The sequence below is a fragment of the Prionailurus viverrinus genome, unplaced genomic scaffold, assembly GCF_022837055.1.
Source record: "Prionailurus viverrinus isolate Anna unplaced genomic scaffold, UM_Priviv_1.0 scaffold_42, whole genome shotgun sequence".
Classification (NCBI taxonomy): Eukaryota; Metazoa; Chordata; class Mammalia; order Carnivora; family Felidae; genus Prionailurus; species Prionailurus viverrinus.
The window spans coordinates 3,362,962-3,504,087 of NW_025927609.1; the positions used below are offsets into that span (position 1 = coordinate 3,362,962).

General features: G+C 56.3%; 1 protein-coding gene across 3 annotated transcripts; it reads right to left on the reverse strand.

Annotated features, from left to right (window-relative positions):
• Positions 1-10,156: 10,156 nt before the first annotated feature.
• On the reverse strand, positions 10,157-99,516 carry PDE9A (phosphodiesterase 9A). 3 transcript variants are annotated; one of them, XM_047846983.1, is made up of 19 exons: positions 99,373-99,516; positions 71,004-71,074; positions 69,314-69,391; positions 65,068-65,111; positions 37,535-37,589; positions 36,181-36,251; positions 32,567-32,651; positions 26,595-26,676; positions 24,736-24,810; positions 22,038-22,124; positions 21,471-21,575; positions 21,069-21,151; positions 19,772-19,928; positions 17,451-17,564; positions 15,249-15,353; positions 14,455-14,583; positions 13,216-13,311; positions 11,650-11,764; positions 10,157-10,583 (listed from the first exon to the last, which is right to left on the reverse strand). In XM_047846983.1, exons 1-18 carry the CDS (start codon positions 99,439-99,441, stop codon positions 11,666-11,668), a joined length of 1,605 nt encoding a protein of 534 aa, XP_047702939.1. In that variant the 5' UTR covers positions 99,442-99,516; the 3' UTR covers positions 10,157-10,583; positions 11,650-11,665. The 3 variants fall into 3 exon arrangements, with proteins under 3 accessions (XP_047702939.1, XP_047702940.1, XP_047702941.1); XM_047846984.1 differs by lacking the exon at positions 99,373-99,516 and adding an exon at positions 87,790-87,921 and having other exon boundaries at positions 10,159-10,583; XM_047846985.1 differs by lacking the exons at positions 65,068-65,111; positions 69,314-69,391; positions 71,004-71,074; positions 99,373-99,516 and adding an exon at positions 37,709-38,371 and having other exon boundaries at positions 10,159-10,583.
• Positions 99,517-141,126: the final 41,610 nt, after the last annotated feature.

Here is a 141,126-nt window from a genome sequence, read left to right on the forward strand (position 1 = left end):
GAGCTGCATCGACACGCTTCTCCCACCTTGAGACAGAAGCACAGAAACTCTGCTGTCTCCCCTCCTACTCAGCATCACACTTACCTTTGTGCTTCCGACAAAGACCAGAATCCCAGCCCAGGGTCACCGCATGCGATTTCCCTGATTTTACTGATCCAAGAAAGCCAGAATTGCTTCAGTGCGTAGGTGCTTGTGTGTTAATACCTTCTCCTGTGAAAAGAGACCCAGCACCATGTTCAACAAAGGCTATGTTTCTCAAAATAAAAAGCAAATAAAAGGCATTCCGTTCAGAAAGGAAGCAAAAACTGTTCAAATGTTCCTGTTCGCTGATGACTTTGATGGTCTATGTGGAAAGTCCTAAGACATCTACAAAAACCTCCTAGAACTAGTACACGAATGAGTCAAGGTCACAGGATACAAGATTAATACATAAAAAGCAGTTTTTTTAGTTTCTTTATTTTGAGAGAGAGAGAGAGAGAGAGAGAGAGAGAGAGAGAGGTGGGGAGGGGCAGAGAGAGAGAAAGAATCCCAAGCCAGGTCCACACTGTCAGCACAGAGCCCGATTCGGGGTTCAATCCCACGAACCAAGAGATCATGACCTGAGCCCAAATGAAGAGTCAGATGTTCAGCCGACTGAGCCACCCAGATGCCCCTAAAAAGCAACTGTAGTTTTAGCCACTCTGACTAGCATGAGGTGGTATCTGAGTGTGATTTTTGATTTGTATTTCTCTGATGATGAGTGACATTGAGCATCTTTTCATGTGTCTGTTGGCCATGAGAAAGAGTGAGATCTGGCCATTTGCAGCAATATGGATGGAACTGGAGGATATTATGCTAAGTGAGATAAGTCAGAGAAAGACTGATATCATATGTTTTCACTCATATGTGGAAGTTGAGAAACTTAACAGAAGACCATGAGGGGAAAGACCAGAAGGGGAAAAAAATAGATATAGAGAGGGAGGCAAACCATAAGAGACTCTTAAATACAGAGGACAGACTGAGGGTTGTTGGGGGGTGGGGTGGGGGAGAGGGGAAAATGGGAGATGGGCATCGAGGAGGGCACCTGTTGGGATGAGCACTGGGTGTTGAACCACAGGAATCTACCCCCAAAACCAAGAGCGCGTTGTACACGCTGTATGTTAGCCAATTTGACAAGAAATGATATTAAAAGCAATTGCATTTTTATAGATTAACAACACTTGGACACTGAAGTTAAAAATACAGTAACATTCATAGTCACCCAAAACAAAAAAGAAATACGCAGGCGTAATCTCACCAAACCGAATGTGTATCCTCAAAATCACAAAGCACGGCTGAAGGGAGTACACGAAGATCTAAAAAAAGGAAGGGCACGCCACGGTGATGGACGGGAAGAATCTGCATAGTAGGGATGTTGGTTCTTCCCTATGTGCAATAACATGTTTAATGCGTGCCTGTCCGAATCCCAGGGTGCGGATAAAATGATTGTGACACTTATGGAAAGGCAAAGAGACTGGAGTAGCTGAACACCTCTGAACCTGAAGATAAACGACAGGAATCAGCGTGTCTGATTTCAAGTTATTATGCAGTTACAGCAATTAAGACGGCGTGGTGTTGGTGGAGGGACAGACACAGAGATTCGCAGGACGGAACGGAGAACCCAGACAGAAGCCCACACAAACACGGCCAGCAGTTTGTGGACAATGGTGCAAACACAGGTCAGCGGACCAGGGACAGTCCTGTCCACAGAGGGTGCCGGAGCCCCGGACATCCCGAGGCGAAAACACAGACCTCTTCACGCAAAAAGTTGGATCGTGGATTAAAACGTAAAACTATGAGACTTTTGGAAGAAAAAAAACCCACAAGATCTTCAGGGTCCAGGACTAGGCACAGAGTTCTTAGACTTGACACCAAAAGGCAGATGGGTAAGAGGCAACATTCAAGAATCAGACTCCGTCCGATTTGCAAAACATATTTGCTCTGTGAAAACCGCTGTGAAGAAGATAAAAAACACAAGTCACAGCCTGGGAGAAAAGCGTCACAAGCCGCACGTCTGACAGAGGAGCGGTGTCTGGAATATACAAAGCGCTCTCAAAGTCAACGGTGAAAAGAGTAAAAAAAAAAAAAAACAAAAAAAACAACCCTCCCAACACCCCCCAGATTTGAAAGTGGGTGAAAGACAGGAACACACATCTTACCGAGGATACTAGAGTTCGTCTTCCCGGAGGTTCAGCATCTTAGCCATGGAGGAAACACAAATCAAAGCCCTGCTGGGTTTTGGCATGCACCTGTCAGAGTGGCTAAAATGAGGTAGTGACAGTGCCACATGCTAACGAAAACGGGGAAGAATTGGATCACTCGTGCATTGCTGGTGGGACCGGAAAGTGGTAGGGCCGTTCTGGGAAATGGCTTGGCCGTTTCTTGAAAGAAGAAACACCCAACTGCCCTGTGACCCAGTATCACCTTCCTGGCACCCAGCCCAGAGAGATGGGAAGAGTCACAGTTACACACAGCCGGTGGGCGAGTGTGCACAGCTTTATTCGTCACGGCACCGAGCTGGCTTCAGCCTGCATCCTTCAGCCGGTAAATGATTCAGCAAACGGCCATCCGTCCACACTGCGGAACACTACTCGGCAGGAAAGAGGAATGCATTCCTGATACAACAACCTGGATGAACCTCCACAGAATGGCACTGCGTGACCGCATTCATGTCACATTCAGCAAATCACAAAATTACAGAGATGGAGAAGAGGTTAGGGGCTGCGGGGGCCAGTGGAAGGACAGTGGGTGGGCTGGAAGGGGGCGGCAGGGGGACCCCCGCGGGATGGAGCGCCCGGTACCCACACTGTGACCCCAGCATCACCATCCCGGACGTGACCGCGCACTGGAGTTCTGCAAGGTGTCACCACTGGGGATCTGGGTAAAGGGCACGCGGGCTCGCTCTCCAGTCTTTCTTGCGACTGCGCAGGAATCTACAGTTGTCTCAAAATTAAGAGTTTCACGTAAAAATGGTCACTTTCTTGGTTATAACGTGAAGCATGTTGAAGAGAAGTGAATGTATTAGACTATTAGACTTTCCCACGTTTCCCGGACATCCCCGTGCGGGGAGGACTCTCACAAACCACTCCTGAATCCCTTTTGCCTTTCTGGGCACCCGCTGACCCAGTCCTGCCCTCAGCAATTCAGGCTGGAGTCAGACTTGGCCGTGGGAATGGGAGTCTGACAGGGTCACTGCAGAGAAAACAGTTCACTTGTTGACTTCGAATGGTGCTTCCCAAGATTTGGGGATGGTGGGGGCAGCCTGTGAGCTGGGGAGTGGGGTGTCCTGGGAAGGGCAGTTTGTGAGCTGGGGGTGTCCCGGGAGGGCAGCCTGTGAGTGGGGTAGGGGGTCTGGGGCGGGGGCCGCCTGTGGGGTGGGGGTGTCCTGGGGGGGCAGCCTGTGAGCTGAGGGGATACAGGGTGTGAGGGACGCAGTCTGCAGCCATATTGGTCGCCCAGCCCCCAGCCTTGCTGAGGAGGGTCTCCTGCATGGACCTTCCTGTGGGGAATTTACAAGAACCACGGAGGATCCCACTGGAGGGGATCGTGGAGGCCTGGACTACCGCCATGGATGCCCCTAGAGGCTACGGTGCCGTGCCCAGAGTCACAGCGAGAAATGGCCCGGGAGGGACAGACCCACCTGGAGTGGGGGGGCTCTCTCTAGCTCCCAAGAAGCCTGCTAGAAGCAATGAGTTGCCCTGGGGGCCGGGGTCCCTCATTGCTGTCCTTGTGAGCACAGCGGGCGGTAATGGTGACTCACCGACCAGGAGACCAGGATTCTCAGCAAGGAGGCCACCGCCAATCGTCGAAGATTCAGGGACCTCGTGGGCTTGTGTCACCGCGCACCTGCCCCAGGGTGCTGCGTGGCCCCGCCAGCCCCTCGCTCATCAGGCCGGGGGAGGGGGAGGCAGGAGGCCCCACCTGGTGCTGACCCAGGCAAGCCTCTGTCCCCTGCCATCATCCCTGACTCGGTTTCTCCACTGCTAACAGAACTGTCTCCTTTTGCCCCTTAAATGACCCTTAATGACCAGGAGAAAAGAACCCCTTTTCCCTTCTGCAGTGGTGCTGACATCCTCCCGTGGCCTCCCTCCTTATCCCCTTTCATTTCTGAACATGAACAGGCGTTATTTTCCTAAAGACAAATACATTCAGCACCTACTTAGTGGAAATGGTGGACAGTGTCCCCTCACAGCGGATCGAGAAAACACGGCGTGCTTTTCCCCGAGGGGTTTTGTGAAATCCTACCAGAGGCGGCTGGTCTAGTGTGTGGGGGCCGTGGCATGCCTTGGCTGATGCTTTTTCTTTCTTTCTTTTTTTTTTTTAATGTTTATTTATTTATTTTGAGAGAGAGAGACAGAGAGAGAACGAGCAGGGGAGGGGCAGAGAGAGAGGCAGAGAATCCCAAGCAGGCTCCGTGCTGTCAGCGCAGAGCTGAACGACCCTGGGATCATGACATGAGCTGAAATCAAGAGTCGGATGCTTAACCGACTGAGTGAGCCCCCCAGGTGCCCCCATGCCTGGCTTCTTGTTCCCGGGTGTCCTCGGCCCCAGCGTGGAACGTTAGGACTTCAGAGGGCCTGGGGTCCCGGGGTGGGGCTGGGCTGAGCGCCCCTGGCCGGGGCTGCCTTTACCGTTCCGGGGGTGGCGTTTCTCGGACAATAAGCAGAAAGAAAAATCTTACCACCTGATTGGCGGCGCGGAGACGCGTCCTCTTCGCCTGGACCGGGCTCCGCGCACAGGCGCTGGGCTCCAGCATTTACATCCTCTGGGCTGCGACCTGGTCCGACCTCTGAGCCTCAGGCCACTGGCCAAGCTACCCCATCCAAAGATAGTATTGCTCGCGGTTGTATCTTCTGATTGAAAAGTGATACGTTTTCTTTGTAAAAGATGAGGAAAATAAGCTGGAAAAACATCGGTTTTCATTTTACGCGGAAACAACCCACCGTAATATAGCCGTTGTTAACACTTTTCTTCAGCAAAATCGGGATCAGACCGTACAAACCATTTTGCATCCACTTTGCCCAGTCTGGCATCGCCTAATGAGCATTTTTCAACGACGTGAAGTGTCCTCGAAGCACGCAGTCGTTGGCTCCGGCCTCGGCTGGTGGCGCCCTGTGGGCGTGCCCTGGCCTATCTGCAGTCTCCTCCACTCGTGAGACGCTGGTCCCACCTTCCTCAGAGTTGCCTGGAAACCCCAGCCTCCTCTGAATGTCTCAGAAAATTGAACGTTCCTGCTCTCCCGTCACTTGAAAGACCAAATGTGACACCTTCCGTGAGCTCTTGGGGGCTCAGAGTAAAAGGTTGCACTTGTTGTTAGAGTCCCTTCATTAGATGCTTTTGCTGCAAGGTTAACGGTTAAAAATTCTTTAGGTTTTATTAGGTACCTCTGATGGCTTGGTGCAGTGAGTCCCGTGCAGAGAATCTGGTGAAACGAAACAACGCCAGGGGCAGGAAAACCCCCTTTGGGCTGCGGCACGTGGCCCTGAAAGTGGGGCGTGATGCTGTCCCCGACTTCGCGGTCAGAACAGACGGCGGCCAGAGCTGGTGGGAAAACCGAGTGGAGACCGCACGGCACGTCTGGGAAGCCCTCCAAGGACCACACGGAAGCGTTCAAGAGCTTCCAAGCCACACCCTTTCAGTGGGAGTCCAACGATCACAGCATCGGGATGCCGAGGTAACTTTTCAGTGACACGGGGTCCGCGGGGAGCCGTCACTCCCGAAACGGAGCGGGCAGAAGAGGCTAAAACTGGGGCGTGGGTGCCAGTTGTGTGCTTAGACCACGGGCCTCCTCACTCTGGTAGATGGCAAACCGTGTGTCCCTCTGTCGTGAAGTGGAGTCTGTCCCTGCCCCCCTTACACCCGAGTTTGACCACGTGACTTGCTGTGGCCCGACGGACGTAACGTAACAGCCGTGTGTGTGGCAAGGCGTGAAAAGTGCCCGGGCACTGGGGCTTAGGCGCTCTTGCCACTGGGATCACTTTGCCACCCTGAGGATGAACCACGTGGCCTGCTGCACAGCGACACAGCCCGGGACTGGAACTCTGGCTGGTACCAAACAGCCCCACAGACATGTGGCCAAGGCCCTTTAGACCCACCGGCTCCAGCTGAGCAAGGCCAGACCACAAATCTTGCCCCTCAACCCCCAGAGCCACAAGGAGTGAAAAGCGATGTGGTTTCCAGTCCCTAAGTTTCAGGGCGGTTTGTTATGCAGCAAGAGCTGACTGATACGCTTCCCATTTGTAGCCAGACGTTTGAGCTTTCCCCAGGCAGATGGTCACACTTTGTCCTCCTGGGTCTGTACCTTCCTGTCAACCTCTCCTAACCCCTTGCTGTCAGCCGTCCCCTGTGAGTCCCCCTGCGCCCAGTGCCCCGGTCCTCCCACAGAGACCCTGCTGTCCCTTCCTGTGTCTGCACTGGACTCTGAGTCTGCCATTCTCTCGCCTCACGGGTACCTGCCCTCTGCCTTCCTCGGATCCCCAAAGAGCTGAGCCCCCGCCCTGCCCGGGGCCTCAGCAGTGACGCCTCAACCCTCAGAGAGAGAGGCGGGCTCCCGAGGGGCCTGCTCTCGAGGGAGAGCTGAGAGCCAGACCTCATGCTGATGGCTCGGCACGCACGGCCGCTGGAGGGGCAGAGATGGACGGACGGGAAAGCTAAGACTGAGCGCGTAGGGGGTTGAACTGTGCCCCCCAGGCCCCGGGAAAGAGCGGAACCCCTTGCACCTGTGAACGTGAATTTCTCTGGAAATAGGGTCTTTGCAGAATAATAAGTTAGGATGAGGTCGCCCTGAGGTGGGCGGGGCCCTGATGCAGTGACTGATGTCCCCATAGCAGAAGCACATCTGGACACAGACACACAGGGAGGAGGGCCACGTGGCAGCAGAGATTGGGGTGATGCAGCCACACCTGTCCTTTTCCCCCTGAACAAAGCGCCCACGTTCCTCGTTTGTCAGGCCTGGACTCGGTGCCCCCATCTTCCCATCTTTCCAGCTTCCCTCTCCAGCCGGGAGCGGGGCCTATGTGCCAGGAGGGGTATGTGCCTATACCCCTGGCACCTGCCTGAGTATCCTTGACCCCACCACACGTGCACACACACACACACACACACACACACACACACACATTTTGCTGTCTGTTTTTTCCCCTTACACGATTTCTCGGTCAGCGACCACAAACGAACGCAGACTCGCTCATCAGTTGGCAGATGTCTGAGTTCGTAACGTGTACGTCACCAGGGCTGCCCCCAACGTGGGTGGGGTCCTGGGAGATCATTTTGTGTCGGCGTCTGCCTTTCTAAACCATTCCAGTCACCTGAACCGGGAGCCGGGCATCCGAGCCAGGGAAGGGCTGGGGCCCGGATGGGCCCAGTCACTGGCTGGTCAAGCCCGCTCGGTGGGGACCCCGGGTGGGCATCGCCCCCCTTGTTCTCACCATGTCCAGCTGGGCCTAGGGAGGGCCTGCGCGGCCCCTCGGACCCCACCTCCCTCTCTTCCTGGATGGCGCGGGGTGTCTCCCTCACCGGCCTCCGGCCTCCCTGTGTGGCCCTTCTGCACAGCCACACTCCAGGAGGCCCCGCCTTGCCCCAGGCTCGCCGTCCACACACTCGCCGCACACCCCAAGCTCACAAGCCCGCCTCCCGTCCTCGCTGCGGGGCCTCAGGCACACTGTCCGATCTTTGCCGGGCTCACTCCGTCGATCGCCCGGCTGGACACAGGCTGACGGCGAGCCTGGGGGAACGTGGGGACCCTGCGTGGATTCACTGCGAGTCCCCAGCAGCCTCATGCAGCTCCTCTGGGCTCCTGACAGAGAATGGCCCCCCAAAATCCAGAGCGACACTTTTATCCGCCCCTTAGAGAAACCACAGTTGAATTCTTTTGATTTGAACTTTACAAACTCCCCAGCGGTGATACTGGGAGAGCAGGGAGCCAGAGCAAAGCCTCTCGTCTGGAACACGCACCCGACTCACTGTCCCTCTTCGGCCCTTCCCGGGGTGGGGGCGGCGGGGCCTGGCGCCGCGGCTGCCCTTGGAGCCCGAGCCGGATAGGGCGTCTCCTGCGGGGGACGTGGCGGGTGGCCTCGTGGCATCCGGCTGGCCACGTGGGGCAGAGGCAACCGGAAGCCAGCGGTTCCCACCCACGGCTGTTCGGCCGAGATGAGGTATTTTGCGTGTTTAATGTTCATTCGTTTAATGTCCATCCATTCAGTGGAACTGGTTTCACGATGTGATTTGGCTAAAGATGCCAGCACGCGAGGACTGTCCCGCTGGCCTCAGACAGTACAAGCAGAGGAAGCCGCAGACGGTACCCGTGGTCCGACACGCGACAGGCAGAGAGACAGGCGGTGTGGGGGCGTCGGGCCCGGGGTCACCATCCCGGGTGGGAGTGACGGATGCTCCTCCCTTCCTGTCTCCTTCTCCCCGGGCTCAGCGCTGGGGCCACAAGAGGCTGCTGTGTCCTCAGCAGGGGGAGAAGGGGTGCGGCGGGAGCCGCCTGCCCAGCGCCTCGTCAGGGCCCAGCTCGGGCAGGACATTTGGGAGCGGGGTTTGGGGGGGTTCCGTCGGAGCCGGGGTTTGACCCCACGCATCATTCCCTGAATCGCTACAAAGTTGGGAGAGGAAGACCACGGAAAACAGCGTGTTCTTGTCCCCTCGTGTGAACACAGGGTGATGGGGGCGTAGGGGGTTTGCAGGAAGGTGCCGGTGTCTTGCTGCCGTGTGCCGTGTGTGGGGCCGTGGGGGCGGCCGCCCGTGTCACGTTTGGACCGTGCCGGGCACCGCGTGTCTTTGATGGGCAGCATGGCTCTGAGCATTTTCTCCTTCATGCTGATGCTGATGCTTTTGTCCCCGTGTCTAAGCTTTCCGCTAGGAACCCAGGCTGTCCCACAAGGAGGGGGACTGTCACCGACGTCCTCTCCTTACAGGCCCCTCCTAGTTGTGGATTTCCTCGTTCCAGGACTTGGTGGGACCGCAACCCCATGATGCAGACAAAGTGTGCGGGAGTGTGTATGCGTGTGTGTGTCTGCAGCCGTCCGTGTGATTATGTGGATACGTGCACGCGAGCGTGTTGTGTATTTGTGTGCGTGGGCGTGCATCGGCACGTGTCTACGTACAACCCGGTGGGCAAGCACACGTGTGCAGCCCTGTGCACCTGTTCATGCAAGTGTGAGCGTGTGTGGACGTGCTTCTCTGTGTGTCGGCATGGGTATGCTCACGCAGACGCGTGTGGACCTGTGTGTGTGTGTGTGCCCAAGTGTTGAACTCAGAGGTCGCTGTGTGAACTTTGACAAGGGGGCAGAGTGTGGCAAGTGGGTGTGGAGCACAAGTTAGCAGGTGGCCAGAAGGCTGCCCCACTGGGGGAGCAGGTGAAGGAACTGGGTAGAGGCTGGCTCACGGGGGTGGGAGCGTGGAGGGAACTGGCCAGAAGGCGGGCTCACGGGCGGGCAGGTGGGGGGCACTTGTCAGAGGCTGGCTCGCTGGGAGGAGCGGGTCACGGACTTCAGTGCAGGGCGCCACGCAGGCATGGGGGAGACCTGCATCGGGGACACCTGCTGGGTTTGCGCGTGTCGTGGCCATGTGCACGGGCTTTAGCGGGATTAACATGAAAAACAGAACCGCGAAGAGCAATAGAACCGGGGTCGCCGTTCATACGGAACTGGATTCAAGAAGTGACGGAAAATGTCACAGCCCACAGATGAATTATTCAGAGGTGGAAAGCAATATTCTGGAATTCACCAAGGCGTGCTCCGAGGAGACTCTGCGGCAGCGGGTGAAATGTCCGCAGAGCTCAGATTAGGCGGGCGGCCTGACAGGTCAGTTCATCCGAGAGGAGCCTCTTCTGTCCCGAGGGGGTGCAGGGAAGGAGCCAGTGGCCCTGGGAAGCGTCATGGGGTCTAAACGCACGCAGCGGGGCCGAGGGAGAGCGTGACCGCCTGCCAGCCGGGGTCAGGTCTCCCTTTATGGGCACGGGGCCCCCCAGATTGTTCCCAGCGCTGGTCCCAAAAGCAAAGGCAGGAAGAAAGGACAGCTGTCCTCCCCTGAGACGTGGTGTGCACAGTCTGCTGACTGAAGTGGCACGTTCCCACCTCCCCACACACAGCCACCAATGCCCCCTCGCTGCTCACAAACAGGACACGTGCACGTCCTTGTGCTCCGGGCACCGCCTGGCATTTAATTCTGAATTTACACGGGAGGGAGCGTCACATCACACCGCGCAGACACATCTGCGAGCAAAGCACAGTTCCTGTCCCCCCGTGAGAGCTCGGGGGCTCTGGGGACTGCCACACGCAGCCCCCGGATACACAACACTACAAAGAAAAAGTACAGTACCCGTTTCTGTATAAGAATATATTATTTAAAAGACAGTTTAAAAATAAAAATTCTGTACAGCATCATGAATTCCGTTTTCCTTTTTTTTTTTTTTTGTATCGGTGAACAAAACAGTTCTTAGAAAACGTGGTCTCGTGGAGTCAGGCGCTCGGAATGAACTTCTCCCCCGCGCGGACGGCTCGCGAGGCTCGGCCAGCCTGTTCCAGAACCACGGCCCGCATCGTCCTGCCTCCTCCAGGCTCCGTCTGCTCGGAAGAGGGAAAAGACCTACTGGTTTGTTTTCGTGGGGGCTGAAACCCCCCACAATCAACACAATCAGCATTGTCACAGGAGGACGCACGGGATGTTTAAGGACTGGACACACGGCTGAGCACATTTAGGCCAAATGAAACGATTTTGATCCTTCTCCTGACCCACTAAAAAATAGGGTGTGACCGAAACACGCCAAGCCAGTGTTTCCCGAGCGCTTCTGATGGACCGGCATGTTGCTCATGGAAGGGGTAATGATGGTGTGATTATCTCGAGGCCGGAGATGAGGGCTCTGAGGCTCAGAGAGGCTGAGACGCCTGTGTGGGTCTCTCAGCTTGTACTTGGCTGCGCTCAGTTTCTCCGATGCCAGAGCTGGCCACTGCACCAAACAAGACACAGGTTCCCACACCCCGTGCCCTGGAAAGCTTTGTCCCGAGAATCTCTCCAGGGGTCCTTCAGACGTGAGTGTGCCACGACCTTACCACGCGGAGGCCGAATGAGCTTGGTTTCCCTTTGACATGGACAGCTTGCGTCAGGGGCACAGGAAAACGCTCACGGCGACAGACGCAAATGCTTTATGTTGGGAAAGATTTTAAAACGTGCTTTTCCTTATAAGCGGCACATAGGCTAATTACGGATCTTTGGCTATCAACCCAAGCGTGACCCCCCCTTCTTTCAGAGCCTAATTCTAAGAATTATAGGCCAGGAATAAAAGTCTCACTTTACTGAAAAACCATCCGTCTTTCAGGGGCGCCCGGGTGGCTCAGTCAGTTGAGCGTCTGACTCTTGATTTCGGCTCAGGTCGTGATCTCACGGTTCGTGAGTTCGAGCCCTGCATCGGGCTCCGTGCTGGCAGCGTTGAGCCTGCTTGGGAGTCTCTGTCTCCCTCTCTCTCTGCCCCGCCCCTGCTTGTGTGCATGCCCTCTCTCACTTTCCAAATAAATAAAAAATGTTCCAAAAACTTGAAAAAACCCATCTGTCTTTCAGATTTCTGCCCCCACCTTCTTTCCTTCCCCCCTCCCAGAGATTTTCAGTGCCACCCCGTTTTAGGCTCTGAGTTACCATGTGCATCGAGACGTCAGTTCAGAATAGCACCCTCTTCTCTGTTTCTCACATCTCTGCTTTTCTCTCTCGACGACATGTCGGTGCCCCCCGCCGTCAAGCTCTCCGTCTCCCTCTGTAACCGGGACAGGTATACAGAAGGCAACGATCAGGTCCCAGGAGACCGTGAGGACCTGACTGTCTGCTAAGGTGCTTCCTGTTGACTGAGACGCTAAGGTGTGTAACTGAGGCAGAGGTCCTCGGCCGCGGTGTGCCGAAACACACGCAGCTGCACGTCGCAGACACGGCTGTGCGAGCGAGCCACCTCCCTAGCTGTGGGAGGCCTCCCCTTCTCGGCCAGCGTCCAGAGCTTGGACAATGCACTCACGGTGTCTGCTGAGCCCGGTGGCCTGGCGGAAGGGAGCACGGAGCCCGTCCACCCTTTCTCTTCTGGGGGGTGGGGTCTGTACTTTCTGGGGGTAGGGAAGCATCCTGGAGGTCCCGGGGGCCCCCACTGGGCGGCGGGGCCTAGGACCTTCATAGCGACGGCTGGAGTGTGCTTTAGCGATCCTGCCGGGGCCCCGCCGGGCACACCTGCTCTGACATCGCTCTCTGTACCATTTGCTCTTAGCCTCTGGAGTCTCAGGACCTCTCGGGGACCTTGTAGTGGAGGGATCCCTCTAGAGAGGCCAGTCGTGGGACGCCCATCGACCAGTAGGCACTGACACGTGCCCAGCGTCACACACAGAGCAGTTTCGGGGGGTGGTGAGGGCAACACGGGGCGCCTGGGAAACCGCTCAGCGCTCAGTGGGGCTCGGGGGTTCCCGGCGGCAAGGTGGGGGGACGCCATGACCAGGGAGCCCCGACTGAAGTGAGCGGGGGACGGCACGGGACGGGGTGCGTGACGCTGGTGGAGGCCAGACCAGGACAAAGCGAGAGGCAGCAGGGACACCGGAGAGGAGGCGGCGGGGGGCTGAGGGGAGGCACACCCTGGTGGCTGGACGTCACGCAGGGGAGGCCCGCGGGGGTCCCCGAAGCAGAGACGTGCGCACGCGGAGGCCCTGGGGCGGTCAGCCCACTCGCACGCCTTGCAGAAAGCGTCTGTGCCGGTTCTGCCCACGTGAGCTGGACCTTCCCTGCGAACGGTCCCGTCCTGACAGCGACCTGGGGCCACGCCCCGTCTCCCCGACCCCGGGGGCCCGAGCCGCCGTGTGTGAGAGCTCCAGGATGCTTTTCCTGTGCCGCGGGGAGCGCCTCCTTCCACCACACTCTCGCTCAGCAAGGCCAGCCCCAGGGCTGGAGGACGGGGACCCGCAAGGGGCCAGGGCGCGGCTCCGAGGGGGTCTGAGATGCCGCGACGCCCTGGCCCACCCGATTGCAGCACAGGTTTTGGGGACGACGTGGCCCCTCCGAGGGGCGCGGGCCATCGGGGGCCGTTTGGTTTTGCTGAGAGCAGACGCTCCCCGGTTTGCCCGGGTCTGGACTTCGGGGGGTGGTGGTGGAAATGGGTCCGCAGCGGCCCCTGCAGGGGTGCCCGGCTCGGCCCGTCCCCGGGGAGGACCGCGTTTCCTGCCCGGCTCGCTTTACCTCTTTCACGGAGTCATCTCTTTGTTTCAGTTCCTCGTAACGGTCTCTGGATTCCCAGAGGGGCCGCAGCATGAGCTCCTCGACCACAGGGAAGAGCTGGGAGGGACAAGCAGATGCGTTCAGGCTGTCTTTCCACGCGGCCGCGGCGTCCGGGAGGCCAGGTGTCGGGTCCTGCGTGGCTCAGCGGCTCAGGCAGTGAGTCAGTCCCCCGCACCCCGTGGAGCTCTGGGGTCCCGCCCGCAGCAGGGTCCACGCCGACCCGGGTTCTGAGGCCGTCCGGTCAGTGGCTCCTGCAGACCCTCCTGGAGACCCTCCCACCTGCCCCTGCCCACCCACCTCCGGGTCCTGCTCTGTTTCTGCCCTGTCCCTTCGCACGGACCCGCCCTCCACCTGCCCGTCCCCCAGCGTCCATGTTCCACACGCCAGCCTCGCCTCTGGTCTCTGCCCAGCCGCGGTGGCCGGAGGAGACAGGCCATTCCCGCGGCAGGGCCTTGGCCGTCCGCCTTCACTCGGGCCATCCTGCCATCCCGGCCCCATGGAACCCTGTGCACGTAGCTCTGGGCCCCGGGATGCCTTCCATGCCTCCCCAGTCACATCCCGATCCTGCTGCCGGAGGGGGGCAGGCCCGATGTGGCAGCGCTGTGCCCCTGTCCCCGCTGGCCGTGGCGAAGGCCCAGAAGTCCGTGAAGGAATGTGCGGGAAGGCCGAGGCCCCAGAGAAGCAGGAGTGAATGGGGTTTAGGGAAGGGTGTGCTGAGGCGGTTCTGGAAGGCTGGCGGGTGGGACGGGGCCAAGGCCAGCCGAAGGGACACAGTCAGAGGTGGTCTGAAGAAAGGGGAGGACCAGGAACTGGGGGCCGTCCTGCACGACCGGAGTGCTAGGGAGGGTGGGGGACTGTGTGTAACGAGGCGGGCAGTTTTCCCTGCGTCGTGGGCAGTGGGGAGCCATGGAAGGTTCGGGAGAGAGGCAGAGATAGTCTCCTTGCTGAAATCTGCCTGGGGATGGCCGTGTGCCCGTGGATGGGGCAGGTCAGCAGAGGTGCCCTGGCAGTGGAAGGCAGAGGGGGGCCCCAGGGGGCAGGGAGGCCGGAAGACCAGGAGGGACACGACGCGGGGGCCGAGAGGGTGTTCTGGGCGTGCTGGAGGGGGCACTGAGCAGGCAGCTACAGCACGCTGGTGCGTGTGTGCACGTGTGTGCTTCTCAGCGCGACGTCATTCAGCATGCGGTGATGGTCACTCACCTTGGTCACCGTTTCGAACATGGGGATCAGGACAAACTTGATGAACCCAATTTGGGCCGTGGCTTTGGTCACTTTGTCCCGGTCCATGAAAGGGGCCACGGGAAGGCCTTCCGACTTCTCACGGTCGCTCTGCAGGGAGGCAACAGCCCGAAACGTTGGAAAGCGCGGAATCTGGGGGGCCCCGAGGGTCACCGGCCTCAGAGGGCGGAAGGCAGGTTAACGTGCCACCGCCAGCCAGCCCGCTCCGTCGTGGGGACGTTCACAGCCACCAGGACGGGTGGCGGGAGCTGGGCAGGCAGGGCCGCGCCGTGGCGACAGGGCGGAGGGACAGGGTGGAGGGTGGGGGGTGAGTCGCCGGGCAGCTCTCGGCTCTCGGCTCTGAACCCGGGGTCCACCGCGCTGCCGTTGCGAGCGCCCTACTGGCCCTTCCGGCACCTCCCGCGTGGGCTGGTTGGTCTTCTGTCTGAGGGCCTCCCCGGGCCTCAAAGCGTAGGCCGACCTGCTTGGTGTCGCCCGTCCCGGGGGAGCCTCCCCTCCTGCCTCTGCCTCTTCCCTTTCAGGCCACTTGCCCGACGCTGCCGCCCCCATTCACTGCTCTTTCGTGGTCCCCGGTGGCAGCTGTCGACGCTACTTTGCAGGCTGTGGCCGTCTTTCCTCTCGGATGTGCACCTGCCGTGAGGCTCTCTGGGGGCCGGAGACCGTCCGCTCCCGTCCACTTGTCCCCCGGGCACGCCCATCCCCCTTTCCAACACGGGGCCCCTGCAGGGGGTTTGGTGGCACCGGGACGCTCTCACCTGCATGAAATACTCTTCCAACAAGCGGTCCACCCAAGGTTCTGCAACTGCCATCGGACGCACCTCGTTGGAGATATCACAGCATTTTATCAGAATCATCTTCAGCTGGAAGACAGAGGGGGGGATCAGGCAGCGGGGCCCGGAGTACGTCCCCCTGCTGCCGTTTGGGTCTGGACTTCGTCCTCCCCGGAGACCAGCCCTCCGAGTCTGGTGAGGTTTGCGCGCCCAGTGGGCACTTCAGGAGACCGGTCGGGCCAGGGCGTTTGCCCCTGCGCCCGAAGGCGGGTGCCTTCGGGGCCGGCACACGACCGTCCCCGGGAGTCACTGATGTCCTGGGCCCCGGGAGTCACCGATGTGTGGGCCGGCGCTCAGGGTGTGACGCTGACTCAGCAGGCGGTGCTCCCGGGCACATCAGCTCGGGGCTGCGGGCCCTGGGCGCGCCCCGGCCTCCCGGCAGGCGCAGGCGCAAGGCGACTCAGCAAGGCTCTGCTCGGCTCAAACCCTGGCACGGCCTCAGCTGAACCTGGGCTGACTCGGCTGCCCCTGTCCCTGTCCCCTTGTCAGTCCCCAGTAGTCGATCCCGGCCTTCCTTGTCTCCGCTCAGGTGACTCCAGAACACAGGCCATCACAGGGCTCTGCCCGGCAGGCCTCTCGGGGCAGCGGCCCGACGCCGGGCCCGGGGCACAGGCTGGGTGCTGCCAGGTGGTGGGAAGCTTCCAGGCCCCCAGGCCTGGCCGCGCGGAGCTCGTCAGCATTCAGGCCTCCTCCTGGGGGCCTCCTCCCCTCTACCTCCCCCAACCCTTGTGCACGAACAAGTGGAGATCTGGGGGCTCCCCGGCCAGGGCAAGACCCCCTGGTCTGTGCTGCGGGCCGCCACCCCTCGCCCGGTGTGGGGGTGGATGGAACCCCGGGGACCCGGGGCCTCTTCCCCACCCCCCCGTGCTTGGATGGTTGAAGGAAGGGAGTAAAGGGGTGATGGTCACTCTGTGACTCTGTGTGCTCATGGTCTCGACACTGGCAGCAAACGTGTGGCCTCTGCCCTCCAGGGTCTTTCCTTATGTTTCAGAGGGAAAACGGAGGCAAAGGGGGCACGTCTACTCGTCCCTCTGTCTCCAGACGCACCGCCCTCACCCTGCCATAGGGCCAGGCGGCCCCTCCCACACCCGCTGGTTTTCGGGAGCAGGGACCCGGCTCCCACATGACTGCATCTCCCTGCGCCCCGTCCCCAAGAAGCGATGCCTCGGGAGGCCCTGGCCCCAGGGGACATTTTCTCCTGCCGTGTAACTTCTGCAGAACGTGAGGTCCTTCCCTGCACACCTTGTGTATTAGCTACGAATCAGTTTTGGGGACGTGACGTCAGACGGGCGGCCAGATCTCAGAGGACTTCCTTGTTCATCAGCTTCCAGGGACAGAAAGTGACCATCGGTTTTAAAAAAGAGAGCCAGAGGGGCGCCTGGGTGGCGCAGTCGGTTAAGCGTCCGACTTCAGCCAGGTCACGATCTCGCGGTCGGCGAGTTCGAGCCCCGCGTCAGGCTCTGTGCTGACGGCTCAGAGCCTGGAGCCTGTTTCCGATTCTGTGTCTCCCTCTCTCTCTGCCCCTCCCCCGTTCATGCTCTGTCTCTCTCTGTCCCGAAAATAAATAAACGTTGAAAAAAAAAAAAAAAAAAAAAAGAGAGCCAGAGAGAGAGAGAGAGAGAAGGCCAGAAAGCAGGCCTAACGCCCAGACAAGGCTCAGCAGAACCCTTTTCTCCGAAGATGGGGAAGGGTGTTTCCACGTGTTTCTCTTACGAAGGGCAGGTGGGGTGCAGACCCAGGCGGGCCCTCCTCACGGTGAGGCTCCCTGCCCTTCTCTGCACAGCTGGCCCTGCTCGTGGAGGGCCGGGCCGGGCCGGGAGGGGTGCCCGCCCGGAAGCTGGTAATTGGAGTGTTTTCTGGGGCACCGCCTTCGTGGGAGAGCCAACTTTATTCTCGGGACTGAGCAGGACGGATTGCTTTCCCCCACGTACCACCTTCAAATCAGAAGGCGACACAGGAAGTGCAAAAGCTGCCTTCGACCGGAAGACAGGCCCGCTGGGGGCTGCCCGGGGAGAGCTGGACGCTGCAGGGCAAGGTTCAGGGTTTTGGGGTCTCGGTGTCCAGTCTGGGCCGGAGCGTAGGACGCGTGCACCAGGGCCCCCAAAACGGGTGTAGCGATCTACTTACGAGGGTCACATGCTGTTCGTTGCTGTAGTCAAAATTCTCCATTTTCTCTTTGAAAGAATCCATAATTTCTGCGTGTCTTGCCATGTCAGTGGCTAGAATCAGAGTGATCATCCCCTGGAAAGTGAGAGCAAAGCGTTAGCCCCGGGCGGAATCCCGGCAAGGACCCAGCGAGCGCCGCCTGGGCACACGGCCCTTCCCCGGGGTCCCGGGGCCAACTCTACGTGTGCGTCTGCACAACACCGTCCTCATTTGTGAGACGAGAGGCCGGGGAGCCTCCCGGGCCGCAGCTGGCAAGTGGAGGCTGGGGGTTCAAGCCCACCCGTGCGCTGCAAATGGGCCCCGAGGGCCGAGTCCAGGACGGGGCAGGCCCGTCGGCTGGCAGGTGGCCGGCTCGGCGCTGGGCTTCCCGGTGATGACGGTCGGTTTCGACTGAGGACGGATACTTCCCCTCAATTCAGGAATCCAGATCCACGGCCGTTCCTTTCACGTCCCGTTGCCGGAGGTCAATGGCCGACCTTCCAGAAGTCTCTTTCCCCTGTCGCGTCTCATCTGTACGTGACTCTGGGCGCACACCGCGCAGGGGTGGTCAAAGCCCGCTTGCATTTGACAGCGTCATTCTGCTAACGCATTCATAAGCGAGAATGCGATGATTCTCTAACTACAAATGCCTTCCTACCTTGGTAAGCAAGGTACTCGATGACAAAATATTATTAAAAATCGGGCTGAATGATTTCACGGTCAGGAAAGTCTCATGTCTGACGTTTGACAAGCCTCGTGCGTCCCCATGGCGGGCGGCGTGAGGGAGGCGGGTCCCCTGCTCGGGGACGCTGCTCTGACTGCTCCCGGGGTAGGAGGGCAGGGCACACACCAAGGGGACCCGGCTGCTTCGCTTCTCCAGGTCGCTCCCAACAGGAGCTCCTCACCGGCAGCCCTCGGGGACTCTCTACGACTCGCCCCTTCCCACGCTGGAGAGGAAGACGCGTCAGGGCTCATCCCAGCAGCTTGCGGTGTCCCCGGCCGGTGGCTCCAGAACATGGAAGAGAGGCCAGAAAGCCCATAGATAAAGGGGACATGGTTGGGCCGGAAATTGGCGACTCGATGGGGACTGTCCTTCGGCACTGGCCTCGGCTCTGAGCTTCCACGGCAGATGGAGGGACGGTGTTCTCTGATGAAGTGCAGCCCGTCAGACCTCCAGGAGGGACAGCCCGGGTCCCAGCGTCTTTAACAGGTGCACCTTGAAGCGAGGCCCCCGGGCACCCGGTGGGTGAGGCTGTCATCCGTGGGACAGCAGAGTAGGGTGCCTCACCGCGAGGGTGGCTCCCTGTGCGCGTGTCCTGGGGCTGCCACATGAGTGCCGCGTGCCAGGTGACGGGGAACCACAGCGGGGCATTCTCTCCCAGTCTGGAGGCCAGAAGTCTGAAGGCACCGGGAAAACGTCCTTCCTGACTTTTCCTGCTCCTGTGGCCCCGGGTCACTCCGGCCTCTGCCTCCGTCTTTAGGCCAATTTCCCTTCCATGTATCTGTCTCTTCCTCTGTCTCTTCTAAGGACACCTGTCACTGGCTTTAGGCCCACCTGGGTAGCACCAGCTAATCTCACGCAGAGATCTTAACTTAATCACCACTGCAAAGACTCTTTTCCAAATAAAGTCACATACAAAAGGTTCTGGGGGTTAGGAAGTGAACATACAATTTTTTTTTTTTGGCTACCATTCAACCCATACACTCTTCCAAGAAATCATTCTGGTATCTTCCCTCCCCTGAAAACATCAGAGGGTGGCGCACAGAGCTGTGCTCAGTGTGGGACCTCCTGCGTGGGAGGGGGCATTACCTCCAGCGAGGTGGATGTCTGTCTCAGGACAGGAGGGCGACAGAGGCCTCCCCAGGGTCTCTTATGTGAAGTGGGCAGTGGGGCCGACCGGGTGAGGGTGGGGCAGGGGGAGGCAGCTGGGGGGCAGGGGAAACAGTCGGCTAGGCTGGACTCAGCAGGTGCATCTGTCCAGGGCCCGCACGTTCCCACGGTGCCCCTCACCTCTGTAACCCCCACTCTCCCGGGCTGCAAGCTGGAGAAAGGACGGGTCTTAAAGGCTTCGGGTGAAACACTGGATGTGAAATGCAGGTCAGTGGGGTCCCGTGTGTTTATGCCGAGGGCGCACCTCTTCCCGGAATGCCACTGGCCTTGGTGGGCGAGGAGTGGGGGATGGGTTCCCCAGGATCCCTGGTGGGACCAGGGGCTTCTGGGGCCTCGGCCGCTGGCGGGAGGGGCTCTACTCCGTGGTTGTGCTCACCGCCTCCCACTCTGCGGTCAGAGGGCCCCTGCACACCTGTCTGATCTGCTTGAACCCGTCCGGCTGCACGTTGGTGAAGATGTTGCACTCGGGCTGGGCGAGGATCTGAAAGGCCACGGCACAGTGGTGGTTCTCCAGGGGCGAGATGTCATTGTAACGGACGGCCAGCTCCGTGCGGGCGTTGATCTGGTACCTGGCATCGCGGGAGAGAGCAAACGGAGCCTCGGGCACCTGCGCTCGGACGCGGCGGTGCCCGCAGAGGCTGGAAGGCAAGCCGGGCGTGCCCTGCAGGTGCCGGGGACCTGCTCCCCCGGGCTCTCTGACTCTGCCGCCCCTTTAACGAGACACCTTCGAGGTCTTAGAATCCCGCCGAGTAGACACCACCAACACACCTCGACTTCTCCCAGTCATGCCGCCCCGAGGGGAATCTGTTCGGGCCCCTTGCAAACATCGGCATATGCAAAAGGCAGACGTTTGGGAGAAGAACCAAGATGTGTTCTGAGGTCAGAGGCTGCGGTTAAGGCCTGTGCTGTGCACATCGTCTTGAGTGTGAAATGGGGGAACGGGCGCTCATGGTGCCGGCCTCCTCTGAGGAACACGGACGTCCGCACCGTGGAGCCCACTCCCGTCCTGACGGAGGCCTGCCATGAAAGCCGCCGGCGAGTTCCCGGCCATATGTGATGTCACCGCACAGACGCATCTGACCGAAAGGACAGGTGCCTCACTAGGGATGCGAACGGGCGCCACGCGGCCCGGGCCTGATGGCTACACGGGGTGGACTCTGTGCCTCTGCCCCCCCCCCCCCCCCCCCCGGGGGTGGGAGCGGATCACCGATTCAGCCAAGCTTGGCCTGTCCTCCTGGCCCCCCACGGCCTGTGGCAGGCGCCTCCCCGCCCCCTGCTGGCCTGCACTCCTCTCCCTCAGTCCTAGTCTCTGCCCCGTTGCTGCTGGACACGGGCTGCGGAGTGAGATCAGGAGAATGGGCATCCTGTGCGGGTACTGCCCCCGGCTTCGGGCGGAGGGGAGTTTGGGCACCACCACGGCTCTGCCTGTGCAGAGGGACGTGCAGGGTCTGGGGCAGGACCGCAAAGGAGGGCGGCGGCCCCTCGGGGTTTGGCGACCTGGAAGGGTCTGCCCCGGGGGGGCCCGAGGCCCTGGACAAAGTCCCAAAGTGGGAGCCGTGTCCTAAGCATCTGAGCCGGGGGTGCTGGTGAGGCCTTTGCCGCAGCCCCACCTCAGAACTGGTCGGTGCGTGAAGCTGAAGAGGTGACCTCTGACAACCAGAGAGCCCTTGAGAAGGAAGAAACGAGAGAGAGAAAAGTCGTGCACGTACGTGTTGTTGTACCCTGGGTGATCCAAATCGTGACAGATGGCTGCCGTCATTAGAATCAAGATATCCATTTGGGAAAACTTCTCCTGGATTAGAGAGAGGGCGGGAGGGGGTGAGGAGGGGGCTGGAATGGGGTGGGAGAGGTGGGACGCGGGTAGGACGAAGTCCCCTAGCAGCTGGCCTATGGGGAGGACCGGCCCGCTCTCTGGGGTGGGGCCGGGAGGGCGGGCCCGCACCTGCCCGGTGCCCCGCCCCTGCTCGCCCGCACAGAGCCACCGGCTCGCCTGAGGACAGCAAGGGGCGAGGTGGCTTCCCTGGGAGGGTGGGGGAGCCCGTGCCCCCGGTGGGGGCGGCGTCCGTGAACGAGGTGCCCCCGCCCCCAGCAGGAGCCCCCCAGAGACGCACCTGGAGCCGGCAGAGCCAGATCATGCTGTACATCATCTGGGTCACGCAGAAGCAATGCCGGAAGTTGTGGAAAGGGTTGTTTCTATAGTTGTCGTGCACGCAGAGCTGGAGAGACAGAGGCCCCGGCTGCTGGCACGCAGCTGCCCGCCCTCCCCGCCCTGCACACCTTTCCCCCGATTTCGCCATATTTGATGTTTAAGGTTTTCCTACTTGGTTCCGAGCAATCTTTTATTAAAAAAAAAATCTACTGTGAAACACACATTCACACACTCATACACGTACATGCACTCTGCTCTGTGCACACGCACTCACACACACACACCTGCACACTCACCCTCACAGGCTGCTTCACTGGCCCCTCCCTGGTTCTCACTCTCGCCGCCAGAGCAGGGGTTTAGGGGGACTGAGTATTCTGGCAGGAGACAGATGGACACTGGCCGCCTGTTCTCACAAAACTCTCCTGGGAGCGTCGCCTCCGTCCGTCCAGGAAGGTGCCTGGCCGGTCTGTTCCCGAGTAACCGGAAGGCACTGTGTTGTTCAAGAGGGACGTGAGGGGCCCGCACTCACCAGCCATCTCCTGAGCGTGACGGGGTGGATGGAGAAGTCTCGGACCAGGCCCAGGTCGTGGTACATGTGCTCCAGGCAGCTCAGCATCTGGAGGCACAGGGGAAGCAGGCGGTCAGCGGCACAAGCGAGCCAGCCCGGCACGGCCCCTCCGGAGCCCCGGGGACGAGTGCAGGGCCAGCCGGCAGCCTCTCCGGGCCTGTCCCTACAGGATGAGCTCTCCCCTCCCGGGAGGCCCGGAGGGAGGAGCCGTGTTGACTGGGGCCGGGTGGGGGGCTGTTGTCTCAGGACCCCTAGAAGGACAGCGATCGGGTGAGAGGGAGCGCCCCCAGATGACCGTGTCAGCGGTGACGCGGTGAACTTCGGCACACGAGAAACCGTCTTCCGAAGGGCATCACAGGCCGGGGCACAGATCCCCCGGACGCAGACCCCAGAGCAGGTGCGTGTGCGGACACAGAGGCTGAGCCTTGACGGCCTGCATCCCCCACATGCTCCATTTTGCCCTTCGGGGGCCCGCTGGGACCCCACACACATTTTAATGCGTTAATTACAGGGTCTGGAAGGTGAGCTTCCCGCCCCGAATTCACTTCACTTCACTGAGCTGTCTTCTGTAGAAATCTCAGGTTGAAGTAGATTTGTTTTCAGTCCCAAAGAGGATGTGCTATCATTGTGGCGATCTATTTCAATACAGCTCAGAGCTCTGGAGCTCATTAAACCAGGGAAGAAAGATTAAGTGATTTTTACAAAGTGGGAGTCTGATAAAACGGGCTCTGATTTCCGGGAGGCAGGTCTCCCAGGGTGACTGGCCACGCACAAGGCAGGGATCTCTAGGCATCGCCTGGCGGCCCGGGGCGTGACATTGTGCCCTGCCGCCATGCCATCGGCCAGCCACCTGGGGCCTGCACGGCCACGCTCCCTGGCTGTCTGTGGTCACGGCGTGACCACCTCCTCCCAAACGGGCGTGTTATGGACTGAACCGTGGCCCCCAAATCAGTCAATGGAAGCTCTAACCCCCTACGTGACTGTGCAGAGAGCAGGCCTTCAGAGAGGTCATCCAGGTTAAATGAGGTCACTGCGGTGGCTCTGATCCATCAGGACCTGTGTCCCCACGAGAAGAGGTCAGGACACAGACACGCACAGAGGGACGACCACGTGGGGACGTGGGAGACACCAGCCCTGCCCACGCCTGGATCTCGGACCTGCAGCCTCCAGGATGTGGTTTGAGTTGTGGCTGCCCGAGCTAACACAGGGCGTGCCACCCCATAAGCCATCTTCCCGGCTACGCGATCCTGGGAGAGCCGGCAACGTCCTGGAACGTCCTGGAAGCTGACCACGCACCGGTCTTCCTGGAGGGGACGGGATGGATGCAGATAGGATAACGTCCAGGGCGTCAGGTTTTGGAAACTGGAGAGCGGCAGGGGTCCAGGGCCCCTGACGGGTCTGCCCGTGGGAGGGCGGGCGGGCGGCCTTCCCATCGTGGATGCGTGAATCCTTCAATCTCCCCACGAGGCGGCGTGGCCTCCGTGGCCACAGGGAGCCCTGCGCTCGGTGAGATTCCGTAAGAGACGGGCGGCGAGTGCCCGTGTCCACGTGGGCGCTTTGCCACCGGGGGCCCCGGCTTTGCTCTTGCTCCCGGTGGGCCGGGGCCAGAATGACTTCCGGGAGCATCGGCTCTTCTAGAAGTGCTCCGGCAGGGCTCCTGCCCACGCGCGGGAAGCGGGAATCTGTGCACGTGGAGGCACCCCGCTGAGTCCACTCGCCACCCGGCGGGCCCGGCCCAGCCTGGGCCCCCCGTTCAGACCTTAGTCCCGACTCTCGTCCTCAAGACCCAACTGCTGTTTGCTGGCCACGCCACCTCCCACCCTCCCGGTCACTGCTGGTCACGCACCGACCTCGCGGGCAAGGCCAGCCTCCTGCCCCTCCAAACGCACGCTCCGGTCCGCACGTTCCTCGGTGGCCGCGTGTCGTCTGGCTCAGTGTTGGCTATGGGACGACCCCTGGGACCCGGGTCAGCACGCGGCGGGGCGGAGGCCTCTCCTGTGTCGGCAAGGACGACAGCACGAGAGCCCAGGCCCTGGAGACACAGACGGCGCCCGCTCAGGGCGCAAAGCCCCCGCAAAGTTCCCGCGTCAGCGGACCTGCTGTCCAGGCGGTGGGCTTGCCGGGGGCAGCTTGTCTATACGTCTGTGTTGCCAGAAAGCCGGACAATTTGTCCGTAGAGCTGCTGGGCCCGGTGTCCATGATGAACGGCTTTTGTTTTCTTGGGGTTCACAAAGGGAGGGGTACAACTGATATTATTAGACTAAACAAACAAACGGGAAGTCTCCATCTTAGTGTTTTCTCAGCAAAACGGACAACGTAAAGATCCTTCTCGCTGTGCAAAGGGACTCCGCGTCCTGCGTCCCACTCCGCTGGCTGTGGGGGACGCCTCCCGGGCTTCTCCTTGGTGGGCACGGCAGCCGCCCGGGAGGGTGCTTGGGGGGTGGGGAGCCAGGGGCGCCACGGCCCAGCCCTCCTGCCCTTGACCGCCCACGCCTCTGCTCCGACACCCCCCTCGCTGAGTCCTGTCTCTGGGGCCCTCCTGGGCCTGCCCAGAGTCAGTTTGGAGTAAAACCTGGAGAATCGAGTTAAAAAACAAAGACCAGAGAGGAGGAAGAGATCTGGGGTGCCCGTGACGCTGGCACGGGGGCCCCTCACTCACCTCGTTGGGCTCCCAGAGCCAGACGTCAAAGGTGGGCTTCCGGAGCGCTTCGATGGTCTCTGGAGAGAGCAGGTACTGGGAAGGACAGGGGACCGTCAGCCTCTGGGCTGAGACAAAGGCCACCGGCCGCACGCGGGCTGGGGGATGTTTCTCCCACTTCCTCCTGTCCCCTTTCAAGGACGCCTGTGCACAGGCTCCAGGGCCACATTCTACCAGAATTCTGGGGAGCGCCAACCTCCAGGGGCAGAAACCCCATCAGTGGCTGCCAGGGCAGGGGGAGGGCACGAGGAAGGTCGTGGGGTGACAGAGATGTGCCGCCCCTTGGTACTGCTGGAGGTCACCTGAGGTTTTCCAAATTCGCAGTACTCTGCACCCACAGGAGGGAAACTTCACTACGTGTCAATTACCTCTCAATACACCGGACTTGAAAAAAATACACTAAAGTGAAGTCCAGGGAACGTGGCGCACATTCAAATCCTGGCTAAGAAGCTATTCAGAGTTTCTTTTTTGAGGGAACCTGTCCCTGCTTTGGCCATACGCTAATGCAGCACAGCTCGCTGAGGGGTGTGGGCAGAGGGGAGACCAGAGCTCGGGTCAAACTGTCGTAGGAGATTGAGGCTGTGATCGTAGAGGGAGGAACCCCGTGATGACAGGGTTCCGGGATTAGATATAACCTTGCCTTAGGTCTTTTTTTTTTTTTTTTTTAATGTTTATTTTTGAGAGAGAGAAAGAGTGTGAGTGGGGGAGGGGGGGGTGTGGGGCAGAGAGAGAGGGAGACACAGAATCGGAAGAAGGCTCCAGGCTCCGAGCTGTCAGCACAGAGCCCGACGCGGGGCTCGAACCCACGCAGTGTGACTACGTGACCTGAGCGGAAGTCGGACGTTCAACCGACTGAGCCCCCCGGGCGCCCCTGGTTTGTTCTTTTTTTTAAAGGGAGTTGCTACAGAGGAGAGACACCTTTCAGTTTGGGCACCGGCTGGGTCTCATGACTCCCTGGGGACCCGGGACACCGGTCTCAGCGCCAGCACGCGGAAGCCTGAATCTTAGCGCGAGAGCGTGCGGTCAGTCGGGCCAGGGTTTTGCCAACTCAGCTGAAGGGACTGTTGAGATGGCGCCTGACGCCACAGGACCCTTCTCTGTGGTGTTTGAAGACCCCCCTCAACTCCCAGGGCACTGCTCCTGTCACCAGGGCCTGGGTTCCTGTAACAGAGATCTGAGACTAGAGAGCAAAACTTCTCGTAAACACTACGTATTATTCGGGGACGGGAGATCCAACCAGGCAGATCTGAGGCAATTTAGTTAAAAATTAAAGCTCCAGGGGCCCCTGGGCGGCTCAGTCGGTTGAGCGTCCGACTTCGGCTCGGGTCATCATCTCACGGTTCCAGGTTCGAGCCCCGTGTCAGGCTCTGTGCTGACAGCTCGGAGCCCAGAACTTGCTTTGGATTCTGTGCCTCCTTCTTTCTCTGCCCCTCCCCTGCTCGTGCTCTGTCTCTCCCTCTCTCAAAAATAAATACACATTTAAAAAAAAATTAAAAAATTAAAGCTCCTTGCAGTAACATGGGAGTGCGGACACATTCACCTCGTCGGTGACGGGCGGACGGGGCGGGGGCTGTCCCTCACCTGCTGGCACAGGAGGCCGGGCCCGGGGCTCCTGTGGCAGACACAGAGCAGACAAAACACTACCCTGCCCGAGGACAGCAGGGGCGTCCCACAGCCCGGCGCCGCATGGGAGCTGGGTTTGCGAAGGCGCAGCCAGAGGGGGCCTGGCCGGCAAGTCGGGGTGGCTGAGGGCTCGGGGCCCGGTGCCCTGGCCGTGGACGCACAGCCGCGGTCTCGTCAGAGCCAGCACCTCCTCTCACCTTGGGGTAAGTGGGGACATCACGCCGGGGCGTCATCTTCTTGTTGGCATCCACAAAATTGTACTTACAGGGACAGCTGGTCCTAAAGGGGAAAAGTCGGGGTTAGCTCTGGCATCGCCACTGAGCGGGGTGTCCACTGGGGCACCTCCTCGGAGCAACCCCGACCCCAACCCCACAGACCCCTTGGCCTTACTTGCTGCGGGACAGTAAATCCTAAATCCGGCGACATCTCATTGCTAACCCCCAGGGACCCTGCCTGGACCTCCTGAGATGATATTGGGGCTCTCAGAAAACACATCAGCTTCATTTTAAACAGGTTCCTAAATATCTTTTAATGACGCAGGTAAGACCCTTGGATTCTACAAAATTCAAACAAGGAAGTAGGTAAGGTGTAAAAAAAAAGAAAGCAAGTCCCCTGCCCCCCCCCCCCCCCCACTTTACCTATTTCTTTCCCCTAAACCTCACACCCTGGAAATGCATTCAGTTAAGTTTGGCGTATCCTTCCAGAATTTTCCTAGGTATGGACACACAGGAATAGCGCCTTGTATTTTTTTTTTTTTTAAACCCAAATGGAATTGTACCGAACTTCCTCTTTTGCAACTTGTTTTTTTTTTCACCTCATATATCCCACACTCACTGCATGGCGCCCCACAGAGCGGGGCTGCGGGACAAGGCAGATCCTTGCCCAGTGCTTCCGGATGTGGCTGTGTTACCAAGCCAGTCTCCCAGCACGGACGTGCAGGACGTTTCCGGTTTCCCCCAGCGCCTACCGTCGGGAGATGCGTTTGCTATCTGCCTTCCTTCGTCCCTCAGTATCGAGGTATATTCTCCACGGGGACAGAACACACCAAACGGGGGGTGCTCTGCAGGGAAAGCCTCCTCCCACCGTCAGGGCAGAGAGTGCGGACCTGGCCGTACCCCGGGGGGGTTGCACGTGGCCCCCTCCCCCCCTTCTTGGAAGGCGAACACGCTCTCTATCCTCGGACTTGGCAAACTTTGTAAATAAAGTCCACCTTCTGGGAGAGCAGTTTAGTACCACATAGTAAGAGCCACAGAGAAATTCATGTCCATGAAGCCCGTGTGTCTACCCTGGGGAATTTATCTTCAGAAAAGAATTGGATGCAAGCAGCCATCCCTGTGCACAAAGGTATTCACTGCAACGTTATCTGTCGTTACGAAAACACAACCCCAAACCGGAAGCCACTGAAATGTGGGAAAGGGCTTAAACCATGACGGACGATTACGTGTTCTTTAGGTAATTATGAGCATTATGTGAAGTAAGGAGAGTTTAGGGGAGAGAGGAGAAAGAAAGGTTGCATTCGGTATGCACTGAAAGGTAACGCAAAAAGAATCCGCCGAGGTTCGAGGGCAAAAGACCACGTTTGTGGACGGACAATGAGGGGACTGTGGCCTCCTGGACAAACGGATGAGCTGGATGAAGTTGGTTAAAGAAATTAAAAAAAAAATTTTTTTTTAAATGTTTATTTATTTTTGAGAGAGAGAGAGGGAGACACAGAGTCCAAAGCAGGCTCCACGGAGCCCGACGCGGGGCTCCAACTCACGGACCGTGAGATCGTGACCTGGGCCGAAGTCGGACGCTCAGCCGACCGAGCCCCCCAGGCGCCCGTTGGTTAAAATTCGATCTATTTATTGCTCACGGTGTTGTAAGTGAAAAAAGATTACAACACAGTATTTCTTTTCGAAAGGAGGTACTTATACCTAGAGGATCCGGGCGGCCCGGCATCCAGATTTTAGGCGGGGGCCTCGCCAGCCGTGGCCATTGCCGGAGATTCGCCCCCTCATCCGTTCAGTCTGGAGCTTTTACCTGGGGGCTGTGCTCAGAGTAACAAGCCTGTTTTCCTTCTGGAACAGGTGCCTTCAGAATGAAATGGTGTCGTGCTCTTTCCCTCCCCCGGATGCTCACAAAACCCACCCGACTCCGTGTAGGGAGGGGGTTTTCACACAGATTTAGCCAAAGAGTCACCGACGAACCCACAGAAGACACCGACCGGATGATTCCCGCGGTCGCCCGCGAACGAGAAATTGCAGCCTACACGTTTCTGAGAAGTGACAAGCGTGGTCTGTGCCCTTGAGAAAGGAGACGGCACTGGGGCACCCGGGTGGCTCGGTCGGTCGAGCTGCTGCCTCCTGATTTCGGCTCAGGTCATGGTCTCACAGCTTGTGAATTTTGAGTCCCGCGTCGGGCTCTGCACGAAAGCGTGGAGCCCACTTTGGATTCTCTCTCCCTCCGTCTCTGCCCCTCCCCTGCTCATTCTCTCTCTCTCTCTCTCTTAAACTAAACCAGCTAGGTAGGCCTTGTGTGTGTCCCAGGAGGGTGGTCGCACGAGGCAAGCTTCCTTGACCCTCCCGGTGCCGGGGGCGTCTGCTGGGCGCCTGGCGACTCTCCCGGGGCCTCCCCACCTGGGCCCTCCCCTCTGTGCCCGTTGCCATGGGAACCAGCCTCCTCCAGCCACGGAGCAGCTGGCACGCTGCCTTTTCCTTTCATTCTATTTGGGGCTTATTTTTGCTTTCATTTCCAGGGGCCCCCGGCCTCCCCTCCCCTGTGGCTCATCCGGCGGACGAGGCCCTTTGTTTCTGATGCAAGTGGGGGCCGCGGACCCCGGAGCCCTCGGATGCCACCCCAGGCCCTCGCGGCCCTTCCCCGGCCCCGGGGTGAAGCAGCACACTCCTCTCTGTGCTCAGCTAGGCCTGGCCCTGCCCTGAATGTGAGCAGGAACCTGGACCAGGAGAAGCCCAGGGCGTGGGTCTGGGAGGCGTGTGGCCTGTTCCGGGGGCGTCTGGGAGCCTGCCCACGGCGCTACCCCACCCCTGCTCCCAGAGCGGGGCCCCTGGTGCCGAGGCCCCGCTGGGCTGGGCTCACGTGCTGGCGAATGTGGGTCATTAGTCATCCCTGCGGGTACGGGGCTGGGCTCACCCCTGCCCGCCGCCTATGTCCCCTCCGCCTTCTGGAGAGGCTCGGTCGCCACCTCGCGGGGGGGTATCACTGGAAAGAGCTGTCCGGGGCGCCCTTCTCTCCCCGCAGTGAGGCGAAGCTAGGTGTCGGGGAGCCTGGTCCCAGGGACGCTAAATGCTGCGCGACGTCCTTGCACCATTACAACGGGACCTTGCAGCCAACAGAGACAGAAGGGGGAGTGCGAGCGGCTGATTGTTTCCCAGCTTCCCTTCTCCGCGAAGCAAGGGCAAGAGGGCCGTTAGCGTGTGGCACGGAAGGGGCTGCCGGGCTCCCGGACCAGGGTCCGGGGTGGGCGGCGTGGCTGCGGGTGAGGCCCGAGCCCAGGCCCCCGGGGTTCTTTTTTCTAAACGTGTCAGCGATGTTGGAGATTTTTACCCCCCTCTGTTTGTGACTGAAGAGTCACATTTACCCGTCTCTCACCTACGTGGGATGCTGTGAAAACCGTCTGCTGAGAATATCGCCTCTCGAAGCAGTTAGGGCACCGGGAAGGCTTCTCTTTGGATCATGGCATCGGGAGCTCTAAAAATGGACTTTTTGGGCGGTGAGGAAGAGAGCTCCGTTCCGGGGATGAGCCCAGGCACCCACCACGCCTCAGCTTAGCCCACTTGGCCAGATGGGTGCCTGTGGGTGACGTTTTGCCTCTCGGCTCCCGGGTGGGCTTCTTCCCGTGGGCTCTGAAATCGGGCGTATCGTCCCCGTGTGCCGCGTTGCGGTTGGACCACGTCCCCAAAGTGATCATTTGAAGTCCTAACGCCCCAGCACCCGCGAGCGGGACTTCCTTTGGAAACAGGGTCGCTGCAGGTGTGATTAGTTAAGATGCGGCCGGTGTCCTTGTAAAGAGGGACATCTGGACCCAGAGACACACAGGGAGAAGGCCGAGTGAAGACCACAGACTGCATGATGCAGCTACAAGCCGAGGAGCCCCAAGCACTGCCGACGACCTCCAGAAGCTTCCGAGAGGGGCCTGGAACAGACCCTCCCTGGAGCCGTCAGAAGGAGCATGGCCTCCTCGACACCTCCCTCTCTGACGTCTGCCATCAGAACTTTGAGAGAACAGATTTCTAGCGTGAGAAAGCCCCCCGATTGTGGTGCTTTGTTATGGCCGCCACAGGCACGCGAGGCCACCTGGGCCACGTTAGTGTCCCCTTGCAGCCTGACCTGCAGGACGCCAGGCTGGCACACGCCTCGCTTCCACGGGATGGGGGGAGGTGGGGGCCGGGGGGTGCCTGGGACACGGCAGTGACGGGACCAGCACGGGTAGGGCTCGCGACTCACCCCGGCTGCTTCGGGCAGGTGGTAGGATGTGGTCATTTGAGAAGGGACAAGAGGCTGCCTCAGAAATGTGTCCCGTGGGTGTTCCACGGGCTCCGTGGGCACGTTAGTGAGTGACGCGGCGCCCACAGAGGCGGGAAGGGAGCTCGGGGCATCGTTCCCGCCCAGGTGGTGAGGTTCTTCGGCCCGCGGTACAGACGAGCCGCTGAAGCCAGGAGGCCAGTTCAGATTCCTTCGTTTCAGACCGAAGCCAAGCTCCAGTCTTAGTTCCCTTTCCTGGAAGCTGCCGGATGAGGCTGGTAACGCTGGGGGCGCCGGAGCCACCGTCCCCGGCGGATCAGCCCGCCTGCACCTGGCCCCAAGGCGGAGGGCGGCTGGGGCACACGAGGGCGGCCCCGGGGCTGAGCCGGGCCGTGTGGATCCTGAGCCCGAGGGCGACTCCGTGACCACAGCCGGGGTGGGTCTGAGCATCCTTCCCAGCCCCGTCCCCGGCCCAGTCCAGGGCCCTCACCCAGTCACACGAGGGTGCTAGCCTCTCACTGAGGGGATGTCGAAGATGAATCATTGACTCCCAATTTTCTGTGCATTTTCACAAACGCCTTTGCCCTGACGTCCCCAAATCAAATGGGCTGAGACATCCCCAGATCCAAATCAGGCGTCACGTGGGTGTGATACGGACAGGGCCTGGTCCCTGGAGGACCACACTAACGTGGCTTTGAGCCCATCAGGCTGTTCCCCGAGCCCCCCCGAGGCCGGCCGGCCCCTCTGCATCTCACGGAACCTTGCCGGGACCATCTCCTTCCCCTTTACCTCCTGCCCTCAGAGACCCTTCTGCATAGCCGGCCTCCCTCGCTGAGCCGGTCGCCCTCAGTGTTTTAAAATCAGGGAACGATCTTCAAAGTGGCAGATGAGTCGTCGTAAGACGACCCGGTGTGTGTGCGGGGCGATTCTTAGGTTCCCTGTCTCCCCCTTCAGCCCCGCTGAGGCCCGGCTGTGCCCCCTCCTGGGAGTCCCCTCCCGGGAGTGGCCGTGGGGGGGCAGGGGGGCTGGGGGCCATCTCGCAGGGCCGGCAGGTGTGAGGTCCCCACACAGCAAGTGCTCGACGTGCCCGCCCCCCCTCCTCCTCATCTCTGCCGCCAGCTCAAACACTTGCTGTGCTCACAGCTTCGGGAGAGGGTCCTGCTGGACAAAAACCTGCTTTCGAAGGGGCGGCATGAAGTCCGGGGTGTTTTTTCCCACGAATTTCGGCTCCCCGGGGGAGAGTGATTTCTGTGTCCAGAACGGCCTTAGGCCTTGTGGCCTTTCTCCCTGCTCTGTGCCGGGGCGGGGGGTCGGGGGGACGTCCACCCAGGAGCACGGCCTCTGGGCACCAGGACGCCCTCCCCTGTGAGCCTCACGCCCGTTCCTCTTAACCGGGCCCTTGCTTCAAAAACCGATGCCAACCTCTCTCCAGCTTCTCTCGAGCTGGGTAAGTTAATCCTGAGGCTTTGATCTGCGGGCGGATTCTTCCTCCTTTCCGTGAAATGTCGTCGCCTCCACCCGCCTTGGACGTGGACCCTCTTCTACGACAAGGAGGCCGCGCAACCGACAAGTACTCCCCAGCCAAACCGCGCCCGCCGCAGCCCGTGCTGGGTCGGGGCCCCGCCGCCGGGCTCTGCGGGAGAGCGAAGCCCGGAGCCCCCTCGGGGGGCCCGGCCAGGGCAGCCCTTCCCAGGCCTGACCTCACCTGCTGCTTCGGGCCGCCAGCTCGTCCCGCATCTTCTTGATGTCGCTCTTGCATTTCTCAATCTCCACCACTTTCAGGCCTTCCACTGGGACAAGGAGACACAGGGGTTACCATGGAGACACGTGGAGGACCTCGCAAGGCTGTAACCGGGGCTGGCCCTGCGCGGTGAGGACGGCTGGCTCGGGCTCCTGCACTGGTCCCCGCTGCGGCCTGCGGCGGTGCAGCTCAGCCACGGCGACCGCCGCTCCCCTCCCCCAAGTCCTGAGTTTTCCTGCACCCATTCCCCCCCCCCCAATTTCTCTCCCCTCCCCAGCTGAGGACCGGGGACAAAGAAATCTCTTGTCCTAAAAAGACAAGGGGAGGAAATGTGGCCGCCGCGCATTAAAACCCAGCAAGAGGCTCAGCAGGGAAAACCACAGCCTTCCCGGCAAGGATGAGCTCGCATTAGCAGAAAACCTCCGAGTTCTCAGGTCCCGCCGGAGCCGTTAGCCAGGAAGGGGTGTGGACGTGCGGGGGCGGGGGCTGGGGGCAGGCAAACAGGACAGGTCGTGGGTTAGCAGAGCCGGGCCGGCTCACATTCCCGCAGCCCCGCCACACGGGAGTGCCTGCCACGTCCGGACACCACGGGGCACCAGAGAAAGATCCGGAAGGAACTGGAGCTTGTGCCTCCCCGGGAGCGTTCACCTTTGAGACGTTTGCTCTGGCAGGTGCACCTTTAGCCCAGAAAGGCTGCCACGAAGCAGGCGGCTTCCCTTCCGAAAGCCGCTCAGATCAGATCAGTTCGCGAGCAACAGAAAAGACTAGCCTCGTTACTCTGTAATCGCGCCTCGGTTTCTCTGCAAGAAGACGGGACCCACGATGCTATCTATTCCCCTCTTCCTCAAACGTGGTCTGAGCGCCTAAGCACACAACGGGGAGAGACAATTCCGTCCCACGGCCTCCGGAGCCGTTCTGAAGCAAGTGTGGGGAGAGAGCCTGCCGGAGCCCTGAGCATCCCCGGGCAGTTTTCTAGACACTTCCGGGGCCAGGAGCCACGCAGGGGCAAGGCTACATGAAAGTATGGCTTCTTTCTGCCCAGAGTGGTGGGAATCTGGAGGATCTGATATTCGGGTCTGGTTCCGGCGACTTGTGCCACTTGGGGGATGTTGTGCGAAGCTCCACCAAGACGATAGGGAACCGAAGCCGGGAGACATGGGACCGAAGTCCGAGGACACGGGACCGAGGCCCAGAGATGTAGGACTGAGGTCTGGGGATGCAGGACCGAAGCCTGAAGACACAGGACCAAGGGCTGGGGACACGGGACCGAGGCCCAGAGATGCAGGACCGAGGCCCGGGGCCGTCAGTGCAAGGGGCTGGGTGGCAGCAGCCAGGTGGGGAGATGCAGAGAGTCCGAGCTGGAGGACGGTCCACTCTCTCACCGAGAGCCCACACCCTCCTTTGGGAGTGGGGCGTTCTTAGCGCTTTCTCGCATCAGGGACCCTACTGGGAAGTGGACGGAAGCCGCGGGTCCTCCTCTGGGCAAAGCAGGCCAGCGCGCACCCCTTCCGGTTTGCATCCGGACCTCCCAGAGCACCGCGGCCAGGCCCTGGGCCACACCGCAGGAGGCTCAGCCTCGGGGAAGCCACGTCCCAGCGACGTGTGGCAGAAAATTCCTGAAAGTGAACAGATCTGGAGAAGAGTTCCTGCATGTTGCACAGACTTTGATCCCCAAGTGAACAGCCATGCAGTGGGGTGTCCAAACAGGGTGGTGGCACCCTGCCACTTACGGTCCCGGGTTCCCCTTACTATGTTCTCGATACGGTTACATCTGACTGTTGTAGAAAATGGGGGAAATACGGAGCATCTCAAAGAATGTTTTAAAATTTATCTGTGGTCCTACGGGCCCCGAGAACAACCCACTTAGTATCTATTGACGTGCGCCTTTCCAGGTGTTTCTCTCTCAGCCCCGTGCATCGACACAGCTATCTGTCCATCCGGAGTTTTAAAAAGACAAAATTGGGATCATACGGCTTGTTCTGTTTTCTCACTTGCTTATTTACCGTTGTGAGTAAGTTAAAGGCGTGCCCCGCGTTAGCAGCTCTCAGTGGGGGCGTAATGTTCGATTATTGGATGTTGGTTCACGTGGATCAGGTTTCCGGGCCATTTACTGGGAGTGATGCTCAAACGAAGCCTTTTGGGGGGGGGGGACAGTACAATATCACTAATCTGAGTCCCAGAGGTTCAGAATTTACGGTGATTACGTTTATGAAGAGCCTGGTTGCCAAGGAAATGGAGAGTGAGTGACAAGATGGCAAAGTTGTGCATTGATCAATGGGCGGAGAACAGGTCGTGGGATTAAAGGCAGGACACGGGAGGAGGGGGCCTGGCCCTCAGCGTCAGCACGCCCGTGTCTGCTGCCCCTGTCCTTTCCGGGCTGCCTCTGGAACCTTCCACCGCTCACCCGGTTGGCCTGTCCCAGCTTCACTTTGCCCCCACTGCACAGGAGGGAGAGGGCCCGGTGCAGGACCCCTTAAAAGTCCCGCACTCACTCCGGCAACGGCTCTCGAGTGAGGCTGGATGTCCGGCCTCGACGGTGTGGCCTCACCCGTCCGCCCTCACGCTTTCAATAGGTGGGCACAGAGCGGAACCCCAAGCTAGAGCATGAAGGGATGCTGGAGTCCACCCACGAGGAGTGGCTTTGGCCCCCGACTGGTCACAGCTGCCTGACTCGTGGTTAGCACCCCCTGCAAGCCTGGCCACCCCCTCCAGGAGCCCCAGGGCGCCTCTGCGAGTCACAGGGCGCCTCGAAGGAGAGCCTCTGGGGACGATTTTCTGGGAGGGGTGCCGGCATGGAGGGAAGGGGTCTCACGGGGCAGAGGCAACAGCACAGGCCGGGGAGGCAGGGCCCTCCTTCGGCTCCAGAGCTAACGAAAGTTCCTTAAAGACACATATGACTGGAGCTGCATTTCAGCGTTTCCCCCCAACGGCTTTGGTACGGAATGTGCATAAAGCACACGTCCCGAGTGGCACGGGGAAAAGCCTGGGTTTTTAGCTTCGAGCCTTCTGGGTCGTTGGCGCGACCTGGCATTAATAAACCTTGTGTCACGGGGCCGGCTCTCCCGGTGTGCGGGGTCTGGTGCAGGCCTGGGCACCCTGGCCCCTGGGTCAAGCCCCGAACCCACTCTCCTGTGCTTCCTGGTAGTTTTTCCGCTGCCTTGGTGGTGACTGGGGAGCAGGAGGTGATGATTTGGTACCCGTGGTCCAGAACCAATCGTGACATCAGGGAGGGCGTCGGCAGGCCTCGTTTGCGTAAAGAGAGGCACAAAGATGTTCAGCACAAGTTCGTCTCCGGGGGGCTGGTCTGGGGGACTCCGCGGTTTCGTTCTGCCCCTTTCAGACCCAGACACGCTGCCACGCACCGCTGCTGGACACGGACCGTGGCCCGAGCCGCTGCGCACGCGGACCGTGTCACGTGTTCCGACAGGAAGTGCTCACTGTTCTCGCCCGGGCACCAAAGACACGGGGGCTCACCTCCAGCCTCGCCTCGCTCCCCTCGCCGCTCACCACCGGCCGTTAGGCGGCTAATTTAAGCAGAGGTTAAAGGACAAGGAGAGAGAAGCAGGGAGCTCACTCACGTTCGACGCGCTTCTCGAGCACGGCCAGGTGATTCGCGACTTCGGCTTTGAGTTCGTTGATCTTAAACGCTCTAGGAATGAAAACGAGTCAACACATAAGTCTTAAACTCTTCAGAATTACGATGGGCCTGGCGGTCACCTGCCGAACCCCTCCCGCGGGCAGGCTCACCCCTGTAGGGGGCACAGGGGGGCGAGGGGCTGCTTTCCAGGAGCTCAAGGTGTCTGAGGGTCGGGCGGAGGGGGGAAGACGCCCTCGGCTGACGTCCTTCCGTGACGGAAGGCACGGGATGTGTTCACGTCCCCACACCTGGGCGGGGACGGCCCTCGCCCTGCACCCTGCTTGGCCGGGCACAGACCCCTTCGCAAACCCGCCGCGTCCCTTCCGGGCCCAGCCCATTTGGCACCGCAATGCCTGGGCTTTGAGGGCGTGTCACCCACATGCCCCCAGACGGCAAGATGCCACCTCGAAATAACCAAGGGCAGAAGGCATCACTTCGGGACGCGCAGGACAACTCAGAGCGGAAGGAAGCCCACGTCTACACAGGGTCTCCCTGGCAATGCTTGTTTTCAGGCCCATTTTCAAAGTGGTGTCAATTCAGGGTGTCCGAGTGGCTCAGTTGGTCAAGCGCCCGATGCCGGATTTCAGCTCAGGTCATGATCTCACAGTTTGTGGGCTCGAGCCCCACGTCAGGCTCTGTGCTGGCAGCGTGGACTCTCTTGGGGTTCTCTTTCTCCCCCTCTCTCTGCCCCTTCCCTGTGCTCTCTCAAAATAAATAAAACATTTAAAAATAAATAAATAAGGGATGCCGGGGTGGCTCGGTCGGTTAAGCGTCCAATTTAGGCTCAGGTCGTGATCTCGCAGTTCGTGGATTCGAGCCCCGCGTCGGGCTCTGGGCTCACAGCACGGAGCCTGGAGCCTGCCTCGGGTTCTGTGTCTCCCTCTCTCTGCCCCCTCCCCCCCACCCCCCACTCACACTCCATCTCTCTCTCCCTCAAAAATAAACATTAAAAAAAATTAAAAATAAGCGAATAAAACAAAAATGGTGTCAGTTCTTGTAGGTTGACCTCTGAAGCCCAGGAGAGCCGGTGGAGAGACCTGTCAGCAGCGTGAGCTCTCCCGCTCCCAGCGCCCAGCGGCCCTGCTCTTCGGTATAAGGCGAGCGCTTCCTGGGTCCCACCCGCACTGGCTCAGCTACAGGGGGTCATGCAAGGACTCCCCCTGGAAGGCCGCCCCTCCGGGTGAGCGACGTGCCGGAGCCTTGCCGGCCAGCGCGGCCTCCAAGCGAGGCCCCACCATTGCCGTGAGCAGAAAAGCGTACCTCTGCAGAGACTATGTGTCTAGAAGATTCTGTACCTTGAGAACTGCTCTACGACCTGGGTCAGCATGCTCTGGATTAATTCTTCTTTTTCTGCAGACCAAAAGAGAAAGGCAGATGGAGAAAGGGAGAAGTCCGTGGACCGCTGTGGCCTGAATTGGGATGTCGTGGCGGGTGACGGTGACACCGGGGCAGGGAGCGGCCTGGGCTACCTGGGCGGGGGGACGCTCCGGCCCACGGTCAGCACGCGGGACCTCCCCAGGGCCTGGGGTCTTCCCGTCCACCTTCAGAGGCTCTTCCCTCCTGTCCTGCTCCCGCCAACCTGCGTGTAAGTGGCCTCTCGGCAGAGCTGGTCCTGCCGGAGTCAGCACGAGTCATAAAAAGCAGGCAGGACTGGGTCTCTAAATACGGGAAGTTTTCACTTAGTGCCAATTACTAGGACGAAGCAAGTTCAAGGCGTGCTCCAAACGCAAAACACGGCGTTCTCATGGCGGGTCCTGGCGAGAGGAAGTGGGCCAGGGTGAGCGAGTTTGTTCCTGCACGTAAACCTGGGCCGCGTGATGGTTTTACAAGGTCCCGGTCCCGGGCTGAATACAACCTGCCAGTTTTCCTGTTTCCTGACTGGGCTCAGCGCCAGATGCCTCATAGGAAGGCACAGACGCTCACGGCACTGTTCTTTCCAGCACTCTCTCTCCTGGGAAGGGGGACGGCTCGCTCGCCTTGGCCTCAGGTGGCCGTTCGTCCACGCCCTAAAACGCCGAGAACCCGCACAGGACTTACTCCTGAGCCACGAAATCTCTGCTGGCTCTATGCCTAAAACCAAAACGAACAAAAAGCAAACCAAACCTGCCCAGACAAACACGAGATCTCAATTATCCGGTTTGGCAGTGGGGCGCGAAAGCCACAAAAAAAAAAAAAAAAAAAAAAAAAAGCTCCCGTTCCCACGTTCTGATCTGCGGTCTCCATTTTTAGGAAGGAACATACGCATGTACACAGAAGGCGTTCCTCACAGTGTTACTGAACTTAGCGGGGCCTCTAAAGGCCCAAGTGCCCATCAAATGGACATTAAGTAAATGATGGCCCATCTGTCCTGTGGAAATAAAGTCTCCTGTCAGAAATAATATTTTGGAAAACGTTCACGTCTGTGGTTAAAGAAAAAGAGAGAGAGACATTGCAAACCAGTAATGCAAACGTGGGCTCTCATTTTTGGAGACATTGGGAGGAGACACGTTGGTTGTGAGATTATAGGTGCACTTTTTTCTTCCTTTTGTTTCTCTAGATCTAATATATTTCTACAATGAACGCATGTTAATTTCACGAAAAGCATTTAAAAAACAATCTAGATTAGCCTCTTGAGACCTCTCATCCCTCCACCTGCCAAATGCAAGGGTGATGGACCAAGGTTCTCTGTGGCATTAGCATTCTGAGACCCGATGAGAAGAAGAAAAACGATGTTTTGTTAAATCTTTTGAAACTGTATGGGGCGCCTGGGTGGCTCAGTCGGTTAAGCGTCCGACTTCAGCTCAGGTCACGATCTCACGGTTTGTGAGTTTGAGCCCGGCATCGGGCTCTGTGCTGATGGCTCAGAGCCTGGAGACTGCTTCGGATTCTGTGTCTCCCTCTGTCTCTGCCCCTCCCCTGCTCATGCTCTGTCTCTCTCTGTCTCAAAAAAAAAAAAAAAAAAAGAAAAAAAACCACAAAACTGTTAGAGGAGTGAAAACGTCATCCAGGAAACTTTAAGAGAGCCCTTGGTGGAGCTGCTGGCTGATCTGGGGCCCTGTCCTTCAGGGAGCCTACTCCTACCCCAGGGGAGAGACACAGCGACTCTACCAGCAAGAGCCACCGGTGAGAAAGCTTCACAGGCCTCCTTGGTGGACTCAGCGGGATTTTTAATCACTTACTCCAAAATCTTTGGCGAAAATGGTGTCGCACAGAGCCTTCGAGGGTTAATGATCTCGAGGTCTTGAGATAAATTTAGAAGTCTATCAACCAATCGATATTTATAGACCACACCGCCTAACAACAGCAGAACACGTGTTTTTTTTCAGACACCTAGGAAGCACAGACTAAGACCACACAGAAACCTCAAAATATTTAAAAGAATTGAAACCATGTAGAGTATGGTCTCTGACCATAAGAGAATCCAGCCAGACGTCGGTAACAGAAATCGTAGGAGAATCTTCAAACACTTGGAAATGAAACAATATGCTCCTAAGTAATTCAGGGGTCAACGAGGAAGTCTCAAAGGAAACAAAAGAGACCTTGAACTGAATGAAAATGAAAATGCAACATATATCCAAATTTAGCTGTGAGACATAGCTAATGCAGTGCTGAGAGGGACATTTATAGCACTAAATGCTTACATTAGAAGAGAGGAAAGACTCGACTCTAATCCAACGGCCTAGAAAAAGAAGGGCAAAATAAACCCACCACAATAGCAGAAGAAAGGAAGTAATAAATGAGTGGCGAAAAAAACCAACTAGTAAAACAAGGCAGAAAATCAATGAAGCCAAGCGCTGGTTATTTAAAAGTATCAACAAGTTGCCAAATCTCTAGCAAGATTGACAAAAATAACACACAGAGAAGACGCGGATTTGCAATATTAGGAAGAGGAGGGGATATGGCTACAAATCCTGAAGGATAAGGGACTCGACACACACAAATTTGAAATCTTAGAGGAAAATGAAGCAACTCTTTAACAAGCATGAATGACTATACTCACCCAATATAAAACAGGTAATTTGAACAGCCTATAACTATTAAGGAAAGTGAATTTCTACTTTTAAAACTCTACCCAAAGAAATTTCCAGGGGCAGATGGTTTCACTGGAGAATTCTACCAAACATTTGAAGAAGAATTAACACATTTCTAATTTTTTTTAATATTTATTATTTTTGAGAGAGAGAGAGAGAGAGAGAGAGCGAGCAGAGGAGGGGCAGAGAAAGAGGGAGACACAGAATCGGAAGCAGGCTCCAGGCTCTGAGCTGCCAGCACTGATGTGGGGCTCAGACTCACGAACCGTGAGATCATGACCTGAGCTGAAGTTGGACGCTTAACCAACTGAGCCACCCAGGTGCCCCGGAATGAACACATTTCTAAACAATTTCTTCCAGAAAATAGAAGAGGAGGGAACATTTCCCAATTCATTTTATGAAGCCAGTATGAACCTGATACCAAATCCAGAAAAAGACAACCGAACAAAAGAAAACTACAGACCAATATTCCTCATGAATATAGATGCAAAAAACCTTAACACAATATTAGCAATTAGAATTCAACAAAATATAGAAAGGATTATACATTAAGAACCAATGGGGTTGATTCCAGGGATGCAAGCCTGGTTTGATATTTGAAAATCAATGAAAGCAATCTATTAACAGCTAAAGGAAAAAAAAAAAACACACGATCTATCAATTCATAAAAAAACATTCGAAAAACTATTTAACATCTGTTCCTTTGATAAAACTCTCATAAGGGGCACCTGGGTGGCCCAGTCGGTAAAGCGTCCGACTTTGGCTCAGGTCATGATCTGACAGTTTGTGGATTCCAGCCCTGCATTGGGCTCTGTGCTGACTGCTCAGAGCCTGGAGCCTGCTTCTGATTCTGTGTCTCCCTCTCTTTTGGGCCCTCTCCTTCTTTCCCTTTCTCTCTCTCAAAAATACATAAACATTAAAAAAAAAACCTCAGAAAAGCAGGGATAGAGGAGAACTTTAAGTTGGTAAACAACAGCTATCAAAAACCTACAGCTGACATTACACTTAATGGTGAAAGACTGACTGCTTCTTGCTTAAACTGTGACCCGGCAGGAATTACTCTCACTATTGTTATTAAACACAGTGCTAAAAGTTCTAGCCAGTGCAACAAGGCAAGAAAAAGCAAAGCAGATCAGAAATGAAGAAACGAAGCTGTCCCCATTTGCCAATGACGTGACTGTCTACACCAGAAATTCCAAGGCATTTACAAAAAACTCTCTTAGAACTAATAAATGAGTTCAGCAAGGTCACAGAATGGGAGATAAATATACAAAATTGTATTTACATACACAGCAATGACCACGTAGACACCAAAATTAGAATCACCATACCACTGTATAAACACTAAAGAAAAAAACACCCAAAACTTGTGTATAAATATAACAGAACATATGCAGAAGTTGTATGATGAAAGAAATAAAAAAAGATCTAAATAAAGGGAGAGACATACCATGTTCATGGTTCGGAAGGTTCCACATAGTAAAGATGTCAATTTTCCCCAAACTCATAAATGGGTTTAACATAATTCTTGTCAAAACTCCAGCAAGATTTTTGTAGAAATAGACACAATTATTCTTTTTAAAAATCTATTTATTTATTTTGAGAGAGAGAGGGACAGAGAGAGAGAGAGAGAGAGAGAGAGAGAAGGAGAGAAGGAGTGTGTGAGTGGAGGAGGAGCAGAGAGAGAGAGGGAGAGAGAATCCCAAGCAGGTTCCTCGATGCCAATGCGGAAGCCGATGTGGGGCTTGATCCCAGGAACTGTGAGATCATGACCTGAGCCGAAATCAAGAGTCAGACGCTTAACTGAATGAGCCACCCGGGCGCCCCGATTCTGACTTTTATGTGAAAATGCAAAGGAATTAGAAGAGTTAAAACTGTTTTTAAAAAGAAGATAAAGTGTACTGAATCAGTCTATCTGAGTTTAAGACCTATGACAGGCAGACCTCAGAGATATCGTAGGTTTGGGTTCAATGAACTTGAACATCACGATAAACTGAGTCCGAATGAACTGTCTGGTTTTCTAGTGTGTAAAAGTTATGTTTATATTGCACTGCAGTGTGTTAGGTGTGTAATAACATTATGTCCAAAACATGTACATACCTCATTCCAAAAATACTTTTTTGTTAAAAAATGCTAACTATCGTCTAAGCTTTGGGTGAGTCCCAATCCTTTTGCTGGTGGAGGGTCCTGCCTCAATATGGACGATCGCTGACTGATCACGCTGTGGGTCTTTCTTTCGCGAAGGTTTCTCTTGATAGGCAATGCAGTCTGAAAGCATTTTGCCCACAGTAGGACTCCTTTCAAAACTGGAGTTAGTCCTCTTACACCTTGCTGCTACTTTTTCAATGACTTTTCGGTACTATTCTGAATCCTTTGTTGACAACAATCTTCGCAGCATCTTCACCAAGAGTAGATGTCACCTCGGGAAACCACTTTCTTTGCTCATCCCTAACAAGCAACTCCTCATCCGTTACAATTTTATCATGAGATGGCAGCCGTTCAAATACAATAAAAATGGAAGAGCCCGAGCTATTCCAAGAATGACTGAAACGTGACAGAGACACGCAGTGAGCAAAGGCTGTTGGAAAAGTAGTGCCACCAGACTTGCTTGAGGCAAACCTTCAATTTGTAAAAAAAAAAAAAAAAAAAAAAAAAAGAGTATCTGCAAAGCACAATGAAGTGGAGCACAAGAAAACGAGGTATGCTCCGTGTACGGTGACACTAATCACGGCCGTGTGGTACAAGTGGAGGGGCAGATGCAGATATCGGTGCAACAGAGCAGAGAACCCAGAGTTATACCCACACAAATATGCCCAACTGATTCTGACCAGCGTGTAAAAGCAATCCGACGCAGGGAAGACCGTCTTTTCAACAAATGGTGCTGGAGCAGTTGAACGCTCACAGGCAGAGAAATGAGACTCGATCTAAAAACCTCACAGTTGATGTAAAAATTAACGTGAAATGGACCGTGGATGGAACATACAAAACTATAAAGCTGTTAGAAAAAAAATAGAGAAAATCTCCAGGTTCCTGAGGGAGGCAGAGTTCTCGGACTTGACGCTTCAAATACGATCCATAAAAGGGAAAATGGACAAAGTGATCCTCGTCAGAAGCAAAGCTCTTTGGGGCGCCTGGGTGGCTCGGTCAGTTAAGCGTCTGACTTCGGCTCAGGTCACGATCTCGCGGTGCATGAGTTCAAGCCCCGCGTCGGGCTGACAGCTCAGAGCCTGGAGCCTGCTTTGGATTCTGTGTCTCCCTCTCTCTCTGCCCCTTCCCCCCACACACTCTGCCTCTCTGTCTCAAAAATAAATGCACACTAAAAGTAAATAAAATAAAATAAAATAAAATAAAAAAGGTAAAAAAAAGAAGTAAAGCTCTGGCCATGAGCGGGACTGGGAAACCGACAACGAAAGGACAGGCTACAGTCTGTCCACTCGACAGAGACTCGCCAAGTCCACTCGACAGAGACTCGCCAAGTCCACTCGACAGAGACTTGAATGCAGAACGTGAAAAGAGCCATCAAAACTCCACGTAAGCCCTGTGAGATAAACTTTGCAGACAACCCCCTCCCCTCAAAACCCCTTAACGGTCAAAAACGGAACAGCCCGATCTGAAACGGGCAGGAGACACCAGCAGACGTTTTCCTGAAGCAAACACAGAGGGAGCACAAGCGTAGGCGTCGTTAGCCATTAGGAAACGCAAATGAAAACCACAGTGAAATGTCACGGCGTACTTGTCAAAAAGGCTAAAAAAAAAAAAAAAAAACGATGACAACCCCAAGTGTTGGTAACGATGGGGAGAAACGGATTACTCACACCTTGCTGAAGGGAATGCAAAACGGTGCAACCGCTCTGGGAAATGGTTTGGCAGCTTCCTGAAAAAACTAAACATCATGCACCGTACAATTGAGCAACTGCTCCCCGGGGCAGAGAAATGAAAATTTACGGCCACACGAAAACCTGCACACGACGGTCCCGGCAGCTTTGTTTGTAACAGCCCCAAACTGGGTTATGAGAAACAACTGAACACACTAGTGATCTGCACAACCACCCGGATGGACCTCCAGAGAATTATGTTGAGTAAAAGAAGCCAATCCCCAGAGGTACCTATCGAGTGACTACATTTATAGAACGCTCTTGAAATGGCAACACCACGGACATGGGGAACACCGTGACTGTCAGGGGTTAAGGAGGAAGAATCTTGGTGGGGATGAAATGTTGTGCATCTGGACTGTATCGACCGGGCGCGGCTGTGACATCTTACTGTGTTTTCAAAAATGTTACCGCAGGGGAAAATGCGTAAGAGATACGTGGGCTCTCTTGTACCTTTCCTTACAACTGTGTACTATTCTATAATTATTTAAAAATAGAAAGCTGGGGTGCCTGGGTGGCTCAGTCAGTTAAGCATCTGACTTTGGCTCAGGTCATGTTCTCGCGGTTTGTGAATTCGAGCCCCGCATCGGGCTCTGTGCTAATGGCTCAGAGCCTGGAGCCTGCTTCGGATTCTGTGTCTCCCTCTGTCTGCCCCTCCCCTGCTTGTGCTCTGTCTCTCGCACTGTCTCAAAATAAATAAACATTAAGGAAAATTAAAATAAAATAAAAAGCTAAGGGGAGCCTGGGTGGCTCAGTCGGTTAAGCATCTGACTCTCGATTTCGGCTCAGGTCACGAGCTCAAGGTTTGAGACTGAGCCCCGCGCTCAACGTGGAGTCTGCTTAAGATTCTCTCTCTCTCACTCTCTCTCTCTCTCTCTTTCTCTCTCTCCCTTTGTCCCTCCCTTGATCAAATGCACACACCCACACACACTCTCTCTCAAAAAAATAAAAATAAAAAGCTTGATAAAAAAAATATGATAGAATGGAATAGAAAAGTTAAGGAGCAATTTTCCTTTTTCCTTTGGACTCTCGACATCGTATCCTTTGAGCGTTTCTGGATTTTAATGCCTAAATCGAATGTCCAGCCCAAAAGCACTAGTAAAGATGTTTGTCCCCTCATCCTGTACCTTCTCATCTCTCATTCAGTCCCAGGGGGGGACACGGGTGTTCTGGTCTCTGTTAACAGCTATGCATCAGCCCAACTCAGGCCTTTACGTCCGCTGTTCTCAGAGGGGGCCCGAGAGGAGGCCGAGCTCCGGGTGATTACAGCCGCCGGGCACCATCACCCGCCACGGCACCGTGGCTCCCGCGTGCTTTAGATACTCGCACGGCCTGCATTCTTTGCAAGGGGAAAGAGGCAAAAATGCCTATGTGCGCAAAGGCCAACCACACCTGCACATCCACAAACAGCCCTGATCAGGAAGTGGATGCCTCCCCTCTCCACCAGGCTCGCTGGGACTCCTACAGCGGGCCAGCGTTTCCTCCCGGTGGATTTCAGAACTGAAAATGAACTGTGATTTCGTGTGTGGGAAGTCCTCAGGCCAGCGCCGGGCCCACGGTAAGCGCTGCCCGCGGGAGCCATCGGATGCCATTGTCATTAAATCACTGCGGGTCCTTGACAGCCACGAGCCCTCCTGGACACCCTTTCCTCCTTTCAGTGCCTGTCCTGGTGAGCCCCTGGGGGACAGGCTGAGCTCCGGATGGGGGGCACATCCTGCCTGCATTCTGTTGGCAACTTTGGAACCCTCTGATGGCTCTAAACCCCTGGATCAGGGGGAGCAGCAAGCAGTTTCAATCACAAATGTCAGTTATTCCCAACCTTCCCGGTTGGGACTCAGAAAAATCTGACACTATATAGGAAACTTACCTCTTTCTCCTAAATGTGGCATGGCACATATTGAATTTTAAAAATTAAAGCATATTTAGGTGTTTTGCTTTGAGAAATTCTTTTTTTGAAAAAAACTTTTCTTAACGTTTATTTTTGAGAGAGAGAGGGAGACAGAGCATGAGCGGGGGAGGGCAGAGAGAGGGAGGACACAGAATCGGAAGCAGGCTCCAGGTTCCGAGCTGTCAGCACAGAGCCTGACGCGGGGCGCGATCCCACGAACCACGGGATCATGACCTGAGCCGAAGTCAAGAGCCGGGTGCTCGACCCACGGAGCCACCCAGGGGCCCCAGCTTTGAGAATTTCTGAATCGCTTTGAGAGCAACCAGCAGCGACGCGGACGGCCGGGCACTTCGGGGCTGGAAAACGGGGGGTGTGGAAACGAGGCTCCGAGGGGACGGGAGGCCCGGATGAACCACCGCCGCCCCAGGCGACGGAGGCTGGGGAGAGCCAGCTGAGAGTCGCGGGCAGCCTGCTCGCCGTGCGGAGACCGCTGCTCCCAGCTCACCGTGGCTCCAGCACAGGCAAAGGATCTGGCTGCCCGACGGCCAGCGCTCAGGACACAGGCTTCGGCAGGCTCCCCGTCGCCCTCGCCAGGTCTGGGCTGCCTTCAGGGCGTCGTGGGCGCGTGTCCGGGGGCTTCCCAGGCGGCCGGCGCCGGCGGGGACGTGCCGTGGCTGGCAGACTGTCTCCCACGGCCGACTCTGGTTTGGTTCCAGGGCAACCCCGGAGGTTGGCGGAGGCCGGGTCCGGCTGCCAGGACGCTGTCAGATCAGCGCAGCCCTCAGGCCCCGATCTGCGCTCGAGTGGCCCCAGGACCCGGCCCCCGGGACAGAGCCAAGGGGACCCCCGGGGGCAGGCCGGGCACCCTCCCCCACGCCGTTTACCCAGCGGCTCCCGCGAGTGACCAGGGCAGAGTCCGCCGCTGCCCGACGACGCCTCGGCGGCTGCACACGGTTCTCGGGAAACCCGCCCCGCCTCTCCCAGTCCTTCCAGGAATTGTTTACTTGTTTCAGATAAATCCCGAGTCTCCCCCCCCCCCCCCCCCCCCCCCCCCCCACGGAACGACATGGAAATCTGGCTTAACTGATCGACAGCACAGCCCAACCGATAATTCCTCCTCTAAGGGGTGGTTTACACGATGCGCTAACCCGATCGGCAGCGAGCTGGCCGGGGCGCTTCTCCATCTTGTCCTGAACAGAATAACGGCGACGGCCGGGCTTTCGTCCTCCCTCACACACCTGAGCCGGTCTGCACCTGTGCCTTTCTCCCCTGGGCGAGTGACCGCAAACCGCGCCCTAGGACGCCGGCCCCCAAACCCGCAATCCGAGGGCAGGCGGCGTGGGGACCTCGGCCCCGCCACTGACCCCCGGCACGTGTGGGGTGCTTGCGAGTTCGGGCCAGAACCATCTCTCGGATGAGCAGGCCGGTGTCGCACGATGCCACTGCCGTGCTCCAGCGGCTCCTGTGACGCGGGAGCGGTGTTTCCCCTTGTCAGTCTCACCCGGGAGCAGTGGGGTGAGACGCTGAGCATCCTTCCAGAAACACGGACTGGAGACATTCTCCCAGAGCATTTACAAAACAAGACTCTCGTGCTCTCCCTTCAGAAAGGGGTATCTTACTTCGCGCTGGGGAAAAACCAAAGAGACGCCCCCGAGGCCCTGAAGTGAAGGTGCGCATTTCTGTCCCTCTTGCCCAGGGCTCTGCCTCGGGGGACAGGGAAGGGGAGTCCCCGCCCGCCCCTGCCCATCCCCTGCCCTGTCCCTCCTTCTCGGAGCGTCACCACCCTTCTCCAGGGAAGCGGAGGGGTGAACTCACCCCTGCTCTGGTGTCCCTCCCCCAGCCCTTCTAGCCGGCAGAGGACATTCTGGCCCAGGGCACAGCCGTCGGCAATTCAGTGTTTATGGACATCATAAAACAGACATGCAGAATGAGGATGTTTCCCTAATAACCCAGGAGCACAGTAAAGATATATGATTAACAGTGAACTCACCTTGCTTCTTAAAGGCACAGGTGCCCTTTCCAGGGTCTGTCCGACCGAGAAATCACTCATGTTTATCGGCAGCCAAAGGGACACTTCCCTGTGACTGGTGGTGACCTTGAGTGATTCCTCTGTCTCCTGTTTGCCGTCAGATGTAACAGAAAGCAAGGTGGCCCGAAGGACTCTGATGACCACATCTGAAACTCTGGAGCGTATCTTGTTACCGTCTTGCCCGGGCTACGTGCAGGGTCGTTAGGGACCCATGGCACCTCAGGGGCAGGAACAGGGTGGACCTTTTCCCCTTCCGGTTTTGGAGAGGGGGACTTGGTGTTCTGCATAGTTTAATTTGATCCCAGATGTCTGGACACGATTTCTCTCTCTGCCCCTCTCTCCTCCTTAGGCTTGGTTTGCAAGACAACTTACCCGTGAGGGGAGTTCCCTCTGGGGCAGCCAGCAGTGCAATTTTCCTTTATTGTTTTATAGACTGCAGCAACCACAACAATCTGTACTGAGCTCTTCCTATGGCCCAGGCACTGTCCTACGTGGTTTGCACAGATCGGTCATTTAATCCTCTGGGTAACCCGATGTGGCTGGGTGATAAAAGCGAGCAGCTTGAGTCATGATGTGGCCAAACTCATCCTGCCCTACCTGGGTCATGTTTCCATTTAGGGCTGTGAAGACGGGGCGGGATGGCGCTCACCCATGCGGGAAATATACTCCGCACACACTTCTCCTCTCTCAGAAACACCCTCCCCCATGGTTGATGAGGTGCGCTGTGCTTCTGAGGTAGAAGGGTGTGGGTATGATATTCTAGTGAGGATGCCCCAGAGGGATTTGAAGTTGGCAACAAGCAGTGGACTGTACATGTTGCTGGGACTCTGTCCACCGTATGATAACCTGCACATATCAAAACAATGTCACAAGATTAATTTTGGGGAGAATTCTGCAGGAGAAACCCTGGTCCAATAAATGAATTGGTTATAGTAGAAAAGACAAGGCTTTTGCAAAAATCTATTAAAGATTATAAAGACTGACAGACTAAAGGTTTCGCTCCATCTATGGACTCGAACACGTCGCACACGGTTGTAGGGGCTGTAGCAAGAGGAATGGAAAATGGCTAACTTACTGTTTGTAACAGCCCAAGATGGGAAGCGACATAAATATCCATGATGGGGGACTAGCTGGATAAACTATGGTACATCCCCATGGCTGGGCTGCTAGAGAAGGAAGGAAGACGGTTCCTAAGTTCTTTTGTGGAGTGAGCTTGCAGTGTGGGGTGGCTAGAATGTAAGCAGAAAGCTGCAGGTTCACGGGGTTGAGGGTTCAGAGGGCAGAGCCTAGGATTGTCAGAGAGAAAGTGGAAATGAAAGGGATAACTCTCAAAGAAGGAAGTCTGTGGTTGGGAGTGACCAGTTCTGTAAGAACTCCCTGTTCCTTCCCTAATCCATCTCTGAATTACACATTTATGTGCCTAGTAGGGTGAGAGAGCTTAGCACTGATATGTCTATATCAGTGCTCCCATATGGGAGACAAAGCTTGGAGTCTGAGTCCAGGCTTCTCTCTCTCTCTCTCTCTCTCTCTCTCTCTCTCAAAATAGATAAACTTAAAAAAACCAAAGCAACTCCCCCCAAACCAAAGTGATCACTCAACAATTTAGCTGCCAGCTCGAACAAAAACAAACACTCTTCAGAGGAAGATAACAAAATCCAGAGTCTCTGCAATGTATTATTCATAGTGTAAGTCTACACTAAAAAAGAGACATGCAAAGAGACAGGAAAATGTGATATGCAGTCAAGAAGAAAAATCACCCCCCAGAAGCCCAAGATGATGCGTATGTTGAAATTAGCAGACCAAACTTTTAATGAAGCAAAATTATAGTCATGTCCAAGGACTGTGAGGAAAGGATGTTAGTGGATAGTACCGGATGGAGACTCTCAAGACAGAAATCTATGACGAGGAATCCTATGAAAACTGTAGAACTTAAAAGTATATCTCCAAACATTCATGGATGGGCTTACAGCAGTTTGAGTGAACAGAAGAGTCAGGAAACTTGAGGACTGATGAACAGAAATTATGCAACCTGAAGAGCAGCAAAGAAAAGACATTTAAAAAAACACCCAGAGCTAACCACTTGAGGGATAATAGCAAATTTCTAACATATGTGCAATTAGAATCTCCGAAGGAAAGGTGAGATAGAATGCCACGTAGAATGCATTCCAAGAAATAAAACTGAACATTTCACAAATTTGGAGAAAACCCGAGTTTACAGACCATGGATACTCAATAAATACTAGGTAGGACAAACAAACAAACAAAAATACCAGGGCCGGGTGCATCATAATCAAACTGCCGCAATCCAAAGACAAAGGAAAAACACCTTGAAAGTAGCCAAAAAAAAGGACACGTTCTTTGCAGGGGAATAATGATAAAGGAAAAGCTGATTTCTTGTCAGAAACGACGAAGGCAGAAAAAAAGGATCCAACATCTTTGAACTTCCCTCAAAATACAAGACCAAAACCAAACCATGTATGCAGAATTTATACCCTGAGAAACCATCTTTCAACAGGAAGGCAAAACAGAAATATGTTTGGATAAGTAAAAGCTGACAGAGTCTGTCATTAGCAGTTCTGCATTGCAAGAAATGTTAAAAGAAAAAAGAAATTCTTCAGGCTGAAGGCCTAAAACACCAGTTAGAAGTTGGAATCTACAGGGGTAAATACAAGCACCCGAAATGACATACATGTAGGTAACCATAAAAAATTACTTTTAGGGGCGACTGGCTGGCTCAGTTAGAAGAGCGTGCAATTCTTTACGTTATTTTATTTTTGAAAGAGAGACAGAGTGTGAGTGGGGGAGGGGCAGAAAGAGAGGGAGACACAGAATCCGAAACAGGCTCCAGGCTCTGAGCTGTCAGCACAGAGCCCGACGCAGGGCTCAAACTCACAAACCACGAGATCATGACCTGAGATGAAGTCGGACGCTTAACCGATTGAGCCACATGGTGCCCCCACCCCAATTTTTTTTAATGTTTACTTATTTTTGAGAGACAGAGAGAAAGAAAGAGACAGAGTGTAAGCAGGGCAGGGGCAGAGAGAGAGGGAGACACAGAATCTGAAGCAGGCTCCAGGCTCTGAGCTGTCAGTACAGAGCCTGACATGGGACTTGAACTCATGAGCTGTGAGATCATGACCTGAGCTCAAGTCAGACGCTTAACTGACTGAGCCACCCAGATGCCCTTCTCAACATGTTTTATAAGGCCTTTATAACCATATATAAACATAACAAAGCCATTACAAGAAAAAAGTTACAAACCTATATCCCATTTGAACGTTAACACAAAAATCCTTAACAATTATTAATATTATTAGGAAATCAAATTTAGCAATATGTAAAAGAGAATACATGTTACATCAGGGTAGAGATCCTGTATACTTTTAAAAAACTCATTCCTAAGTATTTTTCAAGGAATACAAGTGCAGCAATCATGGAAAAACAAAGTTGTTTTAACGTTTAAAAATCAGTCAACGTAATTCGCTATCTGAACGGAATAAAGGAGAAAAATCATATGATCATCCACTAGATGAAGAAAGAGTATGTGACAAAATCTAATACCTGTTTATGATAAAAAAAAAACATTAGAAACCCAGGAATAAAAAGATTGCCGCAACCCATCTCAACAGATGCAAATATATAACACCTGATGCAGTTTACCAAGAATTTTGTCAAAGAACATTTGATGGAAAATGTTTATTAGCACCTAGGGGAAGAAGACGTGTTCAACCCCATAAGAGGCATTTACAACACACCTGTGGCTCATGTCACACTTGGTGGAGAGAGTGAACGCATTTCTCCTAAGGCTGGGATAAAGGAAGGGTGCCTGCCCTCATTTTTACTTAATTGTATCGGGCCACGAGACAAGTGAAAGAGATAGAAAACAAACAGAGGTCAAAGTGTCTCTATTATCAGAAGATATGATTGTTTTTATGGAAAATCCTAGGAATCTAGAAAATAACTACCCGAGCTAAGAAATGAATTAAGCAACGTCAGAAGATACTAGGTCAATATACGAAAATCTGCTGTATTTTTAGAATAATGAGCAGAAAACAAATGGAAAATTAAATTCAGGTCCCCTGGGCAATTACACTGGAAAACAGAAAATGCCATGGAATAGGTTTAACAAAAGATATGCAGGACTTTCATCTTGAAAGCTAAAAAACTTTGTTGAGGCAAGTTAAGGAAAACCTGAGTAAGTGGAGGGTGTACCATGTTCATGGGTTAGAAGACTCAGTATTAGTAAGATGTTAGCTTTCCCAAACTAACCTCTGTATTGAACGCAATCCCAATCAAAGTCATAGATTGTTTTTTAAAAAAGAAACTGACATGTTGATTCTTAATTCTGAAATTTGTAGGGAAAAGAAAAAGGCCCATATAACCAAAATAACTGTAAAAGAAACACAAATGTGGAAGGCTCCCTGGTTTCAAGCCCTAGCAGTTAAGCCAGTGTGTTATTGGTGTCTAGATAGACACACAGGTGGATGAAACAGAACAGAAAGACTACAAAGAGGCCCATGCATGGAGACAAATAATTTTCTAGAAAAGTGTCTAAGTGATTCAATGGAAAAAGGGAAGTCTTTTTAACAAGTGGTGCTATGATGACTGAATATACATACAGGGAAAAAAAAAAAAGGTCGATCCCTACCTCACACCACACACAAAATTAATTTAAATTGGATCACAGATTGGGGCTCCTGAGTGGCTCAGTTGGTGAAGTGTTTGACTTTGGCTCAGGTCATGATATCACGGTTCGTGGGTTGGAGCCCCGCGTCAGGCTCTGTGCTGACAGCTCAGAGCCTGCAACTGGCTTCAGATTCTGTCTCCAGCTCTCTCTGCCCCTCCCCTGCTTGTGCTCTGTCTCTCTGTCTCTAAAATAAATAAACATTAAAAAAATTTTTAATGGATCATAGACCAAAATATAATAGCTATCACTCTCAAATCTCCTAAAAATTTATCTTATCTCTTCTACCTGGGGGTAGGAGAAAGTTTCGTAGGGAAGACACAGAAAATACAATATATACAAGAAAAACTTGTTAAATTAGACTTTATCAGGTTAAAAATTTCTGCTCATCAAATGCCCTCATTAAGAAAATTAAAAAGGCAAGTCATGAAGTGGGAAAAAATATTTGACATACATATATCTGACAGATGAATTATATCCAGAATATAGAGAGTTTCCTACAAACCAGTGATAAAAACAACAAAAACAAAAAGACACACACTTGTTTACAAAATGAGCAAAACACATAGAACAGACACTTCACAAAGTAAGATGTTCAAACAGCCAATAAGCATGTAAAAACATGCTCAACAATAAGTCATCTGAGAAATGTGAATTAAGACCATGATGAAAGGCGCCTGGGTGGCTCAGTCAGTTAAGTGTCCGACTTTGGCTCAGATCAAGATCTTGAGGTTCGTGGGTTTGAGCTCCGTGTCGGGCTCTGTGCTGACCGCTCAGAGCCTGGAGCCTGTTTTGGATTCTGTGTCCTCCTCTCTCTCTGCCCCTTCCTGACTCTCTCTCTCTCAAAAATAAATAAACATTAAAAAAATAAATAAAACCAAAAAGACCATGATGAAATATGATGTTATACCTACTTGATGTCTAAAAACTTAAAAGCTGAGACGTTGTGTTGGGTTGTACGTGGAGCTCCCAGCTCACCTACACACGGCTGGTGGGATGTAATGCGGCACGACCACTGGGGCAAACAGTTGGCCAGTTTCTTATAAAGCCAAGCATCCATTTACCATATGAACCAGCGACATCGCTCATGGTTATGGCCCAAGATAACGGACAGGGATGCCTACAGTAAGATCTGTACGATTTTTACAGCGGTGCATGCTGAAATCACCCAGCATCCCTCAACAAGACAGCCAGCGGCGGGGAACTCACAGTGGAACACTACTCTGCAACATGGAAGTTAATAAACTACACGCATGCGTCTTAAAAACATGCATGCGTCTAAAAAACATGACACCGACAGAGTCCCCCATACGGAACAGCATCTATGGAATGACTGCGCTCCCGAGAAACTCCAGGACCAGGACCACGTGGTCTGTGCTGATGGAAGTCGGAACAGCGGTCTCCCGAGCGGGCACTGACTTGAAAGCAGGCACGGAGGACTTTTCAGAGTGACAGAACTGCTCTTCATCTCAGTGGGATGGGGGTTACACGCATGGGTGCTGTCATCGAGCTCATCAAACTGTGCGCTTCGGGCGTGCGCGTGTCTCAGCCGCACGGGATGCGGGCGTATGTGGCTTTGCCAGGTCCTCACGCGTGCCCAGAGGCAGACAGCGCTCGGAGCGGCAGCCTCCCTGAGGTCCTCAAGGTAATGTTCGGACCCCGCCATTTCTGCGTCACCAAATTCTGGGGGCAGGACACAGGTCCCCAAGGCCCCGAATGACTGTGTGATGCCCGAGTGTCTGGCAGCGACGTGCTAGGTGCCACTGCCTTTGCTGGTGGGACCGGGTCGTGCAATCCCGTGAGGACCCCTCGGGAGTGGGGTAAGCCCCTTGGAGGCGGCAGGGCAGCAGGGCTGGTTATCCTTTGTGTCTCAGGAGTGGCGCACGTCAGGGTGACCGAGGCCGTGATCGGGAGGCTCTTCAGGCGGAAGCGGAGCTAAGGATGGAAAATACTACGAAGAGCATTATTGTCTCATCAGCAACGCTGTGCTTATCTCCAGGCATGCACCAGACTCGCAGGGGACAGCAGCCAGCGACGTGTGCCGTTTTCGACCCCAGGGCCGTTCCTGTCCTAGGAAACGTCAGCAGTGCCAGAGAGGCGTGACTGCAGCCCCTGGGTCGTTACCGACGACAGCTACCGTTAACTGAGCACCTACCACATGCCAGGCGCCGGGCTAAACACTGTGCATGAATTCTGTCATCTGTCCTCCCAAGAACCCACGGGGTGGGTTCCCTGTTCTGCAGGGAAACTGAGGCGCCGTGTGGTAGGAAACCGTCCTGAGGCCATTTCACCCGACTGACAAGGGACTGGGGACAGCTCTCAGGTTGGCGCCTGGAAGCCGACCCACAGACGGGGAGATGGCTGCAGCAGGGACCCCAGCAAGCCCTGGAGGGCATGTGGGACTGAGGCAAGGGACAGAAGAGAATGCATGGAGGGCAAGTCAGCACAGGCCTGTCACGGGGTCCCCTGGGCAACCGTGACGGCCACCTCAGAGGGCCTCCCAGCACCGGCAAGGGCGCCGAGGTGCATTTGTCCTTTGGCCCCCTCTCGAGGCGGGGACTGCTCCCGGGGCGGCAAGCCCTCCCCACTTCTGGTGGGCCCTGTGCACGCGAGGTCCACAGGCAGGCCGGCAGCTTGGGTGGGAGGACGCCGTGGGCGCCCGTGGCACCAGCGGCCTCTGCTCTGCGCTGCTGGGCACCGGCTGGACTTTGAAAAAATGTCAGTATTTTATTTGACCCAATATATCTCATCTCAACGTGCATCCCATGAAAACGTGCACGCCCACGTTCCCTGCAGCATCACTTGCAACAGCCCTAAGTGGAACCCACCCCGATGCCGTCAGCTGATGAAAAAACGCGGCCCAACGTCTCGTGAGAACGTGGCTCCTCCGGGAACTGGAGCGCAGCACGACACCGAGGAGCCCGACGACGCTGCTCAGGGGAAGAAGCCAGACGCACAAGGCCGCGCACTCCATCACAGGAGGCATCCCGAACAGGCATCTCCATAGCAACGGTGGTTGCCAGGGACCGGGCGGAGGCGGGGGGCCGGGGGGGGGGGGGGGTTGGGGTGGGATGAAGTCAATGGGCGTAACTGCCGATAGGCACGGGAGTTTTTTGCGGGGTGACGGAAATGTTCTGGATCTAGACAGTGGTGGTGGTTGCACAAAACAAAATGAATGTACTAGAAACCATGGAATCTGTCACGTGAAAACGGCGCATTCCGTGTTTCTATCTCACAAGGAAAACGTGCAATCGGAGAACGAGTAGCGAGGTGTTGCACGTTCTTTTATCCATACGGAGTCTTCGGAATCCAGTGTGAGTTCCGCATTTGGACCGCGGTGCCCTTGCATACACTTGGTCCCCTCCTGGAAGAACAGCTCCGGGGTCCATCACCGCAGTGCTCTGCGGTGTTGGGATTTCAGCAAGCCACCACTCAGCCAGGGTGAGTCCCAGGCACTGTGCCTCCTGTTCCCTAAGTGGTGGCGAGCAAGTTTGGGGCGCTGGGTGTCTTGGAGAGACCCGAGCAGACAAGCACACGTGGGGACATCCAGACGGGCCCTTCTGGCAGGGACTCCCTGAATCTCGCACTAAATTGGGGAGGGAAAAGGGCAGGAGAACGCCCCGTGGACAGGGCTGCGTGTGGCCTGCTGGAATTCTGGGCAACGTTCAAGGCACGACCAGCACCTGTCACTCCCCCCAGCGACCTGTCACCTGTGACTTGCAAAACCACAGGCAGGCTCCGTAGGGGTGCTTCTGATGTGTCTTTACAGCTCACTTTCTCTGTCTGTCCTTGGGAACAAGGACAAGGAAGCTCTTGGAGGCCAGGCCTGGAGTCACCCCTGATCTCTGCCCAGGGGGACAGAAATGAAAGCCAGCCTCAGGGGCAGCCCCCACGGGGCGCCCCCACCGGCCCGCCGGATGAGAGGCCAGCAGAGGTGCAGCCGGGCGGTGCGATGTGTCCTGGTCCTAGGGATGGGCAGGGAACGGGGGGACCTGCTGTCAGTCCTAAAGTTGAAGACGCTCCCCTGGAGAAGCGTGGCTCTCAACACGTAGCTGTCGCCGCCCTGAGAGACCAGGGCTCCCCCAGGACCAGGTAGGAGCGTTGACCAAAACGTGGGGCCAGCGGGAAGGACGGCGACCCCCAGGAAAGGCCAGGCCAGGGGCCTCAGCAGCTGCATGGAAGTCTGGACCCCAGGCTTCTACTTCCTTTCCTGACCTTTTTCCTGCCATTGTGACTGTGGCCTGTTGATTCACGGGCAGCTGGGGCTCCTTCCCGCCACACTCAGGGCGGCAAGGCCGGGGCTGACGACTGACCCTGGGAGAGGCTGAGAGGCTCTGGAAGCAAGGCCGGGCTGGGCGCCGGTGCGTGGGCGAAGGAGGGGCATTTCCTGCCGAGAGCCGAGAGTTCCCATTCGCAGAAAAAGCTCCAGACGGAAAGACACAGCGCCATTCCCTGACCTGTCTCAGGAAGGCTCGGACCACGGGGGTCTACCTGATACCAACTCTTTTCCCAGAGGAAAACCCAGGATACTGTGCATTTGTAGACAAGGGGTCCTCGTGCACCAGGGTGTGAGCCTGCCCATCAGTGTGCAGACGGCGAGCGCGGACCGCCCCGCGCGGGTGTTCACGGTGCTGGGGGATGCGCACGTTTGGAGGACACCGCTCGCCGTCACTGCAGAGAACACATGCCTTTGTGCCAGCTCCCGCGGGAGGCTGAGTGAGTCCCCACACGGTCAGGTGCACTCCAGCTTTTGCTAAGTTCTTTCTCTTAAGGAGCACAGACCCACTTCCACGGGTCCAAGTTGGGCCCCGAAGTTACACAAAAATCCCTCCTTATTCCTCCAGAGACAATCTTGTAAACACCTGGGCACGCCTGCCACGCCCCCCAGGCTTCCTTCCCGAAGCTCATTCCTGTCCGGGCGGCTGCGCACTCGGCCTGTTTTTTGCTTCGTTATTCCTCAAAGGCTTCATTATTCTGGCCCCTCCACTCGGGATGGTGACAAGCGGCCAGCGTCCTTCTTCCGATGGAATCCTGTGCCCGAGTGTGGTGTCCCGGGGCCCCATCCTGGGTCCCTCATGCTAGCTCCCTGCCTCCCTGGTGAGCTCATGGAGCCCGGGCTGCAAACACTGCCAGCACCATCACTGGCAGGGCCACGGCACATCCCCAGTGAGGGCTGGGGGACGGGGGAGCCGCAGGCTCTAGTCACATCTACTCAACACTGGTGCCCACAGCCACACCGCGCGGAGATGGCCCAATGTGAGCCGCCTTCTCCTCCCGTGTGCCAGACGCCCTCAGCCTGTTCCCACGTGGGGGGTGCCGTTCCGTCCCCTCAGTGACTCTGTGGGCTCCTCTGATTCCTCTTTGATGTCCCATGTCCACTCAGGAAATAAGCAGGGCTCTTCCCTCAGAACACGCCAGAATCTGGGGGCGTCTGGGGGGCTCAGTCGGTTAAGCGTCTGACGTCGGTTCAGGTCACGGTCTCACGGTCCGTGACTTCAAGCTCCCCGTCAGGCTCTGTGCTGACGGCTTGCAGCCAGGAGCCTGCTTTGGATTCTGTGTCTCCCTCTCTCTCTCTGCCCCTCCCTCGCTCACAACTCTCTTTCTCTCTCTCAAAAATAAACACTAATAGTAAAAAAAAGAGAGCATACCAGAATCTGGCCACTCCTCACCACCCCCGCTGCCTCCATGCTCCTCTCTGCCTACGGGAATTACAGCCTCCTGATGGGCCTTCAAAGTCCCACATGATGAGCCCCTGACACCCCCAACCTTATCTCCAGGAGTTCAAGGGACACCCTGGAGGCATCACGCCTTAGCAGTAGGACTGAACTATCCCTGGATCCTGGTCCACTACAACCATCCTGGCAAAGCCTAAAGGCAGGTCTCAAAGGCATCAAACTGAATTGTAAGTAACTGAACTGCCTGCCAGGACAGAACCCACACTCTTTAATGGGAGAAAACGAAATCCAGATGATCAACAATATAGCAAAAAAAAAAAAAAAAAAGCAAATGTGGATTTATACAAAGAAATATAATTGACTGTTGAAAGCAAAAAATGAGTAACAGTGGATTATGGGCCTAAAAACATATGTAGCACACAAGTAAAATGTATGACATAGAGCACAGGGTGGGGGCACACACAAGCACATGGCTCTGAGACCCCACTCCTTCAAGAAGTGGCAGGACACAATTTAAAGGAAGACTGCGATACGTCGGTGATACCGATTGTGAAACCAAGGGCAGCCGAGAAGAGACAAAGAAGTACAGTTTAGAGACCAAGAGTGGAGAAAAGATGGTCAGTATCCAGAAGACATAAGAAAAGAGAGAAAAAAATTAAAAAAATAATGAATGAGATAAGCCAAAATGAGTGGCAAGGTAGCAGCAAGATAACCCTGCTGTATCTATGATTACTTTTAATGTAAATGGTTTCACGGCTCCAGTTGAAAGGCGGAAATTGCCAAGATTGATAAATGTTGCCAATAAGAAACCTGCTTCAAATACAGAGGCACAGACACAGTAAAATAAAAAGATAGAAAGGGTATAATATGTGAGCACTAAAGCCTAAGGAAGCTGGGGTGGCTGCATTAATATGAGACAAGGAGGACATTCAAAGAATAGTACCAAGGACAAAGGCCACATTTTTGGAAGGATAAAGGGATCGATCCATCAAGAGTACAGAACAATCCTAAACAAGTACGCACCCAATAACAGGAAGGGAAACACATGCAGCAAACCTGACAGACTGAGAAAAGCAATGGATACATCTACAAGGCATTTGTATATTTCAACGCCCTGCTTTCAGCAATTGATGGAACAAATAGACAGAAAATGAAGGCGGAGGAAACTTGAACTACCCTATCAACTCACTCGACCTAACTGATATTGGTGGCATATTCCGCTCCGTAACAGCAGGGTTCACATTCTCCTCAGGTGTATATGGAACAATCCCCAAGCCACACCATGCATTCCAATACATTAGAAAAGACAGAAGCCATCCAGGGTCCACTTAAAAACAATTTTTTTTTAATGTTTATTTATCTTTGAGAGACAGAGACAGAGTGTGAGCGGGGCAGGGGCAGAGAGAGAAAGACACAGAATCTGAAGAGGCTCCAGGCTCTGAGCTGTCAGCACAGAGCCCAACGCGGGGCTCAAACTCACAAGCTGTGAGATCATGACCTGAGCCGAGATCGGACGCTTCACCGACTGAGCCACCCAGGCGCCCCAAGGGTCCACTTTTAACCGCGGTGGAATGAACTGAGACATCAGTAACAGAAAGGTAACTGGAAAATACACAACCATCTGCAAATTAAACAACACGCTTCTAAATAACAAATAGATCCAAGCAGGAACCCCAAGGTAAATTAGAAAATATTGTGAGCTGAATAAAAACGAAAACGCATCGACATCTATGAGATACCGCTAACTTATATTTAGAGGGCTATCGTTAGCTTCGAATTATTATAGAAAAAAGAGAAAGATCTAAAATTAATGATCTAAGCTTCCGCCTTCAGAAGCTGGAAAAAGAGGAGCAAACTAGATGTGGAGTGGGTAGGAAGGAAAGGAAATCAAAAGGATGAGAGGAGAAATCAGTGAAAGAGGAACCAAATAATGGAGAAAACCAATGAAGCTCAAAGCTGGCTCTTAGAAAAAAGAAATCAAGAAAATGTATAAATCAGACTGACTCGAGAACGGAGAAGGTCTACCTTCTGGGTATCTCGGATGGAAAAGCAGAGTTCATGCCAATGCCATGGACATAAAGGGGATGACCAGCACTTCCCAGACTCCATCCGGCCAACAAATTCTTAGATGAAATCTCTGCTCGAATGGGTACCACTTCCTGAAGTTCATTCCAAGTACACAGAAAACCTGGGCATACTTGTCTCTTAAAGACACCGGATTCATAATTTAAAACCTTCCAACAAAGAAACTCGAAGCACAGAGGATTCCCTGGTGAATTCTAGGACACATTTAAGGCAGAAATAGTGCCATCCCTGTACAAACTTCCAGAAAGCAGGAGGGCGGAGCACCTCCCCACTTCCCACGAGGCCGGCATCACCCTAATGCGAAAACCAGATGAACATACTGTACGAAAGTAAAACTATGGAATCCTTGCTGATACAGATAACAAAAACCTTTCACAAAACGTATTTAAATTGAATCCAAAGCAAAAAGATAGTAGACCGTGGCCAAATGGAATTTACACTAGGAATTCAAGGTTAAAGTTTTACAATCAATCAGTACGTCCACCAGTAACAGAACAGAGGAGTAAAAAATGTGATCATCTCAATAGAGGCAGAAAATGTATTTGACAAAATCCAACACTAATTTATGATCAAAACTCTCAACCAATTAGGAATTAAGGGGAAAAAAACCCCACAAAACCCTCAACCCGAGAAAGGGCATCTACAGAAAAACCCTATAGCTGACATCATAACCGATGGTGAAAAGCTTCACTTTGTCTCTAAGATGAGAACAGAGCAAGAATATGCATTCTCACACCATGTGCTTCTCTCCTATTAGACATCCCAGCAGGAGCAGCAAGGCAAGAAAGAGAACAGAGACAAAAGACATCCAGTCTGAAAGGAAGAAGCAATTCTCTATCTGCAGATGTCGACAATCATAGGAAATTGGCAAAAAGGTACTAGGTGTACTGAATGAGCTTAGCTAAATCAATACACAAAACCAATTATATATATTTTTTAATTGTTTTTTTAATCTTTATATATTTTTGAGAGAGGGACAGCACGTGAGCAGGGGAGGAGCAGAGACAGAAGGAGACACAGAATCCAAAGCAGGCTCCAGGCTCTGAGCTGTCAGCGCGGAGCCCGACGCGGGGCTCGAACTCACGAACTGCGAGATCATGACCTGAGCCGAAGTCGGACGCTCAACCGACTGAGCCACCCGGGCGCTCCCAATTATATTTTTTATAAACAAAAAACTGCTGGGAATTGAAATAAAAATCCATTGACAGTAACATTAAAATATTAAACACTTAGTGATAAATTTATTAACACAGATTTAAGAACTTTACATTGACAACTATGTTATTGTGAAACATTAAAAGAAACCCAAATAAATCGAGAGATACCACATTCATGAATCAGAAGACTCAGCAATGTAGACAGTAACTCTTTTCAACTTGTTCTGTGTATTTAGTACAATTTCAAAGTCCCACTGAAAGAATTTTTTTTTTTCATGGCAACTGACAGACTGATACTAAAATTTATTTGAAAATACAGGGAACCCGGAACAACAAAAGATGTCATGATAGCTCGATGGGGGGAAAGGACTGTCTTTTCCACAAACGTTCTGGAACAAATGGATATCCATGCAGAGAGAATGAATCTCAGTCCTTTCCCGCCCCGCGTGAAGGTGGGCTAGACTGAGCGACGTCCTTCCAAAGAGCAGAGTAAGGAAGGGGAAAACAGCAACTCGGCAGTGGGGAAGCCAGGGATTCAAAGGGCTATCGTGGGCCCCCTCATTCTTTCCCCAGATCCATACCCTTTGGCTGATCTTGAAGAAAACCTCAGACAAACCCAGCCTGGGGGACATTCTATAGACTCTCCAAAGTGTCTGAGTCAGACGGCCCTGTCAGACGGGGCCAATGGAGAAGACCCAAGGGCCAGTGTGACACAGACGGCACCGTGGCTTGGATGCTGGACAGAAGACGGACATCCAGAGAAAAACTGGTGAAATCCGAATAAAGTGTGGGGTTGAGTTAATAAAAAAAAAGTCACATTCATTATCAAGTCAAGGGCTCGATTGCTTTTTGTTTTAAAAAAGGAATTTTCCTTCTAGAAAAAGTTAGAACTCCTATTTTATTCTAACATCTACTATCAAGAGAATTGAATTAAGAGTTTTCAAAGAGCTACTGAAGCATTCAAAACATTTATTTTATTTTCAGTTTATTTATTTATTTTGAGAGAAAGAGTGCAAGTGGGGGAGGGGCAGAGAACGAGGGAGACAGAGAATCCCAAGCAGGCTCGGCATTATCAGCACAGAGCCCCGAGTGGGGCTTGAACTCATGAACTGAGAGATCATGACCTGAGCCGAAACCAAGAGTCAGACACTTAACGGACTGAACCACCCAGATGCCCCAAGCATTAAAAAAATTTAAAGCAATCAGTGCCCACATGTAAACGCTGTCACTTAAAAATTTTTTTTGAAAATTTTTTTATTTTTGAGAGACAGAGCATGAGCCAGGGAGGGGCAGAGAGAGAGAGGGAGACACAGAATCCGAAGCAGGCTCCAGGCTCCGAGCTGTCAGCACAGAGCACGACACGGGGCTTGAACCCACGAACCGTGAGATCGTGACCTCAGCCAAAGTCAGATGCTTAACTGACTGAGCCAACCGGGCACCTCTATCAATTTTTCCTTTGGTGGATGTGATTTTTGTTGGCAAGTCTGAAAACTCTTCCCCTTAGATCCAGAAGATTTCCTGTTTTTTATTTTTTAAATGCTTATTTATTTTTGAGAGAGAAGGAGAGAGAAAGAGAGAGAACGAGCAAGGGAGGGGCAAAGAGAGAGACACAGAATCCAAAGCAGGCTCCAGGCTCCGAGCCGTCAGCACAGAGCCCGATGCAGGGCTCGAACCCACAAACTGTGAAATCATGCCCTGAGCTGAAGCCGGATGCTTAACCAACTGAGCTGCCCAGCACCCAGGTGCCCTGACAACTGTCACCTTAAAGATGAGACAAGGTGCAGACACATAAGTGCCTCATCCCGGCCTGCATGGGATGGGTGGCTTCAAAATTCTATTCTGTGGCCATCAACCTTATAAAAATCAAAATTAAATTAACTTTACACTTTAAAAAGGAAAATAAACCTCGACTTCTGTCTCAGGCCATACGCAAAAGTCATCTTGCAAGGGATCACAGCCCTAAAGGGACAAACTAAAAATACAAAACCTTCGGGAGAGAGAACGGCAGAAAACCTCACAGGGAGGGGACGAACGAGGATTTCTCGGGTAGGGTACCGAAAAGCACAAACCATAAAAAGATCAAAATTGATAATCCGGGCCGAATCAGAATGGAACACTTCTCCTCATTGAAAGATACGGCTAAGAAAGCAAAGGAGCGAGTTCCAGGCTGGGAGAAAATATTTATGATACGGGTCTGCCTAAGGGTGTGGGTCTCCAATAAATCAGGGACACTCACTGTTCAATAATAAGGAAAGCAGTCACCTACCACGACGGATCATGACAGAAGATTTATGACCGGTTAGTAAATACATTCGCCATCATTAGTCACTGGGGAAGCATAAAGTCCAACCACACGCAATATCACACCACACCCATTAGAATGATTAACTGACGACTCCGAGCGCGGCCGGGGACTGCTCACCCCTGGTGGCTGGGAGGGTCAGGCGGTGCCGCCACTTTGGAAAAAACGATGGGCAGGCTCTTCGGCGAATTACTTAACGCTACGACCTAGCGGTCCCGTTCGATCCGAGAGAAATGAAAACGTCCGTCCCCACGAAGGCATCCACCTGAATGCTCATGGCGGCCTGACCCTAAAAGCCCCCAGAGTGGGAATAACCCGCTGTCCTTCAACAGATGGGTGGGGAACCACCCTGGGGTCCAGCCACACCAGGGAACACTACCCAGCGATACAAAGGAATGAACCACTGGGGCAGCTGACACACACACAAGTCTCAAAGCCGTTAGGCCGAGTCAAAAAGCAGGAGGCATCCTATGTAATCTCTTTTATACAAAGCTCTTGAAAAGCTAAATCTACGGGGTCAGAAAGCAGGTGGGTTGCTGACAGAGGCCAGGGGTCATGGGCGGGGGTGGGGGGGGCGGTTAACTGGGAAGGGACACAAGGGAACCTCTTCGGGTGACGTAAATGTTCCGCGTCTTGGTTTCGGGAACGGTTACAAGGGGGTATGCATTTTTCAAAGCTCATCAAAATATGCACTTAAATGGGAACATTGTATTCTGCATGAATCATACGTAAATACGAGAGAGAAAAGATCCAGAAGGAAATGGGAATTTACCACCGTGACACCACTGACCGCACCCGGCGTCCCGGGGGCTGGGGGCTGGGGGCCGCGGACGGCCCACGGCCTGACGAGCGGACTTGGCGGCTCATGGGTCTGAGCGCGCAGGCCAGACTCCGCGCCCAGGAAGACAAGGGCGGACTGTCACCCAGGGTCTGCTAAGTCCGTGGGGACGGCCTGGGAGGGAGGCCCCCGAGGGGTCGTCAAGGGTGGAGCGTAACACAGGGCTTCAGATTCGGTAACAGCACAGGGTTTACGTTCAAATGCTTACCTAATATATATTCAATCACAGGGGCAGCCTGGAGCCTTCTTTTTTTTCTCTTAATTTTAAAAATGATAGCAGGGCCTTACCAGACAGCTGCTTGATGGCCACTGGTCTCACTTTGTACGGGGTGCTGCAAGACAGAAGACAGTTCTCTGTGAGATGCCGTCCGAGGTGCTCCCAGCACGCCTGGTACGGGAGATAAGCACTCGGGAGAAATTGGAATCCAGCGGATTAGGGTTTTTTTCTGAAATTAGTTTCTCTGGCTGTTCTGAGCTTCCTCGTTCGGAAGAATTCCGAACACTTTAAACATATCATTTAAATGATGAACTTCCTCTCTGATGTTCACGTGTGGTGAATTCAACAAACTTGGCGATCGGGACCACTGACGCTCGGGTGTGGGATCCCGCCGGGAAGGGCTCCTGTGCCCACGTCCGTGCCAGCACCTGACTCGCACAGGGAAGGCGCTCTGCCCCTGGCCCGGTCCGAGCTCCCGACGGCCACATCTCCCAAGTGCACGAGAGCGGGTGGTGTCAGCCGCCCGGGTGAACATGCACGGGCATCTTGGTGACGCCATCCCCGGTCATCACGAGGCCCCGAGGGGATGGACACAGAAGGTTTGCCCCTGACACACCAGGACTTACAGCAAGGGACGGGGGGAGGGAAAGACGACTGACCAACAGAAAATAGTTCAAAAGCATAGGCAATAGCTCATAATAGTTTTTTAAAGAGGAACCTCAAGAGAGAGGCTGTTTGGGTTTTTGGTTTTGTGTTTTGTTTTTTGTTTTTTTAAGCAAAATTGCAAAACCTTGTGACAGGCAGGCTGCAAGGACACAGGGAAGCAGGTGAAAAAGCATCACTGGGGGAGTATGGACGGTCACAGCCTTGGAAGGAGTCCTGGCAAGACCGGTTAACAGGCCCACGCGTGATCCTTGATCTTCACAGGCCATCACATGACCTTGACTCAGCGCAAGAATTTAGGAACAAACGTACCAGATGAAACCTTGCTAGCCCGTGGGGATATCGTCCCGTGTCCTGTGTTCAGGTCGTTACTCAATAAATTGTTCCCGGAGGGCTCACAGGTCAGGTACAGGTGACAAAGACAAAAATGCTCCTGTCCTCACGGAGGTAACGTTCCGCGTTCAAATACGCATTAGAGGGCCAGGTGTTCCTGCACTGCTTGAATGGCTAAGCTCTAGAAATTCTCTGGCCCCAGTCAACAGGGGGCTGAGGATGCACTGGAGGCATCTGGACAATGTCCTGTGGCCAACAGGCCCCGAAGCAGGCCGTGCCGGGAGCACTGTGATGAAGCTGTGTTTGGGGCCGAGTCTCCTGGAAGGTACACGGGGCTCGGCTGAGGGGCACCTGGAGGCAGAGACCAGGCGTCTGTGCATCGCAAAGCCCGGAGGAGGGGTAGGACAGTCCAAAGCAAAGGCTGGCTGGGAGCATCTAAAGAAGGCATTAAGGGGAAACGTATTTTGAAGGAAGACTCAGACGATTATGATATTTGCTTTGAAATGAGCCCAAAAGTATCGGCCTGAGGGCCACCGGGACCCCGCTTCTCATCAGTAGCCAGGTGGCCAGTCACGAGCCCTCGGAATCTGGAGAAGAGACCCTGGAAAGCTGACAATCACAGGAGCACCAGCACCAGCCCTGTCCCGTGAGATGGCTCCTGAGTCTGAGGCTGGGGAAGCAAGCAGGTGACGAGTGGCTGCGAATGTCTTCAGAAGTGGAAGACGCTGGAGAGACAGCCTGACCACATGCACGGCCTACTTGGCCACTGTTTGCTGGGAAGAAACAAGATTCCAGCACTTTCCCAGAGAGGAAAGCCCTGTGTCTGGTGGACACGGCTTTCTGGTGAGCACCGACCTGGGGTCAAGGGCAGTCTCTTATGTTTTCCACACTCTATACCAGTGGCTCTCCCCCAGGGCTGTATACTGGAATCACCTGGTGACACTGAAAAAATCCCTCAAAAATTCACATTTACTGGGCGGGTCCTAGCGGGGTCTGGGCCTCAGGGCCTTTGCGATGCTCTCTGGTGGTTTTGATCAGCGGGAGGGCTGCAAGTCACTGGGTTAGCGGCACTGGACCCCCAGGCAACTAGAGAAGTGGCCTGGAGAGACCTGGGGCAGGCGGGGTCTGGGGGCCCCTGGGATGGGACCTGGGAAGTGGCATCCACCCAGCATCGCCACCTCCACCTGGGAGCCGAGAGAACGGCAAATTCTGGGGCCCCAGCCCAGATCCAGAGCGTGAGGACCTGAGGGGTGGGCAGGGAGGGGAGGGAGGACGGGAAGTCTCCTGTGCAGCTGGTGGGGGGCTGGTGACCTGTGAGCAGGACGGGTAGCTCTGGAAAGAAAATGCCAGAGAGCACAGAAACCCGGGCTTCTTAAGTTCGGCTCCTCTGGTGTTTCAGGCAGTGGGTCTCTGCATGGAAGCCACCCTGCGCATAGTAGGGCCATCCTGCGCACAGTAGGTCTGTCCTGGGCATAGTATGACCATCCTGTGCACAGTGGGACCATCCACACAGTGGGACTGTCCCGTGCACAGTGGGACTGTCCCGCACACAGTGGGACCATCCTGAGCATGGTAGGGCCATCCTGCACACAGTGGGATGGGTAGCAGCAGCCCTACTCTCCGCCCACCGCCCCAGTTGTGACAGCCACAGTGTCTCCAGACACTGCCCAGTGTCCCCAGGGGAACAACGCCTCCCCTGCCGAGAGCCACTGGCGCAGAATAAAGTACAAAGCAGACATTCGGAAGCCACCAAGTACAGACAGACAAGCTACGGACAAACCGCTGTTGAGAAGAAATGCCGTTTCGCTCAGAGACCAGCTTGTGCTGCTTTGAGTGGAACGCCTCCCCCCCACCCCAAGGTCAGTCTAGTCTGTGGACGTCGGGGGTGACAGGTCGCTCAAGACTCAGCTCCTGAAGCGCGATCTGGCCGAGCGTGTGCCGTGATTTACGGGACTCACGCTGGAGTCTTTGGGGAGCAGGTTGGCGCCGCTCTTTCCGGGGAGCCCGCGGCTGGCAATCGGAGCCCGAGGGTGTGGGGCAGAAGCTCCCGACGGGCGGAATTTGGGAAGACCGATGGGCACGGTGGAGGGGAGGCCTGGCGGAGGCAACTGGGTGCGTGGGGAAGGACAGCGCCCACCACGGCTCACCGAGCCTGAGAGACGGTGTGGCTACGAGGACGGTCGAGGACTTTGTGCCTCCCAGCGGCTTCGTGTGGCTCCTTGCACTGAAGCCTTAAGCTGTGCGGGGGAGGGTCTGCGCCCTGGGCAGGGCCTGGGGGACCCGGCACCCAGCCCGGGGCACCTCTGGGTGCTCAGGTGTGCACACACCTTGGGTGGGGGGATCCTTCTGGGGGCCTCCAGTGAGGGTCTCAGACCACCCCATCACATGGAGCCCAAGTGTTTCCAACTGTCACTAAGCACCGTGGGCCCTCCAGCTGCTGGGGCACGAGTGGGGCCCGCCTGGGGCATGCTTTCTCCTTCAGGTTGGGAATGGCCGGCAGGGCTCAGTCATCAGGTGGGACAGCCCAATGGCCGGAGTGACAAATGTCCCTCGGAGCAGATGTTCAGTGGGAAGCAGGAGCGGGAGAGGGGCGGCGGTGGGGGGGCTCTTGAGGGGCATCCCCTGTGGACCCTGCTCGCCCACCTTGCCCAGCCGCAGACACAGAGCAGAGGCCCCGGGGACTCGGTAGGTGGCTGGGCCAGGGGGCTGCTCAGGGAGGGGAGGGGCCCCTGCCCAGAGGCCTTGTCCTTCTTCCCACCACATGGCGGGCTTGGACGATTTTATGAATGTTCATGTTTGCAAATGTCCCTTTCACTTTCCAGGTCACCCGCAACCGCTCCTCAGGCCCCCAGGCCACCCCCCCCCCCCACCTCCTGTGCACACTGGTCTGGGCAGGCAGCACCGGGCCACCACCAGATCTTGCTCCAGTGTGAACACAACACCCCTGGGGATGTGGTCAGGGAAACTTCTGGAGGCAGACTGTGGGGCCGTCAGCGCAGGGCCCTGGGACCTGGCTTCACTGCTCCTCGCCTGCCTTCCATGCCTCAGTTTCCCCATCCGTGGCTCCTCAGAGGACTCTTGTTGAGAGCGAGCCCTCCTGAGCACTGTTGCAAATGTGACTGTCTTGGGGAGGGACTGGTCTGCAAAGGAACAAGCTTCCCTCGCCCCTCGCCCCACCCCTACCCCATCTTTGGCTTAAATTCGGATTTTCCTACAGCAGCAAATTGCAAGGACAATCTAGAGCCCCTCCCGCGCGTGTAGAGAAGCGTCAGAGACGCCCCAAGAACCCCGAGCTGCCGAGGCCGGCCGGCTGCCGCTTACCGTTCTGAATTGGCAGGCATGGTGGGGTCGATGGACACCATGGCGTCATCCGCGGTCAGCAGAGAGATGGTTGTGTTCCTGGAAGATACACCGCGTCAGCGTCCCCACGCGCAAAAGGGCAACAGGGGTCCCGGGGCCAGCCCGGCTCCCAGACACGACACTTGCGTTTGTAACACGCAAGCGGCCGTGCGTAATTCCAAGTGGGGTTTACCTTGTCCTTTCTTAAGTAACTTAAAATAATTTTTGTTAAAGTTTATTTTATTTTGAGAGAGAGAGAGCACAAGGTGGGGAGGAACAGAGAGAATCCCAAGCAGGCTCCGCACTGTCTGCGCAGAGCCCAACACGGGGCTGCGTCGCACAAACCGTGAGATCGTGACCTGAGCCAAAATCAAGAGTCAGCTGCTTCACCGACCGAGCCACCCAGGTGCCCCCGTTTTTAAGTAATTTAAAATGGGAATCGGAGGAAGTCTAGGTTACGGAGTCGGGAGATCAAGGAGACGGCAGCCAGACAGCAAGGAGCGTTTATGTTGGCCAACGACGAGTTCGGTTTGCTCCCCGACCGCCCTGTGGGGGCCCGTGTAAGCGGGGCACGCTCTCCTATGAAGCAGTTTCGAGTGCGTGAGCTGAATCTTCCCCCGACCTCTCGCCCCTGGGGTCTCGCCTAAGCCGTGTGGCCTTGACCATGTTATTTAAGCTTCTCTGCCCTTCTGTGGCGTGCACGGGGTTGTGGGGGGGTGATACCCAGATCCCGGGTTGTCCTCAAGAATTATACACGTGTATTGTTCAGCAGAATGGTCAGGGAAAGATGCCCGGGACTGTGGGCCAGTTTTGCAGCTAAAAACTGCCATTCGTTGTCATTCCAGGCACGCAATTTCCTCCCCTGTCTGTGAGACGCTCCTGGTGTTTCGTCCCGGCCCGTGACCGGGGCCACAGCTCTGGAGTGAGATGCCGTGCCACGGCCACTCCTGACCACTCTTAACAGTCAGAAAGTTAGGAGAGAGGGGCGCCTGGGTGGCTCAGCCGGATGAGCGTCCGACTTCGGCTCAGGTCACGATCTCACCGTTCATGAGCCCGAGCCCCACGCTGGGCTCGTTGCTGTCAGACCGTCAGAGCAAAGCCCGCCTCGGATCCTGTGTCCCCCTCTCTCTGCCCTTCTCCCGCCTGCGCTCTCCCCCAAAATAAATAAATATTAAAAAAAAAAGTCAGGAGAAAGACTGCACTCAGACTGTTGATTGGGGGAAACAGCGCTTCTGGAATTGTGATGATTCTGGGAGGGGGTCACTGGCCTTTCCAACTACTCTCAACCCGTCTTCCCAAACGTTGCCCCATGGCCACCAGACCCCGTCCCGAGACGGAAGAATCTCACCTGTGTTAAAGCCAAAACACAACCACCCTCCCTTGGCCTTTCTTGGAAAGCAAATAAATAAAAGGAAAAAAACCCCTCGGAAGACGGTGGTTTCTGCCTAATTCTGCCCAGCGGTTTCCTCCATGAACACAGGCCGTGGCCCAGGCCCGCGAGGTCTCATTCACGGATCCGAAAGGGCTCCCACGTGTGAACCGAGCCCACCGGGCCCTGGTGCACCTGTCGTCCTCAGCCTTGGCGGCTCGCCCTTCCTTCCCAGGCGCCTTCCCCTCAAGGTGCACTGGCCTGGCGAGGCCTGGCCGGCAGTGGGGCGTCCGGATCACTCACCGAGGCAGGCCGGTGGCAATGCAGAACAGATCCATGATGTCACTGGAGTTACAGTATTTGCTGAAAACCACCTGTAAGACACAAGCAACAGGGAGGTGACGGGCGGGCGGGGCGGGGTGCCGGTTTCCATGGCGACGTCAGGTGCCTCCAGCCCCGCCCAGCCTGCAGGTTCACCGTAAAAAGAGACAATAGAACTGTGGGCACGGGAATGCTGTAAGAATGTGTTTTCATCCAGCCCATCCACGCGGACTGTGAAAACTTCAGTTTTTCTTTGTGTCTTGGAAAATGTCACGAGAGGTAAAGCTCTCACCCATGGCGCACACCTGCGGGTGACGGTCACCATCGGTGACGTCTGACGCACAGGCTGACCCCCTCGGTTTCGTGACACGGCATTGCGGGGAGTCTCCGATGACTCCTGGAGACCGTTATGGAAAAAAGTTTGTTAAAGGCGATTAACTTAGATAAAAAAAAGGTTGCCCTTGTGGACTTCGGGGGGCTGAGGCTGTAGGACTAAATCCAAGGGGGCATCATCACGGGAAAAGCCAAAGCGAACCGGCCAACCAGCGGTCTCCACAGCAAAACACGTAGCACGCAGGCAGGTGCACAGCGCCCGGGGGGTCCCGCCCCAGGAACGGGGGTGGGGGGAACACGTTTGCATCAGCGTCTTCCGTCCAAGGGGTCCCGACTGTGAGTCACTGCTCTGAATCCCTCCCCGGGAGCGGCCGATCTCTGTGGCTGACGGGGTGTGGACAGTCCACGGCAAAGCCCCCGTCTCCACCCACTGGACGTTTCCTTCCACATTGTCCCTGGCCGACCGCCCCTCCCCTCATCCCTGCGTGGCGAGAAGCAGCCCTGGGATGGGTGGGCATCTTCCGGTGCCCAGAGCACCACTTTCTCTTCTAAGACCCTCTGGGTCTCTCTTTATAGGACGCAGTGAATACTCTCCCCCGTGCACCTCGCCTTTCTGTGACCAACGCCACTCGCCGTGCGCTGCTGGCCTGGCCACGCTGAGGCCCAGCCAGCGCGCCCTCTCCCCGCCGGCCTATCTGCACCCGCAGTCACGGCGCTGGTGGCCCGCCCCGCGCTGGTGGCCGCCGCCCTGGCTCAGCCTGGCGACCTGCAGTGGCCCCCGCACTGTCCCCGCTCCTGGTCCTGCCCCAGCTCCCAGCCTTGGGACTCGGACACGGCCTTGGGACTCCTGTGCAGCAGGGACTCTGGCTGCCCGTGTGGCCGCGTCCTAGCTGGCTGCGGGGGGGTTCCGGCCTGGGGCCTCACCGGGGGCCACCCCCGCTTCGCTCCAGGCCGTGGCGCCCCTCCCCGGGCCCTCCGATCGGCGCCACCCCTGCCTTCTGGATGCCCCTCCCCCCACTGCTGGCTGCATTACGAAGCCTCCCCGCCCCCGGGAGAGGAGCCTCGCCTTTATCTGACGTGTGCCAGGCCCGCATTTTCACGACGGCGCATCCCCAGTGACCCCGGCGCAGGCCCGAGCGCCACAGTCTATGCCTCGGCTTTTCTGGCCGTGCCGTGAGCGGGCAGGGGCAGCAGGGCCGGGTCTGGGGTCCTGGCGATTCGCCCACCGGCAAGCACCACTTCTGACGTTCTCGTCCTGAACCTCTGTGAGGTTGACTGGGGGCTTTCTTCCAGGCCCCGGTGAAGGGCAGGGGTGCACAAAGGAGGCAGGCGAGGGCGTTCGCAGAGGGGAACGGAGAGTCACCTCCCCCCCTGGCCCTGCTGACGAGATGTTCCTCCAAGGGTGTGTTCGGCGGAAGAATGCCGATGTCTGGGCCCCGGCACGAGGATTCTGGGGCAGAGGGTCTGGGCTGGGCCCCGGGAACCGCGGGTTAGGAGCCGGGGGTCTCCCGGCTGCCGTGAGCCCCGCGCTCCTCCCTCCCTGCCTGACCGCAGCAAGGTCCCTCCCGGGGACCTGGGTGGGCTGGGTGGGCTGCCTCAGACCAGGAGAAGGGCACCGTGTTGTCAGGGCAGACGCGACTCCTTCATAGAGGTCGCCTCCCACGTGGCTCATGTGCACGGCGGCTCCCCACGGCGGGTCGGGGCCCTGTGCCAGCCTGCAGCGTTCACAGGCAGGGGAGGTCTCCGAGATTCTTTCTCTCCGGCTTCTTCTGGAAAGCCAGCTTCCGCCGTGGGCTCCTGGAGGCTGGACTGAGGAGGGGCGTGGACAGCAGCGTCCCCGAAGATGCATGAATGCGGCCCGTTGAGACGGGGAGGGCTCCTCTGACCCTGCCCAGCACAGCCGGCCCGCGGGCGGGGATTTCCTGTTGCAGCGGTTGGGGTGACAGCGTGGGAACCGGGGCGCCTGGGGGACGCTGACGCGCTGCCTCTGACCTCTCCGACCCTGGGCAAGCTTCTCTGCGCTTCAAATTTCTCTTCTGTGGGAACGGGCAGAACTGGGCAGAGTCATGTCTATGCCGTGTCTCTGCATCAGCCAGAGGCCAGGCTGCGATTCCGCCCGGAAGGGCCACCTCGGAGCCCCAGAGAACGGGACGAAAACTACCTCCACGCCAAGGGGCAGACTCCCGGGGACGGGCTTCTGACGGCCTCGCTCAGACAGCGTTCAGACCGTGACTCTTTTTAGCTGGGACACAGACAGCTTCATGGGCTCACTCAGCCCACAATCGGTGGACGGGAACTCGGTCCAGGGGGGCGTGTCCTGTGCTTGTCTGCAGAGGCTTCACCGGCATCTAAGTGCCGCCTGTGGCCGCTGGAAGAGAGACACACTGTCCTGCTCGCCCGCCCAGCCTCGGGACAGCTAATAACAGAAGCTTGAAAAAATGCACGTATGGGGTCTCCCGCTGAGACGAGGTCAGGCAGGCTCACGAGGCGCCCCGGCCCACCTGCTGCCCCGTGGAAGCTACCCGGCCACACCGAGCGAGGCCAGCCTCGCTCCAGACCCAGAATAACCCCCCGTCGAGGTGATTTTTGACAACAGGCCAGGAGGCCGGAAGGAAATCCGGGGTAAAGAAAACAGATGACGCTGGGTGTCTCCACTGGAAGGTCACGCCGCATCCACTTGTGATTCTGCTTCAAGATTACCGCACGCAAGGGGCGCCTGGGCGGCTCAGTGGGCTAAGCGTCCGACTCCGGCTCAGGCCGTGATCTCACGGTTCGTGAGTTCGAGCCCCGCGTCGGGCTCTGTGCTGACAGCTCGGAGCCTGGAGCCTGCTTCCGATTCTGGGTCTCCCTCTCTCTGCCCCTCCCCAACTCACGCTCTGTCCTTCCCTCAAAAATAAATAAACATTAAAAAAAAAAAGATTACCGCACGCAGGCGTATGGTCCTTGGATTTCCCTTTTGTGCTGGTTGTGACATCTTCTTAGTCCCCCCCCCCCCCTTCAGCTAATGACGTCTTGGATGTGGGGCCGTCTTACACGTGTGTGAGAGCCAGGCTTTCCCCTGACCGAATACGCCACGAGCAGGTGAGGGGTTGGGGCACAGCGACGGGCGTGCCTGATGGTGGCAGGGCTGGGACGGGGGTTCTTCGCTGGTGGCAGGAGAGGCTCCCCAGCTGAGGTCAGGTGCTCCTGGCTGTGGGAGACGCTTGTTTGGCTCGGGAGACTGCCCCCCCCCCCCAACCCCGGGAAGCCTTGCCAGGGGGCCCCGTGGCTTTTGGTTCCCGCGCCGAATCATTCTGCAAATCTTTGCCCTTTTGTGCAGCCAAGAAAGAGTGCTGGAAACAGGAAATGTAAACGGGAGATGTACGGGGAGCAAGCCCACAGAAAAACACAGATTTCGTATTTCCGTCCGGCTCGAGGCAGCGACCGACGCTCGTAAGTAGACCCTTTCACGCGGTTTGACTGGCAGCACCGTGATATTAGAGCGAGACACGAGAAACACACGAGGACCCATCTCTCGCCTGCTGGATGCTGATCTTCTTGTTCAGCTGGGGCCCGTGATGCCAGCGGGAGCTTCCGTGTCTAGAACCTTCCTGCTGCCGCGTAACCGATGAGGGGCACGGGGGCCACAAGCCCAGCCCCATGCCGGGATCAAAGCCAAAGAGGCCCCCTCAGGCCCCGCCAGCCAGTGGCGGTCGGAACGCGTCCAGGGCCGCCCCGCCCCGTGCACACACCTGGCCGCAGCACCCAGACTCCCAGGTCGTGGGTGTCATTCGGTGCCTGCATTCACACCAGCCTCCTTCCAGCGACAGGGCAGGGCAGGGCAGGGCAGGGCTTGTCCCCACCGGCTACTCCCTCTGCCCACCGGCTCCTCTCTCGCCCTCCCCACCCCTCACCGGGAAGACGGTAACCTTGGAGCCTCGGTTTGCCATTCTGCAGATGGCACCGATCACAACAGGTGCACCTGCTCTCGGGTCCGTGAGGAGCGACACGGGAGGGCGGGTGGCTGAAGGCATCATTCGGACACCGTGTTTCCACACAACCCCAACGCCAGCCGTCTCCACTGCGCACGGACCTCACGGTTCCTGGTGGCTCTGGAATCCCGCACTTCTGGGTGCCGGTCTCCCGGGGGCTCCGCGTTGCCAAACGCACCGGATGACCTCCCGCTCCATTTTGTTCGGCACCCAGTTTTGTTTTCGTAGGACTTCAAATTTACAGCCTGTGGGATTTCCAGGGCTTGAAGAAGGAACATCGAACCCAGTTCTCTGCTTCACTGTTTCTTGGGGAGGGAGCAACGCTTGACTCCAGAAAGGCAAAGACGGAAGCAGGGGTTGGGAGGGGGATCCCCAAGCTCACAGCAGGACGGTCCTGCTGCTTTGTGGCACTGATCAAGTCGGTCAGGACGAGGAAGAGAGGCAGGTGTCACTGGAGCCCAGGTTGACTGGACTTTCTGGCTCAGCTCACAGTTGGGACCAGCCTTGACCCATTCCTATCGGGCCGCCCAGGGCTGAGACCCGGGGCTCTGGCCAGGTTGGCTGAGCGGGGCTCCTTCCTGACAGGTGTCCTCCGGGCCTGTCCTTACAGGCGGGGACTCAGGTTCAAGGCGCAGGGACGGCAGTGGCCAATGCACACCCGTCAGAGCGCAGGGCATCCCCACCCGCTAGCTGCCCAGCACATTTCCCGCAGCCCCAGATCGGGACCCGCCCGTATGCACCTCCTCACATCCGTCCACCGCGAACCCTGAGCCTCTTGAACTGACATAACCCCACTTTTGTTTCCAAGTATCAAAAGCACCTTGACCGACGTACTTAGAGGAGCAGGGCTGGTGGCTGCAGAGAGGGTGGCCATCGGCCGCCAAACCCGCGTCCGGGTGGCCTGCGGGTTACAGACACAGGATGGGCCGGTTCTAGAGGACGGGGTGTGGCTTCTCTCTGATTCTGGGTCCAGAGGCCTCTTCCCGGAATGTGATTCTGTTCACGGAGGGCCCTGGTCTGTGTTTTCCCCGCTCTCCCCGGACTCCCCTTTCAGAGGCTTGTGGAGGGAGCGTGCGGGGAGGGCCCCTCGAGGTCCCGGCTTCCAGCCACACACTGCGCTGCTTGCCTGCCAAAGGCAGGGGGGTGGACGGGGACTCCGGGCCGCAGCGCCAGCTCCAGGCAAACGAGTTCCCCGCTACAACGCTAGGCGGGTGAAGATTTGATCGTGGCTGAACCGCGGCTCCCGGAGGGCACTCTGTGTGTGGTCTGCCTGCAAACCCACGCGCAGGACAGCGCTGTTCCCAAGTTCCCTCCGGGAGCTTTCAACCAGGACCTTCCACGGAGCGATGAAGCTGTGTATCCGGCAGGAAGCGCGAGGTGAGGATGTGGGCGGGCATCTCGCGAGGAGAGGAGACCCCAGTGACAGTGATGAGCTGCCTGGGATGTTCCGGAGCAGAAACAGGATTTCGACGGGTGCACTGACTGGGAAACAGGACGCGGGCCAGCAGTGACACGGGGACGGGGTGCGGTGGGGGCTCCAGGCTTCGGCGAGACCAGCAGAGGTGATGAGGCGTTCACCCACAGATGGGGGCAGCCCGGACCTTTTCCAGAAGGTTCTTTCCCCTACTCAGAGGGCCTGGCAGTTTGGGCTTCCTCATCCTCGGCCAGTGGCAAGCTGCCAGGGTTCCTTCGTGTCCCCCTCCCGTTTCCGGCTGTCACCTCTCACCCGGACCACTCCTGCGTCACCACACCTGGCTCCGTGAACCTGAGAGGTGTGGTGTTACGCCCAACAGTATGGAGGGACTGGCCTGGCGAGACACTTTTGGTGGCCAATTCTTCAAGTCGGCAGCAGTGTGCATGGCGCGGGCAGCGGCCAGGCTGTGACTCACAGGCTTTACGAAGCTCCTACTCCAGCGGAGGGAGGCGGTGGCTGGTGTGCGCCCCGGTCCCCGCACGTCCCCACCCCTCCCCGGGCTCCCAGCCCTGCTCCGCATCTGGCCGTGTCAAGGCAGGCCCGGCCCCCGCTTCCACGTCCACCCCAGCCCTGACCACAGGTGGCCGTGGCCGCCACACCGTCCGTGTCCCGCTCTGCTGTGCCCAGAGCCTGGGGTGGGTCCAGCGGGTGGCGGACGCTCAGGAAATGCCGTGGCGGGGGGTGGGGGGGTGCTGCATCCCACGTTGGCCAGATACCGGGGACCGTTGAAGGATGTATCATGCCTCATGACACATTCACGTGCGATTCCCAGACAAAGCAATGTTTGAGGAAAGCTGGCCTTAATGTCCACCATCCGCTCTCCTTTACAAAGCGTGGGGGGGTGCACAGCCCCGGGCTGGGCCCCGCGGTCCCGGTGCCCAGAACCAGCCCGGCTGCCCCGGGAGGGCCGCAGGGCGGGTGGGCGCTTGTGCTCCGGAGGGGGCAGGTGCGCAGAAGCGGGCTGACGGCGTCTTCGTGGCCTTCACACACGTGACTTGTGGCGTCCTGCCCGCGGGCCTTGCTCTGCCAGCTGTGGCTGGCACCGTCTCCGAGGAAGTGACCCCCTCTTGGGAGCCGTCGGGCGCTCGGGCAGGTAGGAGGGCCGCCGAGGGCTCAGGCCTGGGGGTGCCCCCCAGGCCCCGCGCCGCGCCCTTCCGGGTGTCCCGCACCCGCTCGGGGAGGCGGGGGCCCGGCCGAGGCGCTTCCCCGCAGCTGCTGAGAACGACTCTTGCCGAGCTTGTCACATTCTCGGGTGGACTGGCACGAAGTCAGCGACCACTAGAAGCTGGGTTTCCTGCGCAGATATCTGTGGTTTTGCATTACGAAATGCTGCCCGTCCGGACAAGTAGGATAACCAAGTGGCTGCGTGGGTTTGGGCTGAGTTTTGCAGCCTGGGAAAGCTGCAAAAGAAAAGTTCAATCTGCGGATGTCGGGAGGGGACCAGGGACCGGGCAGGGTGGGGGTGGCGGGGGTGGCCTCCCGAGGGACCTGAGCGTCCCCGGGGATCTCCTCCGCGAGGCCGGCCACCATCCCGATCGGGGCGCGGGCAGTCTCACGAAGCTGGCAAACCAGTTAGTCGCCTTTCAAAGTCACGGAAAACGTCCCCGGAACCCCTGAAAATCATCAAAAAACTCTCGGTGTCAGATATGTCGTGCTTTCGGGGTTGGCTGTTGTAAAACATGCAATCACGTTCATTGTCTTGCTGTTCCCGTGTATGGCGCCTGTGAAATTTTTTACTCAATTGCCTTAGCAACAGTTTTCACAGAGCTGCTTAGAACCTGGGGGTAACGAATCGCAGGCAAAATTGTCCTCATTACGATTCTCCTGCAGTGTTGCCCCCCAAGGGATTTTACGGGCTTCCGCTGAGGATACTGAGCCACGGACACCACATTGCTGGGGTCCCAGCATAGGGGGGGAAGACGCTTTCCTCTTCCACCAAGTCCCCCTTCCCGCGGAGCAACGGGTGAGCTCTGCTTCTCCACACAGGGAATGTTCTGTGTGGCCTCCTCTGGTTAATCAGAACTGGATGGATGCTTCCGGGACGCTCGCTTCTGGCACCCCCCCCCCCCCCCCGCCCCCCGCACTCCTCCTCGCTCTGTTCACACTGGCTGTTGATCTCAGCCCCCCGGGGCATTTTAAATCTCAGTGTTAACTTGTATTTACTCTTGTAATTGATGATGATGTTCATTAATTATAAATGTCCCGCTGACATGAGAAATCTGTACTCCACCAAAACAACGGTACGGACTTCTAAAAATAGCCATATCGGCCTCCAAGAAAATAGGAGGAAATAACCAAATTGACAATGGTGAAACAGTGGTAGACGGCCAAAATCTGGAAGCGACGAACGCGCCCTTCAACGGGTGAACGCCAGCACGCTGGGGTCCGTCCACACCACGGAACACCGCTTAGCAAGAAACAGAAACAAATTACCGGTCCGCACAACGACCAGATGAATCCGGAGGGATTCGTGCCAAGTGAGTAAAAGCCAATCCCCGAAGGTTCCATACTGTGTGATTCCATTCAGATGACACCCCTGAGATGACAAAACTTTAGACACGGAGGACAGATTAGCGTCAGCCAGGAGTTGGGGACTGGGTGGGTGGCGGCAGGAGAGGGGAGGATGAGCGGGGGGTGGGGTCTCAAAAGGGGCGATCGGGGAGGGGGGGTGGCAATGAGAATCTGTACGTTTGACAAACACGTATACAACTCAATACGCACACGCAAACAAGCACGATAAAGCGGGCGAAATCTGAGTGAGGTGTTGGGTCAACTCAGCGTCCACGTCCTGGTTGTGACACTCCTATAATTTTGCAAGAAGTTGCCACGAGGGAATCTGGGTTTCCCTCTGGTTTTTTTTAAGTTTATTTCTTTATTTTGAGAAAGAGAGAGAGGGAGCAGGGGAGGGGCAGAGAGAGAGAGAGGGAGAGAGAGAATCTCGAGCAGGCACCGCACCGTCAGCACAGAGCCCGGTGCGGGACTCGAACCCACGAACCGTGAGATCATGACCTGAGCCAAAGCCAAGGGTCAGATGCTCCAAGGGCTGAGCCACCCAGGCGCCCCTCTCTGTATTCTCTGCTACAACTGTGTGTCTACCTATCAAGAGGTTTTGTGCGGTAGCTCTGGCCGGGGGTCGCGAGGGGGCGCCCCGTCCGGAATGTGCACCCACACGGCCCTGGCGGAAAGGGGTTTGGCAAACGCGTGCCCTCTGACCCAGAAAGCCGTTTCCAGGAACCGCTCTTAGGGAAACAATACAGCGAACATAATAATAAGAGCATTTATAAAGTGCCCTTCTAACACCGTTCGGGCCCTTTTCACGAGTGAGCTCACGCCTACGGCGAGCCAAAGCCCTGACCTGCGCGGCCGCTTTGCAAGCAAAGAGCCACGGCCAGGGAGGCTCCTCTCCTGTGATTTATTGCAGAGAAACGGGATTAGGAGAAATATCACATAAACGACGAAATGACTCCATTTGAGCCAGTCTCCAGGACGGAACATTATGTTGGCACTAAGATCATGTTTCTGAAGACGACTTCACGTTCTATCGGAAAGTACAGCTGACGTAATGCTGAGTGAAGTGATCAGGGTAAGGAATTATGTAAACAAAAAAGAGCCACACACGCACACACACACACACACACACACACGAGAACACAGCCTCGGGAGAGGTCCCGAAACGTCTGATGGCACGATGGGTTCTTTTCTTTTTATATGCTCTGCGTTTTCCAAATATTCTACAGCGACTCTGCAGGGCTTTCACAAGCAAGAGTTATCTAGATCTGGAAGCTGAGGTTAGTAACTGATAACAGAAGTAGCTTTATGAACATTCCCCCCCGAGGGCACGTGCTCTACTGCATTTACATAGAATTCTTAGGAGACAAATAACGGCCTTTACCATTTTTTATTCGGAAAGAATATTCTTTGGCATTACGCCAAGCAGATGAGGAAATTAACCAGAGGACAAAACCCAGAATTTAAATAGCACTCAGCAAGGAGTGTGGGAACCAGCATGAGAGGGAGGCACCAGGGGAACATGGGGGGCAGGGTGCAGAGCCGGTGGGGGGTGGGGGGACCCAGAGAAGGCGTTGGGGGGAGGGTAGAGCAAGAATCCGGGGCAGAGAACGAGGCCACGTGCCTCCTGGGGCAGAATGAGGTGAGAAAGAAAACTGGGGCCTGGAGGGACCCCACGGGGCACTGGGACCCGGAGGAAACCCGAGTCGGGGAACCTGAAGGGGGAGGCGGGGGGGGGGGGGGGGGGGTGGTGCTCCCATCCCCAGCAGGTGCTCTGAGTGCTGGAGACGCAGCCAGGTGCTCCCCCACGGGCTGGGACTCCCTGTTAAAGAATTCCTAGGCTCCAGACCTTACTGGAACGCCCCTCAGACCCATGCATCTTCAGGGCCCTGCTGACCAGGGACCAGGAAGGGTGTGGAGGCCCGGGGCCTCCTGCTGAGGAAGCTGCAATGAGGCTCAGGGGACTGCAGAGTCCAGACCAACAGATGGGCCGAGACCGGCTCAGGCCGGGAAGCGGCTGACTTCCGAAGCGCGCATTCTGGTTGACCAGAGCCGCCCTGGGGCACGGGGGCACGGGGGCGCAGGACGGGGTCTTGGCAACCCCTGATTCAGATTTCCTTCCTTCCAGTAGGTCGCCTCAAACTCCTTTAGATGTAATTACAAAGCAAACCCTCGGCTGTAATAACCTAAGTGTCAACGATCTGAGGGGGGGACACGTTATCTTTGGGGTCAGGTCCGCTGGGTTGGCCCCCACGAGGCCGCCCGTGACCGCTGTCCTAAGGCCGAGTCCTGGCCCCCGAGTCACGGGGCCACACAGCCCTGCTCACGTCCGCAGGACAGTGTGGGCCAGGGTGCGCTCCTCAGGGAGCGTCTTGGGGGCCAGTAAATCTGGGGCCAGTGACGTTAACTGACCCTGAGGCCGTTAGCTGGTGGATGCCGCCCCGAGCTCCTGATTCTAACCCCAGTGCTCACGCAGGGACCCCCTCTGTTCCCATTCATTCTTTACTGCGTGCTGTAGATGTGAACTTACAGGACAAATGGGTACTAACACATGTCACTTAACTTTATATAAGCTTCACATATTAGGATTGCGTGTAAAATTTTGTGTGTGTGTGTGTGGGGGGGACCAGATGGGTTGCTAGCACTGTGCAAATCACAGCACTAACTCTTTGGCCATCAGGGCAGAGTGAGTGGGTCTGGCCACGAGTAGTCAGCTGGGTGAGCGGCTGCTCTCAGCTGGCTTGGTCTGAACCGGCAGGTCCTGGTTTGCCTGGAGCGTGGGCCATTTTAGCTGTCTCACATCCCTTGGATTACCCCTGGCTGGACGCTGGTGTTGTGCACTGCTCCAGGCACATGCAGGGCAGAGGGGTGAGCAGGGAGGAGCCACAGACGTGAGTTCACCTCCAGCCTCTCCTCTCACCGGCTCAACCCAGGGCAGATTTCTTCACCGCTCTGAGGCTCTGACTCTCCCGCAGAGTGAGGAAAGTAGTTTTCCTGTGCCTCTGGGATGTCAGGAAGGTTCATCATGACACATGGGGAGCTTGGTGTGCACTAAGTGCCAAGTTATGTGGCCGCTGTGATTACAGGAGGGGCCCTCTGAAACCCTTCCCTGGGGATGGGGCTGGGGAGGCTCCTCCTTGACCCCTTGTGAAAGGCCATTTTCACAAGCAAGAGGCAGCAAGGGCACACAGCTTCGACCTCGACGTGTCGGCGTTCCTGGGTGTTTCAGCAGAGTGTGGCGCGAAAGGACGTGTTATCTTGGGAAAGCTGTCACAGAGCAGGTTCCATCGCTCTGGTATCCTTGTGCTGCTCATTAACCACATTCAACTACACCCACAGTGCAGTGAAACCTGGGGTCAGATCGACGCAGACGTGTGTGGATTAGTTCACCGAATCACCAAGCAGGAGTTGAGAAGACTTTGCTGGGCTCTGGTCCGGGTTCGTTTTGTCTTCGTTAAACAGGAAGAAAGTCTTCGGAAGATGAGGTCCCCGAGGGCAGAATTGTGGGCGGTTCTTTGCCTCCCACGGAGCACAGGATCTGCCCATCAGGTCCGGGAGCACTGGCGCCCAAGCGTTGGCCTCTGCAAACGAGCTGGGGCTGAAATCTGCATCCGCTGGTTTGTGTCACACCCCTGATGATGCCAGAGCCACCATCGTCACCTCGACTGTCACCTCCGCCATCACCTCCACCTTGACCTCTGTCATCACATCTTCACCACCACCACCATCACCACGACCTGACAGGATCACGACTATTCTTGAGCCAGAATCTGAGCCCAGTGACCCTGGGACATCATCATCACCCCTGTCACAGATGAGGGCTCCGAGCCACAGAGAGAGAAGAAGCTGGCCTGGCCAGCGTGGTCCCAAATGCAAACTTGGGCCCGCCTGGCTCTGAACCCAGGGCCGCGTGCTGTTCCTGAACGGAGACCTCTAGGGGCGGTCTGCACGGAAGCAGGAGTGGTCTCTTGGCCTCTGCCACTGTCACTTGCCCATAATGGCGTATACGTCCTCCGTTTGCCTTGTTTTCAAATATCGGTACTTCTGATGGCATATTGACTTAGGCTCCTCTCCCAGAGGAAAAGAAACCAATTCAAATTCCTTATCTTTCGTCTATCAAACTGTGACTTATTTTCTGTAGTTCCTAGAACCTACTCAGGTTTACATCCGCTTCTAGAAGCTTTTATAAGGCTTTGTCTGCCTTCAAAGCAAACCAGGGTATTTCAGTCTGACTCCCGGATCTCATGCCCCAGCTCCAGGAGTTAGAGCCCAACCCGCACAGCCCACAAAGCGGCCAAATCACGGCCCATCCCTGGACTCACAACTTTTCTATCTTTGAGGGAATTAAAAGACGAATTTCCACCGGCTTTTTAGTGCCCAAGAATTACAAGTGTTTAATATAGAGAACAGGCTAAAAAGAGACCAAGACCACAATCCCACATTTTATGTTTTTAAATACGCAAGAAATAAACACGTGTCGCCGAGGAAGCGTGTGGGCCGTCTACCTCTCTCTCCGTCTATCTCTGTCTGCAATCTGTCTGCAATTCACCTCTAATTACAAATTTTACAGTCATGTAAATGTGAGCACAACATTCACTGTGTTGGCCCTTGTTTTCGAACCCTTAAGGATGATGCCACAGAGTGGATTACAGTTAACTGTCAGGCAATCCGCTAAAATAAACTCTCTATCAGGCCTCGCTTCCCTTTCCAAGTTAGGAGGTATTTTTCTGGTCACTGCGTTTGAAGAGAATATAAAGTAACAGCAGAAACTACCATTTATAAGTCTGTGTCAGACTCATTACATCCATTCCTCTACAGAAGAGAAGTTTTGTGCTCTGGAAACGTTCGAGCGTGCACGACAGCGGGGCCCCACCGCGGCCCCCGACCCCCACGGCCACCAGCACAGGCCCAGCCCGAGTCACCTGCACCCCGACATCTCCCCCGCGGGGTGACTGAAAACCCAGGGTAGACATATGGCTTCATCTGTATGCACGTCGGTGTGGATCCCTAACCTACGGGATCCTTTCTTACGGTTCAAGACAGCCACGGGGCGATATTCACACGGAAGGAAAACTAACAACAATCTGCCTTATCATCCTTCGGGGCGTCATAGCTGCAGGTGCATCTGTATTTCTATATCTGGGTCTGTACCCGGGCCTGTATCCGTGTCTGTGTCTTTAAGGATCAGAAGTAGCAAGCGTTCATCTCCAAATAAATGGCAAGGAACGTAAAGGGCATGAAACACGCGGACAGGAAGAGGCTTAGGGAGACCGCAAACAAGTACAATGTGTGGGCCAGCTTTGGATCCCGAACTGAAAACAAACACGTGTGTGAGTGTGTGAGACACGGTCCCCTTTCCTTTCCCTGCGCGATTTGGTGAAGAACGCTCATGACCTTTGATCCTTAAAGTACGCTTGAGGGTGGGTATCCTTCTTCCCGTTTTGTAGATGGGAAGGCTCAGAGAGCGTCAGGAACTCTTCCAGAGTCACACAGCGAGGGAGCGGCGATGGAGGGGAAGGGCGTGCGTGAGTGTCCGGCAGAGGGGCGATGGTCGGCGGGGAGGGGTGAGGACGCGACGGCTCAGGGTGACGAAGGACACCCAGAACTACTGACGACCGCCCTCGGACGTGGCACAAAGTCTCCCCGAATCGTGGGAGGGCTAGCTGGGAGCAAACACAAGGGGAATCCCCCAAATGCCACCCTCCCTGCCCCTGCAGGGTCCTCTCATCCTCACAGTGGGGGTAACACAGCTCCACCTGCCTCGAGGTGCCGGGAGGCCCCCACGGGGCGGTCGCCGCACCGAGCCCGAGGGCTGGAGTGACCCTCGCACCCCATGGGTAGACCTTTCCCTGAGGTCTGTGCAGTGGCGCGCGGAGCCTGAAGCCAGCCTTCCTGGTTCGGCCCCAGCTCTGCCTCTGACGCGCCCTGAGGTTGGTGGGCACGCTGTCGTCCTCCGCAACACGGGGAAGTCGAGACACTGGTCGCCCTTGTAAGATACTTGCAAATCCCTGCTACGTTGTGGGCGCGAGACGGATGTGTGCTGGGCAGGGACTATCCCCGTGGCACAGGCGTGGAATCCGAGGGTCAGGATCCTACAGCTGCACGCGTGTCTGTGCCAGATGCGAACTGCAGTCTGCTGATCCCAGGGCTGCCGGATAAACAAGCGGGGCCACGGTGGCGGAGGGGGCTGGGGGGCGGGCGCACGGCCAACGGCCCACCAGGCATCTCCTCTCGGCTCCCGTGCACGCACGGGGGGCCCTCTCGTCTGTTAAGTGAACGGGTCTGGAGGCACGTTTGCTCAGCACGGCATGAGTTAACTCCGTCAAAATGAACAGCAAAATTTGGTGTGGGAGTAGAGTAGACGGAAATGTAGGACCCTGCTTGGAGTGTGCGGGCAGCCGGCAGGCAGGGGAGGCAGTGACATCATCACACGCACAAATAAAGGCAGATGTGACCCATCTGTGAAGGAGGGCCGGCCTTGAGGGACAGGAGGCCACAAGGAGCACGATGCACCGGGCCGCAGGTGCAGGGAAGGTGTGACCGCCCCACTGCGCCCCGTCCGCGCTCCAGACCGATGATCCCGCCGGCTTTGGGGAACAGCCGTTATGTGAGGAGCCTTGGAGACAAGGGCCTGTGGTTTAATCCGAGGCCGGAAACACGTACAACTGGGCGGCTAAGAGCCCTGTGGCGTCCTTCTCCGCCCTCCGAGGCAAAGCCTCAGCAGACGCGGTAAGATTGAGGATCCTGGGAAGAGATTAGCTGGATTCTCTGGATGGGCCATACGGGAAACCCCCGAATCGCAAGGCCGCAGAGAGGGAGAGGTGACACAGGAGGAGGAGTGATGTGAAGACAGAGAGTTCGGAAGGTGCTGGAGTGTGTGGCCACGAGCCAAAGTGTGCTGACAGCCCCCCGAAGTAGGAAGCAGCAAAGAATGCTTCCCTCTAGAGCCTCTGGGGGTGGGGGGGGGGGGAGCTCTGCCAGCATCTTGATGGGGGTCCCGTGGTGCTGATCCTGGACTTTGGCCTCCAGAACCGCGAGAGAATAAATTGGTGCTGTTTTCAGTGACGCTGACAGTGGGAATGCGCTGGTGTCGTCCCAGGAGCCGTTGTGTCCTTGGCCTCCATTCTAAGACTGGACTCTCTTTGCAGAGAATAGGAATCCTTGAGGCTGTGTGAGGCACGGGGTGCGGATATGACTGGGGGCACACCCCAGGAGGGGCCGGGGGGGCCGGATTCCAGAGAGGGGACCCATCACCTTGTCCCCCCGCCCCTCCCCTCCTGGAGGGGCCGATGTGGGCCTGGGCGGGGAGGCCGGACAAGAGCAGCCTGGGGATCCATGGGAACTCCTGTCCTGGTTGACAATGTTCATCAGCAGGACACGGCCGCCCAGACCGTCTAAACAGCCCTCCAGCTCGGGCTCCGGGCCTGGGCTCGGCAGGATTTCAGGGCCCCTCTCCCTGCGCCTGTGTCTGCGAGGGCCCACGGCCCCCTCCGCGCTGAACCCATTTGTCATGGCCGATCCATTCACCCCTCGTGTCACTCTCCGGCTTGCTCTGTTTCGTTTTCTACTTCTGGTGTCTGAGGCCAGTCTCCGCCGTGATAAATAATGGACCACAGGGGACGGAAAATGCAAAGAGCAGACAGCCGAACGGGTAAGAAATGTGTGGGGGTGGAGTCCCCTTCCAAGGACTGTTTTGTGTGGGGACATTTCTGAAGGTGTCTCTCCGGTGGACAATTGCTTTACTTCTTGGGTCCCATTCAAGGGTGCCCGACCGTCCCGTGTCCCCTCCCTGGGCCCCTGCCTGGCTCTCCTGCCCGACCTGCACCCTTGTCCCCCAGGGCTCTGTTGGGCTCGGCTGTATCAGGAGGCTGAGTGCGGCCAGCGAGACCGTCCTGGGCCCCGGGCTCCTTCGTGCCCGGGGGGAGGGGCCTCGAGAAGGGCCACCCACGGGAGACCCCCAAGCCTACAGCCCTCAGCCGCATCCGGGAGGGGCGAGGGGGTGGCGGGGCAGGGTGAAAAGACGTGGGGAAGCCCTGTGGCAACCAGACCTAGCCTGGGAGTCAGGAAAACCCTCCCCAGGGAGACCCGGAGCTCCAGCACCTTGGAAAGCGAGTGGCATCACTTCCACCGTCTGTCCCAGCAGGAACGAAATCGGGGGGGGGGGGGGGGGGGGGGGGGGGGAGGCAGAAGTGCGCCGGCGGAGGGGCTGTTCGCGGGAAGCGGGTCCTGAACGGTGTCCCAGAGGCCTTGGCCGAATGGCAGGTGTTGGCTCTGAGGTCAGGAGCGGGGCGCAAACCCTGGGGATCCGGGTCCTGCAGCCCTTTGAGGAGAACCCGTCAAGGCGGAAGGCTCACGCCCCTTCCTGCTCCAGCCTCCTTCCCGGGCATCACACCAGGGGACCGCGACTTCTCTCGAGAGGAATCCGCGCACCATCATTCTCTCCTTATCCAAGTATTTTCACGGAACCCCAGAAATCACTCACCACCTCTGGCCGCCTCGAGACACACGATGGCCCGAACTCGCATGGAATCTAGAACCCACAGCTTCCGTGAGCAGAGACAGCCCAGGACGACCCCGAGAAGCGGGTCACATTTTTCCGTCCTCCCGTCCACCTTCCGGGGGGCCGGCCTCGGGCAAACCCCGCTCCCTCCCGCCAGTGACGCCACGGGGACCGTCCTGCACCACACCACTCCCTCTACAAGGCCACTCTGTTGCCAGCGCGGAAGGCAGGCAAACGGAGGCAGGGGCATGTTTTTATTCAAAGTTCTTTTTCATGACGCTCCTCCAAATATAACTTTAAATCCTCTTTGAAATAACTGTAATACTCCCAGAAGGACTGGAGGTTAGGATGGGGACAGCTCATCCGGCATCAGTCACGAGCTGAGGATGACGCGGGCAGCGGCATAGGGAGGGGACAGCGCGGGCAGGCGGGGCCAGACGCCCTCACCCAGCCACCCTGGTGAGCCGAGGCCAAGGGCGTGGAAATCGGAGACGTGGGAGAAAGTGGGCAGCTGGGTGGCCACCCGGCGCGGAGGGATCCAGAGGCCCTCATCTGCACGGGGGAGGAGTCCCTCCTTCCTGCGTCCGGGTCTCCTCTTTTCCCTTTCCTTTTCATGACCTTGAGATTTCATTAGAAAAATCGAGGATGGTTTTCCTGCCAGAAAACAAGGGACTCTGGGTGTGGGCACCAGGGTCCTCGCGCTGGTCCCAGTGGGCTGCGTGCCTGCCGCCGAGGTGGCTGGAGTGGCCCCCTGGCCCTGCTTCTTGTCTTCAGAGGCTGGCCTCCACCCGCCAGGCTGAAACGCCCCGTGCCTCCTGGGTGGCTGCCACACGTCCCTGCAAAGGTCAGGGTTTCTGCTCAACGCCATGGGACTCTGGGGGTGGCCTGTCTCCGCGATGGAACCTCAGCCGGGGGCCGTGTCTCCGAAGGCCCGCACGCGGCTCACTGTTTAGTTTGATGCCTGGGGCTCACAGCAGCTGCGTGAAAGCCGCCAGCTCCCCGACTCTTTCTTCCAGAAGGAGAGCCTGGCCCTTAGGAGGGGTCCGTTTGCTGCCTGGACCCGCCTCGCTCCAGGGCGTCCTCTCAAGCTGCCTGCTCCTGGATCCCTCTGGAGGACGCACAAGGGCTCACTGCAGGGGCTGAGGCCGAATCAGAAACCCACACCGGGGGGTCAGGGGCTCTGCATCCAGCCTGCGGCTCCCGCACCAACACCCAGGAGACCCAGGGTCCCCATCCCTGGGGAGGCCCTGGGCTTCAGGGGAAGCCCTGGGGCGGGGGGAAGCTGCAGGCCAGGAAGCTAGCTGGAAGAAACAGGGTGCTCTGGGCAAGAGGTGGGGCGCAGGGTGTGGGGTGGCCTGTGACGCGTCTACACCTTCAGGACAGGAGCCGTGGGAGCCGGCGCGCCCAGCCACAGCCCTCCAGGCTCATTCAGGGCCACGGCGTTAGCACTGGTGACACTGATTAGGGCTCTAACACAGGCAGCACCTGGGGGGCAGGTCTGATTCTGACTCCAAGAAAGCCCTCTCCCCACCCACCTGTCGCTTCTCAGCGCCTCCCCCTACCTCCCGCCGACCTTCATAATACCTGCCCACGTGTCCACGCAGCGCCCCGACGCTGATGCCCACCTCCTTCACCTGCTCAGCCCTGGGCCACCCCACACTGCTTCCAGAAATATTTGCGGGGGCGGGGAATTCACTGCTCCTACACTTCCCTACTCACTCCTCTGCTAGGGGAAGCTCCTCTCTGGACCCCGGCTCCTTGGAATTTTCTGGGCTGGCTTTGCCAGGTGGGGGGGCACAGAGGCCACCTCCCTCCTCTGCTGCTTAGGGCTCAGCCTTCCAAACAACACCCACGAAATGGGATCAAATTCACGCTGGGATGGGACCACAGCTCTGCACCCTGGCGGCTCGAGGGCCGAGTCTAAAGTCCTAAGGGCTCCGCAGGCCACGGCCATCTCTGGAGTCCTGTTTCCCAGCCCTTCTGGTGTCTGTTCTGAGCTCCGGATTTTCTGTTCTCTGCAGTGATGTCTCAGGCTTCAGAAGCTTCTAGAGATCTGAGGGGATGTATGAACCTTTAAGCACTGCTCACATCTTAACCGTTCTCTGTGTGAAGTTTATATAATGCAACTCTGGGCAAAGACATCATTTTGGGGGTCTCCCCCCAACACTTTGGAAATGGCTCAGCTCCCCAGCCACGCCCAGCACCCAGCGGCTTCGGTGGACAGCCAGCCTTTCCATAAGCACCCGGGGGTTAGCCCCTCTTGCGAATGTAAATTCAACGTTATTGAAGATTCTAGAGGATAATGTCAGCGGTACTGGGTGCTGCCTCTCTCTCTGGCATTTGTAAGACTATAAAAGTTTAAAAAAAAAAAACACCCGGAAGGCAGAAGCTGGGAGGATAAAGAGCCTGAATCACCGGGCTCCAGGGCTCCGTTAACCGTTCTGCTTACAAAACAAATCGGCCCAGTGGGCGACTGGCCTCCAGGGTGACCAGACTCCATCTGGACACCATGCCCGTTACCCCGACCGTCCCTTTGGTGGTGCCGATTGCAGGACAGGGTGGCAGTTTTCCTCACGGCCGTGTTCTGGGCTAAACGGAGCGGGGAACGTACCAGGTCCCGCTAACTCCCGCCACTGCACGGGTAGGCTCTGACTTTGTTTCCCCGAAGCACCTCCCATCTCTCCCAGGGCTGAGGTGCTCCCCCGGGCTGCACATGGGGGGCCAGGGGCCCGTGGGGGGAGGTGTGGCCAGCAGCCCCCCCGCGGGCAGCCCGGGCAGCGACCAGCCACACACCGTGAGCCCGAGGCCCGCTCGCTTCAACAGCACAATTACTGTTGAGTGTTTGCGGCACCCACACCCCTTCCGGCAAAACCAATGAAGCTTGAGCCTGGAGCCCTAATGTGGCCGGGGGGGGGGGGGGGCAGGCTGTCCCCGTTCATCCTGCGCAGCGGGCGTGGCAGGGTCAGCGGCCACCTCGCCCGCCCTCCCCCCTCTCCACAGTCCCCGTGGCCCCACCTCTGAACCGGCGAGAAGAGAAAGGAAAGGCAAGTGTGGGTCCTCTCTTCGGTGAGAAGGCTGGGGGGCAGGAGGGTGGACGTAGGGCTGCCCCGGGAAGCACGGTGTCCCTGGGCAGGAAGCATCTCTGCATGTCACAGAGCGCGCCTGGACACGGGCCGGGCGCGGGGACTGACGGCCAGCTGCCCGGGAGCCACCTGCCGCCCCGCAGCGGGAAGCCGGGGGTCTCGGCGAGGCCCTCCCAACAAGACACGGGCATCTGACTGCCTTCCGTCCGCAGCGTGAATAGATAAACTCTCAACAGATCAATACAAGCGGCGAGGGCTCTACGCGGCACTCACCACGGACTGGCCCCGCTTCGGCACTGGACACACAGTCCTGTGTCTCATCCGAACGACCCCCGAGGGAGACGCTCCCTCCACCCCCCTTCACGGATGGAGCCACCGAGGCACGTAAGGAACTTGCCTGCGTGCCCCAGAATCCGGGCTCTGGACTGTGACATCATGCTGTCGGTACGTGGACAGAGCGTCACTGAATCTGGGAAGCGCCCACCCTCCCCGAACTGTTTACCATCCCCGTGTGGTGTGGTCACGGCCACACCACACACCACGTCCTCGATTAACGCCACTGCGGCCAGGAAACGGCGGAGGGCTTTGGGGAGGACAACGCTTTTCAGAAAAGACAGTAAGAGTGCCACCACAGCACGGCCCGCGCTTTGCACGCTGAGCAGGTTCACCGAGAGTGGAACCGAGAGACAGAACGTGGGCCATACACACAGGGGGATGTTATTCAGTCTTAAGGAGTCAGGAAGCGGACCCATGCCACAACGTGGACGGACCCCGAGGACATCGTGCTCAGGGAAACACGCCAGGCACAGAAGGACAAGGACTGATTCCATTCGTCCGAGGGGCCCGGAGAGTCAGGTCCACGGAGACGGAGCAGAGGGTGGGCGCCGGGGGATGGGGAAGCGGCATGTACTGGGGACACAGTTTCAGTCGGGGAGGATGGTCGGTGGGGATGCTGGTGACCTGACTGTGAATCTGTTTCATGCCCCAGAGCTCCACAGCCAGGAGTGGTTAAGATTGTGAATTTTATACATTATTTTCTTTAACGTTTATTTATTTTTGAGACAGAGACAGAGCATGAACGGGGGAGGGGCAGAGAGAGAGGGAGACACAGAATCTGAAACAGGCTCCAGGCTCTGAGCCATCAGCCCAGAGCCCGACGCGGGGCTCGAACTCACGGACCACAAGATCGTGACCTGAGCTGGAGTCGGCCACTTAACCGACTGAGCCACCCAGGCGCCCCTATACATTATTTTCTTAAGTTGACTTATTTATTTTGAGAGGGCGCGCATGTGTGCGAGAGTCCCAAGCAGGCTCTGTGCTGTGAGCGCAGAGCCTGATGCAGGGCTCGATCCCACAAATGCTGGGATCGTGACCTGAGCCGAGATCAAGCGTCGGACGCTTAACCGACTGAGCCACCCAGGTGCCCCCAATTTTATATGTATTTTGCTATAATTAAAAAAAAAAAAGTCACGCAGGGCACCTAAAGCTAACTCGATGAGACTTTCTGGCTCTACTTTAATGCTCTAGACTGTGTTTTTAGGGGTACTGCTTCTGTTCAGGCAAACGCTCCCCTCGGGCGATCAGCTTGGGGATTCGTGGGGCAGGCGTGGTACCGCGGTGGGGGCGAGGGGGGACGGGAGGACAGGGAGGGTGCGCTCAAGGCAAGCGAACCACACCGTCAACTACAGACATTTGTTTTTTTGAGGTTGCAACCGTCTGGGGCCATCTCCCGCCACGTGGCCGCGTGCCCAACACACCCGGGGAGAGACGCCGCGTGCTCCTCGCGCTCCCGCAGGTGGCTCTTGACGTGCGCGCTTAGGATATTTTTTGCTCAGAAAGATCCGGAACCCTGGGAACGCAGACACTCGACCACCAAGCGGGAGGAGACGGCCCCGGGAGCCGAGTAAGAGGCTGTGGGTCCAGCTCCAGTTCGGGGCCGGGGTCGCTAACTGGCAAACCGCGCCGGCTTCGAGCCTGGAGCTCGTGCCTCCGCGGCGGATGGGAATGTTGGGCCTGGACGTGCCTCAAGGCAGCCGCCTCTCAGCTGGTCGTCCGCGTGCCCGAGGGGGGAGTTAGGACGCGCGGGGACATCCTTCCTAGGGTCAAGATCAGCTGGCGGGCTGCTGTCGAGGTGGATACTTGGGGGGCCCTCCGCATCTTCCGGGGACTCTCTTATCCCTTCCAGCCAAAGACCTGGCCCAGTTCCCAGTAGTGCTGCCGCTGGGTCATCCGCAGCCGAGGAAGCGGGGGCTGGATGTAGGCGGCTCCGCCTGTGCCTTTTGCTGGGGGAAGGGCCTTGGGGACGTGCCCACCACTCCCAGGAGGCAAAGCCAGGGTGTGGGGACCCAGCCTCCAGGGAGCCACGGCTGCCTGTGCCCCGCCCCCCCCCGCCCCCCGGTCCCTGCCGTCCCACCGCCGGGCTGGGCCCTGGGCTCCCCGTCAACGGCACTGACATAGGCGGCTTGGCCGCGTCCCTGATTCGTCTTTCATTTGCAAGTCACGTGAGCTGTCTGATGGGACACCAAGCCCTTCCTCTGCCCTTGCTGTCCTTCCCTGAAGACCAGAGCTGTGCTCCGCACGTGTTTCAGGCCACGGGGAGGCCGCTGGCCCAGGCCGCTCGGGGCTCCAGGGGTCGTGTTTCCAGCAGGCACCCGGGGTCCTGGGGGCTGAGTTCAGGCTCGCGGTGGCCTCACAGAGATGCGGACAAGTGACAAGAGTGCTGCTTCGGCTCCTGCCGCGGTCTCCCAGGGCAGAGGGAGGGGCAGGGGGTGCCGGGCCGGGGGCTGCTATCAGGACAGGACGTGAGCCTCCTGGGGGCCGGCTCCGCCCTGGGCACTCTGCCTGTCACTTGGTGCCATCCGCGGTCACCCCATGGGGGCGCCTCTGCCGTGCCCACTGTACCAAGGAGAAGGCGACTTCCCTCGGGCTTCCTGGCGGTCAAGCTACAGAGCCGGGTCTGCGGGGCCCGTGGTCCTCGCCACTCTGTGCGGTCACCCCTCCAAGACAGGGTGAGCTGCAGGCCGTCTGAGAGATCTCCGCGTCCTTCTGTTTAAGAGACCTTCGGGCCATGGCGAATGGGAAGGGGGAGGGAGACCAGTGGTTCCCTGACTCGTCGGTGCCCTCAGGCTAGACAGGATTGGACAGGCCTCCTCTCCGAGAGGTGTCTGGTCGATCTACTTGTCCAGTAAGAGACCAGACACCCCCGTTCTTGTTACATCCCCCCTCCCAGCTCCCACCCAGCTGGAGACAGAGGGGTCATCGCAAGCCCAGGGGGACAGAGCTGGAGGCAAAACGCCTCCTCCCCCCTCACTACCGGACCATCTCCAGCTGGAGACCCTCTCTGAACCTGGGCATCTCTGAACTTGGCGATTAGCTTATGTTACCATTTCAAGTATCCACTTAAATATCGTAAGTTACAAACACTTAAAGGAAGAGAAGCAGACTGCGCTGGAGGATGGCCACGGGGAGTCGCCGTCACCTGGCGGTCGTGCAGGGGTAACAGCAGCGCCCAGGCCCCGAGAACTCGCGACGGGTCACGCGGCCAGTGGACGCGGTCCTGCGCAAACGGAGCGGAGGCCCCTCCGTCGTCGGCTCTGCACGTGGGCAGGGCAGGTGCACGCATCTCAGATTCCAAAGGACAATTTCACCAGGCTCTACCAGGTGGCAAGACAGACATATTTTCCAGGAAGGGGGGAGATACCCCAAAGGGGGTCTCCGGGCCTGGCCGTGCTGACCACATGCGGGGGGGGGGCGGGGGGGCAGCTCCACGTTTCGCAAAAGAGAAGGTGGGGTTGCCCTAAAGAAGTGCAGTAGCTGTTTGTGCCCAAGGCAAGAAAGGAAGGCAGAGGAGCCTGGAGTCCCTTGGAGGGTGCAGGGCTGGAGCAGGGCGGGTGGCGGGCACAGGGAGGCAGGCGGCGGGGAGAGGGACGGCGGGCAGGGCTGTTGGAGGCCTGGCCGCAGAGGAAACCGCAGGGACTCAACGGGACCCAGGCACTGCAGGCCCAGGCTCCGGGGACCACGGCTCCTGGTGAGAAGGGAGGACAGCCGGGTGCACTGGGGCGGAGGGACCGCAGTCAGCGGGTGGGGCGACCAGCAATCGGTGAACCCAGCACAGTCTTTCACAGATACTAGAACAACTTTCCAACACCGCTCTCCGCTTTCGGGTTTTCTCATTTGTTCCCTCGTTTTAGAGTAGACACAGCTTCACCAAGTCAAGCGGCCGTTTGCTTCTGGGGACCTGGGCTCCAGGTTCAGAGCGAGGCTGGGGTCCCAGCTGCGGTGAGGCTGGGACAAGAATGCAATGGCTCGGAGTGGGGGCTGAGGGTGGGCCGGGCAGGGTGCCATCGGCAGGGGACTGTCCCTGAGGGAGCCACCAGCCCAGGGCGATGCACCAGCAGAGGTGGCCCCTTCTATCCTCGGGAGCTCCGGGAGGCCCACTCTTGTCCACATGAGGCTTCTTACCAGCCCAAGCCCAAGGCCAGGCTGAAGGGTCACATGAACGCCTCACTCTTCTCCGTAAGGTCATCAAACCCATGCCTGGATGTGCCACCAGGCAGGGGCCCCTCAACCTCCCCAACGTCACCTGTATCATCCTGCCATCCCCTGGACATCCCAGCTGAGCGCACCCCTTCTCCGTGGGCACGGTAGATGAGTGCGAAGGCAGAGGTACTGAGGCCCGGGGCCGCAGAGGAGAGAAAAAAGCCAACCGTCTGGGCAAAGACAAGAAGCATTAGCTTCTAGAGAAGAGTCCTCTGGAGCAGGGGTTCCCAGCCATCCAGGATTGAGGACACCGCTCCCCCTTCGACACGAGCAGGGGACGGCTTCATCTGGTGCAGGGGAGGAGAGGTGATGGGGACAGGTGTGTGGAGGTGAGTGAGGCCGTCCCCTTAGCCAACCAGCGGCTCCCCATCCGGGTCATTCTGAGGCTTCCCAGTCTGCGAAACGCCCCCCGACCCCAGCCAGTCTAAACCAAGGAAGGGAACGTATCCATTAAGCCCCCCACGTCCTGCCCCGCCCCCGTGTCCTTCTGTCCGTCCCGGGGCGCCCTGCGGCAGCTGTGGTTGCCTATTTGTGAGGCCATCACGGGGGGGAACGGCATCGTGGGTGTCACGGTCACGCCGGACCCAGCGCTCAGCACACGGTAGCTGTTCAACAGCTCGTCCGGACAGCGGGCTAAGTGACTCGCCTTGTCCCGTTGATTCTACGTCAAGCAGCCCTGGCAGTTCGCGCACCTGCGCAGAGGTTAAGGACCGCGCCCAGGCCATGTGGACGGAGGGGGGAGGCTCTGAGAGTGTGGCCCACGGTCGGCCTGGCTCCGTGTGCTGTCTTTGTGTGTATGTGGGGGGGGGGGGGGGCCAGAGAGGCGCGGGCCCCAAGCAGAGCCACCTGTGCCCTCCGAGCCCACTGTGCACAGCCTCTGAAGGGAAGCTTGCAGGCGAAAGATCGATTCCCCGAGGCGGTCCGAGGATCCCCCCAGTTCCCACTGCTGCTGTCACACTGTATGCCCCGGGGACTGTATGTGACGTGCGCGTCTAGAGTTGCCTTCATGTCAAAAAGCACTGAACCAACTGTCCGATGGCTGCAATGGTGTCACCGGGCACCTGAGACGCCCCAGCCTCATCACCCCAGGACGGGGAAGGCGGCCTCCCTTCGGACAACTCCGGACGATCCCCCTAAGCTCTGTTGGACCCGGTTCTATCTGCGAGGGTCACTGCTGGGGGCGTTCTTCCCCTCCATCTGTGCCCTCTCTGGGGGGAGGGTGCAGTGACCAAGAGCCGGGTGAGTCGCGGAGCACAGGGCAGAAATAAGGCGGAGCCACGGGACTGATGACCAGGGGGGCAAAGCAGCGCAAACGCCAGAAGACACGCGCCTCAACCCCTCCCCCGTCCCCCCATCACGCTTTCCCCTTGGAAGCAACGTGGGGTCTGTGTCCACGGCCTTCGGTGGGGGACAAGGGCTCTGCTGGGTTAAAGGGAGACAGAGCACGGCCAGCACGCGGGGACCTTTCAGAATCAACCGGGCGCCTGTGACCTTAAGGAAGGAGGGCGCAGCCACAGAAAACACCGCTGGAAGCGCTCTCGGCAGAGACGTCTGACGTCCCCACGGTGCTGCTGGGCGTGCGGTGAGTGGCCCATTGTCATTTTCTGGCACGTGCCTGGAAACCCCAAATGCGTGGCTCTGCCCAGGGCTGCAAGTCCAGCCGAGCCTCCAACAGCGTCAAGGGCAAAGGCAGAGCGCTCCGAGCAAGGTCGAGGAACAGTAACAGGCGCTGCAGACGCCTGTCCGCACTTCCCCTCCCCAGCGCGCCGCGGCCAGAGGCCGTTCGTGGCCGGAGCCGGGGGTGGGCGCCCGATGCCCACCCTGGTCCCGCAGCCCCAGGCGCTCTGGCCGCCCGCTCTTGCTGCTTCCCAGGCCAGTCTCTAAAGCAGATGCGATTGTCCCACTTTTCGGATGCGGAGGCCAGCTCCGCCGCGGGGGGACTTGCTCAGAACCACGGGAAGGGGTGGAGCCGCCCCGGGGAAGCAGATCGGGCCCCTCGGAGGCCGCGGCCTCCCCGCTCCTGATGGCGGGTGTGCCTTCAAGGGCTGCCTTCTGGAAGTCGCCACCACCCCAGGTGCGTCTGCTCCTACATGCCAGCCTGCCCGCACCGCCGGCGGAGCCCCCAGACTCAGCCCTCCCCTCGCACCCTCCGACACCTGCCTTCCGCCTTTCACCCGCTTCCGATCCAGCTTCTCGGGGAGACCTTTGGGAAGCTCTGGGGGAGAAGCTGTCAGTGCTGACCCTGCGGCAGGGTCTCATCTCACCTCTTTCGAAAGATCGAGGGGGCCGGCCTCAGAGAAGTCTCATCCGGCAGGGCGGGAGAGCGTGTGCTCGTGTGTGTGCAGGCGGGTGTGCGGGTTTGTGTTTGTGCACGTGTGTGCTGTGTGCACGCATGGTTTCGTGCGCACATTGTGCGTGGAAGCACGCGTGCACGCGTGTAAGTGCGTGTGTGGGGCTGCGTGTGCGTGCACCTGACGCGGGGCCGTTTCTTCCTCTGAGGAGGCCGTTGAGGCTCCTGAGCGGTCCGGCAAACGCCCAGTCCTGGAAGTCGGGGGGCCGGAGGCCCGTCCTGACCACCTGCCCAGCACTCATGAAACGAGAGGGTTGCCAGCCTGCCCTTGCAGATGCTTCCTGTTCCCTGCTCTCTGATTCGACCAGGGCGGGCTGGGGTGGGGGAAGGGTGGGTTCTCACGTCCCCGGGACGGACATGGGGACAGTGGCAGTGAGGGTAGGGTGGCTTGTTGGCAAGCTGGCAGAGGCACTCCAGATCTCTCGGAGAGACCCTCTCCTGCCCCCTGCCTACTCTGTGACTGGCGGGGACACCCTCCCCTGGCTTCCTGGCAGGGGTGGGGGTGGGGGGTCCTGGAGAAGAGAAGGGGAGAGACGGCAGCTACGGGGGCTTCCGTGAAATGTGCAGCTGAAGAATGGGAGTCATTGCCTCACGGTGGCTTCCCCCCCTCCCCCGGGGCCTTCAGGAAGAGCTGAAAATCCCCCCTCCAAGCCAGCTTTCTTATTGTCCCTCTCTGCCAATCAGAGGCACGGGTCCAGGACTCTCTGGGCTCAGGCCAGGGGTTTAGAAAGGGAGGGGCCCGGGACAAAGGGGGGGGGGGTCTGTCCCAGAAGCCTCTCCTATGAGACTCAAGTTGGTTAGGGTCACTGGACATCTGGAGGGCTTCATGTCTCCAGAGAAGGGCAGAGGGACCACAGAGCCTGTCGCTTTGTGGGGGGGTGGGGGGGATGAGCAGCCTCAGGGAGCCCCCTTTGCGGTCAGAGCTGACCGCCCGCCTGGGAGGGGACACGGAGGGAGTGGGGGCAGGTACGAGGGTCGCTTCTCTCTAAGACCCCCATCCCCCCTCCGCACCTGCTCCCCACTGGGCAGGAGGCACTGCTACTGGCTGGGGGGAGGGGGGGGGCGGCATACTCGGTCACCCTCAGTGCCACGGTCACCATCCCTGCGCGGGGACCACATCCCCCAGGGCTGCCCATCGCTGCCCACTGGCTCAGCTGTGTCTGCTTCGGGGTCGTTTCGAGCGAAACGAAAGGCTTAACGTATCAGCCCTCTGAACATGCAAACTCAACCGGATGAGATCTATTACAGAGAAAGCTCTGCCCATGAGGCGGAAAAAATACCCCCGCGTGGGTCGTCCCCTTTCCACGGGGCCCGAGGCGTGGGGATGCCAGTTCCGCAGGGCCCCGCCGTCCCCCAGCCCAAGTTGTCAGAGGCTGCAGCCCGGACCCACCACGCGCGGACGCACAGACGAGACGGTCCCCCACCCGCCGCGGCGACCCCCCCTCCCCCCGCGCGTCGCCCTTCACCCGGGGAGGGGCCACTGCCCGGGATCGCAGGGCCACGGTGCTGACGAGGGGAGGGGGGTGGGAGGCGCGGACGGAGCACAGGGGTGGGGGCACCCAGCGGGGGCTGCAAGGGCGGGGAGGAGGCTACCTTCTGAATGCGCCCATCGATGTCCAAGTAGATGGCCTTGGGCCGGTAGCTGGAGGAGCCGGACCCCATCTTGTGCGCCGAGCGGCTGCACTTGGACTTTTTACTGTACTTTCTCGACGCCAGCCGCCGCGGGGAGGGCGGGGAGTGGGAGGGAGGAGGGGGCGGCGGCGGGAGGGAGGAGGAGACCAGCCAACCAGAGCGCCGCGCCGCACCGGTGCGGGCTCTGCCGCCGCCTCTGGCGCGCGCGTCTAGGCTCGTGCTCCGCCTCCGGCCTCGGCCTCCCCCCTCCTCCCTCCGCCCCCTCCTCCTTCCCCCGTTTCCCTCCCACCTCCTCTCTCCCTCCTCCACCTCCCCCTCCCTCCCGATTCCTCCCCTTCCCTCCCTCCTCCTCCCACCTCTTCCCTCCTCCCTCTTCCCTCCCTTCCCACATTAGGGCACACCCCCTCTTCTTCCGCTTGACTCCAGCCTCCTTGGGGACCAGGCCAAGAGAGAAGCCTATCTCCAAGTGACCTCTGGACAGGTGCCCATAGCGAGTGACCCCTCTGGCTGCAGGCTGGTCACCTCCCCATGTGACCAGATTCCCACAGTAACCCCCTCTAGCTGCCGGCTGGTCACCCCTCCGCCGGCCAGAAAATCCCATAGCGACCCCCTCTGGCTGCAGGCTGGTCACCTCCCCACACGGACAGTTGCCCATAGTGACTCCTTTGCCCCAGGTGGCTAATCAAACACATCAGGGACTGGGGGCACCCCCCCCCGCCCCCCCGCCCCAGGCTACCTGCAGTCATTAGCCAACCCCGGGCCCCATTTCACATCGGGCAGCTCCCCTGGGTTCAGCCTCCCCCTGCTGCGATTGCTATCCTCGCCTAATTTGACGAGGAAATGAGAAAAGTTGCTTCTCATTCATGCACCTCCCTCGCCTAAGTTTTCCGTACATCCTCGGGACTGACAGCCTCTCCCAGCTGCACCCAGAGCTGAAATGGCAATTTTATTTCTGTCCTTACTGGAGCCAGAGTGAGGATTACCCAGCCACCGGCTCTGTGCTGGTTTCCGCGCTGTTCTGCCCACCCTCCCCACACCTGGTTCGTGGCTACAGGGAGTGTGGGAAAGGCAGGAGGGAAAGAGAAGGGATTTCAGGCAGCGAGAGATCTGCAGACCACAGTGGGGGCTCCTTTGTGGCTCCCAGTTCTCTGGGATCTCCCAGTGGGAACCCGATGGGGGGAGGGCTGGTGAAAACCGGGTGTTGCTTTTTGAGAGGGCCCGGTGCACACAGGCTCCTCCCGCCCTCCACGCCGGCCCGAGCCAGCCTGACCACTGCCAACGGTCACCTCCTTTGCCTTCTCTGGCCACCCGGTTTTCACCTGGTGCCCAGGCTTTCCAGAGCCCCCCCCACCCCAGCCACGCGGAGCACTGGCCAGGCTGGAGCCCCAGGGAAGGTGGGGCTCATCGTCTTTAGGCAAAGTGGTCTTCCCTCAGCCTTTGGACAGTCAGGCACGTGTGGCTTCATGTCCCCGTAGCGTTGCCTTGGCCTCCAGCCCAGCGAAGGGGCCACGTCAGAGCCTGGGCACACGAGACTCGATTCAGAAGTGACTAGGGGGAGATAGAGGGCAGCAAGGGAACTTTGGTGCGGGGGTGGCCTCGTTTGGGTGGCTGTCGTCGGTCACCTGACTCACAGCTGTGATCACGTGCCCCCAGAAAATTGGAGCAAGCACTGTTGTCATGGTTCAGTTTTGTTGTCGAATGTTCTGATGCTGTTTGGGCTAAGCCAGCGATGGGTCCGTGGGGCTGGTGCGCTGTGTGGTGTGGGAATCTCACCACCCAGCAGATGGCTCATTAGCCCGGTGCTTGTTTATTCCCCGTGTCTTACAGTCATCTGGTCTGACCCTCTCCAATCATCTCCCTCTGGCGCCCCGGAAAGGCCGTGTGTGGCTCTCCACGGAGCTCTGGGTCCCAGATCGGAGCGTGGGGCTCTGTGACTGCTCCCGGCGTCCCGGGCGAGGGGGGGGGGGGGGCGTCCTCACACTGGCTGGCTGGGTCTGGATTCAGAATAATAATCACTCTCCTCAGTGTTTCCTGGACCGGCCCTGCACACACATTCTCGTTCAGGGAGCCTGCTGCCGTTGGGGGCCCAAGAGGATTACCCGCCGTCACCTTATTCCCGAGCGGGCCGGCGGATCTAGCCAGCACTGTCTTCACTGTGCGTCGCTGCGTCTCTAGGAGCTGGCGGTCAGGAGAGAAGAAACACGGTCTTGGGCCTGGAGGAGCTGGCGTTTCGCTGGGACACAGACGAGACGGGACAGACAAATGTGACCTGTGGCCTGTGGGGTCATGACGAGTGCGAAGGAGAGAAGTCACGGGGGAAGGAGATACAAACTGGGGCATGTGGGGAGCTGACGTAGACAGCACACAGGCATCGGGGAGCCAGAAGGAAAGAACCTTCTAGCGAAGGGTGGAGAACCTCCACGCCAGTGCGGCCGGTGGGCGGGAGGGAGTGGACAGAGGGGGCCTGGAGTGGGAAGTGAGGTCCCAGAGACGAGGGGGCGGCAGGCCCCCACGTGGACCGTGCAAGTGACCCGGTGGCACTCTCCCTGGCCAGCCCCACGGGATGTGGTCTACTCGAGTGTTGGTGTTTGGACAGGATCATCCCGCTGCTGGCCAGCAGGGCTGCGGCAGGGAGAGCCGAGAACCCACCCCTACGGTTCTTAGCGTTTGCTAAGAACACTGGTGGTTGGACCAGGGCCGTGAGAAGTGGCCGGAACCTGTAACCACTTGGGAGGTTGCTCAGATCTTTCCTTTCTGCTCATTGCTTAGGTTGGCATTATTTCTGCTTTTTGCTCTCCTTCCCTTTTATATAACGTGGCCCTGCCTAAATTCACGCTCCTTCATCCTGGACGGCCCCTGGGGTAGGCTCGGAGGGGCCAGTTCTACCCCCTGTGCACCAAATCAGCCCAAGCGTCGCCCCGGTGTCCTTGACCTGTGTTCCCGACCCTGGCTTGGCCACCAGGAATGCAGCCAACGTAAGTTCCCAGAATCGAGACAAAAACGAAAGAAACCGCCTGCCTCTGCCAGGTGGGCTGGGGGCAGGGGGCAGGAGCCCCAAGAGCGTTATAGGAACTTGGCCGCTGCGTTCGCCTAGTCCCAGGGGGAGTCCCAGGGAAGGAAGCTTATGATTGTCTGGGCGGTCCGAGTGCCAGATCCTGCCCGACTCTCACGGGGAAGGGGGAGGAGGAGCCCCCAGAGGCGCAAAGTCCCCCCGCGTCTGAGAGCCACGGCTGGGTCCAGCCTCCGTCTCTGGCCCGCACGTCGACCACATTTCTTCGGGTACCACACTCAAGCTCGTTCCTGTGCGCGGAACCTACCCTTTTAATCTGCCACAAGGACTGTGCCGAGGGAGACGCCAGAGTAAGGCATCAGGGCCAAAATGGAGATGACAGGGACGGAGCCGAGACCGGGGCTGGAGGGGCCGGGCCCCGGTCCCCGGGTCCCACAGCTGTTCATCTCCGGCTCAAGGAGACGAAGCCACACGGGGAGGAGAGAGGGTCTGCCCTGTCCCTTCAGGGTGGGCAGTCTCCAGCAAGGATGCAGAGATGAGGAAGGGGGTTCGGGCACTCGGGAAAAGTCTAGAGGATGCATCCAACCGCAGAGGGAGATGCGTGTCCGGAGTGGCCGGGCCAGGCACGGCGTCTTCCCCTGTGGCCAGCAGCGCCCAGCGCTGGCTCCTGGCGGAGCGCCTGGACTGGGACTGGGGGGCGGGGCGGGGAAATGGGTCAGCGGGCTGCTGTGCCCTGAGGACACCGCCTGCCTGTTCTTTCTTGGGTCTACCTGGTGTTGGTAATAACCATTCTGAAAAGGATCCAACCGCCTCCTCTGCCAACTCTTTTTCCGAACCATGGGTGGGGGGGGGGCGCCGAATGAGCACGTTGAACAAGCAGAGTGTATTAGTGCCCCCCATACACATAAGCGGCCTTATGAAGGGGGATTGGAGCGCCCTGGACTGTGGGAGCACCGTGGGGCAGGGAAACGGATGAACTGCCCAGAGATCAGGCGCGTCACACTCTGACAGCCGCACCGCCAGCCTCTCGGAGGGACCCGCCTGCTTCACACGTACATAACGCACCGAATACCCCACAAACGGCTCTCACCGTCGCGGAGAGCCGTTCGGCAGGATGCGCCAAGAGTTTGAGAACCGGCCTGCCCCGAGCTCCGGGGCAAAGGGAGGAGAAACGTGCAGGCAGCAGCCATCCGGGTGCCAGCGTTCCTGGCGTTTGATTTATACCCACATCAGCTTGTTTCTTTTTATGGCTTTGGTCATTACAGAATTATGACCGGTTGTAAATGCTTCAAACGGTGCAGTGGAAGAGGCAAAGTCCCATCCGGATCCGGAGGTGGGGACGTCCCCTCTTCCGAACCCGCGCCCCGCGGGTCCCTGACACGCGTACGTTCGTTTCTCTTCCCTCGTTCGCCGGTTCCCCACGGGACGGGCCTGGAGATCTTCCCAGCACATCGTGGTTGCCCGTGGTGCAAAAAGAACCCGCTGTGTATCCCTGGGTAGTTGTGCTGTTATTCTGTGCGACTCATTCTTGGAAGTCAGACCTCTGGGTGGGAGTGTGTGCACAGCTCAATTTTTTATTTTGCTTGATTGCCGTCTGTGACGGTGCGGCTGACGTACGTGCCCGCCGTCAGAAAGCGGGGGTGCCGTGTCGCCACACTCTCCGCAAAATAAGATCGACTTAATCCTGTTTGTTTTCCAGTCTGAAGAGGGAAGAGACGTCTTGTTTCGACTTGCATGTCTGTGCTTACGAGCGAGGGGAGACGTCTCTCCGGACTGTGGGCCGTTTGTGTTTCTGTGGCAAATCCATTTGCTTTGCCCTTTGTTTTATTAAAAAAATCTTTTTATTATTGATTAAAATACATTCTTTTTAATGTTATTCATTTTTGAGAGAGAGAGAGAGACAGAGCATGAGCAGGGGAGGGGCAGAGAGAGGGAGGCACAGAATCCGAAGCAGGCTCCAGGCTCCGAGTTGTCAGCACGGAGCCCGACGGTGGGGGGGCTCGAACCCATGAACTGCAAGATCATGACCTGAGCCGAAGTCAGACTGAGCCACCCAGGCATCCCTTATTATTGATTTTTTTTAACCGGCTCCTTGTGTGCAAAAGATAGCAGCTCATCGGCCATCGTGTATTTTACAAATATTTCCTCCGAGTTGCTGGCTTATCTCTCAGCTTTATTCATGGTGTCTTTATAATGTGCTTCTTAGGTGTGTGAAGAATCAAGGCCCTTCTTAGTCTTCTGGGGGTCACTCTGGGTTTCCTTTCAGCTTGGAAAGGAAGTACCATCTATGATAAAAAAAATTAAAAAAAGAAGAAAGAAAGAAGCCTTCCTTCTGCACGTGGCCTGTGCTGAATTTTTGGCCTTGCCCTTAATGGACGTTAAGAGGGTCCTGGGAGCCAACCGTGCATCCTCGACGCCTTGGCTACGGTGACGTTTCCGAGGACGGAAAGGCTGCCTCGTGCTGACCCTGCAAGGGCGTCTTTCGCCCTCCAGCCTCGGGGTGAACTTGGTTCCCGTCTGCCCTGCGGAGCTGGACAGGGGCACACCGGGAGCTCAGGAGTCGTGCACTGCAGCCCCGGGGCCTGGTCAGCTGACAGCTGATGGTGGGCTCTCTGGGGCACCCTCACCTGTCCCTGCGCAGGTCTGCCGGGCAGACCCCCTCAACTTTCCACCGAGGCTTCGTGCTCCCCGACCTGTCGCACAGACCAGTGCTGACCGCGGCCGCCACCCACCCTTTGGACCGCTGTGCGTTTTCGACTTGCAAACCCTTTCGAGGGACCTTGGCTGGCGTCTCAGGCCGTTCTCTGCGAGGAGCTCCGAGGTCGGAGGTGAGTGCGACTGACTGACACGTGCCCTGGGTCGGGGGCTGCCGGCCTGTGAGGCGACCCCCAGTCTCTCTGGACCGTGTTCCGTGTGATCGGGTCGGGGGCAGAGTGGAGAGCGCGTTCTGGTTCCCAGAGCTGTGTTAACTGCCAGAAGGGCACAGACCAGGCTCGTCGTTGAAAACGAGAGGAGGTTCCAGGTGTGTGAAGGTGGGCCGAGTGGGGGCTCGTGCACACCGGCCCGAGTCACCTGAGGGGGGTCCCATGTTGCCAACCCACCCCGCCCTCATTTCGGCCCCCGTCACCCCAGGTTCTTTGGCAAGTGGGGACATGGCTGCCCCAGACACCCGCCCAGCACGCTGGCTTCTTTCTATCCGGGCCCCTGGGCAGGTGCTGGAGACCGTGCTGGGCCACCGAGTGGGTCCTTCGCGCCCCCTGCGTGCGGCAGCTCCCTCGGTGACCGTGTGGGGCACCTGCAGAATTTTAAGTCAGGATCCAGGCTGGTCCGAGAACCCAAATGACCTCCCGGCCCAGGCTGACCCGGTGGCCGTGCGTGGGATCCACGGCAGGCCGATGACGTCATTTCCAGAAATAGGGCCCAGAGTCATTGTTATGCAGACCTGTCCTTGGTTATTTACCGACGGTGTGTGTCCACAGACCCTAGCACTCCGGCTCAGTGGGATTCCTCCTGGGTGGTCCTTGAGCGCGAGGCTTGTGATTTTGGATGGCTTCCACAACGCCTTCGGGTACCTTAAAGATCCGCCCAATGCGAGTTCTAAGGGGTCAGAGCCGGTACGCATTTTAGTGCAAGAACCTCTTCCGTGAACTCCAAGTCCCGCCCTGGCCACGCCTCTTGTGCATTTGTGGTTAATTTCCTAAGTGCCCGCCTGTCCACAGGAGCTGGAGGTTCCCTGTCCCCTGACCCGAGAGCCGCCCTCTCTCTCCCACGGGACCCAAACCAGAGGTGTATGAGGCCAACGGGAGGGGCCTCTGAATCCTCCCGGCAGGTGGGGGACGCGGCTCCTTCCTGCCGGTGTCTTCTCGAGCTTCCGCCAAACGCAAGCGCAGAAACCCAACGCGCCCCTCCGCCAACAGGTGCCAGACTAGAGTTTGCAAACGGTAGCGTGATGGCAAAGAGAGATCTTAACAGTAGGAAAAGCCCGTTCCTTTTTTTGTTTTCTTTCTTAGCAACTGAGCTGTTACTGGTATTTGTTCATTTAAATCATCTGGGTCTGAGAGCCCGGGACCGGGTGAAGTTCCCGGCGTCGGCTCGTGCGCCTTGGGCCGCCCCCCCTCAGAAAGGTGCCTCCAGTCCGTCTCTCCAGACTGCAGCTGGGCTGGGTTACGGCTGCCAGAGGACAGCTTTATCACCCCCTGGACACCCCCCACCCCTGCTTGGTTCTACAGCTCCCTTAACTTGCCCTCCCGCCCCCCTCCACCCTCCGCACCCCCCGCCACACCAGTGGATTTCCTTCTTACCTTCCTTCCTTCCTTCCTCCCCCTGGCCGCCGGGCCCCTGGCTTATTCTTACCACCATCATGACACCCTTAAGTGAAGGAGAGCATTTTTCTTGATCAGTGGACCAGATAAGCCTGGAGATTTTCCAAGAAGCTTCCACTACGAAATTAGGCGAGGTGGGAGACGGGGGGAATCAAAAGGGTTTACCGGCGTCTCTCATGGCCTGTTTCTGACCGGAACCTCACGAAGGCCAAGCGTGAAGCAGGTGAACTGACGGGATCCATCAGGCCTTCCGACCTCTGGGTCCAGCCCGGTTCAGACGACAGCAAATAAAGCTCACCGAGCATTGGTCGGGGTGAAGCACGGGGCCAAGGGCAGGGAGCTGGGAGCCTGGAGCAGGCTTGGGGCAAAGATTTGTGGGGCTGGTTCTGCTCTCTGATGAGCTCAGAGGCAGACAGAGAGGAGGATATAAAACAAAAGCAGACACACTTTTGCCGCCCGCCCCCCCCAGCACACACACACAGTCTAAGCCCCTCTCTCCGGGGCGGCTGGAGGAAAGCTCTATCAGTAAATAAGGCATGCACAGTTCCACCAACTTGAGACGTATATTCTGGTGGGGAAACCGACCACAAACACCCCCCTGCCCCAGGACTTGTATTCTGGCGGGGAGATAGGCAATGGAGGAAACACCATACAAGACGTCGTATAAATAGATGTACAACACCAGGACAGAGATAAGACCCGTAACGTGACAAATAAAGCAGAGAAAGAGGATAGAGAGTTTCTTAGGCTGACATTGTAGATATTGTGGTCAGGGAAGTCATCACGGAGGAGGTGACATTTGAGCAGACACTGAGTCAAGTGAAGGAGACTCATCGGAAAGGAGAGCCAGACGAAGAGAAGCCAGACGCAGCCAGCGCTGGGGTGGGGAGACGGGTCGGGTGGGGGAGGCAGAGGAGCGGGCAGGGGTCAGAGAGGCCGGCTTGGCAGGATTTGGGGCTCTATTCCAGGTGTGACGGAAGCCACCGGAGGATCAAAAGCTGTGGCGAGAGCTGACTGACGTGGATGCAAGCAAGTGACGTGTGCGAGGAGGCCGGGCTGACCAGGGCCGCGGGTCCTGGGACCAGGAGTCCAGCTCTTCCTTGCTGGGCAACACTGGCTGAATTGCTAAGCCTCAGTTTTCCGCTCTGTAAAATGGGCCCACAGGGCCTTTGCAAAGATTAAATGGTAGAGGTGTATACATACAGCACCTGGCATGACTATCCGTGCCTTTCTTCTTCCCCGTCCTGACTCTTTATGCTTCCTTCCCTCCCTCCCTCCCTCCTCCTCTCCTTCCTTCCTCCCTCCCTCCTTCTTTCCCTCCTTCCTTCCCTCCTTCTCTTCTTCCCTCCCTCCTTCCTTCCCTCCCTCCCTCCTTCCCTCCTCCTCTCCTTCCTTCCTTCCTTCCTTCTTTTCTTTCTTTCTTTCTTTCTTTCTCTTTCTCTCAAATATTTTTTTAGTGTTTATTTATTTTTGAGAGACAGGGAGAGAGAGAAAGAGCACAAGCAGGGGAGGGGCAGAGAGAGAGAGAGCGAAAGAGGGAGACACAGAATCCGAAGCGGGCTCCAGGCTGAGCTGGCAGCACAGAGCCCGACGCGGGGCTCGAACCCACGAACCGCGAGATCATGACCTCAGCCGAGGTCGGATGCCAGGCGCCCCGTGCTTTCTAATGTATGTGGATAGAATTGACACCGCTGTGTGGAAGCCCTGTGAGGCTCGGTTGCTGTATGACAGGCACGAGATCACGGTTGCCATGGCAGTGGTGGTTTTGTCCCCCTCGGGGCAGCGGAGGTTTAAGGGTTGCTAAAGAGGCCCCTTGAGAGCAAGTTGAACACGACAGAAAATTTCTAACGCCCAGCGAAGTGTGGCTGCTGGGAGGGTGGCCCCCCCCGCCCCCGGGGTCACTTCCGTCCTTAATGAGAATCACCTGGGACCCGGCAAGGGCTTCCCATCCCCCCCACGCCTTCCGCCTTCCAGGAAAGGAGCCCATCCCGCTGACGCATCGGCCAGAGCCCCGCTGGGACGCCTGTGTGCACAGAGCCACCCTTCCCAAAGGCCATCTCCCTGGCGACCAGCCGTCCGCATTTCGGTGGCATTTGAACAGGAGGAGTTCTGTAACTGTGGTCACAGGACACGCCTGGGGTGTCGTCGGTGTCCTCTGCGAGAATCTACTTCCTGCCCCTCCTTCCCCTCGAGCACAGAGTAGCCTAGCAGCAAACTCCACGGTGCCCTCCGAGGGCCGGCCAGTCCTCAGCCGCATAACACGCCAGGGGGACTCAAGGGGGTCCAGCCACCGTGTAGACGAAAGCTCGGTGCTTCGGCACACAGTCTGAGCTTCTCCTCTGGACGTGCCCCATAAAAATTCCAATTTTTCGACGATGCGAGACATGGCTTTCCGAATTTCTCCCTGTTCTAAAGCACAGGACGGCACGCAGGGTAAAACGTCAGATCCGAGGCGCGGAGCAGGGCTTCCTTACATCCAGGGGTATCAGGACGCTTGGATTTGCCCTGATCCGGGTCTCAATCTGTGTCTGTCTATCCATCTGTCTCTCCTCCGCCAACGCCCCTTCCCCCTGAGGCCCGTGCCAGGGCTGGCTGGCGGTCCGGAGCCCCCGTCCTGTCGGCCCTGTGACCCGAGCAGAGGGTACCTTCCTGGGCGCTGGGTGAGCAGTGTCCCGGAGGGAACCCGGAGGGCCACACGGGGCCCAGCGTGAGTCACTGCAGCAGGGGCCGAGGTGTCTGGGTCACTGCCCAGGCAATACGACCCGTGAGTCACAGGCTGAACAGTTCATGACGTTTATAAAACCAAGGTTTTATGGTGGAACTGCTCCAGGCTTACAGAAAACTTGCAAAGGTCCTACAGAAAGCTCTCGTATACCCTGCACGGTGTCCCCGTTGGGAGTGCCCTCTCTTCGTGAGCTACACTTGTCACAGTGAGCGGCTATGGATGCCGTATTCTTTAAAAAAAAAATTTTTTTTTAAGTTTGTTTATTTTGAGGGAGAGAGATGACGACTGCGGGAGGGCTAGAGAGAGACAAGAGAGAGAATCCCAAGCAGGCTCCGAGCTGTCAGCACAGAGCCCGGTGTGGGGCTGGATCCCACGAACCGTGAGATCCTGACCTGAGCCGAAGTCGGTCGCTCAAACGACTGAGCCCCCCCCCCCCCCCCAGGCACCCCCTTGATAACTGTATTCTTGTGGCAAGTCCAAGCCTTGGTCAGGGTTTCTTGTTTCGTTTTTGTCTTATTTTGTTTCCCTAATATCCTTGGTCTGTTCCGGGATCCCACCCAGGAAGTCCCCTTACATTCGGTCATCAGGTCTCCTGAGGCACCTCTGGGCTGTGACGGTGTCTCAGACCTTCCCGGCTGTCGACGACCTTGTCAGTTTTAAGAAGCCCTCGTCAGCTGTGCCACCCCTCCGCTGAGATCTGGCTGGTGTTTTTCTCATGATGAGACTGGGGTGTGCACAGGGGGAGGAAGGCCACAGAGGTTAAGAGCCATTTCGACCGTGTCGTGACCAGGGCGTGTGCTGTCAACACGCCCCGTCACTGTCGGCACCGAGCCCGATCCCCGGGCTGGGACATGTCTGTCAGGCGGCTTCCCTGCAAAGCCACCCCATCGTGCCCTCCCACAGTGTCCTCTTTGGGGGGAGGTCACTGAGCCCAGTCTGCGTGGGAGGAGAGTGAGGCGTGGCCCCCGTCCATTCACAGAAGGGGTTCTGAATTCTTCTGCGTGGGAAATTGGCCTGCTCTCCCCCTACGTATTTGTTTATTCAACCATTTATTTTCTCTGTACGGGCTCTTGGATATTCAGTTTCTTCTCTGGGTTATAACCCACTGTTTATTTTCTTGCTCCAACTGTCCCAGTCTTGGTCACTGGGAGCTCCTTCAATAGGCTCCTGGGTCCCTTTGACATTCCTGTATGTGGGCTCTTCCTCCCTCCCTTCCTCCCTCCTTCCCTTCCTCTCCTTCCTTCCTTCTTTTCTTCCTTCCTTCCTTCCTTCCTTCCTTCCTTCCCTCCCCTCCCTCCCTCCTTCTTTCCTTCCTAATTCCTTACTTTCTACAGCTGCAAGATACTCGGCTTATCTCGTGTAATTCCTGCCCTAGTCCTGGATCAGCCATTTCCCCGGGAGCCCTGGGGCCTCGGACTGGAGGATGGTGTATGAGACCAACACCCGGGCTGGGTGGGCTCACTGCTTCTGGGCTGCCTCAACTGACAGAGCAAGAAAGTATATGTGGATATACTGACCCGTGTGTAGGCACAGACTCACAGCCTCTGTATCTATATTGCATCAGATGCGACCATACTGGCATCTTCAACTTTAACCCATTACCACACAAAGGGATCTTTCCGGCCCCTCCTTTTGCTTCTGTCCCCCCCCCCCCCCCCCACCGGCCATGGTGGGAAATCTGGCTCCCGCCGCCCTTCATCCTTTGCTTAATTGTTCAAGTCCGGGATCCACGGGTCCTGCTGTTGGGGTGGGCGGGATCTCAGGGCCGGGCCACCCGGATGCAGAGGTGAGGAGGGGGACATCTGACCCTGCAGTGTCCAGCTGGGCAGGCTGCCAGGGTGACCCAGCACATGGCGTGAGCTGCCCGGCTCCGGGACCGCCCCAGGCTCCCTGCCCGGCAGTGTCTGGGGAGTTAGCCTTCTTCTGTGGAGCTCAGGGGCTGTGCGGCTCTTTGTCTGCACCGCGTGCGATGCAGGGCCTGGACGGGTGCCCTTCTCCTGCCCAGGCTGGGGCAGGACTCGGAGCCTGTGGAAAGACTGAGACAGTAGGAAGGATGTTCTCGTGAGAGCTTCCTGTGCGGGCGGCAAGTGGCTCCCATCAAAGGCTAGTGAGGGAATAGACACGCTGGGAAGGGACCTGCCAGACCAGCCAGGGAAGGCCTCACACCCAGGCAGGTATAAAAATGAAGACGATGCTGGCCGAGAAGGAACGCGCACTGATTCAGAACGAAGCAGCGGACCTCTTGGTGGGAGGCCCAAGGTTGAAATGGCAACGTCAGAGCTCACTGTTGAAAGGTAGCCTTCACCTTGCCCTTCATCCAAAGTGACCTGCCCCTCCTGCGTCCCCAGGCCAGCCCCAGCTAGCCTAAGCGGGGCCCTTCGGAGCCCACCTGGTGAAACCCACAGCTTTATAAAAGTATGTGGGGCGGGGTCTGCTCCTGGGGCAGGTCTCCCGCAGGCCGGTGCTAAAGCCCTTGCTGTCACTTTGTCCTCCTGGGACCCACTGGGCCTCGAGCTTGGAGAAGCCTATCCTGTGGGCTGTGGTCGGCCCTCTGTGGGGGGCAGCTGCGGCCAGGAGGCAGTCTCTGTTCTTTGTAGGTCAGCAGAGCCAGCTTCAGGACTTTGCTCAGAAATAGCCCAACAGGACACCTGAGGGTCTTAGTTGAGCATCCGACTCTTGATTGCAGTTTAGGTCATGATCTCACGGTTCATGGGTTCAAGCCCCACGTCGGGCTCTGTGCTGACAGTGCAGAGCCGTCTGGGATTCTCTCTCTCCCCCTCCCCCCCAAAATAGCCCAACACTAACCTTCAGGGCATATGGGACGTCCTTGTAGAAATTAACCCTCAGTATTGGTTTTCTATTGACATACAAGCTATCATTTGCAGATTGCCCACTGAAGCAAGCTGTCCTCTGCGTTCCCCTACACCTCTCTGTTACAGAGCTGAAACATGGCATCCCCTTGTTGTCACATGCTCCTTTCCCCATCATGAGGATGAGACATTGCTTCTTAACAGAATTTGCAAGTGAGATCACAGAGCTCAGAGATTGATGGTTCTGGGAAGGAGACGTGGGCCATTAGAGGCAGCTTTCCTGTGTGTGTGTGTGTGTGTGTGTGTGTGTACATGTGTGCATGTACCGGAAGATCCTATTCCCAAGCCCATTTAGCACCAATGGGGAGTCGACATGTATCTGCCTTCTGGCGCATGCTGATTAATCTCACCCCGCCTAGAAAACACATACACCCTCCATGACCTACTCCATGAAAACCTCTTAACGGTGGCTTAAGAAAACACACAGTCCTTCGGGAGTCTGGAAACATTCATTTTTATCGTTTTGTAACCCAGATTGATTCCTTTAAGGGATGCCGTTATTAGGCACATGGGTATGGTAATAATAATGCACATCCCACGTTACCAACAAATGACGTCATTTGCCCTGTTCCATAAGGTGGCTTATATCCTGGCTTTCCGCTCATTTTCCAGCTTTGAGAAAGAAAATGGTGCATGAAATGCCATCTAACTAGAAAAGGCAAACATCTTTGGGAAGTCATGCAAGGCTTACTTAGAAATGCTCCTTAACTGAGTTATGGTGTTTGCAGAATGTTATTAATATGTTATGTAATAGCACATTATTAAGGTATGAGTATCACAGAACAAGAAAACCATTGCTTCAGTGGAAAAGTTAGTTACTCGGTGGAATAAATATCTAGTAATTTGACAATGTAAACCTTTCCACTGACAGATTTGATGTTCTGTAGACAGAACTTTAATGAATCATTGTTAAATCTACTTAGCTGCCTCATGGAGACAGGAAAAAAAAAAGCTATCTTTAAGTGAACAAATAAAACCCAGACGATATGCCCCAGAGCTCTCTGCCTTCTATTCTTTGCTTTAACTGGGGGTGGAGAATAAGAAAAACTGCCACAACCAGTTAGGGCTTCCCTGCCTGCCCATCCCATGGTGGGTGTGAAAGTGTTCATCCTGGACCCTTGGTCAGAGAGAGAGCTACTTTGCCTTAGTGTGGAGATGGGCTATGGTGACCTAAGAGGCAAAGCTTTCTCCAGGGTATCTGCATCTCAGTGTCACTTTGTGTGTTTCTTCACACAACCTCCAAGAAAAGAAGTCAGAGAAGTTAAAGAGGTTCATGTCATTAGCCACAGGCACCTGGTAAAGTGATGGTGGTGCTGAAAGGGATAAGAGAATATATCTTAAATGAGTAGATGGGTGGATGGATGAATGGATGGGTGGATGGGTGGGTGGATGGATAGATAGATGGGTGGGTGGTTGGATGGATAGACGGATGGATGGATGGAGGGATGGATGGATGGATGGAAGGATGGATGAATGGATGGGTGGCTGGATGAGTAGATGCGTGCATGGGTGGATGGGTGGATGGGTGGATGGATGGATGGATAGGTGGGTGGATGGGTATGTGGATGGGTGAATGGATGGATGGATGAGTGAATGGTTAGGTGGGTGGATGGATAGATGGATGAATGGATGGATGGATGGATGGATGGATGAATGGATGGGTGGATGGATGAATGGATGGATGGGTGGGTGGGTGGATAGGTGAATGGATGGATGGATGGATGGATGGATGGATGGATAGGTGGGTGGATGGATGGGTGGGTGGGTGGTTGGGTGGGTGGATAGGTGAATGGATGGATGGATGGATGAGTGAATGGTTAGGTGGATGGATGGATAGATGGATGGATGGGTGGGTGGATAGGTGGATGGGTGGATGGATGGTGAGATGGATGGATAGCTGTATGGATGCTTGGACGAGTGGATGGATGGATGCTTGGATGGTTGGATGGATAACGGATAGATCATGGACACTTAGATATGTGGATGGGTCCTTGGATGAATGCATGGATGGATGGATGGATGGATGGATACTTGGTTATATCTATGGATGGATGCATGGATGCCTGAATCATGGATCACAGATGTATGGGTGGATGAATTAATAAATACAGATGTTTGGTTTGGGTTGGGCAAATGTCAGCACATTCAATCACAGAAGTCCTGTAGATAAGTGGACACATATTCATGGAGTACTTACTTTGTGGGAGACACAGTGCCAGTAGGAGGCTTACCTTTTAGAGAGTGGGGACTCCTGTGGTTTGTAGAGGGTCAAGAGACCGTCTGAGGAGATGGCAGCTGGCTTGAGCCCAAGTGAAGATGGAGCTGGCCTGGAGCAGGCAGGAGCCAGAGCTTTCCAGCAGGGAGAAGAACTATGGTAACAATCTGGAGACAACAGCCTGGTGACGATACTGAGTGTCACAAAGACCTGCAAGTCTGCAGCATGGTGCTACAGGACAATGCCTTCTGAGTCCACTCTCTGTCCCTTTTCTTCACCTGTCCTGGGGCTGACCCATGTGAACGCACCAGGCCCCTTTCTCTCCTGGCTTCTGGTGGGGTTAAGCCAACAGGGAGTCCTTCCAGAAGCTCAGAGTTGGAGGAAGAGGTCAGGGCCTTGGTCTGTGTGACATTGCTCTCATCAGGCTGCTGTTTCCCATGACTGAAGGTCACTACTCAGCTCAAGGTGTCCTACTATACATGGCTGTCTTCTTTCAGGCTCCTGCTAAATGCTTGCTCCCTCCTTATGACCCCTTTGGGACAGGGTGGTAACAGCTCCAGGTTACCTCCTGGCCTGCCCACACCTTTATAAATAGTCCTTTTCCAAATAACCCCCAAATTACCTTGATTCTGGAGTTGGTTCCTGTTGGGATCTTGACTGCTAATATAGTTAGTACAAGAAGGGGCCTAGAAAACAGATCCTCAAAGTGGGATCTGGGAATGGGTTGGTCATATATTCGAGGAACCCAGGAGCAGTCCCCTTGCCAAGGGAAACGACATAGGTAAACACAGGCACAGTGGCCTCTTGGTGATTCTGATAATCACTGGTGTCAGCATGGACTGGAGGACGTGGGGAGGGCAAAGCACTGGGACAGAAGCCCCTGTTAGGGCAACAGTGATGACTGAGGAGAGTTTAATCTCCTGGCTTCGTCCTACCTCCCTAGAGAAAGGAAAAACTTAGATTACTGGACACGCATGAGATAAGGGCCCTGGTGGGCAAAGAGAGGGACCCCAACACATGGGATGAAGACATGTAAGAGCTGAAAATGTTGAACTTCCAGGTTCCCTGAACCCCGCTTCCCCCTTGACGCAATCCCCTCCCTTGTCCGAGGACACCAGCCCTGCTCTGCTCCAAAACCTTTCAAGACTAGATTGGGCCAGGTGCCCCCTGAGCTGATGCTGAGTCTCCTTGTTCCTTCTCCCCACTCCAAATACCTCCACTCCCACCAGGTGCAAATGAAAGTGGGGTCAGCTCTCCTGTCTCATGCTTCAACGTGTGTGTGAATCCTCAGGGGGTCATGTTAAAATGCAGATTCAACTCAGCAGGCCCAGGTCAGGGCCTGGGAGGCTGGTCCTAACAAGCTCCTGGTGCTACCACTGGGCTCCGGACGGCGGGTTGAGCAGCAGAGAGGCAAGCTCAACACAGTTCTGCTGGGGAGGGAGGAGGCAGCCTACCCACGGAGCGGGTCAGGACTGTGACAGATGATCAGCAGGAACCAGGGGAGCAGGTGTGAGGGGACTCTGATGGTGTAAGGTCCAGTGGGGATATGAGGCTTACAAAGGCTCACCCAACCCACTGACCTGGGGCAGGGGCAGACGGCAATCATCTGCAGAGCCTGAGTGCCACCTCTAGAGCCTCTGATGTAATGATCTGGAGTGGTAGGGCATTAGGAGTTGTAAACATTCCCCAGGAGAATCTAATGGGCAGCCAGGGCTGGAACCACTGGTTACATGTGGTTAAATGTATTGTCTTCACCAGTGCTCTACTGGATTGCTCATCAGAGCCTGGACTCAGTGATGGCCTACAGAAGGGCCGGGTGAGCCTGTGACTCTGCATTTCTGAGAAGGGTCCTGGAGGGGCAGAGGCCAAGTGCTTACCCATCAGATACAAGTGGGCTCCACTTCCATATCCAAATAGGAAGGGTAGTCGTTAGAGTGTTTGGACAAGTAGGATGTGCAGCAGTGGCTAACTGATCACGGAATTACTAGAAATGGAACAGGTGAACAGCCTCTCTCAAGAGGTATGTGTTTAAGGAGGGAAATTCTATCTTCTATCTATTATCTATCTATCTACCTATCAATCATCTATCTACCTATCTAATCTATCATCTATATCATCTGTCTATCTATCTCAATCTGTTTATGGAAAATTCAAATTCTAAATTGACTGGCAGAGATCCAACTTAAATAACCATAGTAGGGATGCGTGACCCATTACCCAATCTGGACCTAAAGTCAGTTCACAGATCTGGGTGCCTGCCCTGATGGAGAGGCTGTCTTCCTTTGAAGAAGGTGTGTTGCAATGAGGCACAGGTGTGTATTGTGGCCCTTTCCTCAAGCCTTCCCTAGCAGTGCCCATGTCCTGGGGCTAGGGCATCGGCCAACCCTCTGGGTGTAATTAGATATTGATACGGAACATACACTGATCCCCAAGGGACACTGTGGTCCACTAATAAAAGTGGAAGATTTTGGCACGGCGATCATGGAGTCTTGGTCCAAGTTCACCTCACACGGAGTCCAGTGGACTTACAGATCCATTCCTGATTATTTCCCCAGACCCAGATATATAGTAGTAGAAATAAATATGCTTAATTTCTTAGCTTGGGCTGCCCTAATAAATACTACAGACTGGGTGGCGTAAACAACGGACATTTATTTCCCGCAGTTCTGGAGGCTGGAAGTCTGAGATCTGGGTGCCTACAGATTCAGTCTGGTGAGGCCTCTCTCCTTGGCTTGCAGGGATGGCTGCCTTCTCACTGTGTCCTCACATGGCAGAGAGAGAACCAGTTCTGGTGTCTCTTCCTCTTATAAAGACACCAACCCCACCATGAGGGCCCATCTTCATGTCCTCATCTAAACCTAATTATTTCTTAAAGGCCCCACCCCCAAATACCATTGCACTGGGGGCTTAGGACTTCAACATATGAATTTGGGGTAGTGGGGGTGGGGCACAGACATTCGGTCCAAGTATTTAGCAACTGGCCAAATGTCTGTGTTGGTAGAAGGGAACCGTACCCTCTACACCATACCCCTGGGAAATAATGACTCAAACCCAAAACTGTATCCCTGAGAACCTGAAAAGTTGGGGCACCAGCAGACTTGGGAGATTCCAGGGTGAAGATTCGTACCACGAGCCCATTTAATATACCTGCTTAGCTGGTACACAAGTTAGATGGATCCTAGAGCATGATAGTATGTTTTCACGAACTTGATTAGAGGTGATGGTGACCACGGTTCAGATGTATCTTTACTGGAAGAATCAGCATAGCTACTGGCACCAGACTTGTCTCCGTTGCCTGGAAAATGCCTTCTTTTGTGTTCTGATCCGTAATGAGAATCGTTAACAGTTTCCATTTACATGGCAGATTGGGGGACACGCACGGGGGCTCAGCCACATGGTTCTCCTCTCCCCAAAGCTGACCTGGTTCCTACCACCTGCTGAGTGCTGACCTGAGACCAGGGTGGTGTCCCCCATTTTCCCCACTGGGACAAGCTGACTACCTGGTGGCTGGCCGGTTACACCAAGCCCCGCCCCCAGTGCTTCTGAGCATTACCAGTCTTGTTCTGCAGGAAGTCCCAGCCACCCACTTGTACTACACCGCCTCCAACGGCAACGCATTTTGTGGCCAGCAAGTGCTGCTGCCCCTGAAAGAGAAGCTCACCAGCTGGTCATGTGGCCCAACCGTGAAATTGGATACACACAACAGAATTCCATTACAAAATGGAAGTTTTCATGGGAGACCCTGGGCATGAGTAGACCACAAGGCACATATAAACTGCATGGCAGAGAGCTCGGACTCTATGGGATCCATGAGTCCCTTCATCACCTTTCCCTTGGCCCACACCTGTGGCCACCAGGGGTGTTTCCTATGGCCAGTCAGTGGAGAAGGAGCAGCAAGGGCCTGGCCAAGGGAGGGTCTGCAAGTGGTGCTGGCACCAGCTGGGAATAGTGGCAATGTGGTGCAACCAAGGCACAGCCTTAAAAGACAATGATGAAGGTGCAGAAGAGTGAGCTTGGACCACTTCCGTACACCATGCACAAAAATAAACTCAAAATGGATGGAACACCTAAACGTAAGATAGGAAGCCATCAAAATCCTAGAGGAGAAAACAGGCAACAACCTCTGAAACTTCTTACTTGATATGTCTCTGCAGGCAAGGTAAACAAAAGCCAACATGAACTATTGGGACCTCAAGATAAACAGCTTCTGCACAGTGAAGGAAACCATCAGCAAAACTAAAAGGCAACCGCCAGAATGGGAGAAGATATTTGCAAACGACATATCAGATAAAGGGCTAGTATCCAAAATCTATAAAGAACTTATCAAACACAACACCCAAAAAACAAATAATCCAGTGAAGAAATGGGCAAAAGACATGAATAGACACTTCTCCAAAGAAGATATCCAGATGGCTAACAGATACATGAAAAAATGCTCCACATCACTCATCATCCGGGAAATACAAATCAAAACCACAATGAGATACCACCTCACACCTGTCAGAATGGCTAAAATAAACCACTCAGGCAACAACAGAAGTTGACAAGGAGGTGAAGAACGGGGAACTCTTTTGCACTGCTGGTGGGAATACAAAGTGGTGCAGCCACTCTGGAAAATAGTATGGAGGTTCCTCAAAACATTAGAATAGAATTACCCTACAACCCTGTAATAGCACTACTAGGTATTTATGCAAGGGATACAGGTGTGCTGATTCGAAGGGGCACATGCACCCCAATGTTTATAGCAGCGCCATTGACAATAGCCAAAGTATGGGAGAGAGCTCAAATGTCCATCAAAGATGGGATATATGTACACACACACACACACACACACACACACACAGTGGAATGGAATATCACTCAATGTTGAAAAAGAATGAAATCTTGCCATTTGCAACTATGTGGATGGAACTGGAGGGCATTATGCTAAGTGAAATTAGTCAGAGAAAGACAAATATCATATGACTTCATTCAGACTTTAAGATACGAAACAGATGAACATAAGGGTAGGGAAGCAAAAATAATATGAAAACAGAGAGGGAGACAAAACATAAGAGACTCTTGAATACAGAGAAGAAACAGGGTTACTGGAGGGGTGGTGGGTGGTGGGGTGGGCTAAATAGATGATGGGCCTTAAGGAGGGCACTTGTTGGGATGAGCATGGGGTGTTGGAGGTAAGTGATGAATCACCAAATTCTATTTCTGAAATTATCATGCTATATGTAAACTAACTTGTATTTAAATTAAAAAAAAAAAGACAATGATGATGGAAATCTTCCTGGTGGACGGAACACCACAAAACACATGAAACACATTTAGTTGCCTACTTCATGAGATGTAGAGCTCACTGAAGGTGACAGGTCTCTGTTGGCTTGCGCGGAGTGGCAAAAAGTTGGCCAGTCTTCCAGAGATGTGGAAAGAATGCAAATAGAAACCTGATGACGAAGTGCGTTCTGGGGAGATATGTGTGGACCTTGCAGAAAGGGCAGAGTGTGAAGATATTTGTATCTGACATAAGTATCAACCGGGGGATGTGGGGGCATCCCAATATTCAGGGCTCATGGGTGACCCATCTTATGTATATCAGCTAATTTAATCTCCTTCTTCAACCAGCCTCGTGCTTGCTCATTGGATCCATGTAAAAGAGGCAATGTATTTTACTTACTTGCTTTTAAATGTTTGTTTATTCATTTATTTTGAGAGAGAGAGAGAGTCAGAGAGGGTCAGAGAGAGAGGGACAGATCTCATGAACCGTGAGGTCATGACCTGAGCCAAAATCAAGAGTCGGACGCTTCACCGACCGAGCCACCCAGCTGCCCCAAGGCAAGATATTTTAAAAATTAAAATGCACAAAAATCCATAATAAACAAAGTATTGAAGTTTTAAATAAAATCTGGTGTACCAGCATACCATATTGGAGCTGGGGGAGGGGGATAAAAGGAACCCCTGGTGTATTACTCTCCTGGGGCTTCTGTGACAAGCTAGGTGGCTTAAAACAAGATAAATATATTCTCTCCAGGCTCTGGAGGGAGAGTCCGAAATCAAGGTGTCAGCAGGGCTGGGTGCCGCTCCGGGCTCTGAGGGACAGTCTGCTCCAACCTCTGTCCCAGCTGCTGGCTGGGTGCTGGCAGTTCCTGGTGGCCCTCAGCTTGTGGCTGTGTGCCTCCTTCTCCACGTCACTGTCCCCCCTGCGCGTCCCACCCCTTCTCTTCTCTTCTAAGCCACATGTTTTGGATTTAGGGCCCAGCGTGATGCAGGATGCTCTCATTTCCAGACCTGTAATTTAATCGCACCCCCCCAAGACCCTTTTTCCAAATAAGGTCATATTCATAGGTTCCAGGTAGACCTATCTTTTCGGGGGATGAGACCACCATTCAGTGCACTGCACTTGGCTTTCCCGAAGCAAACGCATCAATAATATATCCAAAGTGGACTTGTTTGCTAATCTGATGTTTAATGGGAAGAATTTCCCGGTTTGACGATTTCTCTTAGCTAAGCGGTAATCTTAAATCATTTTTAATTAACTTGATTTGAAATAGACTTATAATAAATTCTGTTTCAATCTAAATTTTTTTTAATGCTTACTTATTTCTGAGACAGAGAGAGACAGAGCATGGGTGGGGGAGGGACAGAGAGAGAGGGAGACACAGAATCGAAAGCAGGCTCCAGGCTTTGAGCTGTCAGCACAGAGCTCGATGCGGGGCTCGAACTCACAAACGGTGAGATCATGACCTGAGCCGAGGCGCCCCAGACGCCCCAAATTCTGTTTCAATCTCAATACACCAGTCGGGTTGTGACTTTTAATACACCTACTTTTCAGCTTTTCGTTATTTTTCGACTGCTTTAGCGCTCTGGGGAAAAACAACCAGCTACAACTCCAAAAAACATGCGTATGGGGTCCATATGCTTCCTTTTGTCTCAGGTCTACTCCAGGTTGGCACAGCACTGCTCAGGTATCAAAGGCAGGTGGGGGGCTGCCAGTGGCCGGGCTGGTGGCCCCCAAGGGATGAAGGCAAAGGGGGATGGGCCGGCACTGAGGTATCATTCGGATTAGACTTTCGGCCGCTGCTGTTCATAGTTTGGAGTTCTCTCACGGTTTTGGTGTCTTTCATGGCAGGCACATCTCATGAAGGCTTCCCAGCTTGGCAGGAATCAGGATCTCACCACGGTCAGGGGCCTCAGAGGCCGTGGGAAACCAGCCCAGCTGCCCATCTGATTCCCATGTGGGGCTGGGTGGGTTCCACATCAAATCACCACGGCCGAGGCCCTGACGGTGGCCCAGACAGGCAAGAGCCAAGCCCCCGAGTGTGGGCTCTTCCCCCAAAGCATCCTTTTGGCCGGCCGCCTGGGCCTGGCTTCCTGGGGGACCAGTGACGTCTTTCCCTCAGAGCATCACATAGATGGGGGCGGCTGGGACAGACCGCGTGTCACTTCGCGGCCCTCGGTGGGGAAGGAACACATACGCCATTTTACAGGAAAACGCGCTGAGAGAATATAATCTGAACAGCTTTCAACTTTGAGCTGCTTCTCTGCCGGATTTGTGAAGAGCGGGCAAATGCCTCCTTTCTGATTTCACAAACTGGGCTCCAGGCGTCAGCAGGAAAAGATCCTAGAAAGCGAAGTATTGTAGGTGGGCCTGGGGACCCCGCTGTGGTGACCTGTTCTGAGGCTCCCTGACTCTGGTGGAAGCCAAGCTTCTGCGTGAACCCCAATGGCCCTATTTGCAAAAGCGTCTTTGCAGATGTCATTCAGTTAGAGATCTCGCCATGGGATCATCCTGGATTTAGGGTGGGCCTCAAATCCTATGGCAGTTGTCATTATAAGGAGGGGACACAGACATACAGGGAGAATGTCACATGAAGACGGAGCAGAGGGGGCACCTGGGTGGCCCCGTCAGTTGAGCGTCTGACTCTTGGTGTCGGCTCGGGTCACGATCTCACAGTTCGTGGGATCGAGTCCGTGTCAGGTCTGCTTGGGATTCTCTCTCTCCTTCTCTCTCTGCCCCTCCCCTGCTGGTTCTCTCTGTCTCTTAAATAAATAAGCTAAAAAAAAAAAACCAAAAAACCACAGAAAACCCAACAACCCAGCCTGGGCGTGCGTGCGGTGCAGGGTCGGGTGAGCGACTGTCGTTGGGTGGGGCTGAGCCGTAACCCTAAGTGCTGGGCACTGAGGCGTGTTCTCGGGACTGCGGGTCCCGCTGCTTTTTGCAAAGCCCGTTAGAGGCAGGCCCGGTGTGAGGGCTTCCTCTCCCACTGCCCCCACCTGCCGGGCCGGCCCCTGCTTTTCCGGCCGTGGAGTATTACACACACAGAGCTAAGGCTTCGCTTCTTTCCCGTTTCAGTTATCGCCATCTGCACATTTAAAACTTGCGTATAGCGTTCAGTTCCGTTGCCTGCTTTGGCAAAAATATTTCGCAAAAGCCTAAGGGCTCCACACGTGTTGGGGTGGTGGAACTTCTATCGCCTCCGGGAAGATCAGCCCCTGAGCCCCTTTCCTCGCAGGGAAGCTGGGGCCACGTGACGGCAGGTCGGCCACGAAGGGGCCCTCACCTAGACCTTGGGTGCCCAGTGCGGGCCAGAAGCAGGGATGAGGGGAAGCCTTCCTGGAGGAGGAGGCAGGAGCTTGGGGGGCCGTGTCCAGGCCCGCGGGGGCATCCGCTGCAGCGTCCTCGGCAGACCACGTGTGGGGCTCTGGCTCTTGCCGGACCCTTGCCCGGTTCTGCCGTCTTCCTGCAGACGGAGCACGTCCCCCGACCTCCCTTCAACGCCCCCCTTTCTGATCAGCTCGGCCAGGGTCGGCTGGCGTCCAGAGCCTGGCTGATCCGCGGGAAACAGCAGCCGCCGCTCCCTGAGGACGCGCCACCCGCCACACCGTGCTGGTGCCCTGCCTGCGGTCTCCTTCGACACATCCGGGTGTTTCCCCGCTTCCCCCGCTTTCTGGACCGCTAAACCGGGAGCCGGAAGTCCCTCTGGCCGCCAAGACCTCGGGAAGGGGTGGGACCTCCAAGCCCCCGCTGAGCGCCACGGTGACCCGTCGTCTGGGAGCGGGGATCCCCGCGCCAGGGGTCACTCGTGGGGAGGACCGCACCGATTCTCTAGATGCCCACCTTCATTAGTCAGCAGAGGGGCCCAGCCTAGGTCTGGAATGCGCCCTCAGGGTGGATATGAGGGCAAGGAGCAACCAGAACCTTCCCGCACGGCTGGTGGGGGGGCGCGTAAGCTGCCACGTGGCTCTGGAACACGGGCCAACGGCACGCAGCGAGCCCGGGAGCCCCTAGGACTCAGCCGACCCTCCCCCCGATACCTTATAAACCCACGGAAGCTGCGCTCGCGTGGGAGCCGAAGACGTGGACACCGTTCACAGTGCCACGTCCATCTTAGCCCCGAGCGGGGAGCCGCCAAGGCACCCGTGACCGGCGGCATTAAGGACCTGCCCGTGGCACCGCGGGCGGCGGGGTTGACAGGTGCGTTCATGGGGCGAATTCATAAAACTAGATTCTTCGGAGTTGTGCGTTAGCTTTATGCAGGTTAGACTTCAATAAGGAGTTAAAAGAAGAGAGGACATGAAACTGGGGATGGGTGGGTGGGGGCGTGCGGGGAGCTGGGTGTGGCTGGAGCTTGAACTCAGGTTCCTGACACTGCCACCAGGAAGGCAAGGGAGGAGGGAGGGAGAGGAGGAGGAGGAGGAGGAGCAAGGGAGAAGGAGGAGGGGGAGGAGGAGGAGGGGGGGAGGAGGGAGGGGGAGGTGGGAGAGTGAGGAGAGGAGAGGGAGGGGGAGTAGGGGGGAAGGAGGAGGGGGAGGAGGAGGAGGAGGGGGAGGGGAGGAGGAGAAAGAAGAGGGGGAGGAGGGAGGGGGAGGAGGGAGAGTGAGGAGAGAAGAGGGAGGGGGAGTAGGGGGAAGGAGGAGGGGGAGGAGGAGGGGGAGGGGGAGGGGGGAGAGTGAGGAGAGGAGAGGGAGGGGGAGTAGGGGGGAAGGAGGAGGGGGAGGAGGAGGGGGAGGGGGAGGGGAGGAGGAGAAAGAAGAGGGGGAGGAGGGAGGGGGAGGAGGGAGAGTGAGGAGAGAAGAGGGAGGGGGAGTAGGGGGGAAGGAGGAGGGGGAGGAGGAGGAGGAGGGGGAGGGGAGGAGGAGAAAGAAGAGGGGGAGCGGGAGGAGGGAGGGGAGGAGGAAGAGTGAGGAGAGGAGAGGGAGGGGGAGTAGGGGGAAGGAGGAGGGGGGGAAGGAGGAGGGGGAGGAGGAGTAGGGGAGAAGGAGGAAGAGGAGGAGGGGGAGGAGGGAGGGGGAAGTGGGAGAGTGAGGAGAGGAGAGGGAGGGGGAGTAGGGGGGAAGGAGGAGGGGGAAGAGGAGGGGGAGGGGGAGGGGAGGAGGAGAAAGAAGAGGGGGAGGGGGAGGAGGGAGAGTGAGGAGAGAAGAGGGGGGAGTAGGGGGGAAGGAGGAGGGGGGAAGGAGGAGGGGGAGGAGGAGTAGGGGAGAAGGAGGAGGGGGAGGAGGAGGGGGAGGAGGCAGGGGGAGGAGAGAAGAGGGGGGAGTAGGGGGGAAGGAGGAGGGGGGAAGGAGGAGGGTGAGGAGAGGGAGGAGGGGGAGGAGGAGGAGGGGGAGGAGTGCTGCTTGCGGGCCCCTGGGCCTGGCTGACTCGGGCCTCCCTCCCTCGGGTCTCAGCCTGGACCCTGGACAGCAACTGGTGACCCTGCTTTCCCTGGGGGGTGGGGGGCCTTCCGGTGCTTCTCCAGCAGGTGCAGCCGATGTCCCGTGGTGCAAGATCCCAGCTCAGGCCCCCCCTCCCCTCCCCTGCCTCGGCCACCTGGTGGACAGGGAAGATGGGTGGCCTCCTCCTGCTCAGCCTCGGATTCTGTGTTTGACCACAGTGAGGACTGGAGGAAAAGTGTGCGATTCCCAAGCACGGGCAGGGGAGAGGTACAGCGTGGGGCGGGGCAGCAGGATGGGGAGACGGGGGTGCTCAAGCTGGGGGGCCGCAGGTGGGTGGCAGGCCGGGTGCCAGGAAAGGGCCCATGAGCGGGAGGGGCTGAGGAGGCCTGGGGAGCTGGGCTGGCGGCAAACGCACTGAGTCCCGATGAAAAGCCCCCAGCCGGGCCCCCCAGTCCGCATCGGCTCTCGTCGAGGGCTCCTGGTCCGAGCGCGTTCACAGTTCAGTGCGTGGCTGGCTCCTTCCTGCATGTTCCGTCTTGTGTTAAATGTGAGGGATTTGGCACTCCCGAGGCTGGCTTTTATACAGAAAACATAATTCAGAAACTGGCTTTCGTTGAAAAAAAAAAAAATCTTCATCTTATCAAAGTGGAGAATTTGAATAACTAGCTTCTATCTTTCGGAATTTAAATAGCTTATATCCTTATATCTAAGTTCAGCTGATAAGTTTGGAAGTAATTCCTTTAACTAGGCCCTTGTTTAATATGAACTGACGTCAAACACCTCTGAATGCACGTGTCGGTTTAGCAAAGTGGCTTTTCTTGCTTCAGCTATTTGATTAACAAACAAGCCAAACTTACCTGCTGATCTAATTAGGTAAGAAATTAACCTTGTAGACGTGGAGATTCTCAAGTTCTCTTGATTGTTCCCATGCTGGAATAAATTTAGTAAAATTTCTGCCTAATCAGTCACTTCTATTTTAACTGAACAAAATAAGCCAGGCAGCCCTTGTATTGCAATTATGAACACGGCAAACCCCAAATATCCGTAAATTCTTTAACGTGAACATATGGACTATGATTTTGAGTTTCTTAAAATTCCTGTACATGATTCCAAACGTTTCAGCTGTGAAAAGTCCTAAGAGGTGAACCCCTAGAAGGCCACCAAGGAAGCAGTGGCATATTTCCAAACCACTTTGGGGACAGAAGGTCATGTCTCCATGACGATAAGGATGCTCACTGCATTTGGACATATTGAGCTTGTAGTCTATAAGAGGGGTGGTATCGTAAAAAAGATCCCTTATTTTATTTTATTTTATTTTATTTTATTTTATTTATTATTTTTTAATTTTTATTAAAAAAATTTTTTTTTAAGTTTATTTGTTATTGAGAGACAGAGAGACAGAGCATGAGCAGGGGAGGGGCAGAGAGAGAGGGAGACACAGAATCCGAAACAGGCTCCAGGCTCTGAGCTGTCAGCACAGAACCCGGTGCGGGGCTCGAACTCATGATTTGTGAGACCATGACCCGAGCCGAAGTCGGACGCTGAAGCGCCTGAGCCACCCAGGCACCCCAATTTTATTTTATTTTTAAAATGTTTATTTTTGAGAGACAGAGAGCAAGCTGGGGTGGGGCAGAGACAGAGAGGGGGACACAGAATCCCAAGCAGGCTCCAGGCTCCGAGACATCAGCACAGAGCCCAACGCGGGGCTCGAACTCATGGTCTGTGAGACCATGACCGGAGCCAAAGTCAGACACTCAAGCGACTGAGCCACCCAGGCACCCTCATGCATCTCCCTTTCTGAACGATGCTTGGGCTTCATAGATTCCCAGTAGCAGCTGCCTCTATACTGTGACCGTAAAGGTCGCACTGCTTGCAGGGACCTTTTAAACACAAGGAGAGGGTTGACTGTCAGCCTTTCAGAAACCACCTGTAAGAGGACACAGGCTGGCCCGATGATACAGGGCCGCCGTGTCTGTATAAAGGTAAAGTCAACACCCCAGGCTTGCTTTTGATAAACAAAGGGAGACCGAAAGACCTCTTGCTGAAGCTTGTCCTTCACGGCTCGCACTCCTCCTGCATTTCTTCCGTAACATCCACCGTCGGACTCTAGGTTCTGGGGGGACAGGGGCTCGGTCAGCCTCCAGGCAAGGCCTTCACTGCCGGCCCAGGGCCCGACTTCACCACTTGGGAGAAACCATCGGCAGGAAGAGGCTAATGTGGTCAGGGTGTCTCAGTCTGCTCGGGGAGGCACAACAAAATCCCACAGACGGGGCAACGTAAGCAGTAGAAGTTTATTTCCTCACTGTTCCGGAGGCCGGACGTCCAAGGTCAACGTGCCCAAGGCAAGTTGGTCCTTGGCGAGAGCTCACTCTCCGCTTGCAGACGTCCGCACGTGGCCTTTCCTCAGCACGTGCACTGCGGTAGGGGTGGGGGAGGGACCGAGCTCGCTCTGCTCGACTCTCACAAGGACGCTAGTCCTGCAGGATCAGGGCCCCACGCTTAGGACCCCATTTAACCTTATTGCTTCCTTTCTCCAAATGCGCCCACCCTGCGGTTAAGACTTTAACCTATGAGTTTGGCGGGGGGACTGGGGGGACAGAATTCAGTTCACAGCCGGCTGGTAGTTTAGGAAGATTCACGGGCACAGCAGAGAGGGGAGGTAGTGGAGAAGAAAAACATTTATCGAGTACCTATTGTATACCTGGAAGTGTCAGGGGTTTCGTGTACCTTTTATTTTATTTTATTTATTTTATTTATTTTATTTTTTTTCAATATATGAAGTTTATTGTCAAATTGGTTTCCATACGACACCCAGTGCTCATCCCAACAGGTGCCCTCCTCACTACCGATCCCCCACCCACCCCTCCCTCCCACTCCCCATCAACCCTCAGTTTGTTCTCAGTCGTGTACCTTTTTTTTTTTTTTTAATTTTTTTTTTCAACGTTTATTTATTTTTGGGACAGAGAGAGACAGAGCATGAATGGGGGAGGGGCAGAGAGAGAGGGAGACACAGAATCGGAAACAGGCTCCAGGCTCCGAGCCATCAGCCCAGAGCCCGACGCGGCGGCTCAAACTCAGGACTGCGAGATCGTGACCGGGCTGAAGTCGGACGCCCAACCGACTGCGCCACCCAGGCGCCCCTCAGTCGTGTACCTTTTAAAACATCATCCTTATTTACTCTTCTTTCACAATAAGGGAAACTGAGGCCAAGGTGGTTAAAGAACTGCCCAAAGGGATACAGCTCCCACGTGGGAAGTGAGATTTGACCCCTGGGTGATCCTACCGGTGCCTGGCTCTGTAAGATGGCCAAGGCAATAAGCACTGGAAGGGAACATGGCCGGGGGCAGAGGCATGAGCTTGCGGGTGCTCTGGGCACGCCAGGGCACAAGGGCAGGCGGGTTCAGGGTGGGCTGTTTTGAGGGTACACCCGCAGGATCTGGGAGAGGGCCAGGTCTCACCCAGAGAGACCCGGAGAGAAGCCTGAGACCGGATCAGGCAGCAACCGTTGCGTAGAAACATCCGGCTGCCGGCGGATGGCACGGTCTGAGCCGGTGCAAAGGTCTTCGTGAGGGGCTAGGAGGGCGTCAGGTGCTGTCGTCGACCCTTCTTTCGTTACGTGGCCGTGTTGGGGTGCCGTCAGAGTGCCAGAGGGAAGGGGACGTTTGTCGAGGGCCCGACGGAAGCGTCTACAAGGTTCCCTGTCTCAGAGAAAGGAGAGCGCAGGTGCCTGGAATCCACAGACACTGGGCCCTCGCCCCCTTTGTTAAGGGAGAACAGCACAGCCGTTCAAGTCCTTGGAAAACAAGGTGATCCGAGCACAGGCTGGAGCTTACGCAGGAGGGGGAGGGTGGGTTTAAGACAAAGCATTCCCCAAGGAGGCCGAGCCACTTGGCACAGATCTCCCTCCTCAACACAGGGCCGTATCTTCAAACCCAACCAACCAACTCCAACTCAGCATTTAAAAAACCTGTTGTGGGGCGCCTGGGTGGCTCAGTCGCTTGAGCGTCCGACTTCGGCTCAGGCCGTGATCTCACGGTTCGTGGGTTCGAGCCCCGCGTCGGGCTCTGTGCTGACCGCTCAGAGCCCGGAGCCCGCTTCGGATTCTGTGTCTCCCTCTCTCTCTGCCCCTCCCCTGCTCGTGCTCTGCCTCTCTCTCTCCCACAAAAATACACAGACATTAAAAAACCTGTTTCTCAGTCTTTCATGCAGAGGTCAAAACCCAGCATAAAATAATTCACTGCCCAAAGACCCACATACCAAAAGGGGGAAAAATTAAAAGGGGACCCGATCCTTCTGGACAGGGCAGTGAGGGCCTCACTGCCCAGGGCTGTCTCCCGTCCAACCTTGGATGTCTCCTGTCCAACCACACTCTGGCTGCCACGACCTCCATCAGCCGTGATGACCCCCGCGGTTCAGAGAGGTAAGTGCGTCAACCGTGACAGAGATGCAAATTCGGGGCACTCGTGTGCCCCGGGGTTCCTGTCCTGATGGTTCCCGAGATGGGCAGTTCTGCCGGGCATTTCCATCCGCGGTTGGCTTGTTCTGTGAATGTGACACTGGCACCAGATGGGAGAAGGGAGCCGCTCCCGCCGCTCCCGGGCCTGGCAATCCTCTTACATTCATGAGCAGAAGCCGGTTTGACACTTGCTTCCCGGGGAGCTCTCTTCTGTTCTTCCTCGTGGAGTAAGAGAGGCAGACAGGCTTCTCCAACACCGCCCTGTGTGGGGCCCACCCCACAGGGTGCGGGGCAGGTCTGGGTCAAAGGCACATAGAACGGAGTCCGGGCAGGCGGGCGGATTCGTCAGGGCTCTCCAGGGGGACAGATGATATGTGTTTAAGATAAGGAATCCGTGCCCGTGATCACGAGGATGAGAAGTCCCTGAACCTGTGTCTGTAGCCTGGAGACACAGGAGGCCGGTGGTGAGATCCAGTTTGAGTCCAAAGGCCTGAGGTCCAGGTGGTGTGAGACCCAGTACAAAGCCAGGAAGTCCGATGTCTCTGCTTCAACAGCCAAGTGGACGGCAAGTCTGCCCTCTCCGCCCTTTGCTCTCCCTTCAGGCTCCAACAGGCTGGACGGGCCCCCCAGTGCTGGGGAGGGGTCCCCCTGCTTTACTCAGTTCACCAGTTCGAATGCATATCTCATCCAGAAACACCTTTGCAGACACACCCAGAACGATGTTGAACCAAATACCTCTGAGTCCCCCCTGGCCGGCGGCAGTGGACGCACAGCATTAGCCCTGACAGTGGCCTTGAAGCCGGCGGGAGAGGCCCTTCCTGCTCACTGAGCCTGAGCCCAGGATCCATCCACTCCGTGCTGTTAAGCTGGCACCAGCGTCCCGCACTCGGGCAGTGGGGCTGTAAGGGAAGGGGAGTGGTCCTCCCAGCTGACCCACGGGATTGGGAGAAGATGGTGTGGTGGACCCCTGGTTTCTTGAAACGTGTACGTGTCAATTCACGATTGCGTTCACATGCTTGCCCAGACGTTGCTGCGACATGAACCAGCACGCAGATATGCACCAGGGAGTCATTTAACATCACTTAGGCTCAGGTTCCTAGTCTCAGCAATGGAGACCAAAAAGTGCCCCTTCCCTATGGAGACCAATGGGTGCCTCTTCCCAATGGAGACCAAAAGGTGCCCCTTCCTAATGGAGACTAAAGGGTGCCCCTTCCCTATGGGGACCAGTGGGTACCCTTTCCCTATGGAGACCAAAAAGTGCCCCGTCCCTATGGAGACAAATGGGTGCCCCTCCCAATGGAGACTGAAGGGTGCCCCTTCCCTATGGGGACCAATGGGTACCCTTTCCCTGTGGAGACCAAAAAGTGCCCCTTCCCAATGGAGAACAAAAGGTTCCCCTTCCCAATGGAAACTAAAGGGTACCCCTTCCCTATGGGGACCAATGGGTACCCTTTCCCTATGGAGACCAATGGGTGCCCCTTCCCAATGGAGACCAAAAGGTGCCCCTTCCCAATGGAGACTGAAGGGTGCCCTTTCCCTACGGGGACCAATGGGTACCCTTTCCCTGTGGAGACCAAAAAGTGCCCCTGCCCAATGGAGACTAAAGTGTGCCCCTTCCCTACGGGGACCAATGGGTACCCTTTCCCTATGGAGACCAATGGGTGCCCCTTCCCAATGGAGACCAAAAGGTGCCCCTCCCCAATGGAGACTAAAGTGTGCCCCTTCCCTATGAGGACCAATGGGTACCTTTTCCCTGTGGAGACCAATGGGTGCCCCTTCCCAATGGAGACCAAAAGGTGCCCCTTCCTAATGGAGACTAAAGGGTGCCCCTTCCCTATGGGGACCAGTGGGTACCCTTTCCCTATGGAGACCAAAAAGTGCCCCGTGCCTATGGAGACAAATGGGTGCCCCTTCCCAATGGAGACTGAAGGGTGCCCCTTCCCTATGGGGACCAATGGGTACCCTTTCCCTGTGGAGACCAAAAAGTGCCCCGTACCTATGGAGACAAATGGGTGCCCCTTCCCAATGGAGACTAAAGGGTACCCCTTCCCTACGGGGACCAATGGGTACCCTTTCCCTATGGAGACCATTGGGTGCCCCTTCCCAATGGAGACCAAAAGGTGCCCCTTCCCAATGGAGACTGAAGGGTGCCCCTTCCCTACGGGGACCAATGGGTACCCTTTCCCTATGGACACCAAAAGGTGTCCCTTCCCTATGGGGACCAATGGGTGCCCATTCACAGATTTGGTGACAGTGCTATGAGATGAGCTGCTTGTCTGTAGGACCCTCCTTGCCCATTTGGTCAGCACCCTTGTGTTGAGGCACAACCTAGCCGGGTCTATGCAGTAGGCCTGGCTGTATTGCCATGGCAGAGCGGGAGCAGGGGAGGAAGGTGGCATTTCGTAGTGCATACTTGTAGGAAATCGGAGCTTAATAGGTGCTCCCTGAAGAAGGAGGAGTTAGGGGCTGGCTTCCCGCACCAGGTGACAGTTGAGGTACAGACAAAGCGCTAACAGTGACCAGAAGAGACCAGGATGCCAGCGCCCTGCAGGGCACGTGTCAGAGGCACCCTATCCAGATGTCAAATCTGGGAGCATGTGGGGCTATCAGCGGGCAACAACTCTCTGAGGGCCCCAGGGCACAGGAGCCAGCGGGGGCTGGTGCCCGACGCCAGGATGACAGTCAACCTGAGGGAGGGATATTTGTTTCAGGATCAAAAGGCCCCATCAATTCTCTTCCTTTGAGGTCGTGTTCTGTGCGGGGAGGCTAATGACAAGGGAGGTGGGGGTGACCTTGGGAAATGGGGTAACATTGTCTGTGCTGGGGACCCTGCTAGACACCACGCGGCTCAGCTTTCCTCTCCCTCGGGGTCAATCTGTGCCCAGGGCCACAGTCATCACAAAGGACGGCCAGTTATTCATGAGTGTCATCAGCGAAAACAAGAAAAAATGGAAACAATCAATTCAGGGTGTGGAGAAGCCATGCTGGGACAGAAAGGCACACTGCAGCCTTAGCACCAAAAATGGCCAAGGTGGGGACATCAGTGACGTTCCAAATGGAATCCACAGTCTGACTCCACATCCAGACCTTCCAACTCCACTTTTCGCTTCAAGGTCTCCCATCGTGTGTGTTTGGAAGGCTTTGGCCATCAAAGGCGTAGTGGTTTCTGTGCTCTGTGGCTGAGGCTGGGCTGGTCTCGGGAAGAGGTTTTATAGGGTGCCATGGGGCACAACTCCTACATCTCCTTATTGTGCATCCTGCTCTGTGGGAGAGAGAGGTTTCAGGTTCCTTGTTCTGCAGATGTTGAAAACATCACTAGGTGCCAAAGGCCTTGGTTAATCTCATGTGTGGTAAGGGTATCTGTTTTATACAAAATTTCACCTTATATGTCTGTCGATATGAGAAACAGCCATTTCACTATATTGTTTCCAGAAAGAAGTAATAGCTCCTCAAGGGAAATAAGCTAAGTTAGTTTGAGAAGTTTGAAAGAGGGGCATCTGGGGGACTCAGTGGGTTAAGCTTCCAACTCTTGATTTAGACTCAGGGCATGATCTCATGGTTCGTGAGTTCGAGCCCTGTGTAGGGCTCTGTGCTGACAGCATGGAGCCTGCTTGGGATTCTCTCTCTCTCCCTCTCCCTCTGCCCTTTCCCTGCTCTCTGTGTCTCACAAAATAAATAAACATTAAAAAAATAAAAGAATTTCCGAAGAAGTCAATATTTTAATTCAAGCGAAGATGTTTTGAGACATGTGCTCCAGACCTGGGTGTAAGCTGAGTCCAGGAGAAGACAATTTGTTAGGGCTCAGGGTCCCCAGCGTAGGGTCTTCCAGAAGAGCGATGATTCTCAACTCTGGGTGCCCGTGGATATCTACCGGGGAGTATTTTAAAATGCTGATGCCCGGGCCGCACTCTAGACCAAAGGACCCAGAATCTCGGAGGGCGGGCCCGGGAATCTGTCTTGCAAAAGGCTCACCCTGGGTGGATGCTGAAACCCAGGGCATAGGATTATCTGGGCTGAAGACCAACCACATGGAAGGTTGGGTGATTGCCCTGCAGGGAGGTTGTAAAGTTGACAAACACTAACTGGGCCAATCCCTTCTCGGGAGCATCTCAAAGCAGACAGCTCTCATTAGCTCCTCTCCAACGTGACTCATTATCCAGCCGCCCCTAAATTAGCCTGAGCGCATCCGCATGCGTTTCAGGGAAGCGGTGAGTGGCAGCTTGTCCCAAAATGGAAATGCAGATGACAGAAGCTTAATTGAAATAGAATAATCAGTATTTTTAAGACCCCCACACTTGGAAGCATGGCTTGGGCTGGAAGTGAAGGTGACATGGCCCCGAATCACAGCGAGCTGAGCTGAAATTATCGTGACTCAGTGGTGCCAACGGAGCGGCTTTGTAGCCTCTGGACTTGTCTCTGCCGGTGTCCCCGACTCCGATCACATTTTACCCCCTTAGCCACTGCACACGCCTCCAGCGCCAGACTACATCTTACCCATCTCAGAAATCTCCATGGCATCCGACGTGGCATCAGACTCCTGACAGGAACTCAGTGTTTCTTTTTTGAAGAATGAACGAATCATGTCACCAGTGTCTGGGATGTGGAAGATGCCACCAGCCTCCGTGAGGCTGACGGGAGGCACACCTCACCAGCGGCTGAAAGGTTCCTGCCACCCCGGGATGACCCGAGGAGAGAGACAAATGCCAGTTGGCGTTTTCAACATGGCGGCGATCCGTCCTTTACCAAGCTCAGTCACTGGAAGTAGGAACAAGGGAGCTGAGGGATGTCATATCTTCAAATTCAACAGCAGTGAGCATGTTATAGCTGCTAAGTCCTGCATCTAAGACCTACCTGTATGCAACATCCTTGGGAAGGATGGGGACTGACAGGTGAAGGCCCCATTGGTCCACTCACTCATTCAATCGGCAATGCTCTTTGGAAGGTCAGTGTGTGCTGGGCACTGACCACAGCTTGTCCCCGTAGAGGTCGCCATCTAATGTGGACACAGACTAACACAAACAATTCCAACGCCATTTGAGGGCCAGCAATGGTACACGAGAGGCATGGGGACCCTGAGGATAAACACAGGGCCTGGCTGGGAAGGAGAGTGCCCACAGATGGTGGGCATTACTAATCCAGAGAAATTAGGGCAAGGATAGGAGAGGTCAAGATGGGAGAGATCTTCTCTCTGGCGTTGTGACCACTTACCATCCTGTCTAAATGGTGCTGATTTTAGGAGGCCAGTGGTTTGCGCGACTGGGCCGTATGTCTTTAGGGTGTCTGTGCAGAACCGAAAACCATAGAATTGTCAAACAAGAGGACTGGACTCCTAGTTGACGATGAAGTAGAATAAAACACGTACCGGCTACGAAACTACCTGGAAATGCAGCGAAATGTTGAGTCCTAGGTAAAAGGAACAAGTAGGCTTTTCTTGGTTCCTGAGAGTCAAGAATGGTGGAAGCTGGTTGAGGACATGAGCGAGTCTCTTGCGACCAAGTCAGTCCTGTTTGCTATCTAATCCACGTCTTGTTTCCAGTAAGTTCCCAAGAAATTGCTGGTGAGCCATGGATGGCTTGCCCAAGCAGGTGCCTGCCCTGCGCCGGGATGGTGGCGGTTGCCTTGTCAAATGTCTTTGGGTTTCAACGGCCAACATTTCTCTTGGTTTTTCATTGCATTTCACTGGAATGCTAACACCAAAGAAGATGGTCTGAATTTTTGGACGTGATTTAACTTGTCCATATGGAAGACGGTGTGCCTGGCAGCAGCTGTTTACGTTTACTCCTCAGATCTGTTATTCCTACCAGATTTCTGCTGCCAGACCAGCGTCTTGTAATCTTTTAGAAGTAGGGCTGCAGAGCAGATTTTCCACAACATTATACAGACCATAAAAGTACTAGGAAGAAGGCAGGAGATGTGAGTCCAAGGGCACAGCAATGTATTCTGGCACCGTTTTCAGGGAGGCTTTGGGTTAATTCCTGTCAATGCAAGTGGGCAATGATTCCGATGAGCGATGGCCAATCTGTCCTCACCCATAGCCTCCTTTGGACAAAGATGGGGGCTTTCTATTTCTGGAACATGTGCTTTGAATGAAGCACATTCCTGTTGGGCATCTTTCGGCAGGCTGCCCCTGTGACGACAGGTCAGCTCTGAGCACTGTTCCTAAGAGGACAACATTGTTCCCTGCTGGTGACGGGGCAAGGCGAGGGGTTAGACCTCACAGGGCAATGAGCGTTTTCCCCATGTCAGTAGTTGGAGTCAGTAAATGGGCCCGTTTGAGATTTGTGCTTACGTACACTCCTGAATCCCCCATGCAGTCCTGTCTTCCTCCTGCCATCTTGAAGACAACCATGTAAAAGAACTTAAAATGTGTGTTTTGCCTGAATCCCCCACGACAAGAAGTGAACTAAGCCAAGAGAGGGCTGCTGTCTGGGAGTGTGGAGGGACTCCGATCCCTGGAGCCCTTGACAAATGGTCTCCCGGTGGTGGAACCAAATTGCCACTTAAGTCCCCGTGTCTCCTTCATAAACGTCTTTCAAGAGGTAACGTCCAGTGGAAAAGATGCGAGCGTCGGTACCAAGATACTCTCTGAATGAAGGTCGTGAGCCACGAGGGCCGCGAGAGCGGAATGTCGCGTCCTGAAACCCGTGTGGAGAGAGAGCTAGGGGCACAGTCTCCCCCTCGGACCACGGCAGTGTCCCTCTCCGATGAGAAAAGTAACCGCAAGAAAACTCTCGAGTGACCAAAATCTCTTTAATAAATCCACTGAAGAGTAAAAGATACGAACCATCGTCTTTAGTTGGTCTGCAACCCAGAAATAAACACTTATTTCCGCACGTCGGCTATGAAGCATAGTACAACCAGGGGGTCTAAGTAAGGAGGCGTGGTAAAGACCACGATTTTTATACCACTATTTAAAAATCCCATGGGGCGCCTGGGTGGCGCAGTCGGTTGGGCGTCCGACTTCAGCCAGGTCACGATCTCGCGGTCCGTGAGTTCGAGCCCCGCGTCGGGCTCTGGGCTGACGGCTCGGAGCCTGGAGCCTGTTTCCGATTCTGTGTCTCCCTCTCTCTCTGCCCCTCCCCCGTTCATGCTCTGTCTCTCTCTGTCCCAAAAAATAAATAAACGTTGAGAAAAATAAAAATAAAAATAAAAATCCCATGGCCAGTCTTCATTAAATGTTCACTGAAAGAATGAATTAGAATATCGGGCCGTGAACAACTATTTGAGATACAAAAACATCGCCTTTACACCTAGACCATGGATCGGCACCGTCCAAGTCCCTCCCACCACCTGGTGACGGCTTCCATCCCTTTTTTCCCTGGCTAACACACCTCAATTTTATTTGAGTGCCATTTTCCCTCGCCCTGGGATTAAGTATTTTCTGACCCAAGCCAGCCGTGGCCGTCCTGTCCATTTGTCCCTGCGGGCATCTACGGGTTCCGAGTGACTGACCTGTGCCCAGTGAGAGATGCGCAGGGAGTCAGCTGGAGCATTTCTGGGAAATCGTTCTCTCCCTGACAGTAAAAAAAAAGAGCTTTGCAAAGATGCCTTTTGTTTCCCGTCCTTCGTGCTGGGGACGCTGGGCATGAGAACGTGAGCCATTTTGTAACCGTGTGGGGGACACACACCGACCCCCAGGGCACAGCAGACTGGAGATGGCAGTTGGGGAGGGGGCTCGGACTCTGGTTCCATGTGTGTGCGTGTGTGTGTGTGTGTGTGTGTGTGTGTATGTGTTGGTTTTGACCTCGGTGTTAGCTGCTTTGCTGAGAGCTTATAAGTCATAGATTTACAAGGCTTCCCTATGTTAGGCTCACCATCTAGAATGAGCCTGGGACACATTTGACAAATATTTGCACGTTAGAGAAATGTCCGTCCCAGCTCTGGAAAGAAAATGTCCTGGGCGGGGGGCTCAAGCAACACATGTGTATCTCTCAGGGCTCTGCAGGCGGCTCGTCCCAGAGCAAGGGGCCGGGAGCTGGGGTTCTGGGTGAGGTCCTCTCTGGGGCCTGCCGATGGCCACCCTCCCGTCGCGCTCACGTCAACTCCTCTCCGTACCAGGGAGCTGAGGGCTCCGGCGTCTCGTCCTCTTCTTATGAAAACACCGATCTCGTCGTGGGGCCCCGCTTCCAAGTATCCTCACCCTGGAGGTCGCAGCTTCAGCGTGTGAGTTTTGTCGGCGCGTGGACGTGGGGCCCATAAGCGAGGGGCTCGAGTAGGAAGATGCGGCGAGATCGACAGTCGCCCCATCCCCGTTTCGGGGAAAATGACGTCGTGCACACGGAGCGTGGTGTCTCTGGCTGCGTTCTCTAGAAGCGGCGCCTGAGGTGGGGACTTCTGTGCAGGTGACTGGTTGGGGGCGTGCTCCCAGGCACCCAGGACGTGACAGAGGGAAGCCAGGTGGGGTCTTGGCAGCTGAGGGCTGGCTCCGGCCTGACCCTACACAGTCTCCCTGGAGGGACACTGCTCCACAGGCCCCATCGCCCCTTGAGATGTGCTTCTTGGGAACCATCGGCCGGCCCCGCACTGTGGCTGGGGGGATGGGGGAGGGCGGTACCCCGGGGTCGGGGGCGCCCCCTTCCGACGACGGACACCTCGCCCCTCACCCTCCCCGTGGTGGTGGGATGTGTGCTCCGACCCGGCAGGGGCTGGGGGTGCGGGGAGCACTCTCCACCCCCTGCGCCCCTAGCACTGCGCAGACCCGATTGCATCTGCCTGAGGCCTCTCCGTCCCACAGAGCAGCTCCAGGGCCCAGATGGTCGCGGAGTCCGGGGACAGTTAAAGGAGGCTTCGAGGGACGAACTGTACTCCCTCTGCTGCTCACCCTGGGACTGGGACTGACACTCGGGGTCCCCTCCTCTACAGCCCGGTCCAGGCTCTCCGCCGTGGCTCGCGTTTCTGCAGGGCTGGGTGGCTGGCTTGGTGGGGCCCAGAGTCACCCTTGAGGGTTTCTGTGTTTTCATCAGGCTGCATTTAAGCACTTGTCTGTCTGCAATGAAAACTGGTCATGAGAGAGGCAAGGCGCGTCCCCGGGGTTGGTATGGGCCCCAAACACATTCCTTCCCGCCCCCCGTATATCAGCAGCCCTCCACGTCGGTCAGGGTCAGCTGCCCCTCCCCGCACGGCGATGCCTTTCTCCTGCCTGGAGGAGTCTGAACAGTGGCCTGTTTTTCTGGGGTCCCGTCACCCTTTTTCTTATGGTTGCTAGGGAGCCGGGGGCTGAAGGAGCACTACCCACCATGAGCCCCGTCCTGCAGGGGACGCCACCACTGAGCGGTGGGACCCCCCTCGTGGGCGCATCTCTAGGGCACCTGGAATCGCCATCACCAACGATCACGACAAAAACTTATCAGTGTCTGCGGCGCGTACAACGTAAAGACGGCGAAGCCGAGGACTCAGGACTGAATTCATCAACGAGCCCGTGAAAACGTCTTCCACCTCACCAGTAACCCCGGGCACACAGATTAAAAGAACAATCTGACACCATCCCTCATGCTTCAGATTGGCTCAGCCTGTTAAGCGCCCGGCTTCGGCTCAGGTCACGATCTCATGGTTCACGGGTTTGAGCCCCGCGTCGGGCTCTGTGCTGACCGCTCGGAGCCTGGAGCCCGCTTTGGATCCTGTGTCTCCCTCTCTCTCTGCCCCTCCTTCACTCACACTCTGCGTCTATCTCGAAAATAAATAAACATTAAAACATTTAAATCTGCAGGTTGCTTAAAAGGCTCCAAGAAGATTTCTGGATGTTGCCCTTCCGTGCTCTGTGGCCGTGTCCTGGAGGGCTTTCTTTTCGCCCCGTCTCCATCATTCTGTTCCTTTCACGGCTGCCGTTTCGTGAGACTTGGTTCTTATCATTCACAAACGGTTCCATTTCATCTCTGAACTCGTGTGTGGTGGCCAATATCACACGCTTTATTATACTACAGAACAGCCTGTGAATGGAAAGATAGAGTTTTTTTCCCGGATCAGAATGATAAATAACGACAAATTATGACCGGTGCAGAGTTGAACTTGGCCACAGACCGGGTGTGCGTGGACACGACTGTGCGTGCAATCACGTGTGTGTGCGTGCGCATGTGTGTGTGAGAAGGATCATGTCCAGCCTTGGGACAGAGCAGCAGCAAGGCAGAGACCTGTCCCGGCTCTGCTCCCAGCTTCCCTGGACTTCTTGGTGGATTATTTCATCACTTTTTACATCTGACATCCCTAAAATCCCTTCCAGCTCAGGTCTTAGGTTCTGTGACACACAGGGGTGGGTTGGCCCGGGCACAAGCTTTGGCCGTGGAAGGACTGGTCCGGGGGGACGTGTGGAGCCCGCCTCCAGTGTGGCCCCAGAGGCCATGCCAGGTGGTGCAGACCCGCAGGTGTGGACTGGGCGAGACCCATCGTGACACGGTCATCGCCACTGGGGAGCACTGGTGCCCTCACTGCCTGAATGTGGCCTCTGTCCACACACACAATACCTTCTGTCTCCTGGACTCCTGTGGAGTTTGCCAAGCTGTGTTCAGAAACCAAACTGTCAGGGCATAAACTCTGTGGACCTGTGGTGGGTTATAAGTGTCCCATAGCCCCTCGTCCCTGTAAGGCCCAGAGAAGTCCCTTTTGCAAAAAATATGACAAAGTTTGGTTGCCCCAAAATAACCCCTTAGTGACTGTGGTTTTCTACTGCAGACACTTTGATCAAACTCTGGAAACCACAAGAGCAGAGTTTTACGGACAGAGGGAGACAAGGCCGTGCAGGTGCCGAACTTGGATCGGTACCCGTGGACTGGCCAGCTGTGACCCAGAGGGACTCTGACTTCTGTGAGCCTCATTTTCTTTGGAAAGTGGGAAAAGCCGCACTGACAGGCCAGGGGCTGGTGAGGGTCACGCTTGGCTGTGCAGCTCTAAGGCTCTATAATGATCCTGTGCTCTCTCGTAACATGTGCTCCTCTTGGGGCACAACAAAACTCGGAAGGCGCTCTGTTTTATGGACGAATTGAGTGCAATGGAATGGTCCACTAATGTAAAGCACAGGGAGGGCAATCCTGCCGGGAAAGAGAACTTGGCTTTGTTTGTAAACTGGTAACACAGAAGGAAAAAGGAAAATGGCAGCATGGTGGACGCCTAAACGTTGATTCATCCGAGGCGCGAAACTGAAGGGTGTGACTCCAGAGAATCCCAGTCTGTAGATGTGCGACTCTGGGAACCCTGCCCTCAGCTGTCCCCCGTCTCCTGTCACCTGTCCCCTTTGATACACTGATGGCACTCCACCCCGGAGCCAATGGAAAGACAGCCAGACTTGGAACTTGGAGAGAGTCCTAGGATTCGGAATTGAAAGGAGGGAAGGAGTTGGAAAGGCAGCACCGAGGTGAGGGAACCGAATAGTTACATTAGACTCCTCAATGGCCTTCTCCCATTTTTCTCTCTCCCTCAAATAACTCCACCACATCCCCTGCAAGTTTTCTCTCTGTTACCTGGCCTGGGATGATGGGGTCAC

Bases quoted from the DNA above. Each gene is read 5' to 3' on its own strand.
- PDE9A (XM_047846983.1), bottom strand. From the start codon at position 99,441: ATGGGGTCCGGCTCCTCCAGCTACCGGCCCAAGGCCATCTACTTGGAC. The intron at 32,652-36,180 runs GTGAGTGAGCTC...TCCTTGTCCCAG, and splicing joins GCTCGAGAAGCGCGTCGAAC to TGGAAGGCCTGAAAGTGGTG. The intron at 21,576-22,037 runs GTGAGTGCGGGC...CTGTCTCTCCAG, and splicing joins TCACGCTCAGGAGATGGCTG to CTCTGCGTGCACGACAACTA.